Raw genomic sequence first — 127837 nt, forward strand, 5'->3', positions numbered from 1 at the left:
TGGATTAATCCTAGAGTTTTAGGACTTTTCTGGATAAAGGTTTTTTGTACAGTTTTTTCTTACAGTCATTTTGGTCAGTTGCATCATTTGCGTGGTTAATAAGCAAGGGACGCAGAAATTTCTCTAGCATAATTTCAGCAAGCTTCATATCTTAACACTTGCATATCAACCCCTTTTCAAAATGTGGAAGAATTATGGCCATATAAGCCTTCAATGGTTTATTCCAGGGGAACAAATGTAGGGACGCGCTAACATATTCCAAGACAAGTGATAACTTTTTTATAAAATATCGATTTGGATATTTGAGTCCTCCATGGTCTTGAGCTTTAACCAAAGCGTATATTGGTGAATTTGAAACCGTTCCGCTAATTTTTGCCAGACAATCATAACATTGTGTGTTTTCTTCCGCAACTTTCAATATATATCCACCAACTTGGGTAATGCATATGTTCTTGACTGATAATGCGGTGTGGTCTGAAATTTTGATTTGAACTAATTAGAAGTTTTCTTTTGAAGTTTATACTTATAAACAAACATATTTTACCATTTGGCTGAAGAATTTCCATTTTACTTAACAATGACTGAAGGTAAGATGTAAGCTTGATGCTTTTTGGATCAAACTGAACCGCTGTTGTTAGATTTGGTTCAGCATTCGTCAGTTTTGATAACTCCTTCCCAGCTATCATTGATAATTTCGAACATTCTGGTCCTCTGTTGCAGTTGGAATTAGCTGAAGCCTTAAGAATGCCAATTTTAAACATATGCTCTAAACTTAAAACACAGGAGCGAGCGTCCGATTGATCGTTAGAGCCGCAACTTCCTCTTAAATGGGCAAATGATTGCTCTACAGCATCACTTGAGAATTTTCGTGTTAAAACAAAATGAAAACCTTCGTTCAGGAGATATTTGACCAGATTAACAGTTGATTTAGTTGTTAGTTTTACAGCTTTAAAGGTTTCACCTGTAAATTTCTCATGTTTTACAGTCGCATTCAGTTGAATTGTTTCTAGAAAAGGGAGGAATTCCTCTATCAACCAATTTAATCGTTCGTCAGTCATGTCGTAAAAAGGAAGTTTGTTCTCATTTCTTGAGTAGATTCTATATGTGGAAATACAAATATCGTGGATTTCCCACCACTTACGAATCATTTCTAAAAAATGGATAGTGCACCACAAATTCTCTTTATCTTCTTCGTCCACCATATTTAATCGCAACATAGTGCTTAAAGCAGCTGTGACTGGCAACGAGAATATGGTGATGGCACTCGACACATTCATTGGTTGGGTAAACCACTTTCCGTGTTAAATTCCTGACTGGCTTAATCAAGCATCCTTTCTGCATCTCGTATAATTTCTTTACGTAAACAGAGCTTATAAGCATTCCCAAATAGACAAAGTCCCTCGAAAAAAATTGACTTCTTAAATTCTTAATCTCGTGGCTTTGGCCGAATGCCCGAAACAATTTCCTGTTTGGGTCAAGTGGGTGTTGAACGTTATCACAGAGTCGGCCATTTCCAAATTTTGCAAAAGCTTTCGTGTTTGTTTTTGCATTGTCTGCGACCATCCTCAGAACTTTCAAGCCACATTCCTCTACAGAAGCAATAACACTAAGCATAATTTTATGTAATTGATCAGCGTCCAAGTTTGACGTGAAAAAATAACCCACAGGCAACTTAAAACTTGTTGATAACCCTTCAAAAACAAAGCATAGTAAATGAGTGGCCAATCTTGAACCAATTCCTTCTTCAGTATTTAGGGTTGTTTCGCCGAAAAAACGATCTAGTGTTTTGTCATACACGAGTCTTGCTTTAATGGCCATTTCATCGGGGATTAAAGACCCTAAACGTTCATGTTCGTTTTTGAGTTTGGCTGCTTCAGCTTTTAGTCTCTCTTTGACCAGTGTGGTTACTCCCTCTTCCCCACTTGCGTGTCCAAGAAATCTCTTTAAAGTAACACGGTGTGGCAAGTGCAATATATTGAGATCTCTTAAAAAAGTGTAGGCACTTGGGGATTTTTTAAATACTAAGCAACACAATCGAAGCGTTGAATCTTCATACGGAGGACTTTTCTTGCCAAATGCCCGAATCTGTTCCATTAAAAACTTTGCGCATGTACTGTCTTTGGAACAGGATGCTTCCTGGACTTTTTTAAATTGCATATATTCTTTATCATGCCGTTTCTCGAGTACCTTGATTGTGGCATTGAGGGTTTTCAATTTCTTCTCTAAAGTTTCTATTTTCTTCCTAAGTTTGTAATTAACTTTCCCCACTTTTCGAACTGACTTTTTAGTTGGCCTAACCCTAACACAACTACTTGCTTGGGTAGACACATCTTTACAAAGTTTAGTGATTGCTACATTGTTTAAATGACTAGGTTTAGGAGTGATATCTTGTATATTATTGTAAGCGGCATCTTGGTTAGAAACATTCATATCACGTTGGTTAGTATCATGAGTGTCATCTATATTAGGAACATTTGTGTCATGTTGGTTAAATTCATGAGTGATATCTTGTTTAGGAACATAAGAGGCATCTTGGGGGTTATCTACATTAGGAACATTCATGTGATGTTGGTAAACATCATGAGTGAGATCTTGATTAGGAACATAAGAGTCATCTTGGGTGACATCATGAATAGGAACGTAAGCGTGATCTAACTGTAAAGCTTCATTAGTATCATTTTGATTAGGGAAATAGCTGTCATCTAGGCTAGGAAGAACTTTGGGATTGCTTCCAAACAGTCTACAACTTTCCTTTCCCGTTGCAAGTTCTAGAGGAGATATTTCCGATGATAAACTTTTAAGAGATTCTGTTACGTTTTCCCGAGCATAATTTAATTTATAATTTCCAATTGGCGATAATGGTGTTGAATGAATTTTTGCTTTCGTTGCTAAAGACATTGGCGAGTCTTCATTTCGCTTTACAATTGAAGGGACAGCAAATGGTAATAGTCGCCGTAAACTTGAACACGATATACTAAAATCTGAGCTGTTAAAATGCTGGCTGCAGATTCTTGAATCTTTACTATCTATTAGATTTTCATAAATTCTGACATCTTCCTCTATTTTTAAATCATAAATAGAACGAATCCATTTCTTTCTCAAATCTTTCTCTTTTGGTAACAAGTGGAAACTGATGTATTCATCTTCGTTTAATGATCGTTTTCTCTTCTTATTTCGATAAGTTTCATTGCAGTTTGGAACAATACACTTCACCTTTTTGCTTGGAAAAGCGGTATCACGGTTCTAAAGAATTTTAATTAAAATCATGGTGAAATAACCTTATTTTATAATACCCTTATGCCTCAACTTTAACGGTAAGCCTTGGTTTATAAAACATATAACACTATTGCCAATTATTTTAACAAAGAAAGTTTCATCATACAAAAGAAGGTACCCAAAAGAATACTTGAAAAACACATTAAGACTAATTTAGATTTCATGAAACTACTGAAGAACACTTTATTGGTAATATTTAATTATTAGAATAACTATATTATAATACCGGTAAACAACACTTCTTCCACTCCGTCTCTCCCCGTTGCGGCGCCCAAACTGCTGTGCGGGAGCAGGCGGGAGGAAAAGTTCGAGCGGGAATCCCAGATTCAAAAAAGCTCTGACGTAAAATACGAAACCAACCTTAACAGAAAAGCGCCTCTAGCGATAGAAGCGCGCGAAGTATAAGGTCCGGAAAAAATCCCCAATTAGCCCGCTGCATAGGATTTATATTAATAACGTAGGCGTTGGGCCTAGTCATTTCAATTCAAGTCCCTGTTCGGGCGCCATTTTATGTAACCCTCGGTAGCAATTAACTAAAATAAAAGGGGGATTCTCCCGAGGGACATAAAAATGAATAAAGACAACTTACAGTTTTAATCCAAATGTAACAACAACTTTATTGGTTAACTGATATAGGGATAAACCCGTAACCGAAGTACCGAACTGGTAGTACAAAAAAATCGCTTCGTCTTAGGAGAAATCGTAACCAGAACTGATAACAAAATTCTAAATTATCCTAGATCACATGTGTGGAAGGGGGAGTGGCTTCTACCATGGAGGCTAGATATGCCCTGCCAGAACCAAGGAGTGCAAGCTCCAAGGATTCTGGCAGCCATGTTACAACAGTTTTGGTCTTACGTGAAAAAAAGGACACACTCACAAGAAGAAGAGATATACTTAGATAAGGATGGAAAAATTATAACGAACCAGACAGAGATCGCAAGCGAGTTCGCGAAATTTTTTTCCACAATTGCCAAAGCTAACTCAAATTTCGAACAAAGTATTGAAGAAAAGCCCAGCTTTACTATTCTTTCTAATATCTGCATATCTACGACGGATGTTACAACGGTCAAAAACAAATTAAAACCAAAAACCACGAAGGGCTATGACGGAATTCCGAACATTATTATAAAAGGCTGTAAAGAGGTCTTAAGCACTTAAATTGCGTTCATTTTTAATTTATCGATAAACCAATGCGTCTTTCCAGATGTTTGGAAGGTGGCACTAGTTTCACCTATATTTTAAAAAGGTTATAAAGGCGATCCGAGTAATTACCGTCCGGTATCAATATTATACGCATTGGCAATGGTTTTCGACTTTATTATACAAGGTTATCTTTATAAATCGTTTGCACCAAACCTTCCTGAAACTCAACACGGTTCGTGATTGGACACTGCGTAGATACTAACCATATAGCATTTCTGAACTACGTCGAGCCAGTCATCACTAATCACGGACGTCGCCTACTTAGACCTATCGAAAGCATTCGATCGAGTGTCGCACCAGCTTTTACTAAAGAAATTAGCATCATATGGACTATCTGGTTCAGTACATGAGTGGATCGAAAGTTATTTAAAAGATAGAAGTAATATAATTAAATGCAACAATTATCCTTCCGACGTCTTCTTCAAAGTTTCGTGTGGGGTACCTCAGGGTTCCTCATTAGGACCCCTTCTATTTAATATTAACATTGCCGACTTATCGAGCTATGTAACGAGCTCCAATATTTATCAGTTTGCGGACGATCAAAAGTGCGCTAAATATGTGAATCTCATTACGGACTGTGAAGCCCTCCAAAACGATCTATTACAAATTCAGAACTGGTGTGAACTAAATAAAATCCCGATAAATGACACCAAAACTAAAATACTTTCCTACACCCGAAAGCGAGATCCCTTAATGTTTGAGTACAAATTAAACGGAAAAATACTAGACCGCGAAACGAGTATTCGCGACCTTGGCGTCATCTTTGACCAAAAACTAAACTTTAACGACCATGTGGAGTACAGCTCGATGCGCGCACGAATAACTCAGGGAGGAGCACTAAACATAGCGCGCCAGATTAAGTCTCGAATTTGTTTTTTGCAGTTGTATAAAACTATAGTACGCCCGATACTATTGTACGGGTCTTTAAGTTACAGTCAGACTTGTAAAACTAACATAGAGAAAATAGAATCTGTACAAAGAAAGTTCATTTTGTATTACATTTCACAAAATTCAAATCGTATCACTATGACGAATTACTACAGTCTCTTAATCTGGAAAGATTATCACTAGTAATTTCAAAAATAGATATTATTTTCTTGACAAAAATCATTAATAGAAATTTAACTTGTTCAGAAATTTTACATAGAATATGTTTTAACATTCCACAAAGAAATACAAGAAATCATTTACTGTTTTATATCAATCTTGAAAAAACCCATTGAACCGTATAATGAAAACTTACAACGTGATTTTCTCCAATATTAATTTGTTTGATCGTATTTTAAATCTTAAAAACTTTTAATTTGAAGCTTGCTGTTTCATTAGAAAGAACTAAATTTCCTTTTTATTTATTTTAACATTTAATTTAAAATGTATATTACCTAGCAGGTACATTGTACTGTTGTAATATACAATAAACAATTCATTCATTGATTCAAACATATTTCCCTGTAATACCAAATGGGGGGAGGGGGATGAAAATATGGTCGTCCAGTTTCCCTATAAACCCAAAAAAGAGTTTCCCTGTATGGCGTATAAACCGAAATGGAAAATCGTATGGCGTCTAAACCGAAATGGAGAGTCGTGTGGCGTATAAACCAAATGGGGTCGGCAAGGGGGGTCGCAGGGACCCGAGTGGCGTATACTGCCGTATTATTCTCTATAGTTCTTTTAACCGAAAATATAACCCACTTTTCATGGTTCCATGTTGATCCGCACATAAAAGTGAAAGTTTACACGCTTCATTGTGCATAATGTTAAAATTAAAGTTAAATAATGTTAATCAACTTCTAATGTATACACAAATGGGCTGTAGCCTCGAACGATAAAACAATGACTAATATATAGGATGTACAAGTGTGTTTAATTGAAGGAGTATTGGTTGTAAATTTATAGCCACATCAAAGACAAATTAACATTTTGTAACAGACAAAAACGAATTGAAATTGCAGAGCAAGAAATTTTGAAAAAACAGTGACGTATCTTGAAATACAAATACAAAGAAAATTTATTATGAAAGAGACATTGTCTTAGAAATGTTACGGGAAGAGATTACAGCTTTTGTCATTTCAAATCACAACTAAAATTTGAAATCCAGCACATACTTGAGTGGCCTCGCAGTTGACGTTACTATTGGGTAATTATGAAACACTCTTAGATTTGCAGTTTTACTGTTATTTTTTATCAAGAAAGGGTTATTTTGTGGAAATATGTTGGAACAAAATTGATTGTTACCATTTTTGGAACAAAAGCTTGTGAGACGCCCCAATATTCGCTCTTGCCACAAATTAAATAATGTAACGATCTAATGCAAAAGCTCGAAAATGTAGTCCAAAAACCTGTACAGTTTCCCCGTAATAGTTTTGTTGGCGTTCCTTTTTCGTATGCGGGGTTCAATCCCGTCTAAAGAAATAACACCGCTTCCAAATCGTTAGTAGGTCTTAACTTGAGATTGAAACCACTAAGCTGCGTCTATAAAACACTTGATTTCACTCCCAAATGTACTGTTCAGATTGCACTGATTAATTGAAAGCAGGTCGATACGAGTATTATTTAATGGACATCGAAAACAACTATAGAGCATTATTTCTTGGCGTAATTTCAAGCATTCAATCTTAAAATTCTTGTTACTTCCCAAAACAATATCAATCTTCGCATATTAAGGTTTTTTAAGATATTTCAAATAATTTAGAAGATTTTTGTTAGACTCCTCCCTGAGTGCACAAAAATTGAGCATGAATTTGATACATGTGTTCACCGCATATTATTGTGAACCAAGGAGAAGTAGCTGGCTATATGATAAAATTTCTCCGCGTTTTAAACCGTTTAGAGAGTGTAAAGTAATAAAAGATTAGAGTAAATTTTCATGTTCTTTACTCAAACCAATGACCACATTCCTCAACATATTTTGGAAGCGTTACTACCATCCCGAGTACGGAACCAGGTTGGGGTGTTCTAGTTGGTAATTCGTGGAATTGGGTTCTCGGTATGCTCCAGTAAAATGTCAGTCGTGTAAATAGAAGTAGGCGACCAGCTTTTTCCTAAAGTGATTCAATGATCGCTTTCCTTATACAGGAAGAAGATTTTTCTTAAAACCCATTGGTCCTGTCCCAGGATCGTTTCAATGGCTTCAATACTCCACACTCGATTTTGATTGTGAGAACGGAAATATTATTCGGAACAACAGAAATGATATTTATTCTGTTATTGACAAATGGGTAAATTAACATTAGTAATTTCGATATATATTTGTAAAAGAAGTTGGTAAATCTGATAACGGCACGAATTGCCGTAGACTAGATAGTTTAATATGTTACCTTGAAATTTGTGGTCATATTAAAAAACATCGAAAATTGTAATTGTTCGTTGATACTGCTCATTTATATTGAAGGGTAAACTAAGCTCTAAATACGGACAAGAGAAATTGGAACTTCCTCCCGTGTTTTTGTTGCAATGCCTTCAGGGAACGAGTTAAATCTTTTAATAAATTCTTCATCTATTTTAAAGTCTTAACCGTCTCTTGCCTTAAGGTACCCAAAGTGTGAAGTGCGAGGGAGTTACTGGGTTTCTTTCAGTCGTGTGGAGGCTGGCTTCTTTCGTAATATTGGTGTTTGTTTCTTCGGAAATAACATCACAATTTCGGAAGAAATCGGAAGCCCTTCCCTTCTAAACCATTGACGATATATTTCACTTCCCGGGTGCAGATCCTTTATTAGCGAAAGGCACCGCAATTTCAAGTTTTATTCAGGTAATTTTTGAAAGCAATAGGGTTAATGAACATTTCACTGTTTGTGACTTAGAAGATGGAACCTTTTACTGAAGTGGCCTAATTACTTGGCATGTCTCCTTTTAAATGATTTAAAGAAAAATAGAACATTATTGACTAATTTTAAAAATTCCCTTTTAGAAAAAAAATGCATTTACTAGCTCCGCATTTGCGGAAGTAACAAACCGAGCTGACGCGAACTCACATACATGTTACCAGATATTTATCAACTTAAAGGGTATGAGAAGCTTAGTTTGAACAACGTCTGATTTATTTAACAAAAGATAGAATTAATTTCTGTGAATTCAAAAATATCAAGCTTTTAGTTCTCTGATTTTTGGTTATTTGGCCGCAATATGCATTTGAAAATGCTTCATATGAAATTATTTGAAATCCACTTTTCTTGAAGGCTAAAACGTTTCCCCTGCAGGCTGTCGTCACATATATCTTTCACGCGAGATGGTGCCACTCGCTCCGCTATCAGACCCAGAGTTTAGATGTTGAAAAGGTCGAGACGCGTATACCTCGCGCGTATAGGATTCTTGCGCTTTTTTTCCTCGCGTCTTAGTGATGTCATCAAACAGGCGAACAAGCTCAACAAGACAAAATTGTTGATATATGGAAACTGAGTTTTCGTGATTTTCCCATGGATTTTAAAAATAAAAACTTTGGTTCAATTATATTAAAAACTTGATATTTTGAAAGTAGAAACTCGAAAACGTTATAATACCACTTTCGTGCTAAAATATGATATGAATTTGTAAATTCGCATACCTTTTAATAAAAAAATTACAACATTCATGCCGGAATTGAAAATAGAAAGAAATTCATTATCCATACTGGGACCTTTCTGTGGAACGTAATCAAAGCCAGATATGCCAAGACAGAAAATTGTGAAATGAAACTAAGCAAGCCTTTAATGACAGCTTACATGGCGATACATTTCAGCAAAAACATTTCTCAAACCCTGATTGGGACAGTCAACAAAGGGTTAGTTTCCCCCTTTCTTTAGTTCTACGATAATAATTCTGCAGTTAAATTACTCATTTGTCGGATTGCGGCAGCTGACTGAAGCTGATTGCTAGGAAGACTGAATCCATCTCTCAAAGTGGAATCTCATCCTTGTAAGACAGACAGTCGAAGAACCAAATGGTTTCGTCGTAATCAACGTGAAAGCTTTACGGCCATTTTTCGCGTGTGTATCCTGGGTTTCTCCGCCTCCTTCATCGCTCTCTTTTTCGAAATATACGCAAACTCGTTGAAAGTTCACATGTGTTCACCGAATAACAAGAAGATAACTCGTAAGTTTTAAAAGTATGAAAGGATTTATTTATCCGATAATTTCGGTATTACATCGTTAGTGAGAGCGCGAGAGCGAGTGCCATGATACAGCCAGAGATTTAGTTTATATACAGTACTAAGATGTTTTTTACGGCTTTTTGTTTACACAAGAGTTACTATTTTATTGGTACACACTACTACCCCATCTTAGTTCATAGCCCCAATTTATCTATTGGTTTCTTCGGTCGTGTTGATCATCTCAAAGGTTTTTGAATGACTTCTGGCTTTTGAATGACTAGACCAGGACTTTCGTCTTGAGCTTCGATTGACTCTGATCTGTGTTGCGATCCATCAGCGTGAAGGATAGGGATTGCATTGATAACTGATTAGGTTTTGTCGTTTCCTGGTTTGATTCCGGATTAGAAGGTATGCTGACCCGTGGCTGAGGTTCAGTTTCTTTCCGATGCTTGTTTATCTGGAATGGTGCTGTCAGCTGGTCAGGGATCATATACCATAAATTGAAAGATTTAAATGAAATATTTAAAATTAACTTATGTAAACCATATGTATATTTTGATAATCAATCGGATATGCAAAAAATTCAATCGAAAATCATAGATCTAAACATATCGTTATAAAATATCATTTTATACGAGAGCATATAGTTCAAGAATTTATTGAGTTAAAATATGTTAATACAAAAGCAAATGTAGCTGATATATTCACAAAAGCTTTGCATAAGATAAACTTTAAGACAGGGTTGGCAAGTTTTAAACAAATTGTTTTAAACTTTGGTTTAAAACTTGTTTTAAACAGCCATGAAAAAAAAAACATTAATTTGTTTTTTATGGAGAGGAATTTCGAATATTTTTAACTCGTTTTTTTTTTGAAAATGAGCGAAAATATTAAATAATAGAAATAATAAGCTTCAGTCAAAACCTTGCAATAATTTGACTGTTTCATATGAGTGTTTAATTGTTTGGAAACCCTACCAGTGGATTTACCCGTTACCAATCTGTATTGATATTCAATAATGTGATTAAGAATTACTTATTATGTCGTCTACCTAAGGTAAAGGAACAACGTTTTTCTACACTTTTGGTACATTTTTCTGTTCTAAAGTGATTACGCGTAATATTTAAAGCCAGGCCCTTGACAGTGCTAAAATTAATACGATTAATCCGTAAACGGAAAACTTGAAGCACCTACAAAGTAGAAAGGGGTTGTGAAGTTTCATATGTATGAGTTTTGACCAAGAAACTCTGCAGTATGGAAGCGAAAATTCCTTAATAGTGGCCACAAAAGAAATCAAGCATTTGGACATTTGGGGTTAAATGAACAATTTTACCCATCACCCTTTTTTTGTATGCGCTATTAAAAAATTACATTATCGTTTTGAAAAGATCTATTGCTCTTTTTAAACAGTCAGTAGAACATTTCAAATATTCAAATTTGATATCTCAACACGTACTCCCTTTTAAATAATTAATTTCATGAAAAAATGTTTTCGGAAAATCAAATTCTAAATTGTGTTTTAAACAATAAAAACACAACATTTTTTACTACATTTTTGCCAACCCTGGCAAGGACCCTTTCTTACACCTTCAAGTTCTAAATTTTAGGAGCTCTTGATTTCGTCTTTTTGTGTTTTTCTTCTCAATACGTTTTCGTGGTCCGTTGTTCAAGCTGTATGATACTTGCTTTGGGTTCAAGTGGTCCCTGGTTCTAATTCACACGGACAATTTCATACACCTTGAAATTCTAAATTTAAGGAGCTCTTGCTCTTTTTAAACAGTCAGTAGAATATTTCACATATTCTGTATTGATCGCTTAACACGCACTCCCTTCAAAATAATTATTATCATAAAATAATTTCCGAAAATCTAATTTGTTCTTGAAAAAGCTCAAATATGTTATTTTTCAATTAATTTGGAGGGAGTAAATCGATTAACAATTAAACAAGTTGATTGGATTAAATTGTGATTAAGGAATAAATTAATATTAATAAAGAAAAATCGCAATATCGGATCTTCAGTCAATTGATAAACGTCACTCTCATTGTTTGTTTTTTCTGTCTTGGTCCAAACCAAGACCATTTTGTTTAATCAAGCAGGCTGTGGAAATAAGCGCCTTGCGCTAGCGCGAGTAGTGGCTTAAATGGAGAGCCGCGATGTATAATATATAGGCTATTAGATCTGCAAGAGTGATTTTAAACATGTTTAAAACTAGGTTTTTTTGTGTTTTTTACTGTTTTTTCTACTTGTTTAAAAAACAGTTTTAAACAACAAATCGTGTTTTAAAGAATAAAAAACACTTCTTTTGTTTTTTTTTTAAAAACTCAATTTTTGCCAACCCTGTTCGGAAGGAGCCCCTATACAAAATCTACGTCACATCTAGCAGTACTAGATGTTTTTGCTAATAGATGCGCTTGGGCCCTTAGAGAGATGATCTCCTTATGAAAATACCTATAATAAAAAAATCATGGTTTTGGTAATCTAATTTAGTTACCATTGATTGGTAATCTAGTTTAAATACCTTTAATTGGTAATCTAGTTTAAATTTCTCTTATTGGTAATCTAGTTTAAATTTCTTTAATTGGTAATCTAGTATTCTAGTTTAAATATCATTAATTGGTAATCTAGTATTCTAGTTTAATTATCTTTAATTAATCGTCTAGTCTAATAATCTATAATTGGTAATCTAGTTTAAAGACCTTTAATTTGTAATCTAGTTTAATGATTTTTAATCCGTAATTTTGTTTAATTGTCTTAATTGGTAATTCAGTTTAATTATCTTTCACTGGTAATCCAATTTAATTAGCTTTAATCTGTACATAAATTAAATTAAAATTAAAATCTGTAACTTAACTATAAATTAGTTGGACAAGAAAAAGTTAAAATGGCAATTAAGCTAGCTAATTGGCCTACCAATTTGATTAGCCTATCTGTAACTATAAATTACTTGGACAAGAAAGAGTTAAAATGGCAATTAAACTAGCTAATTGGCCTACCAATTTGATTAGCCAAAGTTCTTCATTATACAAAAACGAGTTTTGCTTCGCAGTCCTTAAAAAACTGCATTTATACACAATCCGCGACACTTTTTACCTCTCCGTGTGACGTAGTCCAGGAGAGGTTCTGTAACGGCCGTGTCTGTCTTTACCTCTCCGTGTGACGTAGTCCAGGAGAGGTTCTGTAACGGCCGTGTCTGTCTTTACCTCTCCGTGTGACGTAGTCCAGGAGAGGTTCTGTAACGGCCGTGTCTGTCTGTCTGTCTGTGTGTCTGTATGTCTGTCTGTCTGTCCGTTGTTACACCCACGTGACCGCGTTCGCAGTTTGCGTATCGGAGCAAACGTGTTCGCCATTTCCGAACTGCTTTCACAGTCACGGAAACGGCTCCTCTATTTGAGTTCTCACACCACCATCTTCTGGTCTTTGTCCATCCCACACGGACACCAGTCTGTTCTTACTGGCTTCTAATCACCACCATGTTCTGGTCTTCGTCCATTCGACTTGGACACCAGTCTGTATATACTGGCTTCCAATCACCACCATCTTCTGTTCTTTGTCAATCCCACATTGACACCAGTCTGCACTTACACTGGCTTCTAACACCACCATCCACTGGTCTTCCGTCTATTCCACATAGACACCAATCTGTATCATTGGCTTCTACTCCATTATCATCGTTTGGTTTTAGGATATACGCGGCGATCAGCTAGGGTTACGAGAAACGTCTAGCCTCCCTAAGGTGGGATCGCCACCAAAGGTTTTCGCAATTGCGCTTTTTCCTTACTATTATAATGGAAACGAATCGTATATATACCCCAAAATTTGAAGAAAGCGGGCAAGAGGGGTACCCTTCACTTTAAACGTCAATATTAGCAAAGTTTGAGATGATAATAGGTATAACTTTATTTTAAACGATTTAACTATTATTAATGTTAATTATTGAAGATTAAAATAATTAAAAATAATTATATTTATTTAAATATTAAAGATAAACCTCTCGTGCAAAGAGAGAGATTATCATTGCCTCCTATATCTACCAAGGCCCGTGCATGTGACATAATTCATTCATTGCCTCCTATATCTATCAAGGCCCGTGCATTGCGATATATTTTTCAAAACAACAACAAAAATGGGAAGCTCCTCTCAGAAACATAATAATTTCTTTTCTCTGTATATGAAATGAAAATATGGATAATATTGCGCTCCTTCTTTAATGCTATGAATCCTTGCCTGTCTATTAATATTTTACGTAGGAGTAATACGTTTTTAGCGAAGTCTAGAGAGGATAAACATAAGCGAGATTGTTTCGGAAAAAAATACTGCTTCCACTAATGGGTTTATACTCCTTGTTACTGTTGTATAGAGTAATCATGATAAAAGCTTAAACAATTACGAGAGGACAAACCTTTTTTATCCTCTCGTTTTATTCTTAATAAGAATATAAAACATTTATTTTGTATCAAAAAATATTTTTTGGTGCTAAGATTAATTGCTTTAAAAAAATCCAAACGGCTAGGCATTGGTAAAAAAGACAAATGATATTTTTCAAATCTAATGAGATAACGCCCACCTAGTTGAAAATTGCCCTTTTTTATCCGCGGGAGCCATTCTTTATGAGAATTTCGATGCTAGTAGGTTGTCAATTAAACTACCGGTGTATTATTGTTGTTGGAAATTGGATATTAAGTCAAATTAAGTGGTTGTAAAGAGCCAGCAGGTTTTTGCCGCTTCTTATTGTGAGTATTTGATTTTTGTATGTAAAATGGAGGAAGATAATGTTGAGAGTAAGGTGAAATGCGGAAGCGCAAAGCGCGGGAAAGAATGAGGGCAAAAAGGTCGACGTTTTCATTGGATACTTAAGGTTATATAATCTTCTCGACACGGAGAGGTAATATTTTGGTTTTCCCAACTTGTTCAAACCCAGAAAGGGCCAGGCACTAGAAATTATTATATGTATTGCAATTTGAAATGAAGTTTAAACGTTATGAGAAATGTGCTTTTAATTGCGTAGTTCAAACATTTGTTATGATTAGAAATTTTACAACAAAAACGGGTATAAATGCAGCGTTTCGAGATAAAGGGAGCTTAGATTTTCACCTATGAAATTATATAGAATTAATCTGTTCCCGTAAAAACTTATCCCTGTCAAATAATCAAGGCGAAAAATACAAAATTAGCTTTTAGCATTTTAATTTTTCAGGGTGGAAGAGATAAGAACACTTATTTTGAGTAAAATGTCGCTTTACTACTCCTAAAATAAGGTCCCTCATTCTGATTTGTGGCTTTAAAAGCAGTGCCGTATTTCTGACATTTATCATACATTCAGAAAAGGTGTTCATATGTGTGTTGTTACATCTTGTATAAGTTTTAAACTTCAGTTCGAACTCAAGTCATAATCGTCCTTGATTTAGCTCTTGCATGGTTCCGAAACGCGGCATTTATACCCGTGTTTGATGTAAAATTTCTAATCATAACAAATGTTTGAACTACGCAATTAAAAGCACATTTCTCATAACAATTAAACTTCATTTAAAATTTCAATACATATAATAATTTCTAGTTTCTGACCCTTTGTGGGTTTGAAAAAGTGTCGCGGATTGTGCATAAATGCAGTTTTTTAAGGACTGCGAAGCAAAATTCGTTTTAGTATAATAACTGTCCCTTTTTGGGGAGAAACGTTCCTTGGGAATAATTTAGTTCAGGAATAGTCAAACTCAATCGTCCAATTTTTTAAGACTAACTATATAGTATTTCACTAAATTGTAACTTACATTTGGAAATTAGAATGTTCGGATAATACAATGCACTGTATAAAATACACTTTGCTAAATATTCGTTGAAACCATGTGAAAATTATAAAAATTCTTCAATTATTTCTTTGTGAACATTTAACCGTGGGCTTAGAAAGACCAAAAATAGGCCCAAAAAGTTTTAAAAAAATCACGTGAACTTAATTAGAGAATCAAAATGGTGAAATTAAGCGCGAGATTTGAATTGAAACTTTTATTGAAATGCAGCGCGTTGCGGCGCGTGAGCTGGCGCGTGGTTTAAAAATATTTTTTTTGAAACCTATACAAAAAAGCCAAGTTAACATTTCACTACGAGAAATGAGATACTATACCTTTTCAGCCTTTGCTAGTGCTGTAAAGTTAGGCTGTGAAAAAAGTGTACCCCCTTGGTCGCGAAACCTTGGGTCTAACTCGCAAAAAGTTTTCCACCTCATAATGTTAAGCTCCAAAGAGTTTAACATTAGGATTTCGGATTGGGTATAAATAGAAAATCCCTAACGGGGTTTTCTTAATATGGCTTCCTTAGAATCAATGCTTTTAAGCAAATAAAATTGTTTTTAAGATTTTTTTCTTTTTTGCACAAATATTTTGCGAGTTTTGTACCCAAACACGTCTATTATCCCACAAATATTAGGTTTGCAACAAAAATATCAACAAAATTGTTCCAGTTCATAGGTCAGAAGTTCCGTAATTACTTGTTTCAATAATAAATAGCCCAAAATCATGCTAGATTAATTTCATTCAAGATTGGAATGATATTTTATATTTAAAAGAAAAAAAACGTAAAGTATGTAGGCCAGGAAAACCTTACAGTAAATAGAGCAAGCCCGGGCAAAACGATACTATGGCCGAACCCATCTTGTTAAATCGATCGATAAAAAGTCTAACTTTACTTGAAATTTCACTCGGCTTGCATTCCCTGTATTTTTACCTCGTCGCAAGAAGGTTAAATTAAGTTTCCCCAAAATATTCCAAAGGAGTTATGCTTCGTTTCACCAATCGTTGTACGTTCTGCAAATTTAGGCTTATTTCACTGCTCCGCTTTTAGTTAAAACTTATTTTAGATTTTTGGAGAGCAAAGTTTCTCTGTTCTTCGTCAAATACACACGAACACACAATATATACAGGAATACATTGAATATATAAAATAATTATATGTATTCCTGTTCAAACAAACGTGCTAAACTAATTTTTATGATATTACTTGCAGGAACATGACGTTCAGAGTTATAATGGAACCGGTACGTAAGTTCCAGATCATAAGCAATATTAGTTTGAGAATGCAGTCCCAGAACAAGATCAATTTTATTTCTATTTATAATCACCAAATATATATATATATACAAAAGAAGAATTTTTTTGCTATATTAGCGCAGATATACCAGCCTGATATCATTGTTCTTGTTCTTTATTGGAGCAAAAATTGATACGTTATTCCGTTTTTGATTTAACGGCTTCAATTCTTAATTTTTATTAACATTATAACAATGACTTTAAGTTTCAAAAAAAAATATGTTTCTCCTTTTTTGTAATAGAATGCGGAAAAGAAATATGATTATATTTTGTATAACAACAAAAAGTTTCTACTTACGCAACATATTGGACTAATCAATTTTCGTACATTTTGTCAAATTCTCCAAACGTGACGTGAGTTGAATTTTAAGTTTAACATATGAAAATTGTGATTACGTAACTTTAACCAAGTTCTGTTCTAAAGGGAAAATTGGTTCTAAGGTATTTGAAACATTTCCAAATTTAAGTGTTGAAAAAAAATCTGGCTGATATTTTGTCTCATCTAGCCCAATATATCTTAAAGTCGACGAAATAAAATAGTTTTTGACTGACAGCGCAATTAAAAGTGATTATCATTTGTTATCAGTGAAGTTTCGGTGTGCAAAATTGGTTCGACAGCATCACGTAATAGCCAATTTCGGTACCGAGCAAACTCATGATAACGCTACACATTGCTATTGCTCAAACTTTTCAATAAAATTATTTTGCTATGTTATAGCAACACAAAGAGCATATTAATAACAAGCTAGTTTAGCAACACCATAACATTTTTGCACGTCTAATAAATTTATAGGATATTGATCCTAAGAGGCAGTGACCCCCATAGGTGTCTCAAAGTTATCTTATTTCCGTCCCTGCCAAAAAGAAAACCGACATAATAAGCAGGGTTCATACAAATTTTAGTAAACTAATTTCCCTGAGATTTCCAGGTTTTTCCCGTATACGGAGTATATTATGGAGCAAATGTTAACGAAGGAGAAGGGGTAGATAGGACTATTACATAATCAAAGGGCATCCCCGTATCTCTAATATAACCAGAGTTGTGAGACTCCAAAGTATAGAGTAATGTTAATCCTATGGAGGGAATATTCACGAACATTTTGCTTAATTACTCGGCCCCTGTTTGATGAAATTCCAAGTTTTCAGTATCGTTGGATGGCGGCAAATAAGACTATAACATACTCGAAGGATATCCCCTTATCTCTAATAGAACCAGAGATACGAGTCTCCAATATTTGTGTAATGGTAATCCTACGGAGGGGATGTTTATGAACATTTTGCTTAATTACTCGGCCCCTGTTTGACGCAAAGTTCCCTGATTTCCCTGAATTTTACTAAAAATTCTAAATTTTCCAGAGTTTTCTCTGAGGTTTTTGATAACTGTTTACTTCCCTGATATTTCCAGTTTTGTATGAATCCTGATAACTCAAAGCAAGGAAAAGTTGAAAAGGGGCGAAAATAAGTCAAATACTTTCAACCTCCAGGAAATTCGCGAGAGCGGAAATATCCAAAACATTTCAACAGTATCTAGGGACACTATTCTCAAAAAATTTAAATGCTTAGAAACCAAAATCCAAAGTTAAACAAATTTAAACCCAAATTTAGTGTTGGGTCCATATGGAAAGGGTGCTTAAAACCGTGTTCTCTAATTTTTCTAACCCAAATCCAAATCATTTGAATCTCCAGCCAAACGTTTACCCATCCCATATGGACGTCACTTCCTCTTTCATTGCGTAATTTTTTCAGCATAAATTACACTAAGGTATTAAATTAATTATCTACGATAAATTAATTTAAAACTAGAATTTTACTTATTATAAAACTAAGCTTTTCCAAAAGATTCTGAACCGTTTAATTGAAATTATTTAAAGTATTAGTGATGATCATTTGGCCAATATCGTAAATTAACCAATGTCAATAACAATTTATTTCAAAGCAATGAAACTAAAATATCAATATAAACAATCATCTACTGGAAAAGATATCAAGCTATTCAATAATTTTTATATCTCATGTTAAAATTTAAAAGAATATAAATTTTATTATTTTCTGACACAAAAATTGGCAGATTCTTTGCTTAAGTCCCGAAATTTTTTCAACTATAAAATAGAAATTTTAACGTTTTGTGATTTTAAAGGAGAAATATATAATTTTCCTTTCTTTTGAACTAGCTTCTATAAAGGAACTTAAATCAATTGGCCATTTGTATGAGAACACTTAGCCACAATTGATATTACTAATTGAGACAATTACTGCGTCTTTTAATTAATATTTCATAAATACTACCTCAGCATTTTTTAAATATTAAAGATTATACTGTTATTTTAGATTGAGTTAAAAATATTGGTATCGCTATTTCAGTTAAGCTTTGATATTGACATCCGTTAATTTACGGCGTCAATGGTCAAGCTAAAATTCCTCTTAAAGTAGTAAATAAACAGATCACAATAATTGTACTTAGCTTGAAAAATTAATATTTAATCAAAGTAGAAAATTCAGTTAAACTTTGATATTTACGATATAGGCTAGTCTTTCACTAATAATAACATCCAAAATTGAATCGGCTGTAAGACTTTGCTTACTAAACCACACTAATGTTTTTGATGGGTAAACAACATTAGAACACTAAAATATTCACATCACAATACTTCCCGGTGTAACGGCCGAGAGAGGGCGCTAGAGTTTAGTGACCTTGACCTCTGACCTTGATCTCGGGGATAAAAAGCGAAGGCAGAAGGAAGAGAGGCAGAGTTGAATCGGGCGGCCGAAGAGATTAATTCGTGTGAAAACGACAACGACGCGGGGTACACGGGAGTTTGTAAAAATTAATGAAGATAGTAGACGTACGGAAATAAATAAGAAAATTCTCCACTGAACGTAACGTATCTTTTATTTGACTTATTATATAACCCATAGCATGATGTATGCTCTACCAGAGTTTAGACTGATTTAGGGCCTATATTATCGGTTTGGCTCGTTACATTTGGTGGCCCATGGGGGGAATGTAATTAACTGTGCTTCTTGACGTTACGTATTCCCATACTTCGTATTTTTTTTTGTTAACCCTAGTTCGGGCCTAACGCGCTTTATTCGCACGTGGTCCCGGTATATACCCAAATAGACATGGCATTATTCAATATGACGATAAGCCTTGGCTCGATAGTGGCACAATTATTTTCCCTCTTCAGCACGGATCTTTTTTATTCACTATCTTGGTTGTTTCATATACTGTGTGAATTGTCTACCGTGTATGCCCGCACTATTTTCTCATCGGTTCGTATCTTGGGATCATTATTAATTATGCGTTATGGTATTGGATCAATGCTTCAGCTTTGGCCTAATAATGATCTGTTGCGATTAATGGAGTTTGTCGTGGGGTTCCTTCCGGAGATACTAATGTTTTTATTCTTGGGCCTATATCGAATGGGGGTAATCTTTATACGCCGTATTTATAATGGATATACCCAGTTCATCGTGGAACCAAGAAGGCGTTGGGCCCAGGCTACCGGATTGCCACCCCAGCCTCAATACGGGGTGGTTGGCCCTTCGTTGCCTGTTGGTTTGGGAGTCAACCCGATGGTTAACCAACCCCCTTCAGGTTCCCAGAGTCCCAGTGCTGGTGCTCTGCCTACTCCGAGTATATCACCCTCTACTTCTTCAGTCGATGCTTTGATAACACTCCTTTTACAAGCCCTTAAGGACAAGCAGACTACAAGCAGTACCATAGCGGTCCAGACTGATCCTGAACACTCAATACGTCAACCTTGCCCATTTGGATCCGAGGATCACCGTTGGTCCGGAATATCAGGAATCGAGAGTACTCATAGTCATGACTCACATGATCCTCGACACGTTCATTGGGATTCCACGTGCCGAGTTCGTAGCTATGACCAGTCTGGTATCTTGGCTCAGGATTCAGCACGGTTATCTGCACCCTCTAGTCCCCCGGTGTCCTCAACTCCTGCGGCCTCCCTTACTGGGGGAACGATACCAGATACAATGGCCTCTAGTGGAAGTTATATACAGCAACCTACTCCACGTGCTCCCTTATATTCTGGGGCGTACAAGATAAGCCTACCTGAATTTTCCGGAAACGATCATGAAAATCCTAAGAAATATTTGGAGGATCTGGAGACGTACATTAAGTTGAAGCGCATACCAATTGAGGATCTGGGCTATCTGTTACCTAAATCTTTAAGGGAACGAGCCTCAGTCTGGTTCGACGAATTCAAGGCCCGCAGTGGACCATGTTTGTTTCAATGGGACCGCTTCATTAATGCCTTTAACGAAAAATTCCTTTCAGCCGATAGAGAACGAACTTTGCGAAATATCCTTAATCTAGTGTTCGTACGGGGTAAAAATTTAATCGGGGTCGGGGTCGGGGTCGGGGGCAGGTTATCCCCGAAAAAAACAAGTCGGGGTCGGGGTACGACATCGCATGCTGAAAAATTTTGGAAAAATGATAAAAAAAATCGTTAAGTTTCTGGGTGTTTGGAAAGAAGCTTTATTAATATACAAATTCGAACTGTAAAAAAGCCCAATAAATTCCGACTTTCCGAGCTACGCAGCTACGATTACCACAAAAGACCATTGCCATTACAAAGGACGCGGGAGGGCCGTCGATCTACGAGAGGGAGGATGGTTAACTTTGGAATTTTGGTGACTGTTTTTACTGTATTTTGTTTGTTGTTAGTTACCCCCTTGCCCTTTTTTTCATAAAGGAGAAGCGGAGCACTTATTTGAGACGAATGAGATGATTGTTTTTGGCGCAGGGCAAAAAATTATTTGCTAAAAATAACCTAACCAAAATCTAACCCCGAAAAAAACCCCGACTACATTTTACGTGTAAGGTACCGGGGTCGGGGTCGGGGGAAAAAGTCGGGGATCCCCGGTTTTCGGGGTCGGGGTCGGGGTCCCCGTACGAACACTACGGCTTAATCAAGAAAGGCAACGATCACGAGAAACCCTTTTGGATTTTGAGTCCCGCATTCTACGCCTAAACCGGTCTTTGCGGAATCCTTATGGTCCTGATGAGGTATTACGTATCATCCTGGGAAATATGCAGGAGAAATACCAGGCTTCTATCTCCCCGGCTTGGTGTGCCAGTTTGGATGTATTCGAGAATGAGGCTCGCCGGATCTTGGCCCGGGAATCCTTTGGGCCGTTGTCAGAATCTCCTAATCACAGAGTCCACTTCCAACCACTAGGCTCTGGATCCTATATGGATGGTACATCATTCACTAACTCAAGACCTCCAACGCCGCCCCGGAACAATAGCCGCAACATGAGAAATCAACGTAGGAGTAATGTCCGAGGTCGCTCTAGGAATAATGCCGGAGATAGTTTACCAGAGCCTCAACCCGGGGGAGAACTTCCTCAACGTCTCCCCCTCAACCCCCGGTTCCAACAAACACCGCCTCGCGGATCGTCGCCGGGACCCAACCCGTCCCGATCACCCATCCGGACGGAAAACTAATGCAGGTTACCCGAGCCGCAGGATCACGGCAACCTGCCATGATGTATCCTGCTATGTTTGCTACCGGAAAGGGATATGGAGTTAAACTAACGATTAATAACATTACTAACCTCGCTTTTGTTGATTCTGGATCTAATTGTTGTTTTATTAACCTAAACATGTTGGAAATACTAGGACTGTTACCGTATTTGGTCCGTAAGAAAGATATATCGGCTTCAGGGTTCGTGTCAGACGTACCATTAGTGGGCAAAGTCCGGATTGTGGGGCAGTTGGAGAATGGCCTAGAATTGCTGGGGATGAATTTTGATGTTGCCGAATATTTACCTTATCCAATCGTTCTGGGGAGTAACTGCTTGGTCGCCAACAAGGTAATCCTGTACTGGGGGAACAAAACATTCCGTATTCACGGTACTGACATTCCTCTGTATGAAATGGACGCTCCGCATCAAACAACGGAAATCATGCCTACCCATATTGCCTGTCAAGTTGATGCCATTATCGGACCGTCCTTGGAACTAGACAAAAGAAGGGCCCTAGAACAGCTGTTCCGGCAATATCCTGACGTAGTAACAGAGCGGATTGGTAAGACAACCTGGATAAGACATAAAATCAGGTTGATTCCTGGGGCCGAACCGGTCGTTAAACGACCATATCACGCGGGCTCGAAAACCCGGAAGATCATCGAAGACCAGATCGAGGAAATGTTGAAGTTGGACATTATTGCTCCGTCCAACAGCCCTTTCGCTAGTCCCGCTATAGTTGTCCCGAAAAAGGATTGTTCAGAGGGTCGCTTTTGTGTCGATAGTCGCGCACTCAATGCTATCACCGTAACTGACCCGTATCCTCTACCACGTATAGATGACATCCTTGATACTTTCCAGAGACCGAAGTACATTTCAAAATTTGACTTGCGGTCCGGCTTCTGGGAAATTCCGATGGACCCGAAGAGTTCACAGTATACCGCCTTCATCACCCATAAAGGAAAGTTTCAGTTCAAGGTGATGCCGTTTGGACTGAAGAATGCTCCCTCTACTTTCCAGCGATTGATGGATAAGGTGCTGAAACATGGGCGGCACTTAGGAATCGTTGCCTACTTGGACGATATAATCATTGTGTCCCGCACGTGGGACGAGCATATGGTGGCAATTCAGTATATGTTGTCTCGACTCCGGAAGGCTGGATTAACGCTTAAATTATCTAAATGTCAGTTGGCCTGTGACGAAGTCAAAGTGTTAGGATATACAGTCTCTCGAAACGGCATTGCCATTGATGAAGAAAAGGTCAAGGAGATCCGGAACGTTAAGCCTCCACGGAACGTCAAGGAATTGGCCACCTTTCTGGGGATGGTCACTTGGCATGCCAAGTTTATTCCTCATATTACTGACATTGTTGCCCCCTTACAGAAACTACGCCGGAAACATGTACCGTGGGATTGGGGTACGAGTCAGCAAGCCGCATTCATGGAAATTAAGAATCGAATAGCCGAGGCGACACTCTTGCATGTTCCTGACCCAGACTGCGATTTCATTCTCACTACTGATGCCAGCGAGCATGCCTTGGGCGCCATGTTGTCCCAAATTCAAGATGGGAAGGAGGTCCCTTTGGCTTATCATAGTAAAGCTTTTCAAGGGGCACAGAAGAATTACGGCATCCCGGAAAAGGAGTGTTTAGCCGTGGTGGAATCCATTCGGAAATTCCGACCATATTTGGAGGGCCGCCATTTCACTGTAGTTACTGACCATAAGGCTCTGACCTGACTCTTTACCTTGAAGGACCAGAAAAGCAAATTGATGCGATGGGCGATAGAATTGCAGGAGTACGATTTTGACATCATCCACTGTCCTGGGAAATCTAATAGAGTCGCTGACGCTCTGTCCCGACCTATGGTGCCGGTGTGTCCAGGCGCGACGCTGACTCCCTGCGGGATTGGTACAGGGTTATAGATCGGGTGGTGGTCGAATCTTCGCAGGAACGGTGGCGAATGGAGCTTAGTGGGCATCCGAGCCTGACTCGTTACGCTTTGAAGGAACGGCCGGCTCCTGAGCAGTTTTATTCTAACTCCATCTCGAGTGGTTATCTTTTTTTGGCCAGATCAGGTGCTCTTCCGACTGGCGCCCGCTTATATCGGGTTTTTGGGAACGCTGACCCTGTTTGTGCCCTTTGTGGGACAGCGCGAGAGGACGTGGAACACGTACTTATGGTGTGTCCGGTCCTTACTCCCGCGAGAGATTTGTACCGGAAGTTTGGGAATCCGACACTTGAGGATAGGCTGGCTCCTGGGGGTGATTCTGCGAATGGCGTCATTGAGGTCACAAAATTGGTTTTAAGTCGATGGGCGTCCTTACGCCTCCAGAGCTCTTTGTGATACGTTCTGCATCTCACCAGTATTTGGGTTATTTGGGTTTTTTGTTTGTTTCCTATTTTGCGGCTGTATAATTTTGTATATTTATGTATATTCCATTAATTTTATTGTTATGACGTGATTCTTTGTCCTTAGCCAATTTGGTTCGATATTGCTATTGATATTGTTATTGTTGGTATATTTGCTTTTACAAATTTTGTATATATTTTTTTTGAACCTGTGAACCCCTTGTGGGTTCCTCCCTGATTCAGAAGGGATTTTTAGGTCAATAAAACATTCATTCATTCATTCATGTCTTGCAATAACTTTTCAAGCAACGAACTCATGACGCAGGAAGTCCAATTAAATGCCTTCAGAGATTTTCTTATTAAGAAAAAGGGTAGCACAGGAAAAATATGATATCGGTATAAATATAACCAGCAGTAAGATAAGGGACTAGAATTAAAGTGCCCTAGCATTAGTAATAGAGCCTAGCACTAGTGAACAAATTTGACGATTTTATGCCGCTTCCATCGCCAAGTGAAGAGTTTGGTTACCTCGTTAATTCTAGTCCCTTATCTTACTTCTGATATAACCAAAGTGTAAAGATTACATGAAAAGAAATACTTCTCAGGACCAATGACTTGTTATATTCATTTCATGCGGAAATAATATGGGTATACACATTATTCATTACCAGTTATGCGAAGGTCACACTTTACTCCGACCCCCCTTCCTCTATTTTCCCAATATAAAAATTTTTAAAAGCACCAGTGGTTCAAGTGTATGGGTCATCTGAGCCGTCGCAACACACTCAGCCAATAATACCATATAGTTCGAAACCTTTTCACATTAGTGACTCTCCGGACTTGCCCGCCAACCTTAATAACCTAAAACTATAAAACATTCGTGTACATGAATGATTATGATTATGGTTGTGGCTTGTCACTCGCTAGCGCCTGAAGGACCGATTACTCAGTGTAATTTGTGAACATTTGTAAGTGAGTAGACCATTTTAGAAATTACATACAGAGAAACTAAAACACAAGGGTGATGCCGCCATTGGGGCCTTCTCTCTCTCTCTCGCCTAGAAGCACCGCTATAGGCAGAGCGAGTTTACTAGCCTCCTGCCTCTAGTGAACTTTGGCCCCGTTTGGCGGTGACCCTTGGTGCGAGGGAGAATACCCCAATGGTGGCCTCGCCCCTGTGTGTTTTCCGAAATGGTCTTTAAGCGTGCTAAAATGATTACGCGTAATACGTAACCGGTGTACAAGTAGCGCCAACAATGTAGAAAGGGGTGGTGACGTTTCAAATGAAGACTGAGTTATGACCAAGAAATTCTAAAGCACGGAGAGGGAAATTGCAGTGCAATCCTTTCTTCATAGAGGCGACAATAGAAATGTAGCATTTCGTTTAAATTTTTACATTTTCCTTTCGAATTATGTCAAAGTTCGCTTGCTCTTTTTAGAAAGTCAATAGAATATTTCAAATATTCTATGTTGATATCTCAACACGTATTCCCTTCAAAATAATTAATTTCATGATAAAATGTTTTCGGAAAATGTAATTGTTCTTGAAAAAGCGTAGATATGTAATTTTTTAAATTAATTTAGAGGGAATGGATCGATTAACAGTAAAATCATTTGATTGAATTTAATATTGATTAAGGATTAAATGGTTAAAAATAACTTAAAAAATTGCAATATCTGAAACTTCAGTCAAATGATAAACCTCACACATATCGTTTGTTTTTTCGGCCTTGGTCCAAACCAAGCCGTTTTTTATAATCTTAAAGACGGCCTTATTGCGGGTATAAAGTTTAAAAAAAAAATCTCCTTTTTGAAATAACGTCTGCTCTTTTCAACAGTCTTCACTATTATTTAGTACAGTGGTTCCCTATATCCTATGGTTTTCGGGATCTATATGTAATATGACGCGTGACTCTCATGCTCCCAAGATTCCTGACAATAAGTATCTAAGTTTAATTGCCCTCCGGGAAAAGAAATGTCTATAACCTCACTTCCAGTGTCGTTACATTTATTGAAGTCTCTTGGGCGTACCTATATAATGAGTAATTTTAAAAATCAACGGTGACAATTGAGATTTGAAAATGAAATTTCTAAATACTTGTATTTGAATTATCGATTATTTCCCATAAATTCAAATTCAGTTTGCGCCATTTTTGCCGTCCAATTAAATCCTAGCACGAATTTGAAGATTGAAGACAAAAGTAGCAAGCCTCGTCTTGAAGACATAATTATTTATAAGAAAACTTTGTACTTGCCTTTGAGTACAGAGTTTGGGTAATGCCTCGATAACACCACCCTAAACTGCTCTTCTTGTTGTCAAAAACACACTCGCTTCTGCGATTTGAACTGTTGCTTATGTAACAGAAATGAAAATGATGAATATTTAGAAGAAATATCTTGAAGCTTGACGTGATGTAAATGATTATTTTTTTTCGATAATTACTTTTTTTCGCCGCCTCAGAGGATCTGGTCAATATAATTTCTAATAAACCAATATTAGAAAAGTTGGATAGTATGAATTGAACGAAAACTAATAAGGTTTACTACGGTAATCATTTCTACTGTTGTTTATCATGAGAAAAACATTACGGTTGGCTGGTTTTCCAATTAGACTATTGTCGTTCGATTGTTTTGTGGAAAGTATTGTAGGTCAGGTTTCAAGGTCTATTCAGACTACACTAAATCATCTTACGATCACGTCGGTGAATTATTTTACTGGTTTAATTAGTAATTAGAATGTAAACGATTCGCTTGTTTAGTTTGAAAATTTTCAGTTTCGTAGGGCACTGCAGTGCTTTGAAATTAGTGACTTAAGGCTCTTTATCAATTTTCCAAAAGAACGGACCATGTTTAATACTTTAAAATTTAGTCTTTGGTATTGACAATTTAATCTTTGGACTTAAATCAATTAATTTTATAGATGTAACTTCACTTAAGTGAAAACATTATCTTTTTTTAATTTTGGATTCTCTATGGCCGCCCTATAATATTTGTTTAAATGAACGATAATATTTCGGATTTGAAAATTCGTGTTTTATTTCTGTCCACCAAATTCAAATACAGTTTGTGCTAGGTTTTTCAAGTTCTAACGTGAAACTATAAATGTGATTTTGCTGAACTACGCAAATTGTTCTATCAACAGGTTTCTTGAAATTGTGTATGAAACGCAAACGCTCTATGTATTTGTCAGTTTATTTTTCTACTAAACAATTAATTTAATCTTAATTGATATGCTAACATTGTTGACAATCGACTATTATCTGTATTTATTTTAAGTGCGTAATTTCCCTATATACAGTATGAGTAAATTTAAAATGACGTAACATTTTCCTGGTAGAAAAATGTTTGTGTTTCTGAAAAATTCGCTTTCGTGTCGTGACATTGTGTTTTCAGATAGTGTTTAAGCAAAGTGGTTGAAGATTATTTCGGTGAAGACGGCAGCTAATGTTCCTGACAACATCACGAAAAGCATGTAGAAAGGAACGAAGACGCTACTCAGGTCCAAATCAGTCGTTCTTTTCAACGGTCTCTTCCAAGTGATCTGTTGAATTAGGTAATTCTTTTCGAAATCCCGATAATTGAAAACTTGCGTTTCAAAAAACGGTTCCAGACTGTAATAAAAGCAGTCGTCAAAGCTCGTTAACAATTCTGCGATAAAACTTGTACGGACCTCAGTTGGAGGTTTTCGTGAAATTGCGGACTGTTTCTCAACCAAGATATGTTGAAAATGTAGTGCATGTAGTCGAAGTTTATTGCTTGTTGCGAAAAGTATAGACCTTGGCTTTCATAGAAGAACCTTTTAAACTCGGGATCTCTTATAAGGATTTCTCCCATCATCCAAGTCAAGGCAAAATCGACTATTATGAGAGCTTTTTCCCCGGAAAGAATCGGTTTGTATCCATCAAGATCCAAATATTCAAAGTTAGGCGTCAACAGTTTCTCCTCATCCTGCGCGTCAAGCCATTCCTGACTACTGGGTCCTGGGCTGCCTATAGATGGGCACCAATGACATCAGAGTAATGGAGGACTTACCACGGAAACGATAAATTACCAAATAGTTCAGATAATCGGAGTTTCGCTTTCTTTTACGATTGTTGGTGCAATTCCCGAGTTGATTAAGTCCGAGAGGGTGTCGATGTAATTGTAGCTTTCCATCGAGAACTCCGTCCGCAAAAAACAACCCAAGAAGAACAGAATGAAAGCCACTCCGATCAGCCACGACGAAGCGATTAAACGACAAGTAATATTGGGCAAAACGGAGAGAATCGCTGAAGGAAACAAAATTATGTTTCACTAAAGTGTTAGCCATCTGTCTCTGCTAATCAGTAATTACTTACGTTCGATACAGAAGAGCGACGCGTTGTCCCAGACATTTTCCAGGGTTTCTTGGGCCATTTTCCTGACAACTCTCTTGGTGGGCAACGATTTGTATTTGTTGGTTACGTAGGAGTGAACGACGAGCAAAAGTGACAGAAGAACCAAGGTTGACCCCATTAAAATTAGCACCTAATTTACACACGAATGTAATTAAATGATTTGGGTATTGTAATAGAGCAAAATTTACATTAGTGTCCATATTTAAGAAGTCAAAGGTAGTGGTCAAGACTTTCTTTGGGGGACTAGACACGATAATCAAGCTGGCTCTTCCGAACACCGGAGACGGACTGAAATATTTCTCTTGACCGTAGAAAAATGAGCTTGGCAAGACTTGATGATAACATTAGCATTCCAAATGAGAGGATTAAAATCAAACGTCTAAATGTTTTTCTGATTTTGGTTTTACGTACGTTGAAAAAATCTGGAGCAATATATATATAAGAAAGCTGTATTAATGTCCTTCGAAAATGCACCTAAAATCATCGAAAACAATTAAGCTAACATATTTCTTAATTGTTAGGTTATATTCCTTTCTGAGTGGTTTTTAAAATACTTCATGTTTAAGGATCGTTTTAAATAATCCGCAATGACATTGTACATTGACTCTTGTTGCTCAATCGCCCAAGTTTCCTGATAAGAAACATTGAAACTTCAATTTCTCATCGTGAAAATGAATTGGCGGAGTCGCGAGACCGAATATTGATAAACTCACCGATATTGTCGATACATTTATTGGTGTTTCTTGAGCGTACCTTTAATAAATAATTTAATATTCAATTCGACAATAACATTTAAGACGTGAAAATTCAAATTATACCTGTATTTTAGGTATCGATTATTTCCCATAAATTTAAGTTTCGTTTTCGTAATTTTTGCGTTCCACTTAAATCGTTGTACGGTTTCGAAAATTGAAGACAGTAGTAGAGAGCCTGATCTAGAAGAAATAGTAATTTAAGATATATTTATGAGAAACTTTGAGCTCGCCTTTGAGTTTGGGTAACACGTCAGTAACACCACTCTAAACTTTTCCTTTTTTAACCTTACACTCGCAGCTGCGCTTTTAACGGTTCCTATAGGGTAACTGAATTGAAGACAGTGAATATTTGGAAGAAATCTTGAAGCTTGACGCGATCTAAAAGTGAATTTTATTTCTATGATTACTTTTTTTCGACGCCTCAGAGAATCTGGTAAATTTTTTAATTTCATAAAACCATTAGAGAATTGTGGTTAGTTTGAATTGGAAGAAAACTAATAAAATTTTCCTACTGGAATCATTTCTGCTGTTGCTTGTCATGGAAAATACATTATGACATTATGGTTGGTAGGTTTCCAATTACATGACTATTGTCGTTCGACTGTTTACTGGAAAATAATGTAGGTCTGGTTTAAAGGCCCTTTCAGACTTGGCTAAAATCATCTTACGATCACGTGACTGAAGTCTATATAGGCTGGGTAGTATAATCCCTGTTTTTACCCTATGAATAGTATGTTCAAAATGACTAAAGGTATTTTCAAACGATACAACTTTTCTACTCACTTAGATAAATCAACTTGAGTTGAGTAAACTGGTTGGGTCGTGCAAATATAAGTTGGACAAGTTAAATCACCATATTAAAAATTTATCGTTGACCAATTTTTGCTGTTTCAACTTTTTAACCCATCTTTGATGTATTGTTGCACTAGCTATTTAGTCAGTTCTGTGGTTTCCAATCCAGGGTGAAGATATGAAACCCTGAGTCTATTAAACACTGAAGGGGTGGGGAAAAGTGTACGCTTTGTCGATAAAATTGATCCAGATAGATAAAAAATAAGACAAATTTAGTTGTGATTCGATTGCTAATTAATTTCGCAATAGAGTGCCAATTTTTATTCGTAATAATATTACAAGTACATAACAGCCCATTACGAGTTGGGGTAGATTTCAAATGACGGAACGGGAGTATTACTTTTGAAACAGAAAATATTGTTTTTTCGCTAAGTCACATATAAAAGTTTCAGCGTTTAAGCAAATCGGTCGATGATTATTTCGGTGATGGCCACGGCTACTGTTCCTGACAACAAAGTGAAAAGAAAGTAGAAAGGAGCGCTGACGCTACTCAGGTCCAAATCAGTCGTGCTTTTCAACGGTCTCTTCCAAGTAATCTGTTCAATTAAGTAATCCTTTTCAAGATGCAGATACTTAAAAACTTGCGTTTCAAAAAGTGGTTCCACGCTGTAATAAAAACATTGGTCACCGTTTTAATCGGTTTACTATAAAAATTAGGACCGACATCAGTTGGAGGTTTTCGTGCACTTGCGGTGAGCTTCTCAACCAAGAGGTGTTGTAAATGAAGTGTGAGTAGTCAAAGCCAACGTTGTGCTTCGAAAAGTAAAGACCCGCGTTTTCTGCCAAGAACATTGTACTTTCGGAATCGGATAACAGGTATTCCCCAAAGAACCAAGACAAATAGGGCTCCATTGCGATTAGAGATTTTTCCCCAGAAATAATCGGAATGTATCCATCAAGCTTCCTATAATCCATTTGGGAACTGAAGAGTTTCTCCTGATCCTGCGCGTCTAGCCATTTTTTAACAACGTTATCCTTGGTTGCCTATAGATACGCACCAATGTCATCAACAGAATGGAGGACTTAACACGACAACGACTATATTTACCAATAATTTCAGATAGCCGAAAACTTGGCTTCCTTTGAGCACTTTTGGTGGAATTCCCGATTTTATCAAGTCCGAGAGGGTGTTGATGTAATTGTAGCTTTCCATCATGAACTCCGTCTTCAAGTAACAACCCAAGAAAAACAGAATAAAAGTCACTCCGATCAGCCATGACGCAGCAAGCAGACGACATGTAATGTGCGGCAAAATGGAGGGAATCGCTATAGGAAACATAATTATGTCTGTCGTTTTGGGACCTCACAATCTCTGGTAATAATTACTTACGTTCGGCGCACAAGAGCGAGGCGTTGTCCCAAACATTTCCCAGGGTTTCTCGGGCCAATTTCTTGACAACTTTCTTGGTGGGCAAAGACTTGCATTTCTTGGTTACGATGGAGTAAATGACAAGCAAAAGTGACAGAAGGATTAAGGTAAATCCCATTAAAATCACCACCTAATTGAACCAAGATTGTAGTCCAATGAAATGGATATGGAATAGATTGTAATTATTAGGTTTACTGGAGTGTCCATATTTAAAAATGACAAGGATGTTAACGTGACTTTCTTCGGAGCCGCGGACACGATGATCATCCGGACGGTTTCGTAAACTGGAGCTGGGCTGAAATATTCCTGTCGGCCATCGAAAAATAAGCTTGACTTTTCTACCAGGATAACATTTGCATTCTTAAATAAGAATAAAAGTTATTAAAAATTAGTACCCCTGTATAGACTAAAAGTTTGGTCTTATTTCATTTCACTTACGTTGGAAAAATCAGGTGCATGCGATATCTTATAAAGGTCATTAATGGCCACTTTATGTCCTTCGTAAATTGACCTAAAACCATAAGTTTATATTAAGGAATCATCAACAAATTTTGCTTTTAATCATTAAAAATGTTGAATAATCGTCAGTTTCATACGTTTAAAATTAATAGAGTCAAAATAGGTCAATAATATTAAAATTATCGAATATTCGCTACACCCATTTGACCGAACTTGTGAGAAATAGTGTGTTAACACGATTATTTCTCGTTCGGCCCAATTACTCAATCTATTTTAAGGTAGTATGAAAATACTTTATGTTGAGGGATCGTTTCAAATAATCTTCCATGATTTTGTAAAATGACTCGTGGCTTTTAATCTCCCACGATTCCTGACGAGAAATATTTAAGTTTAATTGCCATTAGAAAAAAGAAATCCATCTGAGGCTTGGGACCGAATGTTGATAAACTCACCCTAATTGTCGATACATTTATTGGAGTCTCTTGGGCGTACCTACCAAAATAAGCTCTTTTTTTCAAATCAACGATAACATTTAAGATTTGAAAATTCAAATTCTAGGTACTTGTATTTAAAATAACGATCATTTCCCATAAATTCAAATTGATTCATTGCCATTTTGAAGTCCAAATCCGAAACCCTCAAAAGCTGTAAAGAGTTGCTGATAAATTTTTAATTGTTATGAAGTAACGTTTTCCTGATAAGAAATATTGAAGCTTCAAATTTGATCATGAAAATGAATTGGCAGAGACGAGAGACCGAATGTTGAGAAACTCACCAATATTGTCGGTACATTAATTTGTGTTCCTTGAGCGTACCTTTAATTAGTGATTTTTAAAAGTCAACGATAGCATTAAAGACTTGTAATATTTAAATTGTGCTCGCCTTTCAGGTTGGGTCAATAAGACCAACCTTAACCACACACTCGCAGCTGCTCTTTTAACTGTTCATATTGTAACAGAAATAAAGACAGTGTATATTTAGAAGTATCTTCAAGCTTGACGCGATTTAAAAGTGAATTTAATATCGATGATTACTTTTTTCGACGCATCAGAGAATCTGATAATTTTTTTATTTAATAAAACCTTTAGTAGAAGAGTGGTGTGTTTTATTTGGAAGAAAGCTAATCAAATTTTGTACGGGAATCATTTCTACTGTTGTTTATCGTGGAAAATACACTATGACATTATGGTTGGTAGGTTTTCCGATTAAATGACTATTGTCGTTCGACTGTTTACAGGAAAATAATGTAGGTCAGGTTTAAAGGCCCTTTCAGACTCGACTAAAATCATCTTACGATCAAGTGACTGTCTATATAGGCTTGGCAGTATAATCTCTCTTTTTACCCTATGAATAGTATGTTCAAAATTACTAAAGGCATTTTCAAACGATAGAACTTTTCTACTCATTTAGATGAGTCAACTTGAGTTGAGTTAACTGGTTGGGTCGTGCAAATATAAGTTGGACAAGTTAAATCACTATATTAAAAATTTATCGTTGACCAATTTTTGCTGACTCAACTTTTTGACCCATCTTTGATGTATTGTTGCTCAAGCTATTTAGTCAGTTCTGTGGCTTCCAATCTAGGGAGAAAATATGGAACCGTGGATCTATTAAACACTGAAGGGGTTGGGTAAAGTGTACGCTTTGTCGATAAATTTGATCCAGGTAGATAAGAAATAAGATAAGTTTAGTTTTCATTCGATTGCTAATTGATTTCACACTCGAGTGCATATTCTTATTCGCAATAATATTACAAGTACATAATAACCCATTAAGAGTTAGGGTAGATTTAAAATTACGTAACGTGTGTAATATTTTTAGAAGCAGAAAATGTAAATTGTGTTTTCAATTTCGTGTCGTCAAATACTAAATTTTCAGCGTTTAGGCAAATTGGTTGAAGATTATTTCGGTGATGGCCACGGCTACTGTTCCTGACAACAACATGAAGAGCAAGTAGAAAGGAACGCCGACGCTACTCAGGTCCAAATCAGTCGTGCTTTTCAACGGTCTCTTCCACTTGACTTGTTCATTCACGTAACCCTTTTCAAGATACAGATACTTGAAAACTTGCGTTTCGAAAACTGGTTCCATGCTGTAATAAAAACATTGATCAAGCGCTTTAATTGGTTTACAATAAGAAATTAGTACCGATATCAGTTGGAGGTTTTCATGCACTTGCGGTGAGCTTCTCAACCAAGAGGTGTTGAAAAGGAGGTGCGAGTAGTCGAACCCAAGGTCGTGCAGCGAAAAGTAAAGACCTCCGTTTTCTGCCAAGAACTTTGTACTTTCGGAATCAGATGACAGGTATTCCCCCAAGAACCAAGAAAAATTTGGGTCCACCGCTATTGGACATTTTTCCTTAGAAATAATCGGAATGTATCCATCAAGGTTCCCATAATCCATTCGAGAACCGAAGAGTTTCTCTTGATCAAGTGCGTCTAGCCATTCTTTGACAACTTTATCCTGGTTGCCTATAGATTCGCATCAATGACGTTAAAAGAATGAAGGACTTAACACGACAACGGCTATATTTACCCAACATTTCAGATAGCCGAAAGTTTGGCTTCCTTTGAGAACCATAGGTGGAATTCCCGCTTTGATCAAGTCCGAGAGAGTGTCGATGCTATTGTACCTTTCCGTCGTGAACTCCGACCTCAAGAAAGAACCCAAGAAAAACAAAATGAAAGTCACTCCGATCAGCCACGACGAAGCGAGCAGACGACAAGTAATGTGGGGAAAAATTGAGGGAATCGCTATAGCGAACATAATCATGTCTGTCGTTATGGCAACACAATCTCTGGTAATAATTGCTTACTTTCGGCGCACAAGAGCAAGGCGTTCTCCCAAAAATTTTCCAGAGTTTCTTTTGCCAATTTTTTGACAACTTCCTTGATGGGCAACGACTTGTATTTGTTGGTTACGATAGAGTGAATGTCGAGCAAAAGTGACATAAGGACCAAGGTAAATCCCAATAAAATCACCACCTATTTGAACCAAGAATGTAATTCAATGAAATGGATATTAAATGGATTGTAATTGCAAAGTTTACTGGAGTGTCCATATTTAAGAAGGGCAAAGAAGTGGACGTGACTTTCTTCGGAGCCACGGACACGATGACCGTCCGGACTGTTTCGAAAACCGGAGCTGGACTGAAATATTCCTGTCGGCCCTCGAAAGATGAGCGTGATTTTTCAATCATGATAACATTTGCTTTCTAAACAAACAAGAGTGATTAAAATTTCTATATCTGTTTACCCTAATTTCTCTTTCACTTACGTTGAAAAAATCAGGCGTGGTGGATATTTTAGAAAGCTCATTAATGGCCACTTTATGCTCTTCGTAAATTGACCTGAAACCATAAGTTCATAATTTTTCATAAATCAATTCAAGGTAATATGAAAACTACTTTATGTTGAGAGAACGTTTTAAGTAATCCGCCATGATTGTGAATAATTACTCGTGGCTTTTAATCTCCCAAGCTTCCTGATAAGAAATATTTAAGTTTAATTGCCATCAGGAAAAAGAAATCCATCTGAGGCTTGGGGCCGAATGTTGATAAACTCACCCTAATTGTTGATACATTTATTGGAGTCTCTTCGGCGTACCTATATTAATTAATTAATGTTAAAATCGAAAACAACAATTAAGATTTGAAAATTCAAATTCTAGGTACTTGTATTTAAAATATCGATCATTTCCCATAAATTCAAATTCAGGCTGCGTCACTTTGAAGTCCAAATCCTAAACTCTCAAAGGCTGTAAAGAGTTGCTGGTAAATTTTCAATTGTTATTAAGTAACATTAACAGCGGAAAGAGTAAAATTGTAAATTGTGATTGTTTTCTAATAAGTCTATAAATACTCAAACATAAAAAGACTCATTATTTAGTATGGCTTTTAATAAAAGATTTGACTTATATACGGTAAGTGACCGTTGACAAATTACGTAAGGAAAATAAAACAGACATTTTTAATACAAAAAAGTAACAATAGGAAAGATTTTCGTTGAAAATAAAGATTCGAGATTCATACTTTGAAGTTAATGTGCTATTCTACAGGGCCAGCCAGTAGGCCCTTGTAGATATGACTTGATACTCTTTTGTAACGTTAAAGCAAAATTCACATGCTTTTACCAATTTTCCTATGGAGATTAACATGGGGTTTTTCGTGATATTTAACCACCTCTAACTGAAAAACTAGAGTGAAGTTACTTTTCGGAATACTCTTAATTTAACAATTAAGTATTCAAGGTGTGCGATCGGGTAGTCTAATCAGTCTAATTATGTTAATTTTAGTTAATTACGGAAGTACGGCTCTTGAGTTAAACGTCAGGTTAACCTTTTAGCGCGCTGTACCCATTTCTTCAATTTTCAACCAGATTGAGAACAAGGAAGCGTCGAGCTTTGTGCCTGATAACAAGTTAAGTTGACATTTTTAGTTTGCTTCATTCTGTGGAAGTTCAACCTAAAGCGCAAGCAGCCTGCGTCCGCAAGTCGCGTGATCCAGGAGGCTATGATCTTAAGAACTTGTTTTTGAGCAGTCGACGCTTGTTTAGTATTTTCCGAGCTTGAACAACTTTATTTGGATTTTCTAACTAACTACAACACCCTTAGAAACAAATACTTTGTTATCAGGTCGTCTAAAAAAGTAATTCAGGTAAACAATTACAGTTAATAGAGGTTTTAATATCGTTTGAAATACGTTTTTCGACGTTCTTTGCGGCCAAGGCTTAGGAAGTCTCTGTAAAGACTGCAAATTCTGCAATATAGTCTTTATAGTGTCATTCCTCTTTAAAGATTATTAAAAAAGCTAATTTCCAGCTCCTTTTTGGAATTCTGTTGTCTGTAGTCTGCTTCGTTTCCTGCTAGAAACATATCCTAGATTTTACTGGATTTACGGGGCCCTTCCAATTTGAAGTAAAAATGTTATATCTATTCAATTTCTTAACGTGTTGATACTTGAAATAGAGTGTTTTCACCTTGTGAAAAGTTAGAAAACTTCAAAATACTACTGGAATGATGACAAAAAGTTTAATGTGTTTTCGCTAGGGAAGTTAAACGAGTGGTGTTTACGTTAGCTCAGTTAATTCAACATTCCCATATGAGGTATACAGGGTTTCATTATTTGTTAATCTCACTAAAATTCTCCTAATTTGAAGGTGTGTGGTATAATTCCTGAAACTCAACCAACGCATCATCATTCGTTAAAACAATTTTTAATCCTAATGATGTTACGTAATCATTTTTTAAACAATTTGTTACCAACAGTGGATTGTTTAATCCATAAATAGAAGTAACAGTGGTGCTGGCTAATCCAGGAGGACAGTGTCGTTATGTAGTTTTATTAGTGAAATAATTTTCATGTTTACATCAGCGGAGATTTTTCCAACGTAACCACGTGGCAGTCAAAGAGTTACGCTGTTCGCCAATCGGTTACAAGCTATTTCCACAGTCCACATTGCCGTTTGTTTATTTGTCTAAATTGCTATGAATTATTTACGCATTTGATGTAATTACTGACATGAAAGCCAAACTATAGAATAGCATCATTCATTAACTTATTTCATAGATGTTCTTTCCGTTACCGCAAATTTAGCAAGGGTATGATAAAAATTGAACGCAATGTGTTGGAATAATCAAAAACTACTCTAAACATTTCAATAAAGGTCAATTATTTATTCAAACTCTTTTTATAACCTAAATGAACACTGTCGAAACACAATCCAGGTTTAATTTAAACTTAATTAAGTATAATTAAAGTGAAATTAAACCAAAAATATACATTTTTTCGGGATAAAAACTAAAATAACTTTTAAATAAACTATTTAAATAAAATTAAAACTACCCAAGCCGTTGGTAAAGCCAAATGTTTTCTATTTCACTCTTAAATTAATTTAAATTATCTTTACAGTACATTAAGGCGCAAAATTCTTAATTTTAGGGTAAAATAAGAATCAAAAACTCCACAAAAATGCAATTATGGTTAATTATTTAGTGAAACTCATTTTATAACCTAAATGGACACTGGCGAAACAGGATTCTACGTTAATTTCAACTTAATTAAGTATAATTAACGTGAAATTGAACCAAAAATATACATTTTTCTGGATAAAAACTGAAATAACTTTTAAATAAACTATTTAAATAAGATTAAAACTACCCAAGTCGTTGGTAAAGCCAAATGTTTTCTATTTCACGCTTAAATTAATTTAAATTTTAATTAAAGTACTTTAATAGGCGTGAAATCCAAAAGTTTAGGGTAAAATAGATAAAGTTCGGCAAGAATCAAAAACGACACCAAACATTTTAGCCTGTTAAGAGTTAACTACCGCCTTTAGACTGAAGTAACAGATATTATACAAAAATGTCTTGGTTTGAACCAAGGCCGAAAAACAAACGATATGAGTGAGGTTTATCAATTGACTGAAGTTCAGATATTGCAATTTTTCTTTAATTATTATTATTATTAATTTAATCCTTAATCACAATTTATTTCTACCAACTGATTTTACTGTTAATCGATTTATTCCCTCTAAATTTATTCAAAAAATTGCATACCTACGCTTTTTCAAGAACAATTCCATTTTCCGAAAACATTTTATCATGAAATTATTTTGAAGGGATTTCGTATCGGTGTTCACTAACATGTAAGCACCTTAACGGAAATAGTTTTAAATGTTAGTGGCTTGACAATTAATCTTCAAGTTTGCACCACTAGTAGTCTTTTCAACGGTTACAATTTGCTGAGAAGACGGATATTCGATAAAATATGATAAAGAGAATTTATTTTTCACGGACTAATTAATAAAATAATGCCGTTTACGGTGTTATTACGCGTGATCCATAACCAATGAACAAGAAGCGCCTAAAAAGTAGCAAGAAATGGCGACATTTCAAATTTTGGTAGAGTTTTGACCAAGAAACTCTAGTAAGGAGGCAAAAGTTCCTTGAAAGTGATATCCAAGGTTAAATGCATAAATTCGCGCATCACCCTAATTTTTCCATCCGCTATAAAAAATTTACATTTTCTTTTCGAATTATGTCAAAGATTGTTTGCTCTTTTTAGGAAGTCAGCAGAATATTTCAAATATTCATTATTGATCCCTCAATATATATTCCCTTCAAAATAATTAATTTCATGATACAATGTTTACGGAAAATGGAATTGTTCTTGAAAAAGCGTATATATGCAATTTTTAGAATAAATTTAGAGGGAATAAATCGATTTACAGTAAAATCAGTTCATAGAAATAAATTTTGATTAAGGATTAAATTAATAATAATAATAATAATTAAAGAGAAATTGCAATATCTGAACTTCAGTCAATTGATAAACCTCACTCATATCGTTTGTTTTTCGGCCTTGGTTCAAACCAAGACATTTTTGTATAATTACCTATATGTTGGTAAAGGCTCAATTGTCCACTCCTCAATTGTTCGAAGCCACATTCAAAACTGGGTTGGCGTGTGAACACTATCCTCTCGTTTTACCTCAAAGTAATTCTTAGTTTCTGATCATGATATTATTTTTACATATCCGAGTGACGATGACGTCACAGAGGTATTACACTGGACGTTTTTGTGTGTGCGTCTGTCACCGCGTTCCCAGTTGGCAAATCGGAGAAAACGAGTGCCCATAAAGCAATGGTTGGTTTCCACTCCATAAGCATCGTTAGGGTTAAGATGCACACGGTGATCGGCTAGGATTAAGAGAAACGTCAAGCCTCTGAATAGCAGCTAGGGCTTCCTCCTAGGGTTGGCAACTACCTATCCAGTCCGGTTTAAACCACCTGGTTTAATCCGGATTAATCCACTTAAAAAATCCACCTAAAATATCCGGCTTAATTATGAGTGGGGAAAAATCAATTATGTGCCTTAAAAATAATTAAAATACAACCAGAAACAAGGCAAAAATATATGAAGCGATAACTAAAGATTACTTACTATAAATGATAAAACTAATAGTTATGTTAGCAGTTACTGTCCAGTTACAGCTTACAATATATTACCAGTATTACTCGAACTTAAAGCATAACGTGGTTCCAGTGGATCCCCTACTCCAGTTTTGGCTTGGGAAAGCTAGAGCCATTTGTGAGCGGGATTTATACGTGCATGTATAAATCCCGCCCACTAGCCTTTGCCAAGCCAAACCCGGAGATTAGAAGGAAAGTCCCCTTGTAAGGGATCCACTGGAGCCGCGCTAGTGTTAGGCTCGTGCACTCAGGAAACAAATAGATTTCATGAAAACCTTTTAGCAGTTAGACTAGAAGACAATTTTTATTGGAACCGGGGCTAGGGGTCGGGGAGTGCCCCAAAGCTCAAATAAGAGCTAAACAGAAGTACTTTGCCTTCAAAAAAACCTAAAATGACTAGTTTTTTTAAAAAATCCGGATAAATCCAATAAAAACCACTGGTCTGGATTTTATTCAAATTATCCGGATTTTTGCCAACCCTGGAATCAAACCACATGTTCGTTACATGCCGAAATACACCGAAGCACAAGCAGTGTGTGTAATCTACCATTACGTCATTAACCACGTCAAAATTATTTAATCCTAACAAAACTGATGGCCCTTTAATACCATTTCTATAGCAATTTCTCAACCCTAGCATCATTTAATACTTTTAAATGGGTACGTTGTTCGATATTTTCGTATCCATTGTAAGGGTAGCATCTCTTGTTATTATAGTACACCCCACGATGGAAACACCACGGACAACCATACTCCCCATTAAATTGTGTCATATTTAGCAGACTGCATTGGGCAATGGTATCGACTGAGCAAGGTCCAGAAAAAACTTTAGATTTAATTATCTTATTGTCTTTAGTTTTCCACGTCACACCCTCGGTTGATAAAAAATTCATCGTGTTTACGAAGGGCTTTAAAAAGCTGTTCATATTTCGCTTTTCATACCCAAACCAAAGACCAGCAACTAAAGTGTTTCTTTCCCTTGCTTTTAATGGTAACTCAATAAGCGTTATCTGTAGTGGCCATAAATTAAATTTCGAGGATCCAAAAACTGGAACACCGTCGGTGTTCCAAGTTATGGAAAAATCGTTTTTTAATGGCGATGTTCCTTTTTTTGTATCTATAAGATTCTGTTATGTCAGACTAATAACCATAAGCTTCATCTTATTAATCCTAGAAAACAAATGAGGCTGACAGAGGTGGGATACTAACCCACGCCTCCGAAGAGTCTGGTGCCTAAAACCAGCGCCTTAGACCTCTCGGCCACTCTACCTGGTAGCATACGTCACCTCAGACTAATATGCATAAGCTTCATCTTATTAATCCAAGAAAACAAAAGAGACTGATAGAGGTGGGGTTCGAACCCACGCCTACGAAGACTGGTGCCTAAAACCAGCGCCTTAGACCACTCGGCCACGCTACCTTAGAGAAAAAGTCACCTTAGACTAATAAGCAAAACTTCATCTTATTAATCTTAGAAAACAAAATAGGCTGATAGAAATGGGATTCGAACCCAAGCCTCCGAAGAGACTGGTGCCTAAAGCCAGCGCCTTAGACCACTCGGCCACTCTACCTGGAAGCAAAAGTCACCTCAGACTAATAAGCATAAGCTTCATCTTATTAATCCTAGAAAACAAAAGAGCCTGATATAGGTGGGATTCGAACCCACGCCTCCGAAGAGACTGGTGCCTAAAACCATCGCCTTAGAACACTCGGCCACTCTACCTGGAAGCAAAAGTCACCTCAGACTAATAAGCATAAGCTTCATCTTATTAATCCTAGAAAAGAAAAGAGGCTGATAGGGGTGGGATTCGAACCCACGCCTCCGAAAAGACTGGTGCCTAAAACCAGCGCCTTAGAACGCTCGGCCACTCTACCTTGAAGCAAAGGTCACCTCAGACTAATAAGCAAAAGCTTCATCTTATTAATCCTAGAATACAATATAGGCTGATAGAGGTGGGATTCGAACCCACGCCTCCGAAGAGACTAGTGCCTAAAACCAGCGCCTTAGACCACTCGGCCACTCTACCTGGAAGCAAAAGTCACCTCAGACTAATAACCATAAGCTTCATCATATTAATCCTAGAAAACAAAAGAGGCTGACAGAGGTGGGATACTAACCCTCGCCTCCGAAGAGACTGGTGCCTAAAACCAGCGCCTTAGACCTCTCGGCCACTCTACCTGATAGCAAACGTCACCTCAGACAAATAAGCATAAGCTTCATCTTATTTATCCTAGAAAACAAAAGAGGCTGATAGTGGTGGGATTCGAACCCACGCCTACGAAGAGACTGGTGCCTAAAACCAGCGCCTTAGACCACTCGGCCACTCTACCTGGAAGCAAAAGTCACCTCAGACTAATAAGCATAAGCTTCATCTTATTAATCCTAGAAAACAAAAGAGCCTGATAGAGGTGGGATTCGAACCCACGCCTCCTTAGAGACTGGTGCCTAAAACCAGCGCCTTAGACCACTCGGCCACTCTACCTGGAAGCAATAGTCACCTCAGACTAATAACCATAAGCTTCATCTTATTAATCCTAGAAAACAAATGAGGCTGACAGAGGTGGGATACTAACCCACGCCTCCGAAGAGTCTGGTGCCTAAAACCAGCGCCTTAGACCTCTCGGCCACTCTACCTTGTAGCATACGTCACCTCAGACTAATATGCATAAGCTTCATCTTATTAATCCTAGAAAACAAAAGAGACTGATAGAGGTGGGGTTCGAACCCACGCCTACGAAGAGACTGGTGCCTAAAACCAGCGCCTTAGACCACTCGGCCACTCTACCCGGAAGCAAGAGTCACCTCAGACTAATAAGCATAAGCTTCATCTTATTAATCCTAGAAAACAAAAGAGCCTGATAGAGGTGGGATTCGAACCCACGCCTCCTTAGAGACTGGTGCCTAAAACCAGCGCCTTAGACCACTCGGCCACTCTACCTGGAAGCAATAGTCACCTCAGACTAATAACCATAAGCTTCATCTTATTAATCCTAAAAAACAAATGAGGCTGACAGAGGTGGGATACTAACCCACGCCTCCGAAGAGTCTGGTGCCTAAAACCAGCGCCTTAGACCTCTCGGCCACTCTACCTGGTAGCATACGTCACCTCAGACTAATATGCATAAGCTTCATCTTATTAATCCTAGAAAACAAAAGAGACTGATATAGGTGGGGTTCGAACCCACGCCTACGAAGAGACTGATGCCTAAAACCAGCGCCTTAGACCACTCGGCCACTCTACCTGGAAGCAAAAGTCACCTCAGACTAATAAGCATAAGCTTCATCTTATTAATCCTAGAAAACAAAAGAGCCTGATAGAGGTGGGATTCGAACCCACGCCTCCTTAGAGACTGGTGCCTAAAACCAGCACCTTAGACCACTCGGCCACTCTACCTGGAAGCAATAGTCACCTCAGACTAATAACCATAAGCTTCATCTTATTAATCCTAGAAAACAAATGAGGCTGACAGAGCTGGGATACTAACCCACGCCTCCGAAGAGTCTGGTGCCTAAAACCAGCGCCTTAGACCTCTCGGCCACTCTACCTGGTAGCATACGTCACCTCAGACTAATAAGCATAAGCTTCATCTTATTAATCCTAGAAAAGAAAAGAGGCTGATAGGGTTGGGATTCGAACCCACGCCTCCGAAAAGACTGGTGCCTAAAACCAGCGCCTTAGACCACTCGGCCACTCTACCTTGAAGCAAAGGTCACCTCAGACTAATAAGCAAAAGCTTCATCTTATTAATCCTAGAATACAATATAGGCTGATAGAGGTGGGATTCGAACCCACGCCTCCGAAGAGACTAGTGCCTAAAACCAGCGCCTTAGACCACTCGGCCACTCTACCTGGAAGCAAAAGTCACCTCAGACTAATAACCATAAGCTTCATCATATTAATCCTAGAAAACAAAAGAGGCTGACAGAGGTGGGATACTAACCCTCGCCTCCGAAGAGACTGGTGCCTAAAACCAGCGCCTTAGACCTCTCGGCCACTCTACCTGATAGCAAACGTCACCTCAGACAAATAAGCATAAGCTTCATCTTATTTATCCTAGAAAACAAAAGAGGCTGATAGTGGTGGGATTCGAACCCACGCCTACGAAGAGACTGGTGCCTAAAACCAGCGCCTTAGACCACTCGGCCACTCTACCTGGAAGCAAAAGTCACCTCAGACTAATAAGCATAAGCTTCATCTTATTAATCCTAGATAACAAAAGAGCCTGATAGAGGTGGGATTCGAACCCACGCCTCCTTAGAGACTGGTGCCTAAAACCAGCGCCTTAGACCACTCGGCCACTCTACCTGGAAGCAAAAGTCACCTCAGACTAATAAGCATAAGCTTCATCTTATTAATCCTAGAAAACAAAAGAGCCTGATAGAGGTGGGATTCGAACCCACGCCTCCTTAGAGACTGGTGCCTAAAACCAGCGCCTTAGACCACTCGGCCACTCTACCTGGAAGCAATAGTCACCTCAGACTAATAACCATAAGCTTCATCTTACTAATCCTAGAAAACAAATGAGGCTGACAGAGGTGGGATACTAACCCACGCCTCCGAAGAGACTGGTGCCTAAAACCAGCGCCTTAGAACACTCGGCCACTCTACCTGGAAGCAAAAGTCACCTCAGACTAATAAGCATAAGCTTCATCTTATTAATCCTAGAAAAGAAAAGAGGCTGATAGGGGTGGGATTCGAACCCACGCCTCCGAAAAGACTGGTGCCTAAAACCAGCGCCTCAGACCACTCGGCCACTCTACCTTGAAGCAAAGGTCACCTCAGACTAATAAGCAAAAGCTTCATCTTATTAATCCTAGAATACAATATAGGCTGATAGAGGTGGGATTCGAACCCACGCCTCCGAAGAGACTAGTGCCTAAAACCAGCGCCTTAGACCACTCGGCCACTCTACCTGGAAGCAAAAGTCACCTCAGACTAATAACCATAAGCTTCATCATATTAATCCTAGAAAACAAAAGAGGCTGACAGAGGTGGGATACTAACCCTCGCCTCCGAAGAGACTGGTGCCTAAAACCAGCGCCTTAGACCTCTCGGCCACTCTACCTGATAGCAAACGTCACCTCAGACAAATAAGCATAAGCTTCATCTTATTTATCCTAGAAAACAAAAGAGGCTGATAGTGGTGGGATTCGAACCCACGCCTACGAAGAGACTGGTGCCTAAAACCAGCGCCTTAGACCACTCGGCCACTCTACCTGGAAGCAAAAGTCACCTCAGACTAATAAGCATAAGCTTCATCTTATTAATCCTAGATAACAAAACAGCCTGATAGAGGTGGGATTCGAACCCACGCCTCCTTAGAGACTGGTGCCTAAAACCAGCGCCTTAGACCACTCGGCCACTCTACCTGGAAGCAATAGTCACCTCAGACTAATAACCATAAGCTTCATCTTATTAATCCTAGAAAACAAATGAGGCTGACAGAGGTGGGATACTAACCCACGCCTCCGAAGAGTCTGGTGCCTTAAACCAGCGCCTTAGACCTCTCGGCCACTCTACCTGGTAGCATACGTCACCTCAGACTAATATGCATAAGCTTCATCTTATTAATCCTAGAAAACAAAAGAGACTGATATAGGTGGGGTTCGAACCCACGCCTACGAAGAGACTGGTGCCTAAAACCAGCGCCTTAGACCACTCGGCCACTCTACCCGGAAGCAAAAGTCACCTCAGACTAATAAGCATAAGCTTCATCTTATTAATCCTAGAAAACAAAAGAGCCTGATAGAGGTGGGATTCGAACCCACGCCTCCTTAGAGACTGGTGCCTAAAACCAGCGCCTTAGACCACTCGGCCACTCTACCTGGAAGCAATACTCACCTCAGACTAATAACCATAAGCTTCATCTTATTAATCCTAGAAAACAAATGAGGCTGACAGAGGTGGGATACTAACCCACGCCTCCGAAGAGTCTGGTGCCTAAAACCAGCGCCTTAGACCTCTCGGCCACTCTACCTGGTAGCATACGTCACCTCAGACTAATATGCATAAGCTTCATCTTATTAATCCTAGAAAACAAAAGAGACTGATAGAGGTGGGGTTCGAACCCACGCCTACGAAGACTGGTGCCTAAAACCAGCGCCTTAGACCACTCGGCCACGCTACCTTAGAGAAAAAGTCACCTTAGACTAATAAGCAAAACTTCATCTTATTAATCTTAGAAAACAAAATAGGCTGATAGAAATGGGATTCGAACCCAAGCCTCGGAAGAGACTGGTGCCTAAAGCCAGCGCCTTAGACCACTCGGCCACTCTACCTGGAAGCAAAAGTCACCTCAGACTAATAAGCATAAGCTTCATCTTATTAATCCTAGAAAACAAAAGAGCCTGATATAGGTGGGATTCGAACCCACGCCTCCGAAGAGACTGGTGCCTAAAACCTGCGCCTTAGACCACTCGGCCACTCTACCTTGAAGCAAAGGTCACCTCAGACTAATAAGCAAAAGCTTCATCTTATTAATCCTAGAATACAATATAGGGTGATAGAGGTGGGATTCGAACCCACGCCTCTGAAGAGACTGGTGCCTAAAACCAGCGCGTTAGACCACTCGGCCACTCTACCTGGAAGCAAAAGTCCCCTCAGACTAATAAGCATAAGCTTCATTTTATTAATCCTAGAAAACAAAAGAGCCTGATAGAGGTGGGTTTCGAAACCAAGCCTCTGAAGAGACAAGTGCCTAAAACTAGCGCCTTAGACCACTCGGCCACTCTACCTGGGTGCAAAAGTCACCTCAGACTAATAAGCATAAGCTTCATCTTATTAATCCTAGAAAACAAAAGAGGCTGATAGAGGTGGGATTCGAACCCACGCCTCCGAAGAGACTGGTGCCTAAAACCAGCGCCTTAGAACACTCGGCCACTCTACCTGGAATCAACAGTCACCTCAGACTAATAACCATCAGCTTCATCTTATTAATCCTAGAAAACAAAAGAGGCTGACAGAGAATGGGTTCGAACCCACGCCTTCGAAGAGACTGGTGCCTAAAAGCAGCGCCTTAGACCTTTCGGCCACGCTACCTTGCAGAAAAAGTCACCTCAGACTAATAAGCAAAAGCTTCATCTTATTAATCTTAGAAAACAAAATAGGCTGATAGAAATGGGATTCGAACCCACGCCTCCGAAGAATCTGGTGCCTGAAACCAGCGCCTTAGACCACTCGGCCACTCTACCTGGAAGCATAAGTCACCTCAGACTAATAAGCATAAGCTTCATCTTATTAATCCTAGAAAACAAAATAGCCTGATAGAGGCGGGATTCGAACCCACGCCTCCTTAGAGACTGGTGCCTAAAACCAGCGCCTTAGACCACTCGGCCACTCTACCTGGAAGCAAAAGTCACCTCAGACTAATAAGCATAAGCTTCATCTTATTAATCCTAGAAAACAAAAGAGCCTGATAGAGGTGGGATTCGAACCCACGCCTCCTTAGAGACTGGTGCCTAAAACCAGCGCCTTAGACCACTCGGCCACTCTACCTGGAAGCAATAGTCACCTCAGACTAATAACCATATGCTTCATCTTATTAATCCTAGAAAACAAATGAGGCTGACAGAGGTGGGATACTAACCCACGCCTCCGAAGAGTCTGGTGCCTAAAACCAGCGTCTTAGACCTCTCGGCCACTCTACCTGGTAGCATACGTCACCTCAGACTTATATGCATAAGCTTCATCTGATTAATCCTAGAAAACAAAAGAGACTGATAGAGGTGGGGTACGATCCCAAGCCTCCGAAGAGACTGGTGCCTAAAGCCAGCGCCTTAGACCACTCGGCCAATCTACGTGGAAGCAAAAGTCACCTCAGACTAATAAGCATAAGCTTCATCTTATTAATCCTTGAAAACAAAAGAGCCTGATATAGGTGGGATTCGAACCCACGCCTCCGAAGAGACTGGTGCCTAAAACCTGCGCCTTAGACCACTCGGCCACTCTACTCTGAAGCAAAGGTCACCTCAGACTAATAAGCAAAAGCTTCATCTTATTAATCCTAGAATACAATATAGGCTGATAGAGGTGAAATTCGAACCCACGCCTCTGAAGCGACTGGTGACTAAAACCAGCGCCTTAGACCACTCGGCCACTCTACCTTGAAGCAAAAGTCCCCTCAGACTAATAAGCATAAGCTTCATCTTATTAATCCTAGAAAACAAAAGAGCCTGATAGAGGTGGGATTCGAAACCACGCCTCTGAAGAGACAAGTGCCTAAAACTAGCGCCTTAGACCACTCGGCCACTCTACCTGGGTGCAAAAGTCACCTCAGACTAATAAGCATAAGCTTCATCTTATTAATCCTAGAAAACAAAAGAGGCTGATAGAGGTGGGATTCGACCCCACGCCTCCGAAGAGACTGGTGCCTAAAACCAGCGCCTTAGACCACTCGGCCACTCTACCTGGAAGCAATAGTCACCTCAGACTAATAACCATAAGCTTCATCTTATTAATCCTAGAAAACAAATGAGGCTGACAGAGGTGGGATACTAACCCACGCCTCCGAAGAGTCTGGTGCCTAAAACCAGCGCCTTAGACCTCTCGGCCACTCTACCTGGTAGCATACGTCACCTCAGACTAATATGCATAAGCTTCATCTTATTAATCCTAGAAAACAAAAGAGACTGATATAGGTGGGGTTCGAACCCACGCCTACGAAGAGACTGGTGCCTAAAACCAGCGCCTTAGACCACTCGGCCACTCTACCTGGAAGCAAGAGTCACCTCAGACTAATAAGCATAAGCTTCATCTTATTAATCCTAGAAAACAAAAGAGCCTGATAGAGGTGGGATTCGAACCCACGCCTCCTTAGAGACTGGTGCCTAAAACCAGCACCTTAGACCACTCGGCCACTCTACCTGGAAGCAATAGTCACCTCAGACTAATAACCATAAGCTTCATCTTATTAATCCTAGAAAACAAATGAGGCTGACAGAGCTGGTATACTTACCCACGCCTCCGAAGAGTCTGGTGCCTAAAACCAGCGCCTTAGACCTCTCGGCCACTCTACCTGGTAGCATACGTCACCTCAGACTAATATGCATAAGCTTCATCTTATTAATCCTAGAAAACAAAACAGATTGATAGAGGTGGGGTTCGAACCCACGCCTACGAAGACTGGTGCCTAAAACCAGCGCCTTAGACCACTCGTCCACGCTACCTTAGAGAAAAAGTCACCTTAGACTAATAAGCAAAACTTCATCTTATTAATCTTAGAAAACAAAATAGGCTGATAGAAATGGGATTCGAACCCAAGCCTCTGAAGAGACTGGTGCCTAAAGCCAGCGCCTTAGACCACTCGGCCACTCTACCTGGAAGCAAAAGTCACCTCAGACTAATAAGCATAAGCTTCATCTGATTAATCCTAGAAAACAAAAGAGACTGATAGAGGTGGGATTCGAACCCACGCCTCCGAAGAGACTGGTGCCTAAAACCTGCGCCTTAGACCACTCGGCCACTCTACCCTGAAGCAAAGGTCACCTCAGACTAATAAGCAAAAGCTTCATCTTATTAATCCTAGAATACAATATAGGCTGATAGAGGTGAAATTCGAACCCACGCCTCTGAAGAGACTGGTGACTAAAACCAGCGCCTTAGACCACTCGGCCACTCTACCTGGAAGCAAAAGTCCCCTCAGACTAATAAGCATAAGCTTCATCTTATTAATCCTAGAAAACAAAAGAGCCTGATAGAGGTGGGATTCGAAACCACGCCTCTGAAGAGACAAGTGCCTAAAACTAGTGCCTTAGACCACTCGGCCACTCTACCTGGGTGCAAAAGTCACCTCAGACTAATAAGCATAAGCTTCATCTTATTAATCCTAGAAAACAAAAGAGGCTGATAGCGGTGGGATTCGAACCCACGCCTCCGAAGAGACTGGTGCCTAAAACCAGCGCCTTAGAACACTCGGCCCCTCTACCTGGAAGCAACAGTCACCTCAGACTAATAACCATAAGCTTCATCTTATTAATCCTAGAAAACAAAAGAGGCTGACAGAGGTTGGGTTCGAACCCACGCCTTCGAAGAGACTGGTGCCTAAAAGCAGCGCCTTAGACCCTTCGGCCACGCTACCTTGCAGAAAAAGTCACCTCAGACTAATAAGCAAAAGCTTCATCTTATTAATCTTAGAAAACAAAATAGGCTGATAGAAATGGGATTCGAACCCACGCCTCCGAAGAATCTGGTGCCTGAAACCAGCGCCTTAGACCACTCAGCCACTCTACCTGGAAGCATAAGTCACCTCAGACTAATAAGCATAAGCTTCATCTTATTAATCCTAGAAAAAAAATAGCCTGATAGAGGTGGGATTCGAACCCACGCCTCTTTAGAGACTGGTGCCTAAAACCAGCGCCTTAGACCACTCGGCCACTCCACCTGGAAGCAAAAGTCACCTCAGACTAATAAACATAAGCTTCATCTTATTAATCCTAGAAAACAAAAGAGCCTGATAGAGGTGGGATTCGAACCCACGCCTCCTTAGAGACTAATGCCTAAAACCAGCGCCTTAGACCACTCGGCCACTCTACCTGGAAGCAATAGTCACCTCAGACTAATAACCATAAGCTTCATCTTATTAATCCTAGAAAACAAATGAGGCTGACAGAGGTGGGATACTAACCAACGCCTCCGAAGAGTCTGGTGCCTAAAACCAGCGTCTTAGACCTCTCGGCCCCTCTACCTGGTAGCATACGTCACCTCAGACTAATATGCATAAGCTTCATCTGATTAATCCTAGAAAACAAAAGAGGCTGATAGAGATGGGATTCGAACCCACGCCTCCGAAGAGACTGGTGCCTAAAACCAGCGCCTTAGAACACTCGGCCCCTCTACCTGGAAGCAACAGTCACCTCAGACTAATAACCATAAGCTTCATCTTATTAATCCTAGAAAACAAATGAGGCTGACAGAGGTGGGATACTAACCCACGCCTCCGAAGAGCCTGGTGCCTAAAACCAGCGTCTTAGACCTCTCGGCCACTCTACCTGGTAGCATACGTCACCTCAGACTAATATGCATAAGCTTCATCTGATTAATCCTAGAAAACAAAAGAGACTGATAGAGGTGGGGTTCGAACCCAAGCCTCCGAAGAGACTGGTGCCTAAAGCCAGCGCCTTAGACCACTCGGCCAATCTACGTGGAAGCAAAAGTCACCTCAGACTAATAAGCATAAGCTTCATCTTATTAATCCTAGAAAACAAAAGAGCCTGATAGAGGTGGGATTCGAAACTACGCCTCTGAAGAGACAAGTGCCTAAAACTAGTGCCTTAGACCACTCGGCCACTCTACCTGGGTGCAAAAGTCACCTCAGACTAATAAGCATAAGCTTCATCTTATTAATCCTAGAAAACAAAAGAGGCTGATAGAGGTGGGATTCGAACCCACGCCTCCGAAGAGACTGGTGCCTAAAACCAGCGCCTTAGAACACTCGGCCCCTCTACCTGGAAGCTACAGTCACCTCAGACTAATAACCATAAGCTTCATCTTATTAATCCTAGAAAACAAAAGAGGCTGACAGAGGTTGGGTTCGAACCCACGCCTTCGAAGAGACTGGTGCCTAAAAGCAGCGCCTTAGACCCTTCGGCCACGCTACCTTGCAGAAAAAGTCACCTCAGACTAATAAGCAAAAGCTTCATCTTATTAATCTTAGAAAACAAAATAGGCTGATAGAAATGGGATTCGAACCCACGCCTCCGAAGAATCTGGTGCCTGAAACCAGCGCCTTAGACCACTCGGCCACTCTACCTGGAAGCATAAGTCACCTCAGACTAATAAGCATAAGCTTCATCTTATTAATCCTAGAAAACAAAATAGCCTGATAGAGGTGGAATTCGAACCCACGCCTCTTTAGAGACTGGTGCCTAAAACCAGCGCCTTAGACCACTCGGCCACTCTACCTGGAAGCAAAAGTCACCTCAGACTAATAAACATAAGCTTCATCTTATTAATCCTAGAAAACAAAAGAGCCTGATAGAGGTGGGATTCGAACCCACGCCTCCTTAGAGACTGGTGCCTAAAACCAGCGCCTTAGACCACTAGGCCACTCTACCTGGAAGCAATAGTCACCACAGACTAATAACCATAAGCTTCATCTTATTAATCCTAGAAAACAAATGAGGCTGACAGAGGTGGGATACTAACCAACGCCTCCGAAGAGTCTGGTGCCTAAAACCAGCGTCTTAGACCTCTCGGCCACTCTACCTGGTAGCATACATCACCTCAGACTAATATGCATAAGCTTCATCTGATTAATCCTAGAAAACAAAAGAGGCTGATAGAGGTGGGATTCGAACCCACGCCTCCGAAGAGACTGGTGCCTAAAACCAGCGCCTTAGAACACTCGGCCCCTCTACCTGGAAGCAACAGTCACCTCAGACTAATAACCATAAGCTTCATCTTATTAATCCTAGAAAACAAAAGAGGCTGACAGAGGTTGGGTTCGAACCCACGCCTTCGAAGAGACTGGTGCCTAAAAGCAGCGCCTTAGACCCTTCGGCCACGCTACCTTGCAGAAAAAGTCACCTCAGACTAATAAGCAAAAGCTTCATCTTATTAATCTTAGAAAACAAAATAGGCTGATAGAAATGGGATTCGAACCCACGCCTCCGAAGAATCTGGTGCCTGAAACCAGCGCCTTAGACCACTCGGCCACTCTACCTGGAAGCATAAGTCACCTCAGACTAATAAGCATAAGCTTCATCTTATTAATCCTAGAAAACAAAATAGCCTGATAGAGGTGGAATTCGAACCCACGCCTCTTTAGAGACTGGTGCCTAAAACCAGCGCCTTAGACCACTCGGCCACTCTACCTGGAAGCAAAAGTCACCTCAGACTAATAAACATAAGCTTCATCTTATTAATCCTAGAAAACAAAAGAGCCTGATAGAGGTGGGATTCGAACCCACGCCTCCTTAGAGACTGGTGCCTAAAACCAGCGCCTTAGACCACTAGGCCACTCTACCTGGAAGCAATAGTCACCTCAGACTAATAACCATAAGCTTCATCTTATTAATCCTAGAAAACAAATGAGGCTGACAGAGGTGGGATACTAACCAACGCCTCCGAAGAGTCTGGTGCCTAAAACCAGCGTCTTAGACCTCTCGGCCACTCTACCTGGTAGCATACGTCACCTCAGACTAATATGCATAAGCTTCATCTGATTAATCCTAGAAAACAAAAGAGGCTGATAGAGGTGGGATTCGAACCCACGCCTCCGAAGAGACTGGTGCCTAAAACCAGCGCCTTAGAACACTCGGCCCCTCTACCTGGAAGCAACAGTCACCTCAGACTAATAACCATAAGCTTCATCTTATTAATCCTAGAAAACAAAAGAGGCTGACAGAGGTTGGGTTCGAACCCACGCCTTCGAAGAGACTGGTGCCTAAAAGCAGCGCCTTAGACCCTTCGGCCACGCTACCTTGCAGAAAAAGTCACCTCAGACTAATAAGCAAAAGCTTCATCTTATTAATCTTAGAAAACAAAATAGGCTGATAGAAATGGGATTCGAACCCACGCCTCCGGAGAATCTGGTGCCTGAAACCAGCGCCTTAGACCACTCGGCCACTCTACCTGGAAGCATAAGTCACCTCAGACTAATAAGCATAAGCTTCATCTTATTAATCCTAGAAAACAAAATAGCCTGATAGAGGTGGGATTCGAACCCACGCCTCTTTAGAGACTGGTGCCTAAAACCAGCGCCTTAGACCACTCGGCCACTCTACCTGGAAGCAAAAGTCACCTCAGACTAATAAACATAAGCTTCATCTTATTAATCCTAGAAAACAAAAGAGCCTGATAGAGGTGGGATTCGAACCCACGCCTCCTTAGAGACTGGTGCCTAAAACCAGCGCCTTAGACCACTCGGCCACTCTACCTGGAAGCAATAGTCACCTCAGACTAATAACCATAAGCTTCATCTTATTAATCCTAGAAAACAAATGAGGCTGACAGAGGTGGGATACTAACCAACGCCTCCGAAGAGTCTGGTGCCTAAAACCAGCGTCTTAGACCTCTCGGCCACTCTACCTGGTAGCATACGTCACCTCAGACTAATATGCATAAGCTTCATCTGATTAATCCTAGAAAACAAAAGAGGCTGATAGAGATGGGATTCGAACCCACGCCTCCGAAGAGACTGGTGCCTAAAACCAGCGCCTTAGAACACTCGGCCCCTCTACCTGGAAGCAACAGTCACCTCAGACTAATAACCATAAGCTTCATCTTATTAATCCTAGAAAACAAAAGAGGCTGACAGAGGTTGGGTTCGAACCCACGCCTTCGAAGAGACTGGTGCCTAAAAGCAGCGCCTTAGACCCTTCGGCCACGCTACCTTGCAGAAAAAGTCACCTCAGACTAATAAGCAAAAGCTTCATCTTATTAATCTTAGAAAACAAAATAGGCTGATAGAAATGGGATTCGAACCCACGCCTCCGAAGAATCTGGTGCCTGAAACCAGCGCCTTAGACCACTCGGCCACTCTACCTGGAAGCATAAGCCACCTCAGACTAATAAGCATAAGCTTCATCTTATTAATCCTAGAAAACAAAATAGCCTGATAGAGGTGGGATTCGAACCCACGCCTCTTTAGAGACTGGTGCCTAAAACCAGCGCCTTAGACCACTCGGCCACTCTACCTGGAAGCAAAAGTCACCTCAGACTAATAAACATAAGCTTCATCTTATTAATCCTAGAAAACAAAAGAGCCTGATAGAGGTGGGATTCGAACCCACGCCTCCTTAGAGACTGGTGCCTAAAACCAGCGCCTTAGACCACTCGGCCACTCTACCTGGAAGCAATAGTCACCTCAGACTAATAACCATAAGCTTCATCTTATTAATCCTAGAAAACAAATGAGGCTGACAGAGGTGGGATACTAACCAACGCCTCCGAAGAGTCTGGTGCCTAAAACCAGCGTCTTAGACCTCTCGGCCACTCTACCTGGTAGCATACGTCACCTCAGACTAATATGCATAAGCTTCATCTGATTAATCCTAGAAAACAAAAGAGGCTGATAGAGGTGGGATTCGAACCCACGCCTCCGAAGAGACTGGTGCCTAAAACCAGCGCCTTAGAACACTCGGCCCCTCTACCTGGAAGCAACAGTCACCTCAGACTAATAACCATAAGCTTCATCTTATTAATCCTAGAAAACAAAAGAGGCTGACAGAGGTTGGGTTCGAACCCACGCCTCCGAAGAGTCTGGTGCCTAAAACCAGCGTCTTAGACCTCTCGGCCACTCTACCTGGTAGCATACGTCACCTCAGACTAATATGCATAAGCTTCATCTGATTAATCCTAGAAAACAAAAGAGACTGATAGAGGTGGGATTCGAAACCACGCCTCTGAAGAGACTGGTGCCTAAAGCCAGCGCCTTAGACCACTCGGCCAATCTACGTGGAAGCAAAAGTCACCTCAGACTAATAAGCATAAGCTTCATCTTATTAATCCTAGAAAACAAAAGAGCCTGATAGAGGTGGGATTCGAAACCACGCCTCTGAAGAGACAAGTGCCTAAAACTAGTGCCTTAGACCACTCGGCCACTCTACCTGGGTGCAAAAGTCACCTCAGACTAATAAGCATAAGCTTCATCTTATTAATCCTAGAAAACAAAAGAGGCTGATAGAGGTGGGATTCGAACCCACGCCTCCGAAGAGACTGGTGCCTAAAACCAGCGCCTTAGAACACTCGGCCCCTCTGCCTGGAAGCAACAGTCACCTCAGACTAATAACCATAAGCTTCATCTTATTAATCCTAGAAAACAAAAGAGGCTGACAGAGGTTGGGTTCGAACCCACGCCTTCGAAGAGACTGGTGCCTAAAAGCAGCGCCTTAGACCCTTCGGCCACGCTACCTTGCAGAAAAAGTCACCTCAGACTAATAAGCAAAAGCTTCATCTTATTAATCTTAGAAAACAAAATAGGCTGATAGAAATGGGATTCGAACCCACGCCTCCGAAGAATCTGGTGCCTGAAACCAGCGCCTTAGACCACTCGGCCACTCTACCTGGAAGCATAAGTCACCTCAGACTAATAAGCATAAGCTTCATCTTATTAATCCTAGAAAACAAAATAGCCTGATAGAGGTGGGATTCGAACCCACGCCTCTTTAGAGACTGGTGCCTAAAACCAGCGCCTTAGACCACTCGGCCACTCTACCTGGAAGCAAAAGTCACCTCAGACTAATAAACATAAGCTTCATCTTATTAATCCTAGAAAACAAAAGAGCCTGATAGAGGTGGGATTCGAACCCACGCCTCCTTAGAGACTGGTGCCTAAAACCAGCGCCTTAGACCACTAGGCCACTCTACCTGGAAGCAATAGTCACCTCAGACTAATAACCATAAGCTTCATCTTATTAATCCTAGAAAACAAATGAGGCTGACAGAGGTGGGATACTAACCAACGCCTCCGAAGAGTCTGGTGCCTAAAACCAGCGTCTTAGACCTCTCGGCCACTCTACCTGGTAGCATACGTCACCTCAGACTAATATGCATAAGCTTCATCTGATTAATCCTAGAAAACAAAAGAGGCTGATAGAGGTGGGATTCGAACCCACGCCTCCGAAGAGACTGGTGCCTAAAACCAGCGCCTTAGAACACTCGGCCCCTCTACCTGGAAGCAACAGTCACCTCAGACTAATAACCATAAGCTTCATCTTATTAATCCTAGAAAACAAAAGAGGCTGACAGAGGTTGGGTTCGAACCCACGCCTTCGAAGAGACTGGTGCCTAAAAGCAGCGCCTTAGACCCTTCGGCCACGCTACCTTGCAGAAAAAGTCACCTCAGACTAATAAGCAAAAGCTTCATCTTATTAATCTTAGAAAACAAAATAGGCTGATAGAAATGGGATTCGAACCCACGCCTCCGAAGAATCTGGTGCCTGAAACCAGCGCCTTAGACCACTCAGCCACTCTACCTGGAAGCATAAGTCACCTCAGACTAATAAGCATAAGCTTCATCTTATTAATCCTAGAAAAAAAATAGCCTGATAGAGGTGGGATTCGAACCCACGCCTCTTTAGAGACTGGTGCCTAAAACCAGCGCCTTAGACCACTCGGCCACTCTACCTGGAAGCAAAAGTCACCTCAGACTAATAAACATAAGCTTCATCTTATTAATCCTAGAAAACAAAAGAGCCTGATAGAGGTGGGATTCGAACCCACGCCTCCTTAGAGACTAATGCCTAAAACCAGCGCCTTAGACCACTCGGCCACTCTACCTGGAAGCAATAGTCACCTCAGACTAAGAACCATAAGCTTCATCTTATTAATCCTAGAAAACAAATGAGGCTGACAGAGGTGGGATACTAACCAACGCCTCCGAAGAGTCTGGTGCCTAAAACCAGCGTCTTAGACCTCTCGGCCCCTCTACCTGGTAGCATACGTCACCTCAGACTAATATGCATAAGCTTCATCTGATTAATCCTAGAAAACAAAAGAGGCTGATAGAGATGGGATTCGAACCCACGCCTCCGAAGAGACTGGTGCCTAAAACCAGCGCCTTAGAACACTCGGCCCCTCTACCTGGAAGCAACAGTCACCTCAGACTAATAACCATAAGCTTCATCTTATTAATCCTAGAAAACAAATGAGGCTGACAGAGGTGGGATACTAACCCACGCCTCCGAAGAGTCTGGTGCCTAAAACCAGCGTCTTAGACCTCTCGGCCACTCTACCTGGTAGCATACGTCACCTCAGACTAATATGCATAAGCTTCATCTGATTAATCCTAGAAAACAAAAGAGACTGATAGAGGTGGGGTTCGAACCCAAGCCTCCGAAGAGACTGGTGCCTAAAGCCAGCGCCTTAGACCACTCGGCCAATCTACGTGGAAGCAAAAGTCACCTCAGACTAATAAGCATAAGCTTCATCTTATTAATCCTAGAAAACAAAAGAGCCTGATAGAGGTGGGATTCGAAACTACGCCTCTGAAGAGACAAGTGCCTAAAACTAGTGCCTTAGACCACTCGGCCACTCTACCTGGGTGCAAAAGTCACCTCAGACTAATAAGCATAAGCTTCATCTTATTAATCCTAGAAAACAAAAGAGGCTGATAGAGGTGGGATTCGAACCCACGCCTCCGAAGAGACTGGTGCCTAAAACCAGCGCCTTAGAACACTCGGCCCCTCTACCTGGAAGCAACAGTCACCTCAGACTAATAACCATAAGCTTCATCTTATTAATCCTAGAAAACAAAAGAGGCTGACAGAGGTTGGGTTCGAACCCACGCCTTCGAAGAGACTGGTGCCTAAAAGCAGCGCCTTAGACCCTTCGGCCACGCTACCTTGCAGAAAAAGTCACCTCAGACTAATAAGCAAAAGCTTCATCTTATTAATCTTAGAAAACAAAATAGGCTGATAGAAATGGGATTCGAACCCACGCCTCCGAAGAATCTGGTGCCTGAAACCAGCGCCTTAGACCACTCGGCCACTCTACCTGGAAGCATAAGTCACCTCAGACTAATAAGCATAAGCTTCATCTTATTAATCCTAGAAAACAAAATAGCCTGATAGAGGTGGAATTCGAACCCACGCCTCTTTAGAGACTGGTGCCTAAAACCAGCGCCTTAGACCACTCGGCCACTCTACCTGGAAGCAAAAGTCACCTCAGACTAATAAACATAAGCTTCATCTTATTAATCCTAGAAAACAAAAGAGCCTGATAGAGGTGGGATTCGAACCCACGCCTCCTTAGAGACTGGTGCCTAAAACCAGCGCCTTAGACCACTAGGCCACTCTACCTGGAAGCAATAGTCACCACAGACTAATAACCATAAGCTTCATCTTATTAATCCTAGAAAACAAATGAGGCTGACAGAGGTGGGATACTAACCAACGCCTCCGAAGAGTCTGGTGCCTAAAACCAGCGTCTTAGACCTCTCGGCCACTCTACCTGGTAGCATACGTCACCTCAGACTAATATGCATAAGCTTCATCTGATTAATCCTAGAAAACAAAAGAGGCTGATAGAGGTGGGATTCGAACCCACGCCTCCGAAGAGACTGGTGCCTAAAACCAGCGCCTTAGAACACTCGGCCCCTCTACCTGGAAGCAACAGTCACCTCAGACTAATAACCATAAGCTTCATCTTATTAATCCTAGAAAACAAAAGAGGCTGACAGAGGTTGGGTTCGAACCCACGCCTTCGAAGAGACTGGTGCCTAAAAGCAGCGCCTTAGACCCTTCGGCCACGCTACCTTGCAGAAAAAGTCACCTCAGACTAATAAGCAAAAGCTTCATCTTATTAATCTTAGAAAACAAAATAGGCTGATAGAAATGGGATTCGAACCCACGCCTCCGAAGAATCTGGTGCCTGAAACCAGCGCCTTAGACCACTCGGCCACTCTACCTGGAAGCATAAGTCACCTCAGACTAATAAGCATAAGCTTCATCTTATTAATCCTAGAAAACAAAATAGCCTGATAGAGGTGGAATTCGAACCCACGCCTCTTTAGAGACTGGTGCCTAAAACCAGCGCCTTAGACCACTCGGCCACTCTACCTGGAAGCAAAAGTCACCTCAGACTAATAAACATAAGCTTCATCTTATTAATCCTAGAAAACAAAAGAGCCTGATAGAGGTGGGATTCGAACCCACGCCTCCTTAGAGACTGGTGCCTAAAACCAGCGCCTTAGACCACTAGGCCACTCTACCTGGAAGCAATAGTCACCTCAGACTAATAACCATAAGCTTCATCTTATTAATCCTAGAAAACAAATGAGGCTGACAGAGGTGGGATACTAACCAACGCCTCCGAAGAGTCTGGTGCCTAAAACCAGCGTCTTAGACCTCTCGGCCACTCTACCTGGTAGCATACGTCACCTCAGACTAATATGCATAAGCTTCATCTGATTAATCCTAGAAAACAAAAGAGGCTGATAGAGGTGGGATTCGAACCCACGCCTCCGAAGAGACTGGTGCCTAAAACCAGCGCCTTAGAACACTCGGCCCCTCTACCTGGAAGCAACAGTCACCTCAGACTAATAACCATAAGCTTCATCTTATTAATCCTAGAAAACAAAAGAGGCTGACAGAGGTTGGGTTCGAACCCACGCCTTCGAAGAGACTGGTGCCTAAAAGCAGCGCCTTAGACCCTTCGGCCACGCTACCTTGCAGAAAAAGTCACCTCAGACTAATAAGCAAAAGCTTCATCTTATTAATCTTAGAAAACAAAATAGGCTGATAGAAATGGGATTCGAACCCACGCCTCCGAAGAATCTGGTGCCTGAAACCAGCGCCTTAGACCACTCGGCCACTCTACCTGGAAGCATAAGTCACCTCAGACTAATAAGCATAAGCTTCATCTTATTAATCCTAGAAAACAAAATAGCCTGATAGAGGTGGAATTCGAACCCACGCCTCTTTAGAGACTGGTGCCTAAAACCAGCGCCTTAGACCACTCGGCCACTCTACCTGGAAGCAAAAGTCACCTCAGACTAATAAACATAAGCTTCATCTTATTAATCCTAGAAAACAAAAGAGCCTGATAGAGGTGGGATTCGAACCCACGCCTCCTTAGAGACTGGTGCCTAAAACCAGCGCCTTAGACCACTAGGCCACTCTACCTGGAAGCAATAGTCACCTCAGACTAATAACCATAAGCTTCATCTTATTAATCCTAGAAAACAAATGAGGCTGACAGAGGTGGGATACTAACCAACGCCTCCGAAGAGTCTGGTGCCTAAAACCAGCGTCTTAGACCTCTCGGCCACTCTACCTGGTAGCATACGTCACCTCAGACTAATATGCATAAGCTTCATCTGATTAATCCTAGAAAACAAAAGAGGCTGATAGAGGTGGGATTCGAACCCACGCCTCCGAAGAGACTGGTGCCTAAAACCAGCGCCTTAGAACACTCGGCCCCTCTACCTGGAAGCAACAGTCACCTCAGACTAATAACCATAAGCTTCATATTATTAATCCTAGAAAACAAAAGAGGCTGACAGAGGTTGGGTTCGAACCCACGCCTTCGAAGAGACTGGTGCCTAAAAGCAGCGCCTTAGACCCTTCGGCCACGCTACCTTGCAGAAAAAGTCACCTCAGACTAATAAGCAAAAGCTTCATCTTATTAATCTTAGAAAACAAAATAGGCTGATAGAAATGGGATTCGAACCCACGCCTCCGGAGAATCTGGTGCCTGAAACCAGCGCCTTAGACCACTCGGCCACTCTACCTGGAAGCATAAGTCACCTCAGACTAATAAGCATAAGCTTCATCTTATTAATCCTAGAAAACAAAATAGCCTGATAGAGGTGGGATTCGAACCCACGCCTCTTTAGAGACTGGTGCCTAAAACCAGCGCCTTAGACCACTCGGCCACTCTACCTGGAAGCAAAAGTCACCTCAGACTAATAAACATAAGCTTCATCTTATTAATCCTAGAAAACAAAAGAGCCTGATAGAGGTGGGATTCGAACCCACGCCTCCTTAGAGACTGGTGCCTAAAACCAGCGCCTTAGACCACTCGGCCACTCTACCTGGAAGCAATAGTCACCTCAGACTAATAACCATAAGCTTCATCTTATTAATCCTAGAAAACAAATGAGGCTGACAGAGGTGGGATACTAACCAACGCCTCCGAAGAGTCTGGTGCCTAAAACCAGCGTCTTAGACCTCTCGGCCACTCTACCTGGTAGCATACGTCACCTCAGACTAATATGCATAAGCTTCATCTGATTAATCCTAGAAAACAAAAGAGGCTGATAGAGGTGGGATTCGAACCCACGCCTCCGAAGAGACTGGTGCCTAAAACCAGCGCCTTAGAACACTCGGCCCCTCTACCTGGAAGCAACAGTCACCTCAGACTAATAACCATAAGCTTCATCTTATTAATCCTAGAAAACAAAAGAGGCTGACAGAGGTTGGGTTCGAACCCACGCCTTCGAAGAGACTGGTGCCTAAAAGCAGCGCCTTAGACCCTTCGGCCACGCTACCTTGCAGAAAAAGTCACCTCAGACTAATAAGCAAAAGCTTCATCTTATTAATCTTAGAAAACAAAATAGGCTGATAGAAATGGGATTCGAACCCACGCCTCCGAAGAATCTGGTGCCTGAAACCAGCGCCTTAGACCACTCGGCCACTCTACCTGGAAGCATAAGCCACCTCAGACTAATAAGCATAAGCTTCATCTTATTAATAATAGAAAACAAAATAGCCTGATAGAGGTGGGATTCGAACCCACGCCTCTTTAGAGACTGGTGCCTAAAACCAGCGCCTTAGACCACTCGGCCACTCTACCTGGAAGCAAAAGTCACCTCAGACTAATAAACATAAGCTTCATCTTATTAATCCTAGAAAACAAAAGAGCCTGATAGAGGTGGGATTCGAACCCACGCCTCCTTAGAGACTGGTGCCTAAAACCAGCGCCTTAGACCACTCGGCCACTCTACCTGGAAGCAATAGTCACCTCAGACTAATAACCATAAGCTTCATCTTATTAATCCTAGAAAACAAATGAGGCTGACAGAGGTGGGATACTAACCAACGCCTCCGAAGAGTCTGGTGCCTAAAACCAGCGTCTTAGACCTCTCGGCCACTCTACCTGGTAGCATACGTCACCTCAGACTAATATGCATAAGCTTCATCTGATTAATCCTAGAAAACAAAAGAGGCTGATAGAGGTGGGATTCGAACCCACGCCTCCGAAGAGACTGGTGCCTAAAACCAGCGCCTTAGAACACTCGGCCCCTCTACCTGGAAGCAACAGTCACCTCAGACTAATAACCATAAGCTTCATCTTATTAATCCTAGAAAACAAAAGAGGCTGACAGAGGTTGGGTTCGAACCCACGCCTCCGAAGAGTCTGGTGCCTAAAACCAGCGTCTTAGACCTCTCGGCCACTCTACCTGGTAGCATACGTCACCTCAGACTAATATGCATAAGCTTCATCTGATTAATCCTAGAAAACAAAAGAGACTGATAGAGGTGGGGTTCGAACCCAAGCCTCCGAAGAGACTGGTGCCTAAAGCCAGCGCCTTAGACCACTCGGCCAATCTACGTGGAAGCAAAAGTCACCTCAGACTAATAAGCATAAGCTTCATCTTATTAATCCTAGAAAACAAAAGAGCCTGATAGAGGTGGGATTCGAAACCACGCCTCTGAAGAGACAAGTGCCTAAAACTAGTGCCTTAGACCACTCGGCCACTCTACCTGGGTGCAAAAGTCACCTCAGACTAATAAGCATAAGCTTCATCTTATTAATCCTAGAAAACAAAAGAGGCTGATAGAGGTGGGATTCGAACCCACGCCTCCGAAGAGACTGGTGCCTAAAACCAGCGCCTTAGAACACTCGGCCCCTCTACCTGGAAGCAACAGTCACCTCAGACTAATAACCATAAGCTTCATCTTATTAATCCTAGAAAACAAAAGAGGCTGACAGAGGTTGGGTTCGAACCCACGCCTTCGAAGAGACTGGTGCCTAAAAGCAGCGCCTTAGACCCTTCGGCCACGCTACCTTGCAGAAAAAGTCACCTCAGACTAATAAGCAAAAGCTTCATCTTATTAATCTTAGAAAACAAAATAGGCTGATAGAAATGCGATTCGAACCCACGCCTCCGAAGAATCTGGTGCCTGAAACCAGCGCCTTAGACCACTCGGCCACTCTACCTGGAAGCATAAGTCACCTCAGACTAATAAGCATAAGCTTCATCTTATTAATCCTAGAAAACAAAATAGCCTGATAGAGGTGGGATTCGAACCCACGCCTCTTTAGAGACTGGTGCCTAAAACCAGCACCTTAGACCACTCGGCCACTCTACCTGGAAGCAAAAGTCACCTCAGACTAATAAACATAAGCTTCATCTTATTAATCCTAGAAAACAAAAGAGCCTGATAGAGGTGGGATTCGAACCCACGCCTCCTTAGAGACTGGTGCCTAAAACCAGCACCTTAGACCACTCGGCCACTCTACCTGGGTGCAAAAGTCACCTCAGACTAATAAGCATAAGCTTCATCTTATTAATCCTAGAAAACAAAAGAGGCTGATAGAGGTGGGATTCGAACCCACGCCTCCGAAGAGACTGGTGCCTAAAACCAGCGCCTTAGAACACTCGGCCCCTCTACCTGGAAGCTACAGTCACCTCAGACTAATAACCATAAGCTTCATCTTATTAATCCTAGAAAACAAAAGAGGCTGACAGAGGTTGGGTTCGAACCCACGCCTTCGAAGAGACTGGTGCCTAAAAGCAGCGCCTTAGACCGCTGCCTACGCTATATCAAGGCCCGAGTACGGCACCCAATTTCCATTGAAAAATTGACAATTTAAGTCGCCGTTTTTTCCCACCAGGAGCGCTTGTAGCTGGACCTGTGTGACGTCATATTATTTGAAATACTTATTTTCCCGCGCTAGAAAAGGCGAGTAAAGGGACGAGACGGGCGAGTAGATACTAGCTCCCGGCGAAACTGGGCAACGGCGGGCTAAAGGGAGAACGGATTGGGATTGGGTACGTGCGTGTACGCGGCAGCGGTTTCGGCCGCTTTCGGCGTCGATTGGGAATGGGAGTTTGGGACATTCTAGAAAAATATTTAAGGCCATTGTTACACAATCATGCTCGCGACACTTATGGTCTTCTTACAATCAGAAAAACACTAATTTATTTATTCACTATCTCGAAAGATTTTAAGTGTGAATAAATAATTAAATGGTAATTGCAACAAGTTTACTTCTTAAATGAAAAACTTTCAACAGGCTTGTTTCGTATCATGAACAATGACATAACAATGAATAGTTTCAATTACCGTTTTTGATAAAAATAATAATTATCATTATTATAAATCTTTCTAATAATAATGAAAATATATTATAAATATTAGAATATTTACGCATTATTAATAGCATTGAAACGCTGGAAAATAGTAATTTTTTATTAAAAAATTTGGCCCATCATATTTATGCACGCTCCCTCCAATTTCAAATAAATGGAAGATCCCTTAAAATGGGACTGCTACGAGCGCCGTCTGCGAAAAGCAAAGAGCAAAAAACAAGGTGTCGCGTTCCTTAAAAGTCCCCCCTAGCCAGAAGAGCGTACTCGGGCCTTGATATAGCGTAGGCAGCGCTTAGACCCTTCGGCCACGCTACCTTGCAGAAAAAGTCACCTCAGACTAATAAGCAAAAGCTTCATCTTATTAATCTTAGAAAACAAAATAGGCTGATAGAAATGCGATTCGAACCCACGCCTCCGAAGAATCTGGTGCCTGAAACCAGCGCCTTAGACCACTCGGCCACTCTACCTGGAAGCATAAGTCACCTCAGACTAATAAGCATAAGCTTCATCTTATTAATCCTAGAAAACAAAATAGCCTGATAGAGGTGGGATTCGAACCCACGCCTCTTTAGAGACTGGTGCCTAAAACCAGCACCTTAGACCACTCGGCCACTCTACCTGGAAGCAAAAGTCACCTCAGACTAATAAACATAAGCTTCATCTTATTAATCCTAGAAAACAAAAGAGCCTGATAGAGGTGGGATTCGAACCCACGCCTCCTTAGAGACTGGTGCCTAAAACCAGCGCCTTAGACCACTAGGCCACTCTACCTGGAAGCAATAGTCACCTCAGACTAATAACCATAAGCTTCATCTTATTAATCCTAGAAAACAAATGAGGCTGACAGAGGTGGGATACTAACCAACGCCTCCGAAGAGTCTGGTGCCTAAAACCAGCGTCTTAGACCTCTCGGCCACTCTACCTGGTAGCATACGTCACCTCAGACTAATATGCATAAGCTTCATCTGATTAATCCTAGAAAACAAAAGAGGCTGATAGAGGTGGGATTCGAACCCACGCCTCCGAAGAGACTGGTGCCTAAAACCAGCGCCTTAGAACACTCGGCCCCTCTACCTGGAAGCAACAGTCACCTCAGACTAATAACCATAAGCTTCATCTTATTAATCCTAGAAAACAAAAGAGGCTGACAGAGGTTGGGTTCGAACCCACGCCTTCGAAGAGACTGGTGCCTAAAAGCAGCGCCTTAGACCCTTCGGCCACGCTACCTTGCAGAAAAAGTCACCTCAGACTAATAAGCAAAAGCTTCATCTTATTAATCTTAGAAAACAAAATAGGCTGATAGAAATGGGATTCGAACCCACGCCTCCGGAGAATCTGGTGCCTGAAACCAGCGCCTTAGACCACTCGGCCACTCTACCTGGAAGCATAAGTCACCTCAGACTAATAAGCATAAGCTTCATCTTATTAATCCTAGAAAACAAAATAGCCTGATAGAGGTGGGATTCGAACCCACGCCTCTTTAGAGACTGGTGCCTAAAACCAGCGCCTTAGACCACTCGGCCACTCTACCTGGAAGCAAAAGTCACCTCAGACTAATAAACATAAGCTTCATCTTATTAATCCTAGAAAACAAAAGAGCCTGATAGAGGTGGGATTCGAACCCACGCCTCCTTAGAGACTGGTGCCTAAAACCAGCGCCTTAGACCACTCGGCCACTCTACCTGGAAGCAATAGTCACCTCAGACTAATAACCATAAGCTTCATCTTATTAATCCTAGAAAACAAATGAGGCTGACAGAGGTGGGATACTAACCAACGCCTCCGAAGAGTCTGGTGCCTAAAACCAGCGTCTTAGACCTCTCGGCCACTCTACCTGGTAGCATACGTCACCTCAGACTAATATGCATAAGCTTCATCTGATTAATCCTAGAAAACAAAAGAGGCTGATAGAGGTGGGATTCGAACCCACGCCTCCGAAGAGACTGGTGCCTAAAACCAGCGCCTTAGAACACTCGGCCCCTCTACCTGGAAGCAACAGTCACCTCAGACTAATAACCATAAGCTTCATCTTATTAATCCTAGAAAACAAAAGAGGCTGACAGAGGTTGGGTTCGAACCCACGCCTTCGAAGAGACTGGTGCCTAAAAGCAGCGCCTTAGACCCTTCGGCCACGCTACCTTGCAGAAAAAGTCACCTCAGACTAATAAGCAAAAGCTTCATCTTATTAATCTTAGAAAACAAAATAGGCTGATAGAAATGGGATTCGAACCCACGCCTCCGAAGAATCTGGTGCCTGAAACCAGTGCCTTAGACCACTCGGCCACTCTACCTGGAAGCATAAGTCACCTCAGACTAATAAGCATAAGCTTCATCTTATTAATCCTAGAAAACAAAATAGCCTGATAGAGGTGGGATTCGAACCCACGCCTCTTTAGAGACTGGTGCCTAAAACCAGCGCCTTAGACCACTCGGCCACTCTACCTGGAAGCAAAAGTCACCTCAGACTAATAAGCATAAGCTTCATCTTATTAATCCTAGAAAACAAAAGAGCCTGATAGAGGTGGGATTCGAACCCACGCCTCCTTAGAGACTGGTGCCTAAAACCAGCGCCTTAGACCACTCGGCCACTCTACCTGGAAGCAATAGTCACCTCAGACTAATAACCATAAGCTTCATCTTATTAATCCTAGAAAACAAATGAGGCTGACAGAGCTGGGATACTAACCAACGCCTCCGAAGAGTCTGGTGCCTAAAACCAGCGTCTTAGACCTCTCGGCCACTCTACCTGGTAGCATACGTCACCTCAGACTAATATGCATAAGCTTCATCTGATTAATCCTAGAAAACAAAAGAGACTGATAGAGGTGGGGTTCGAACCCAAGCCTCCGAAGAGACTGGTGCCTAAAGCCAGCGCCTTAGACCACTCGGCCACTCTACCTGGAAGCAAAAGTCACCTCAGACTAATAAGCATAAGCTTCATCTTATTAATCCTAGAAAACAAAAGAGGCTGATAGAGGTGGGATTCGAACCCACGCCTCCGAAGAGACTGGTGCCTAAAACCAGCGCCTTAGAACACTCGGCCCCTCTACCTGGAAGCAACAGTCACCTCAGACTAATAACCATAAGCTTCATCTTATTAATCCTAGAAAACAAAAGAGGCTGACAGAGGTTGGGTTCGAACCCACGCCTTCGAAGAGACTGGTGCCTAAAAGCAGCGCCTTAGACCTTTCGGCCACGCTACCTTGCAGAAAAAGTCACCTCAGACTAATAAGTAAAAGCTTCATCTTATTAATCTTAGAAAACAAAATAGGCTGATAGAAATGGGATTCGAACCCACGCCTCCGAAGAATCTGGTGCCTGAAACCAGCGCCTTAGACCACTCGGCCACTCTACCTGGAAGCATAAGTCACCTCAGACTAATAAGCATAAGCTTCATCTTATTAATCCTAGAAAACAAAATAGCCTGATAGAGGTGGGATTCGAACCCACGCCTCTTTAGAGACTGGTGCCTAAAACCAGCGCCTTAGACCACTCGGCCACTCTACCTGGAAGCAAAAGTCACCTCAGACTAATAAGCATAAGCTTCATCTTATTAATCCTAGAAAACAAAAGAGCCTGATAGAGGTGGGATTCGAACCCACGCCTCCTTAGAGACTGGTGCCTAAAACCAGCGCCTTAGACCACTCGGCCACTCTACCTGGAAGCAATAGTCACCTCAGACTAATAACCATAAGCTTCATCTTATTAATCCTAGAAAACAAATGAGGCTGACAGAGGTGGGATACTAACCAACGCCTCCGAAGAGTCTGGTGCCTAAAACCAGCGTCTTAGACCTCTCGGCCACTCTACCTGGTAGCATACGTCACCTCAGACTAATATGCATAAGCTTCATCTGATTAATCCTAGAAAACAAAAGAGACTGATAGAGGTGGGGTTCGAACCCAAGCCTCCGAAGAGACTGGTGCCTAAAGCCAGCGCCTTAGACCACTCGGCCACTCTACCTGGAAGCAAAAGTCACCTCAGACTAATAAGCATAAGCTTCATCTTATTAATCCTAGAAAACAAAAGAGCCTGATGTAGATGGGATTCGAACCCACGCCTCCGAAGAGACTGGTGCCTAAAACCTGCGCCTTAGACCACTCGGCCACTCTACCCTGAAGCAAAGGTCACCTCAGACTAATAAGCAAAAGCTTCATCTTATTAATCCTAGAATACAATATAGGCTGATAGAGGTGAAATTCGAACCCACGCCTCTGAAGAGACTGGTGACTAAAACCAGCGCCTTAGACCACTCGGCCACTCTACCTGGAATCAACAGTCACCTCAGACTAATAACCATAAGCTTCATCTTATTAATCCTAGAAAACAAAAGAGGCTGACAGAGGTTGGGTTCGAACCCACGCCTTCGAAGAGACTGGTGCCTAAAAGCAGCGCCTTAGACCTTTCGGCCACGCTACCTTGCAGAAAAAGTCACCTCAGACTAATAAGCATAAGCTTCATCTTATTAATCCTAGAAAACAAAAGAGGCTGATAGAGGTGGGATTCGAACCCACGCCTCCGAAGAGACTGGTGCCTAAAACCAGCGCCTAAGAACACTCGGCCCCTCTACCTGGAAGCAACAGTCACCTCAGACTAATAACCATAAGCTTCATCTTATTAATCCTAGAAAACAAAAGAGGCTGACAGAGGTTGGGTTCGAACCCACGCCTTCGAACAGACTGGTGCCTAAAACCAGCGCCTTAGACCACTCGGCCACTCTACCTGGAAGCATAAGCCACCTCAGACTAATAAGCATAAGCTTCATCTTATTAATCCTAGAAAACAAATGAGGCTGACAGAGGTGGGATACTAACCCACGCCTCCGAAGAGTCTGGTGCCTAAAACCAGCGTCTTAGACCTCTCGGCCACTCTACCTGGTAGCATACGTCACCTCAGACTAATAACCATAAGCTTCATCTTATTAATCCTAGAAAACAAAAGAGGCTGACAGAGGTTGGGTTCGAACCCACGCCTTCGAAGAGACTGGTGCCTAAAAGCAGCGCCTTAGACCTTTCGGCCACGCTACCTTGCAGAAAAAGTCACCTCAGACTAATAAGCAAAAGCTTCATCTTATTAATCTTAGAAAACAAAATAGGCTGATAGAAATGGGATTCGAACCCACGCCTCCGAAGAATCTGGTGCCTGAAAGCAGCGCCTTAGACCACTCGGCCACTCTACCTGGAAGCATAAGTCACCTCAGACTAATAAGCATAAGCTTCATCTTATTAATCCTATAAAACAAAAGAGCCTGATAGAGGTGGGATTCGAACCCACGCCTCCTTAAAGACTGGTGCCCAAAACCAGCGCCTTAGACCACTCGGCCACTCTACCTGAAAGCAAAAGTCACCTCAGACTAATAAGCATAAGCTTCATCTTATTAATCCTAGAAAACAAAAGAGCCTGATAGAGGTGGGATTCGAACCCACGCCTCCTTAGAGACTGGTGCCTAAAACCAGCGCCTTAGACCACTCGGCCACTCTACCTGGAAGCAAAAGTCACCTCAGACTAATAAGCATAAGCTTCATCTTATTAATCCTAGAAAACAAAAGAGGCTGATAGAGGTGGGATTCGAACCCACGCCTCCGAAGAGACTGGTGCCTAAAACCAGCGCCTTAGAACACTCGGCCACTCTACCTGGAATCAACAGTCACCTCAGACTAATAACCATAAGCTTCATCTTATTAATCCTAGAAAACAAAAGAGGCTGACAGAGGTTGGGTTCGAGCCCACGCCTTCGAAGATACTGGTGCCTAAAAGCAGCGCCTTAGACCTTTCGGCCACGCTACCTTGCAGAAAAAGTCACCTCAGACTAATAAGCAAAAGCTTCATCTTATTAATCTTAGAAAACAAAATAGGCTGATAGAAATGGGATTCGAACCCACGCCTCCGAAGAATCTGGTGCCTGAAAGCAGCGCCTTAGACCACTCGGCCACTCTACCTGGAAGCATAAGTCACCTCAGACTAATAAGCATAAGCTTCATCTTATTAATCCTAGAAAACAAAAGAGCCTGATAGAGGTGGGAATCGAACCCACGCCTCCTTAGAGACTGGTGCCTAAAACCAGCGCCTTAGACCACTCGGCCACTCTACCTGAAAGCAAAAGTCACCTCAGACTAATAAGCATAAGCTTCATCTTATTAATCCTAGAAAACAAAAGAGCCTGATAGAGGTGGGATTCGAACCCACGCCTCCTTAGAGACTGGTGCCTAAAACCAGCGCCTTAGACCACTCGGCCACTCTACCTGGAAGCAAAACTCACCTCAGACTAATAAGCATAAGCTTCATCTTATTAATCCTAGAAAACAAAAGAGGCTGATAGAGGTGGGATTCGAACCCACGCCTCCGAAGAGACTGGTGCCTAAAACCAGCGCCTTAGAACACTCGGCCACTCTACCTGGAATGAACAGTCACCTCAGACTAATAACCATAAGCTTCATCTTATTAATCCTAGAAAACAAAAGAGGCTGACAGAGGTTGGGTTCGAACCCACGCCTTCGAAGAGACTGGTGCCTAAAAGCAGCGCCTTAGACCTTTCGGCCACGCTACCTTGCAGAAAAAGTCACCTCAGACTAATAAGCAAAAGCTTCATCTTATTAATCTTAGAAAACAAAATAGGCTGATAGAAATGTGATTCGAACCCACGCCTCCGAAGAGTCTGGTGCCTAAAACTAGCGCCTTAGACCACTCGGCCACTCTACCTGGAAGCAAAAGTTCCCTCAGACTAATAAGCATAAGCTTCATCTTATTAATCCTAGAAAACAAAAGAGCCTGATAGAGGTGGGATTCGAAACCACGCCTCCGAAGAGACAAGTGCCTAAAACTAGCGCCTTAGGCCACTCGGCCACTCTACCAGGGTGCAAAAGTCACCTCAGACTAATAAGCATAAGCTTCATCTTATTAATCCTAGAAAACAAAAGAGGCTGATAGAGGTGGGATTCGAACCCACGCCTCCGAAGAGACTGGTGCCTAAAACCAGCGCCTTAGCCCACTCGGCCACTCTACCTTGAAGCAAAAGTCACCTCAGACTAATAAGCAAAAGCTTCATCTTATTAATCTTAGAAAAGAATATAGGCTGTTAGAGGTGGGATTCGAACCCACGCCTCCGAAGAGACTGGTGCCTAAAACCAGCGACTTAGAACACTCGGCCACTCTACCTGGAAGCAACAGTCACCTCAGACTAATAACCCTAAGCTTCATCTTATTAATCCTAGAAAACAAAAGAGCCTGATAGAGGTGGGATTCGAACCCACGCCTCCTTAGAGACTGGTGCCTAAAACGAGCGCCTTAAACCACTCGGCCACTCTTCCTGGAAGGAAAAGTCACCTCAGACTAATAAGCATAAGCTTCATCTTATTAATCCTAGAAAACAAAAGAGCCTGATATAGGTGGGATTCGAACCCACGCCTCTGAAGAGACTGGTGCCTAAAACCTGCGCCTTAGACCACTCGGCCACTCTACCTTGAAGCAAAGTCCACCTCAGACTAATAAGCAAAAGCTTCATCTTATTAATCCTAGAATACAATATAGGCCGATAGAGGTGGGATTCGAACCCACGCCTCCGATGAGACTGGTGCCTAAAACCAGCGCCTTAGACCACTCGGCCACTCTACCTGGAAGCAAAGGTCACCTCAGACTAATAACCATAAGCTTCATCTTATTAATCCTAGAAAACCAAAGAGGCTGACAGAGGTGGGATACTAACCCACGCCTCCGAAGAGACTGGTGCCTAAAACCAGCGCCTTAGACCTCTCGGCCACTCTACCTGGTAGCAAACGTCACCTCAGACTAATAAGCATAAGCTTCATCTTATTAATCCTAGAAAACAAAAGAGGCTGATAGAGGTGGGATTCGAACCCACGCCTGCGAAGAGACTGGTGCCTAAAACCAGCGCCTTAGACCACTCGGCCACGCTACCTTGAAGAAAAAGTCACCTTAGACTAATAAGCAAAACTTCATCTTATTAATCTTAGAAAACAAAATAGGCTGATAGAAATGGGATTCGAACCCTAGCGTCTGAAGAGACTGGTGTCTAAAGCCAGCGCCTTAGACCACTCGGCCACTCTACCTGGAAGCAAAAGTCACCTCAGACTAATAAGCATAAGCTTCATCTTATTAATCCTAGAAAACAAAAGAGCCTGGTAGAGGTGGGATTCGAACCCACGCCTCCTTAGAGACTGGTGCCTAAAACCAGCGCCTTAGACCACTCGGCCACTCTACCTGGAAGCAAAAGTCACCTCAGAATAATAAGCATAAGCTTCATCTTATTAATCCTAGAAAACAAAAGAGCCTGATATAGGTGGGATACGAATCCACGCCTCCGAAGAGTCTGGTGCCTAAAACCTGCGCCTTAGACCACTCGGCCACTCTACCTGGAAGCAAAAGTCACCTCAGACTAATAAGCATAAGTTTCATCTTATTAATCCTAGAAAAGAAAAGAGGCTGATAGGGGTGGGATTCGAACCCACGCCTCCGAAGAGACTGGTGCCTAAAACCAGCGCCTTAGACCACTCGGCCACTCTACCTTGAAGCAAAGACCACCTCAGACTAATAAGCAAAAGCTTCATCTTATTAATCCTAGAATACAATATAGGCTGATAGAGGTGGGATTCGAACCCACATCTCCGAAGAGACTGGTGCCTAAAACCAGCGCCTTAGACCACTCGGCCACTCTACCTGGAAGCAAAATTCACCTCAGACGAATAAGCATAAGCTTCATCTTATTAATCCTAGAAAACAAAAGAGGCTGACAGAGGTGGGATACTAACCCACGCCTCCGAAGAGACTGGTGCCTAAAACCAGCGCCTTAGACCTCTCGGCCACTCTACCTGGTAGCAAACGTCACCTCAGACTAATAAACATAAGCTTCATCTTATTAATCCTAGAAAACAAAAGAGGCTGATAAAGGTGGGATTCGAACCCACGCCTACGAAGAGACTGGTGCCTAAAACCAGCGCCTTAGACCACTCGGCCACGCTACCTTGAAGAAAAAGTCACCTTAGACTAATAAGCAAAACTTCATCTTATTAATCTTAGAAAACAAAATATGCTGATAGAAATGGGATTCGAACCCTAGCCTCCGAAGAGACTGGTGCCTAAAACCAGCGCCTTAGACCACTCGGCCACTCTACCTTGAAGAAAAGGTCACCTCAGACTAATAAGCAAAAGCTTCATCTTATTAATCCTAGAATACAATATAGGCTGATAGAGGTGGGATTCGAACCCACGCCTCCGAAGAGACTGGTGCCTAAAACCAGCGCCTTAGACCACTCGGCCACTCTACCTGGAAGCAAAAGTCACCTCAGACTAATAACCATAAGCTTCATCTTATTAATCCTAGAAAACAAAAGAGGCTGACAGAGGTGGGATACTAACCCACGCCTCCGAAGAGACTGGTGCCTAAAACCAGCGCCTTAGACCACTCGGCCACTCTACCTGGAAGCAAAAGTCACCTCAGACTAATAACCATAAGCTTCATCTTATTAATCCTAGAAAACAACAGAGGCTGACAGAGGTGGGATACTAACCCACGCCTCCGAAGAGACTGGTGCCTAAAACCAGCGCCTTAGACCACTCGGCCACTCTACCTTGAAGAAAAGGTCACCTCAGACTAATAAGCAAAAGCTTCATCTTATTAATCTTAGAAAACAAAATAGGCTGATAGAAATGGGATTCGAACCCTAGCGTCCGAAGAGACTGGTGCCTAAAGCCAGCGCCTTAGACCACTCGGCCACTCTACCTGGAAGCAAAAGTCACCTCAGACTAATAAGCATAAGCTTCATCTTATAAATCCTAGAAAACAAAAGAGCCTGATAGAGGTGGGATTCGAACCCACGCCTCCTTAGAGACTGGTGCCTAAAACCAGCGCCTTAGACCACTCGGCCACTCTACCTGGAAGCAAAGTCACCTCAGACTAATAAGCATAAGCTTCATCTTCTTAATCCTAGAAAAGAAAAGAGGCTGATAGGGGTGGGATTCGAACCCACGCCTCCAAAGAGACTGGTGCTTAAAACCAGCGCCTTATACCACTCGGCCACTCTACCTGGAAGCGAAAGTCACCTCAGACGAATAAGCATAAGCTTCATCTTATTAATCCTAGAAAACAAAAGAGGCTGATAGAGGTGGGATTTGAAGCCACGCCCCCGAAGAGACTGGTGCCATAAACCACTCGGCCACTCTATCTCGAAAAGACAATTCACCTCAGACTTCTAAGCAAAAGCTGCATCTTATTAATCCTAGAATACAATATAGGCTGACAGAGGTGGGATACTAACCCACGCCTCCGAAGAGACTGGTGCCTAAAACCAGCGCCTTACACCTCTCGGCCACTCTACCTGGTAGCAAACGTCACCTCAGACTAATAAGCATAAGCTTCATCTTATTAATCCTAGAAAACAAAAGAGGCTGATAGAGGTGGGATTCGAACCCACGCCTACGAAGAGACTGGTGCCTAAAACCAGCGCCTTAGACCACTCGGCCACTCTACCTGGAAGCAAAAGTCACCTCAGACTAATAAGCATAGGCTTCATCTTATTAATCCTAGAAAACAAAAGAGCCTGGTAGAGGTGGGATTCGAACCCACGCCTCCTTAGAGACTGGTGCCTAAAACCAGCGCCTTAGACCACTCGGCCACTCTACCTGGAAGCAAAAGTCACCTCAGAACAATAAGCATAAGCTTCATCTTATTAATCCTAGAAAACAAAAGAGCCTGATATAGGTGGGAGTCGAACCCACGCCTCCGAAGAGTCTGGTGCCTAAAACCTGCGCCTTAGACCACTCGGCCACTCTACCTGGAAGCAAAATTCACCTCAGACGAATAAGCATAAGCTTCATCTTATTAATCCTAGAAAACAAAAGAGGCTGACAGAGGTGGGATACTAATCCACGCCTCCGAAGAGACTGGTGCCTAAAACCAGCGTCTTAGACCTCTCGGCCACTCTACCTGGTAGCAAACGTCACCTCAGACTAATAAGCATAAGCTTCATCTTATTAATCCTAGAAAACAAAAGAGGCTGATAGAGGTGGGATTCGAACCCACATCTCCGAAGAGACTGGTGCCTAAAACCAGCGCCTTAGACCACTCGGCCACTCTACCTGGAAGCAAAAGTCACCTCAGACTAATAACCATAAGCTTCATCTTATTAATCCTAGAAAACAAAAGAGGCTGACAGAGGTGGGATACTAACCCACGCCTCCGAAGAGACTGGTGCCTAAAACCAGCGCCTTAGACCTCTCGGCCACTCTACCTGGTAGCAAACGTCACCTCAGACTAATAAGCATAAGCTTCATCTTATTAATCCTAGAAAACAAAAGAGGCTGATAAAGGTGGGATACGAACCCACGCCTACGAAGAGACTGGTGCCTAAAACCAGCGCCTTAGACCACTCGGCCACGCTACCTTGAAGAAAAAGTCACCTTAGACTAATAAGCAAAACTTCATCTTATTAATCTTAGAAAACAAAATAGGCTGATAGAAATGGGATTCGAACCCTAGCCTCCGAAGAGACTGGTGCCTAAAACCAGCGCCTTAGACCACTCGGCCACTCTACCTTGAAGAAAAGGTCACCTCAGACTAATAAGCAAAAGCTTCATCTTATTAATCCTAGAATACAATATAGGCTGATAGAGGTGGGATTCGAACCCACGCCTCCGAAGAGACTGGTGCCTAAAACCAGCGCCTTAGACCACTCGGCCACTCTACCTGGAAGTAAAAGTCACCTCAGACTAATAACCATAAGCTTCATCTTATTAATCCTAGAAAACAAAAGAGGCTGACAGAGGTGGGATACTAACCCACGCCTCCGAAGAGACTGGTGCCTAAAACCAGCGCCTTAGACCACTCGGCCACTCTACCTGGAAGCAAAAGTCACCTCAGACTAATAACCATAAGCTTCATCTTATTAATCCTAGAAAACAACAGAGGCTGACAGAGGTGGGATACTAACCCACGCCTCCGAAGAGACTGGTGCCTAAAACTAGCGCCTTGGACTACTCGGCCACGCCACCTTGAAGAAAAGTCACCTTAGACTAATAAGCAAAACTTCATCTTATTAATCTTGGAAAACAAAATAGGCTGATAGAAATGGGATTCGAACCCTAGCGTCCGAAGAGACTGGTGCCTAAAGCCAGCGCCTTAGACCACTCGGCCACTCTACCTGGAAGCAAAAGTCACCTCAGACTAATAAGCATAAGCTTCATCTTATAAATCCTAGAAAACAAAAGAGCCTGATAGAGGTGGGATTCGAACCCACGCCTCCTTAGAGACTGGTGCCTAAAACCAGCGCCTTAGACCACTCGGCCACTCTACCTGGAAGCAAAAGTCACCTCAGACTAATAAGCATAAGCTTCATCTTCTTAATCCTAGAAAAGAAAAGAGGCTGATAGGGGTGGGATTCGAACCCACGCCTCCAAAGAGACTGGTGCTTAAAACCAGCGCCTTATACCACTCGGCCACTCTACCTGGAAGCGAAAGTCACCTCAGACGAATAAGCATAAGCTTCATCTTATTAATCCTAGAAAACAAAAGAGGCTGATAGAGGTGGGATTTGAAGCCACGCCCCCGAAGAGACTGGTGCCATAAACCACTCGGCCACTCTATCTCGAAAAGACAATTCACCTCAGACTTCTAAGCAAAAGCTGCATCTTATTAATCCTAGAATACAATATAGGCTGACAGAGGTGGGATACTAACCCACGCCTCCGAAGAGACTGGTGCCTAAAACCAGCGCCTTACACCTCTCGGCCACTCTACCTGGTAGCAAACGTCACCTCAGACTAATAAGCATAAGCTTCATCTTATTAATCCTAGAAAACAAAAGAGGCTGATAGAGGTGGGATTCGAACCCACGCCTACGAAGAGACTGGTGCCTAAAACCAGCGCCTTAGACCACTCGGCCACTCTACCTGGAAGCAAAAGTCACCTCAGACTAATAAGCATAAGCTTCATCTTATTAATCCTAGAAAACAAAAGAGCCTGGTAGAGGTGGGATTCGAACCCACGCCTCCTTAGAGACTGGTGCCTAAAACCAGCGCCTTAGACCACTCGGCCACTCTACCTGGAAGCAAAAGTCACCTCAGAACAATAAGCATAAGCTTCATCTTATTAATCCTAGAAAACAAAAGAGCCTGATATAGGTGGGATTCGAACCCACGCCTCCGAAGAGTCTGGTGCCTAAAACCTGCGCCTTAGACCACTCGGCCACTCTACCTGGAAGCAAAAGTCACCTCAGACTAATAAGCATAAGTTTCATCTTATTAATCCTAGAAAAGAAAAGAGGCTGATAGGGGTGGGATTCGAACCCACGCCTCCGAAGAGACTGGTGCCTAAAACCAGCGCCTTAGACCACTCGGCCACTCTACCTGGAAGCAAAATTCACCTCAGACGAATAAGCATAAGCTTCATCTTATTAATCCTAGAAAACAAAAGAGGCTGACAGAGGTGGGATACTAATCCACGCCTCCGAAGAGACTGGTGCCTAAAACCAGCGTCTTAGACCTCTCGGCCACTCTACCTGGTAGCAAACGTCACCTCAGACTAATAAGCATAAGCTTCATCTTATTAATCCTAGAAAACAAAAGAGGCTGATAGAGGTGGGATTCGAACCCACATCTCCGAAGAGACTGGTGCCTAAAACCAGCGCCTTAGACCACTCGGCCACTCTACCTGGAAGCAAAAGTCACCTCAGACTAATAACCATAAGCTTCATCTTATTAATCCTAGAAAACAAAAGAGGCTGACAGAGGTGGGATACTAACCCACGCCTCCGAAGAGACTGGTGCCTAAAACCAGCGCCTTAGACCTCTCGGCCACTCTACCTGGTAGCAAACGTCACCTCAGACTAATAAGCATAAGCTTCATCTTATTAATCCTAGAAAACAAAAGAGGCTGATAAAGGTGGGATACGAACCCACGCCTACGAAGAGACTGGTGCCTAAAACCAGCGCCTTAGACCACTCGGCCACGCTACCTTGAAGAAAAAGTCACCTTAGACTAATAAGCAAAACTTCATCTTATTAATCTTAGAAAACAAAATAGGCTGATAGAAATGGGATTCGAACCCTAGCCTCTGAAGAGACTGGTGCCTAAAACCAGCGCCTTAGACCACTCGGCCACTCTACCTTGAAGAAAAGGTCACCTCAGACTAATAAGCAAAAGCTTCATCTTATTAATCCTAGAATACAATATAGGCTGATAGAGGTGGGATTCGAACCCACGCCTCCGAAGAGACTGGTGCCTAAAACCAGCGCCTTAGACCACTCGGCCACTCTACCTGGAAGCAAAAGTCACCTCAGACTAATAACCATAAGCTTCATCTTATTAATCCTAGAAAACAAAAGAGGCTGACAGAGGTGGGATACTAACCCACGCCTCCGAAGAGACTGGTGCCTAAAACCAGCGCCTTAGACCACTCGGCCACTCTACCTGGAAGCAAAAGTCACCTCAGACTAATAACCATAAGCTTCATCTTATTAATCCAAGAAAACAACAGAGGCTGACAGAGGTGGGATACTAACCCACGCCTCCGAAGAGACTGGTGCCTAAAACTAGCGCCTTGGACTACTCGGCCACGCCACCTTGAAGAAAACCACCTTAGACTAATAAGCAAAACTTCATCTTATTAATCTTAGAAAACAAAATAGGCTGATAGAAATGGGATTCGAACCCTAGCGTCCGAAGAGACTGGTGCCTAAAGCCAGCGCCACTCTACCTGGAAGCAAAAGTCACCTCAGACTAATAAGCATAAGCTTCATCTTATAAATCCTAGAAAACAAAAGAGCCTGATAGAGGTGGGATTCGAACCCACGCCTCCTTAGAGACTGGTGCCTAAAACCAGCGCCTTAGACCACTCGGCCACTCTACCTGGAAGCAAAAGTCACCTCAGACTAATAAGCATACGCTTCATCTTCTTAATCCTAGAAAAGAAAAGAGGCTGATAGGGGTGGGATTCGAACCCACGCCTCCAAAGAGACTGGTGCTTAAAACCAGCGCCTTATACCACTCGGCCACTCTACCTGGAAGCAAAAGTCACCTCAGACGAATAAGCATAAGCTTCATCTTATTAATCCTAGAATACAATATAGGCTGACAGAGGTGGGATACTAACCCACGCCTCCGAAGAGACTGGTGCCTAAATTATGATTTAAGAAATAAACAGTATTTTAATATGTTAATTAGATTAAAATTTGAACCATTAATTTCGCCCGTATTAATCAAATAATTAAGGGGGTATGAAACTCCAGATGACGTTGGGGGAAAATAAAGAATCGCCAAAAATCCATACTGGAAAAAATTATATTTCCCCATAAAGCCCAGGTCACTAGATTATTCTAGAAAAATTAAAATTCCCCGTAAAACCCAAGTTAACGTTGTTTAAGGCCATGACGTAAAATGTACAGTCAAAGTTGTAGATTGTTCGAGAATAATCTTCAGGAAAAATCCCACGGCGTAAACACCATTAATGTACAGTCAAAGCTAGGATGATGATCTTATTAAATAGTATAAAAAGCCGAGACCCCAAGTTAAACAACCATCACAATCTCACTTTTTGTTGAACCCTATTAATCGGGAAGTTATAGACTTAAATGGAATAGGATGTCCCAAAGTTAAGGAAATCGATGATGACGGTCCGATGATTACATGTATGCTTAATCATAAAACTGAACGTAATAATAAGAAGTATTAATGCGCGCTATCTAAATGTATATTATTTTCCGAGTGGATTTATAATCACAGGGAAATTGTAAATCGTCATTTAAGAGACGAATAAATCGAATGAAATAACAACTATAAAATGTCCTTAGTTATACACGTATGCATCCTCTAAATTTCCTAAAGTTTCTCTTAAAATGAAACGATTCATGTGGTTTAGGATCGTCCGGTCAAATTCCAGCAATTGAGGGACCATCTCGGCATCGCCGGGGTTGATTGTCCGGGCGTCCCTCCTCCTAATGAATATCGCGTAGATCGCAGCCAAGACACTTAAAACAATGAAATAATCGAACAAATTATGAAGAGACTATGCATAATTATGTTGAAAACTAATTAATAAAGTACCTAAAGCCGTCGCAGTTAGGGGTTATGTAGACTCCAGTCGGGGTGTATCTAAAATCATCCTCATTCCTCTCCGGGCTAAATACAGATGTAAATAAATATACAATTCTCTATACTATTTATATAATTAAAAACTCATACAAGGGGTGCATCTGTTCGGCGGTGATGTTTTCCAGCCCCACCATTTGCTCACTAACACCTTCAACAAGTATGCTTGTTAACAATAAATTCCTTGTGAAGGCAATTATTCTAAAATTGCAATTATATTAGTACTATTTATCACACCAATTATAACACCCTGTTTATTTACTTAAACCCATCACAATTCATAACGCTGGCGTTAAACTGTGGCCTAGGGTTTCCGGTGTAATCGTCTAAAGAATTTCTATTAAGTTCAAAATAAAATCAAACCCAAATAACGCGTATCACGATATTATTATATATATAAATCACTTACAAGTCTCCCACGCTCAAAGTTGGAATTGTATCCACGCTGTTTTTTTCCACCTCTTCCACCACAACATTGAATCCATTTTCCTCGTTAACACCGACATTTAAATCACCTTCATCACTAACCTCATCCATAAAATTAATTAAGCTCTCATCGTCACTAATATCAAGTACGATATTCTCTATATCCTCGGCTTTAATATATTCTTCTACAGGGAACTCCTCCGACATCGCTAATTTCTCCATGACCATGATCTAGCTATCTTTCTACAAAAAAAATTAACTATACTCTAGGAGTGAAAAGAACGTTGTGGCCAAATATTCAAAATCGTCCCTTGCCTGTGAACCACTGGGTTCTTTCGGAAACCCTAAAAACCCACAAACGGTAAGAAATCAGGTGTAATCGCTCACTAGTTCGGATTATACTGATAACTCAAAAGAAATGGTACATCAAATAGTACATATCCGACCCCTCGTTTCGAATCACCTTGGCGACGAAGCCGCGTACGTCATAATTCAGCTGGACTTCCCACGTCGATTTAACTTCTCGACCGAGAGGTTAAACATCCTTGATCTATGGCACATATCACGCTTGGAAATCAGGTGGTAGCGCGCCGATGGGCAAGGTATTAAGAGAATCATACCTATTACTATGGTTTAAGATGGGGTAGCTTGGGTTTTTTAAAGTAGAGCGTAGTTTTGACAGAGGGAGTTGACATATCGAGGAATCATGTTGAGTTTACACTACCTAGAAAGTAATCCGAATTGAGATGAAGTTGTCAATCACCTCAATACAAATAAGATGCTCTTTTCGTATTACACCAAGTTTTAACCAAGTGAGATGGATGACGTCAATGTGAATTCCGTAATACTGTGTTATATTGCGACGTAAAAACTTAAAAACCTGGAAAACACACGTAGAAAGACACTGTTAACGTTGACAATATTTTTAGCCAATGAGAAAATTGGGAAAGGATGACCAGGCATAAACAACGCAGGGAAATTAAAAAACCCGTAAAATACGCGAAGAGTTGAACTATTTTAAAACAAATAAAAAGAGTTGCTAAAAGGGTAAAACGTTGTCGAAAGTGTTGTTAAATGACTAAATCTTGGTTGAAAGTGTTGTTAAATGACTAAATCTAGGTAGAAAGTGTTGTTAAATGACTAAATCTTGGTTGAAAGTGTTGTCAAAAGAATAAAAAGTCGTTAGAAAAGGTTGTCAAAAGAATAAAAAGTCGTTAGAAAGGGTTGTCAAAAGAATAAAAAGTCGTTAGAAAGGGTTGTCAAAAGAATAAAAAGTCGTTAGAAAGGGTTGATAAATGAGAAAAATATGGATGAATGTGTTGATAAATGACTTAAAGGTAGCGGAAGATGCCGTTAAATGACTAAATCATTATTGAAAATGTCGTTAAATGACTATAGTGTGATAGAAAATGATGTCAAAGGATTAAAAAGTGATAGAAAGCGTCGTTCAATGACTTAAATATGAATGAAAATGTGAATAAACGACTATAATATTAAAGAAAATTATGCTAAATGACTGAAAAGCGCTATGAAGTGTTATTAAATGACTTAAAAGGGCTAGAAAGTGTCGTTAAATGACCAAAACGTGGTTGAAAGCGTCGTTAAATTAATATAAAGTGGATGACAATTTAGTTAAGTGAACATTGAGTGCCTGAAAATGTTGTTCAAAGACTAAAAAGTGGTTGGAAGTGTTGTCAAATGAGTAAAAAGTAGTTGTATGGGTTGTTAAATGAATATAATGTGGTGGAAAGTGTTATTAGATGAATAAAAGTGGGTTGACTGTTGTTAAACGAATAAAAAGTGTTTGAAAATGTTGTTCATAGACTAAAAAGTGGTTGACAGTTTTGCTAAATAAGTAAAAAGTGTTTCAAAGTGTTGTTAAATAAATTAACCGTGGTTGAAATTGTTGTTAAATGAATAGCAAGTCGATAGGTTGATAAATGAGAAAATGATGGATGAGTGTGTTGATGTACGACTAAAAAGTGGTCAAAAGTGTAGTTAAAGCACTACAGTATGATGGAAAATGATGTTAAATGACTAAACATAGTGGTAGGAAGTGTCGTTCAATGACTTAAATATGAATGAAAATGTGAATAAATGACTATAAAATAAAAGAAAATAATGCCAAGTGACTGAAAAGTGTCGTTAAAAGACCAAAAAGTGGTTGAAAGTGTCGTTAAATTAATAAAAAGTGGAAGAAAATTTAGTTAAATGAACATTGAGTGCCTGTAAGTGTTGCCAAATGAGAAAGACGCAGTTGCATGTGTTATTAAATGAATACAATGTGTTGGAAAGTGTTATTATATGAATAAAAGTGGGTTGATTGTGTTGTTAAACGAATAAGAAGTGCTTGAAAATGATGTTCAAAGACTAAAAGGTGGTTGACAGTTTTGTTAAAAGTAAAACTGCTTCAAAGTATTGTTAATTAAATTAATCGAGGTTGAAATTGTTGTTAAATGAATAAAAAGTCGATAGTTTGATAAATGAGAAAATGATGGGTGAGTGTGTTAATAAACGATTATAAAGTGGTCGAAAGTGTAGTTAAAGCACTAAAGTATGATAGCAATTGATGTTAAATGACAAAAATGGGTTTGAAGTGTCGTTAAAAGACTAAAAATGTTGTTGAAAGTGTCGTTAAATGATTAAAATGTGAAAGAAAATGTATTTAAATAACAAAAATATGAATGAAGATGTGGTTAAATGACTATAATATAAAAGAAAGTGATGCTTAATGGCTGAAAATCGGTTCGAAGTGTCGTTAAATGACAAAAAGTGGTTGAATGTGTCAGTAAATTAATAAAATGTTTTCAAAAATGTCGTTAAATGAACAATAATTACCTCAAAATGTTGTTTAAAAGCTAAACCTTGGTTCACAGGTTTGTTAAATGAGTAAAAAGTAGTTGCAAGTGTCGTTAAATGAATTAAAAGTGGTTGGGACGTGTCATTAGAGGAATTAAAGAGGCTTGAATGTGTTGTTTAACGAATAAAAAGAAGTTAAAAATGTTGTTCAAAGGCAAAAAAAAGTGGTTGATAATTTTGTTGAATGACTTAAAAGTGGTTGATAATTTTGTTGAATGACTTAAAAGTGGTTAAAAGTGTTGTTAAACAACCAAATAGTGATTGAAAGTGTTGCAAAATAGCCAGATAGTGATTGAAAGTATTGTTAAATAACCAAATAGTGATTGAATGTGTTGCAAAATAGCCAAATAGTGATTGAAAGTGTTACTAGATGATTAAAAAGGGTTAAAGTGTTGTTGAAGGATAGAAAACTGAGGGGGTTTGAGAGTGTTGTTAAATAATTAAAGCGGGATTAATTGTTAAATGCCCTCTCTTGGGCTCTCTGGCGCTGAACATAGCTGTATGTGTTAAAGATACGAAAAGCCTGTTAAACTAAGAAATTCCGTCATTATCGGTTCTGTGTAATAAGAAACAAAAACATAAATAAGAGAAAATTCTACCATGATTCAAAACATAGAATATACGGATAAGAAGATGCGGCAGCGTGTACGTCAATGGTCGAATTTATCGTATCATAGAGAGATTCAGATCCAAAGATAAGACTATTTACAATTCTTCCAATTGCCCTCAAGATTTCTAAATAGGTCATCATGTGAGAACCAATTTACTCTAAATTATATTTTACCTTTGCCCATGTTGTACCACGCCCTTAAGAGTTACATTATGACATTTTTACATAAGCCTTGTCTTAACCACCTGTAAATTATCAACCTTTTATGTACATTAACAAAATTATAAACGTCGATATCTATTTTATCAGTTCTGATCAGATATTTTGTATAAAGAGTGAAAATGTTTCTTTGTGATGGCATCGTCCACCTAGACATTACTAATTTAAATAGTGATGAAGTCGTCGGAGATGGAAACGTTAAAGATTTCTATCAATAAAATATGGTTGAAAACGTTGTTAAATACTAAATTTCATTAAAAAGCGCGGATAGATGACAAATTTTTATTTAAAAAAATTCGGTTGTATAACCAATTTCAATAAGAAGTTCTGCTTTTTGAATAATATGTGCTTTAAACTCTTTTTAAACGAATAACAATTGTTGTTAACAAAAATTAAATAGTGGTTAAAAGTTTTGATTAATGATAGAAATGGTTGGAGTGTTGATAAATGACTTTAAAGTGGCTGAAAGTTTCGTTCCATCTAGCCTCATTACCAGTTATTGGTAATCTAGTTTAACTACCAGCCACCGGCAATTTAGATTAATTACCAGCCATCGATAATCTTAGTTAATTTCCAGCCACCGGTAATCTTAGTTAATTACCAGCAGTCGGTCATCCAGCTTAATTACCAGTAGTCGGTAATCTAACTTAATTACCAGTAGTCGGCAATCTAGCTTAATTACCAGTAGTCGGTAATCTAGCTTAATTACCAGCAGTCGGTAATCTAGCTTAATTACCAGTAGTCGGTAATCTAGCTTAATTACCAGTAGTCGGTAATCTAACTTAATTACCAGTAGTCGGTAATCTAGCTTAATTACCAGTAGTCGGTAATCTAGCTTAATTACCAATAGTCGGTAATCTAGCTTAATTACCAGTAGTCGGTAATCTAGCTTAATTACCAGTAGTCGGTAATCTAGCTTAATTACCAGTAGTCGGTAATCTAGCTTAATTACCAGTAGTCGGTAATCTAGCTTAATTACCAGTAGTCGGTAAACTAGCTTAATTACCAGTAGTCGGTAATCTAGCTTAATTACCAGTAGTCGGTAATCTAGCTTAATTACCAGTAGTCGGTAATCTAGCTTAATTATCAGTAGTCGGTAATCGAGCTTAATTACCAGTAGTCGGTAATCTAGCTTAATTACCAGTAGTCGGTAATCTAGCTTAATTACCAGTAGTCGGTAATCTAGCTTAATTATCAGTAGTCGGTAATCTAGCTTAATTACCAGTAGTCGGTAATCTAGCTTAATTACCAGTAGCCGGTAATCTAGGTTAGTTACTAGTAGCCGGTAATCAAGCTTAATTACCAGTAGCCGGTAATCTAGCTTAATTACCAGTAGTCATTAATCATCTGAAATCACCTTTATTTTTACTGTCCCAAAGGCCGTTGGTAACTTAATATATTAGTGTGGGGGTCCTTTCCCAATTTAACTTGTTAGCTCGCACAAGGCAAGTTACCCTTGTTTTTCAACCACCACGAAAATTGGAAAAAATGGGTTTAAACGTGCTGTCATCATAAACTGACTCTTTACAATGCTAAAATTGCGCAGATTGGAATGTTTTTAATGATTTTAAATGAGACTTAATTATAGTCAGTGAAAATCGCGTAGCCCCTAGTAAAATGTTGTACCTTTCATTTAAAACCCCTTTCAAGTCTGACAAAAGTATAGCTTAGTCTGTAAGGTACTGGACAAAAAGGATGTTTTGGGAAAAAATCCCATGTTATTTCTATGGGAAATATAGAGTTTTTCGTAAAAAGGGCAGATTAATTTTATGGAAATGAAAACCACCCTAAGCAACTTTATTTTTTTATAAATTAAGCTATTATATGGATGACGTTGAAATTTTAACCACATATTGAGGAGCCGAATTGTAGTACCGTGGAATATTTTCAAAACATTTCAAACAATGCAAAAAACGTTACATCAAAACAAAAAACCTTCCTTATACAGTATGAAGTCTTATCTAAGAGAGCTACCGCTCTCATAGAATTCTCCTCAACTGTTTACCCTCTGTGTTCAAAGCTACATTCAAAACTGGGTTGGCGTGTAAACAATATCCTCTCGTTTAGCGTTACAAAGTTGTTTTGTGGCTAGACGCACTGAAAGTGAATTCGCAAAAGCGAAAATGGAACATCCGAAGCGAGCCTACGTTAATCATTAACGTAGGCAACGTCCGAAGCTATAAGCTGAATACGATCATACCATTTACTGATCTAGTTACCACCATGACACTTACTTCTATAATAACACCTTAACCTGATTATTTAAATGTTTGTTTAACTTACGGCTCAATCTGAATCTGAACCGTCAATGTCTCTTTAATGCAGACACGAAAACCAAACCCACATTCGAGGTTTAGGCTATATACAAATGTAATATAGCGTAATTAATGAATAAAAACTGTCATTGTAGACAAAGACGGTAAAGTGTAAAAGATTAGTGATTAAAATTAAATGTTTGTAGTAACAGTTATTCAAATTTTCATTTTTTTAGTACATGATTTTAAAACATCAATTTATTCCAAAATTTCTTATCTTAGTTATAAACGTGTGCAAAAACAGAAGTGGGCACAAAAAGAAATCTTTATATAAATTTATTCACCCACATTGGGGTCGACTAATCTGCAGGTTCTCTGAATGTCTGCAGTCCACAGCAGGAAACCTACTATTTGTAGTACGCAGGTTTGGTTCACATGTACAATATAAGAAAGCAATTCTAAAATTCATTGCCTTACATACAGTCCAACAAAATTATAGTTTCAACTCTGGAATCGGTTGACTAAATTGCAGTACTATGAAATGCAGTCCACGAAAATAATATATTTCAACTCTGAAATCGGGTGACTAAAATGCAGTACTCTGAAATGCAGTCCTCGAAAATTAATAATTTCGTCTCTGAAATCGGATGACTAAAACGCAGTACTCTGAAATGCAGTCCTAAAAATAATAAGTTTCAACTCTGAAATCTTTTGACTAAAATGCAGTACTCTGAAATGCAGTCCATAAAATTATAATTTCAACTCTGAAATCATTTGACTTAAATGCAGTACTCTGAAATGCAGTCCATGAAAATTATTAATTTCAACTCTGAAATCTTTTGACTAAAATGCAATACTCTGAAATGCAGTCCATCAAAATTAACAATTTCAACTCTGAAATCTTTTGACTAAAATGCAGTACTCTGAAGTACAGTCCACGAAAATAATAAATTTCAACTCTGAAATCGGTTGACTAAAATACAGTACTCTGAAATGCAGTCGTCGAAAATTATTAATTTCAACTCTGAAATCTTTTGACTAAAATGCAGTATGTTAAATGTGACGTCACGCATGGAAGAACCCCTCCCTCCCCCATTGTCACGGGCCGTCACAAATTTAGAAACCCCCCCCCATAAGAGTGTGACGTAGTTTATGGACGGTCCCAAACTCGCTCTCGCAAATCGCTTCGAACCTCGCTCTCATGAAAACGGGGCTGAAGAGGAAAGGCAACTCCCTATCTTCGTCGGCAGCTTATTCGATATATAATGTGTTCCAGCTATGGTTCTCAGCAAGAGCAAACCCTGGTCTCTATGTTGGAGTGACTTTGCGGTAATCTATAACGTAGTTTTAAGCGTGCCGACAACATACGAGAGAGATATTTCGAGACAAAAGACGAAAAAATACTAATATTCAGGATTTAAAATCTCGAGGTTTTAAATCCTGTAAATCAGTATTTCCTTTGTCTGTTGTCTGCACGCACAAAGCCATGTTAATGATCACCTCTTAGCCGCTCCATCATAGAAATCTGGATTTGTAGCCCACCTGCCATTGGTCCCGAGTGTTCTTCCGTCGTTTTCAGCGTCCCACCAGACCCAATCGTTTCCGCAGTTACGGTGCGAATTTTTCTCAGATTTCGTATACACCCCCCATCATCCCTGCGCGTACTAGTTTTAGAATGATAAACATATTTCATGATAAAATAATTTAAGTATGGAAGTTTGGTGAAAAAAAAAGATAGGAAATTTTTAAAATCATCTATGTTTTATAATCATGTGTTCAAAAGTGAAAATTTTAATACCTTTTATTTCAGTCAATAATCTTTTTACACTTATCTTATACTTTTTCGAATCTTTGCCTACAAAGACAGTTTTAATTAATGGAAGTTTCGTCGTTTTATTGCGGATATAGTGGCTTTAGCTAATCAAATTGGTTCGGCAATTAGCTAGGTTAATTGTCATTTTAACAAATTTATAGTTACGAAGTACAGATTAAAGCTAATTAAACTGAATTACCAATTAAAGATCATTAAACTAGATTACCAATTGAAGGTCATTAAACTAAATAATCAATGAAAGCTAATTAAACTAGATTACCAATTAAAGGTAATTAAACTATATTACCAACTAAAAGCAATTAAAGTAGATTACCAACTAAACGGAATTAAACTAGATTACCAACTAAAAGCAATTAAAGTAGATTACCAACTAAACGGAATTAAACTAGATTACCAACTTAAGGTAACTAAACTAGATTACCAACTAAACGGAATTAAACTAGATTACCAACTAAAGGTAATTAAACTAGATTACCAACTAAAGGTAATTAAACTAGATTACCAACTAAAGGTAATTAAACTAGATTACCAACTAAAGGTAATTAAAATAGATCTGTGACATCTGTTTCTGCACAAGGCTGTGACTTCTGTTTGTACACAGGTCTATGGAATCTTTTTGTGCACAAGACTACGGAATATTTTTGAGCATAGGGGTGTGGAATCCTTTTGTGCACAAGTCCATGAAATCTGCTTTGTTAACAAGTCCATGACGTCTAATTGTGCACAAGCTATGAAATCTAATTTTGCGCAAGTCTAGGACTTCTGTTGTGCACAGGGCAATAAAATATGTTTGTGCAAAATTCTATGATATCTGTTTGTGCACTAGCCTACGGAATCTGTTTATGAACAGCAGAGGCCTAGAGTTTCCCAAATATTTGGTGGGCCCGGCCCGACGTGCCTGTACCAATGCATACATCGCTGCATGCCTGATGCAAGCAAATTGTTAACGATTAAGTAATAAATACTTTTATTAAATTACTTTTATTTTCATGTTTTCGGTATTATGGATTACAAATTTTCGGAGGGGCCCGTGGCCACCTCTTAAGTTTGGGGGGGGGGGGCTCGGGTCCCACGTGCCTATAGAACTCTACGCCTATTCTCGTATTTGCCCCTTCTCTTAAATGTGTCAGCAATCCTATTCCCCTTTTTATTTGAGCCTCGTTTTATCGTTGATGCGTCTGCCAACCCAGTCGTTCTTGTATTTGTCCCTTCTCATATATTTGTCAGCAATCCTAATCCCACTTGTATTTGAACCTCCTTTTATTGTAATTGGGTCTGCCACCCCGTCCCGTTCGTATTTTCCCCTTCTTTTAAATGTGTCAGCAATCCTATTCCCCTTTCTATTTGAACTTCCTTTTATCGTTATTGCGTATACCAACCCAGTCTGTTCGTGTTTCACCCTTCTCTAAAATGTGTCAGCAATCCTATTCTCCTTTGTATATGAACCTCCTTATATCGTTGATGGGACTGCCACCCCGTTGCGTTCGTATTTGTCCCTTCTCTATAATGTGTCAGCAATCCTAATCCCCTTCGTATATGAACCTCCTTTTACCGTTGATGGGACTGCCACCCCGTCGCGTTCGTATTTGGCCTTTCTCTAGAATGTGTCAGCAATCCTATTCCCCTTCGTATTTGCCATTTATCTAAAATGTGTCAGGAATCTTATTCCGTATATGAACCTCCTTTAATCGTTGATAGGACTGCCACCCCGTCGCGTTCGTATTTGCCCCTTCTCTGAAATGTGTCAGAAATACTATTTCCCTTCTTATTTGCCCTTACTTTTATCGTTATTGGGTCTTCCAACAAAGTTCCTTTAGTATTTGCCCCTTCTCGGAAATTCACAAGCCAGACATAATCATGTAAAACGTAGGTTGACTTTTCTTGCTCTTGTCGTTGTTTTAAACCAAATTATTTCAATAATTCTCAAATCGTCGCGTTTTTTAAATTATAACAGGAATCTTTAATGTTTCCACAAACATATCACATCATTAATACCTACATTGACTACTCGAAAAGGCTCCACAACGTTACGTAAGGCTCCATTGATACTTGTAAAAGACAAAAATTACTTGTTGATTTCATTAGTACCTAGTTTAGTGCTTTAAAGTTCATCGTCTTTAAAATTTGTTTTATCTTTGAATTTTGTGGAAATATGCTTCATGATTTGCTTTAGCTAGTAAGATAAACATGTCGTGCAAACGCCAAGTAATTTTTCAATTCAACTGTTTATTATCTATAGACCATTCCTGTAATTCCATAGGAAAATCAAACAGCACAGGGACCAGGCCGCCATAAGAGTATTTTTTCCTCTCGCCTAAAAGCACCGCAAGCGGCAGTGTGAGCCGATTAGCCTCCCGCGTGTAGCGAACTAGCACTTCGTCTGGAGTTGCCTCTTTGCGCGACGGAACTAGCCTAATATGGCGGCCCCTCTCCTCTGCGTTGGTTTCTCTGCAAGTAGTTAGTGGAATGGTCTATTAATAACGTTAGGAAACCAGATGACGCTGCGCAGATTACAACCCCATTGTTTGAGTGATCTAGCTATTGAGTGTATCAAACTAGAGAAACAATCACTATGCGTGCATGGTCTACTTTTAGATAAAGAAACCAACACAACGCTTAACTTCACTACTGCTATCTTGCTTAACCCTAATATAAACATCTTTCCTTAACCCACCTCTAGGTAAACCTTTCTTAAACCCCCTCTAATACAATCTTTCTTAAACTCCCTCTAGAATTATCTTTCCTTAACCATTCTAGAAAAATCTTTCCTTAACCCCTCTAGAACAATTTTTAATAAAGTTTAATTAAACCCCTCTAGAACAATTTTTAATAAAGTTTAATCAAACCCCTCTAGAACAATTTTTAATAAAGTTTAATTAAACCCCTCTAGAACAATTTTTAATAAAGTTTAATCAAACCCCTCTAGAACAATCTTTCCTTAATCTCCCTCTAGAACAATCTTTCCTTAACCCCCTCTAGAACAATATTTCTTAAACCCCTCTATAACAATCTTTCTCAAACCCCCTTTAGAGCAATATTTCGTTAACCTCTCTAGAACAATCTTTCCATAACCCCCGCTAGAACTATCTTTCTTATACCCTCTCTAGAACAACCTTTCTTATACCCTCTCTAGAACAACCTTTCTTATACCCTCTCTAGAACAACCTTTCTTATACCCTCTCTAGAACAACCTTTCTTATACCGTCTCTAGAACAACCTTTCCTTAACTCCTCTACAACCATATTTCCTTAAACCCTCTAGTAATTCGAATTATTGTAAAAGTAATGTGTCTAATTGAAATAAAGAATAAAAGACTGGTCTGTTACCAGTACATCTCAACAAACAAGTAACCGATATCTGAGCTACTTTCCTTACCTTTAATTACAATCATTAATGAAAACAAAGCGATTAACGCTTTTGGCCGTTTAACACGTTCACGGTCTTCCACTAGGTTTGAACTTATTTCGATCATTGCCTTATGCTCAATAATCGAAAACAATTGGGTCAAAACCACAATACTAGTGCTATAATTCTGCAAAATCTCCTTGTTTTTCGGCCTACTTTTGAGAGCCCATAACGTCGCAACGGAGCGCTTTACCCCAAAACGTCATAGGACCTTTCGGACTCCTTTTGACCCAAGGAACACGCCTGTTAATTTGTGCCAGAATTTCCAGAAACACCCTGTATTTAAAACGAGTAAGCGTCATGACACTTAGGTGTATAGTGTCTACGCAGAAAGGAAAGTTTCAATACCCTTAAAACACCGGGGCTACGCCGGATAGCTTTATTAGCCTAATAGAGAAAAGTATTTAGTGTCGTACACCAGAGATGTTTAAATAAAAACCTATTGGTTTAAAAATTTAACAAGTTGGGAAAACCAAAATATTACCTCTCCGAGTCAAGAGAAGGACTACCTACAAACTTATTTACCCAGTTATGGAAATGTTTCTTTTTTTTATGAACAAATACTGAAGTTAAAATTTATGAAATATTAAAGCAGTATACAAAGCATAGCAAATATACTGTAAATCAGACGACATTTTACATCCAATAAGGATATACTTGTACACATTAAAATCATCCGATGGGGGAAAAACGGGAAATGAAGAGATAAAACTTTGGAGGGATATTACCTTTACGTATTTGTAAAGGCCCAATTTGCTACTCCTCAACTGTATACCCTCTATGTTCAAAGCCATATTCACAACAGGGTTGCCATGTAAACACTATCCTCTCCTTTCACCTCAACAATTTTCTTAGTTTGTCAACATGACGATTAAAGTTACATAACACCAAAGCTAATTTGTGGCTACACACACTGAAGGTAAATGCGCACCATAAAAAGCATGAACACACGAAGCTATAATCCGATTACGATCAGACCTTTCACTGATCTGGGCTGCGTTCAGCAGAGCTCACCAAAAAAGACAGCGGATTTTGGAAAACGTTTTCTGGTGAGATCTGTCGTCATAGCTTTTCTCCGGTCATCGGTCTTTTAAAAATGAAGCTAGCGCAATAAAGCGTGCAAGGTACAAAGGCTTAACAAAAATTGTATGATAACATATTTATGGAGATAGATAAGAACAACTTTTATAATTAAACATAGAAACTAACATGTCTCTTAAACTTCTCGCCGCTCTCGCGTGATCAACTTGTTTCACGCCAATTTAATAGCTATAGTCCCATCAGAATCAGCAAGAGCTATTTGTATTAATTCCTCCATGCTTTTTCGCCAAGCTGAGAACTACGCGTTTTACGTCACGTTATCCAAAAACCCGACTATTTTCCTTGAAGACCGCGCTGGCTCACTGAGCACCGTGACGTCAAAATTCAATAACAAAATCCCGTTCTGGATGACACTGCTAACAGCGCCTGACAGCGCTGAGCTCTGCTGAACGCGGCCCAGATTTCCACCATGATTATAAAGTCTAAGCCTAATTATTTAAAAGTGTATTTAACTTTCGGCTCACTCTGAACCGTTAATGTCTCTGTATTACAGAAACGAAAACCAAACCCAAGCGTTTACTTTTTGGTTCACTAGGCCTAATGACAAATAGAAGTTCATTTGCCCAATATAGTTGCGTTCTTCTTGAAATCACTTTAGAAAGAATTATGCTATAAACAGATGTAGTATAGCTTAAGTAATATATAAACATCGATTTCAAATAATAATAATAAAAAATATTCTTGGGATATCAGAATGAAACAGAGCTTTATAGCTACAAAACCACTAAAGGCATCGAAATTACGAAAAATATTTCCATATATTAATAATATATTATGAGAAAACCGAATATTAAGGTTTTGTAGGATTTCTTTCCACAAAACAAAGCGAACTGCTAACGCGGTGCACTAACGGACGGACACACACAGACTAAAACATAGGCTGCTTTTTAACTCTTTCCGTTTTAATTTTGAGTTGAGAAACTAGATTATCTTAAATATTAAAATAAATATAATTAATATTAAATATTTTCTTCGTTAGTTGTTCGCCTTATAGAGCGTTACATCGCGTTGATAAAGAACAATTAGACATTCTTGAGAGACTTGACTAATTTTGGCGTTTGAAATGAAGCATACGCCGGTTGCATTACCTTACTCAAATAGGTAGTATATAAGGGTGTCGAACTACAGCTAAAAGCAAGAACAACCGCAATTGCGAAAACCTTTGGTGGACAACCCACCCTAGGGAGGCTAGACGTTTCTCGTAACCCTAGCTGATCGCCGCGAATGTCTTAAACCAAACGATGACTATGGAGTTAGAAGCCAATAAGACAGATTGGTGTCTATGTGGAATAGACGGAAGACCAGTAGATGGTGGTGTTTAGAAGCCAGTATGTACAGACTGGTGTCCAAGTGGGATGGACGAAGACCAGAAGATGGTGGTGATTAGAAGCCAGTATGTACAGACTGGTGTCCATGTGGGATGGACGAAGACCAAAAGATAGTGGAGATTAGAAGCCAGTATGTACAGACTGGTGTCCAAGTGGAATGGACGAAGACCCGAAGATTGTGGTGATTAGAAGCCAATGAATACAGACTGGTGTCCATGTGGGATGGACGAAGACCAAAAGATGGTGGTGATTAGAAGCCAGTAAGTACAGACTGGTGTCCGTGTGGGATAGACAAAGACGAGAAGATGGTGGTGTGAGAACTCAAGTAAAGGAGCCATTTCCGTGACTGTGAAAGCAGTTCGGAAATGGCGAACACGTTTGCTCCGATACGCAAACTGCGAACGCGGTCACGTGGGTGTAACAACAGACAAACACACAGACAGACACACACACACGTCGAAATTAGAACCTCTCCGTGACATACGTCACTCGGAGAGGTAAAAAATATGTCCAAATGTTTTAATGTCTAATTCATGTTTTACTACGAAAAGGCTAATATGGCATAACTTCAGCTATTTTGAGTTCAACCGTCTGGACTACAACACCGAGTCTCTAGAGGTGATTAAAATAACAAAGCATAGTTTCTCGTTTGGTTTAAATTAATCATTTATTTCTTTTCAAAGGATATGCAGTACGTTGCATTACCCTGTAACTACAATTACTTTTACAACAGTACTAGATGGACATTCAAAGGCGTTTTCTCAACTGCCGATATACATATTACATCTTCACCACCGAAGCAGATATTAACATCATCTATGGACTTCTTGAATACCGATAGCCAAGTGACAACCAGCTTATTACTCTAGTTTATTGTTATCGTATTAAATCTTTAACATATTTCAGACCGTTATTTGCCTACTGTTAAGCCTTGTCACAATATCTCTACTTATGTCGTACTTGGATTACTTTCGAAAAACGAATCATGTCAGTAATGCAGTTACTTTCGTGAAATCATTTTTGTGGAATGTATTTGACCTGTTTTCACTCGTTTTCTTCGAACGTAAGTACATGTGGGTGTGATTCCCGTCTTTACAAGGAGCCTAGAAAAATTCACTACAACAGACGACAGCGTATGTACTAGGCCAGACCGGACATTTTGCTCCCCCAAAGTATATTATAGCATAAGTTCATATGATATGTTCCGTAAGTATGTCACTGTTTACTGAGAGCTTGTCATGAAGTGGCGTAGATACTACGTCATAGATTCTCGTAAAGAGACGCCTGGTGATGCGCTGTCACGCTGTCAATGTTCATGCTCGTGTATAAAAGGTGTGGAAATTTGTTGAGTAGCAATGTTATCAAAAAACAAACTTTATTTTCGACTTGAAAAACAAACAACACACATATCTTTAAGGTGTGGTCGAAAGGACCGCTACCTTTACCTTAAGTTTCGCGACTGACGAATTTCTGTATTCAAACAATCTTTTCGTAGGGGTTTTGCCATATTGGCATTCCACAACATAGGACTTTACTTTCCGTTCTTCTCTTAAACATTCCTCGGGTTCTTCTGTTTCGAGGTTTGGCTCTAGGAACTCGGAGTCCAAGATCCTTTCTGGACCATTCCACCATAAGGAATGGATTTTTAAATCAACTGCTCTTGTTCCGCGTGAAGGATTTGCTTTGCCTGGAACATTGTCTCAGTGAGCTTTTGGTACTGTTTCTTGAATGGCAGCCACTCGATTGGCAATAAAAGTCTTCCATCCATATGGAGGAGACTTCAGCCAGCCAAGCTTGGACGTTTCTTGAGTCTGACCAACATATGATTAATTAATTGTGCTTGTAAATGGGCTGCACAAAGTTCCAGTCTTTGGACGTTAACTGTGTTCGTCGGTGCGACTTTGGTCTTTGCTGCTATGAGGTTTATTCTGACTTTTCCACTTGAATTCGTAGTTTTTAAATTTAAATAGACAGCTGCTTCATATGCTTTTTCTGAAGCATCACAGAATCCATGAATGCTTTGGACTCGTACCTGTTTCTGTGATTTGTATCGTGATATTCGAATGGTTTCAATGGCTGGAAGATTACTACGAAAACTTTTCCATCTGTTGACTAATGAGTCTGGTAATGGATCATCCCATTCATCTTTAAGTTTCCAAATATCTTGGAGGGTTATCTTAGCTCTGATGGTTACTGGGGAGTGTAATCCCAGTGGATCGAAAATCTTTGCAGTGTCTGACAATTTTGTTCTCTTTATGATAATATGGCGATCAAGAGGTGATGTGACCACGTATGAAAATTCATCCGTAGCTGGTGTCCACTGTAACCCCAACGTTGTCACCGTCTTTTCTTTTCTGAACAATAAAAGTACGTGAACTTCACGTTTGTCAGGAGCAACAGTTTCAAGGATTTTTGATTCATTTGAGATCCATTTTCGAACATCAAAGCTTGCGCTGTAAGTGTCAGCAGTTCTGCTTGCAATTTCAATTGATATCGAGTCTGTCCCAGTTAATAAATCATCCATTGAAAGTCGTGAGTCAATATTGCTGATGCCAAGGGATACGTTGCTTTGACCTCTTTTGAAAGTTGCTGTAAAACCTTCGTGACAAGATAAGGTGCTGACGATGTACCATACAATACTGTGAGTAATTTGTACTCTTGAAGTGGTTCTGAGGCTTTTGATCTCCAAATTATTCTTTGGAAGATGGTATCATCTGGATGTACCCAAATCTACCTATACATTTTAGCTATATCGGCTTTCATAGCAATGGCGTGCGATCGGAAACGAAGTAGGATATTGACTAAGTCATCTTGAAGTTTTGGACCTACAGTAGAGTATCGTTCAGTGATGAGCCATTTGATGACTTGGCTGATGCATCAAAAACAAGACGCATCTTAGTTGCACTACTCTTCTCATTGTGCACTCCAAAGTGAGGGGTATAGTAATTTAGTGAAGATGTTCCCAGAGGTTCTTGGTGTATTTGTTTCATGTGACCAAGTTGCTGGTATTCGTCCATGAAGTTTTTGTACTCCTTAAAACTTTTGAGATTGTTATGCAAACAGCCAAGAATCCTCCTGTTTGGTAAACTTTCTACCTCCCAGAATCTCTTGAATAACTCATCAATGGTACAATGATGAATGTGTACTGTTTGGGTATTGAGGGTTTGTAATGATCCCAATATTGCCCATCCAAAAACTGTATTGAATGCGCCAGGTAAATGTTGTGGACTTCTGCATTGTCCTTCATGCCGTATGTTAACGTAGACTTCTGCCCCTAGCAATACCTCTACTTCTTGTGGAGAAGAGAAGTTTGGATCTACTAGTGCAAGCCCTTTGAAATGCTCCCAAGAGCTGGAGTATTTCATGCTTGGCATGTCTTTGGTTAATTTGCTTAGAACAAAAGCTTCACATTGGATTGTAAATTACTTTAAAATTGATGAAGAAATGACTAGTTTGAGTTTACTGCGCACCGCTCCCATGCCTGAGGCTCCAATGCCACCACATGAAACCGCGTTTGTTTTAAATTTAATCTCTTGACACACTTTTCGGTGATGAAACTGGCTTCTGAGGCAGAATCGAGTAACGCTCGCGCTTTTTGATATTGGCCGCTATGATCCTTTACAAGAATAGTTGCGGTTGAAAACAGTACTTGTGAACTGCTATTTCCTTCTCTGGGAAGATGCGATTGAACCGCATGTTCATCGTTTTCCTGGTCTCGACTTGCCTCAGCTTTGGCGCTTGAATGAAGCAAGGTATTATGATTGCTCTTGCATTTTGTGCAATTACGCAATTTTCAGTCTGGGCTGGCGTGATTTTTCCTAGACAAGATCCAAACGCTCGTTTGGGCAACTGTAGATAGTATGATCTTCTTGACAGATTATACATTTTACTCGAGTAGTTCCAAAATGAGTCACTGTTGACTTCCTTGTTTGAGACACTTGTTTGCCTCGGGTACTTTTGGCTGTTAATGCTGCTGCTTAAGCTCTAGCTAGTTTTTCCACGAACAGACGTAGGTTTTCAAAGGGTGGTGTAGTGGTACCAGTAAGAGAGACTTCCCATTATCGTCTTGTTTCGGGATCAAGCTTTTCTGTAACGTTAAAGACTAAAATGGAGTTCCAAAAGTTGACTGGTTCGTTCAACACTCTTGGTCCACGAATACATTCGGTAGTGTTATCAATCAATTTGCGCAGTTCGGTTACTGATTCTTGAGTCACTTTAGGTTGAGTGAATAATCTCTTTAGGTGAGCATCTATAATTTGCAAAAGTTATTGTAGCGATTACTAAGTAAACTCCAGGCTTCTGAGTAAATAGCGTGTGTAGTTGGTATCGACTTGACCAGTAGTGCAGCTTCATCGCGTAAGGACGATTTTAAATACTGAAATTTTCTTGCGTCAAATAATTGTGGGTTTTGCATGGACAGTGGATCGTGAAACAAAAGCCAATCCAAATAATTACCTCCGAACGTGGGAAACGTGGTAGTCTTACATCTGCGCTGGGCAATCTTGTTTATATACTCGTGCCAGACCCCGCATTAGCAGCTGCAGTGGAAACTTGAATTTGAATAAGTGAGGTCGCAATAGCAATGCTTAATGTTTCTAAGCGTAATACCATGTATTCTTCATCATTAGGCGAAAAAGCTTCTGGAGTACAAATAATAGCGAAGTCTGCAGTTAATTTTTCAGTTTTGTCCAAACATAATTTTAAAGCTATGTCAGTCATCATTGGTAATTGCTGATCAAAGGCTAACGTCTGGAGTATTTTAATTTGGTCTTTTAATGCCCTTCGCTCTTTAATTATGTATCCATGCTTTTGTATTACTTGAAAGTTGATGTTGCGTGATAATCCAACATTCGCACAATTAGACACGACTTGTTCACGAAAGTTTGATGTTTAGTTACGGAAATTTCAATAAATATCTGATTTCTATCTACATATCCGGCTCGACGAACCATAAAATGTTCATGCTCGTGTATAAAAGGTGTAGAAATTTGTTGACTAGCAAGATTATCAAAAAACAAACTTTATTTTCGACTTCAAAAACAAACAACACACATATCATTAAGGTGAAAGGACCGCTACCTTTACCTTAAGTTTCCCGACTGACGTCTTTCTTTATTCAAACATTCTTTCGTAGCGGTTTTTCGTTTAGGGCGAAAGATTCTACAGTGCTATAGTGGTAGGAATATCTTTCCTCGGTGATAGGTTAAAATTGGTGTTGTTATGAATTTAGGTTCATAGTGGTAAGTAATATTAAAATTTTTCTATGTATCTTTTTCCCCTACACTAGATTTTCTCTAAAACTAGGGTCCAACAGTCAAAGGCTTAGAACAGAGTAAATAGAAAGACGGACTGCAAAACCGAGTGTAGTGAATTCTCGCGTCGTTCTTGAACTTCCTATCATTAAGTCTTTAGCACTACGAAGCATAGGAAGTGTCATACTTATGGAACATATAATCTTTTAAACTTATGATTATAGTCATAGTTATCACTTAAAGCCATTTGAAGGAAAATAGATTACCTTTAATAAGGCTTGCGTGTTATAAATAAAAGCAATACAACTCCATGTGCCTAGGGATCTTTACTTTTAAACTTGTCAGGAGTACCATTGCCGTTTATAAAGTTTATCATCTTTTCTCAAAATTAAAACATTTCCTTCTAGTACAATAGTAAATTAGAGAGAGAGAGAAATCTCATAATAACGAACATAGTATAAAACTCTCTACGTACATGATAACGACCATCATCAGATTGAAACAGTTTTGCGTTAATGCCAATTATCCAATTTTAGCTCTGAACTCTTGGTCAAATCACCCAAGTGTCAAAATTCTTCTATTCACCTGGTTAATATCGCTCACTTTCTTCCTCTGCTACTTGGGCTGTTTTTTGAAATCCGAATTTTATCTCGAAAGTTACGCTTATATCGATAATTTAGAGGACTTAATGGGTCAATCGAAGGTAGAACCGCGTGTGATGGAGAAAGGTTTCGTGTATGAGGTTCTACAAAATTGGGTAAGATAAAAATTGTTTTAGTATTACAGTTAACCCAAGTTTAATTTTGGAAGATATTTAGGACAAACAGAAGTAAAATTATGCGTGTATATTTATAAATACTGACATATTCACAAGACATTTCAATTATTCACCTGCTGAGCAGAGAAAAAATATGGCTTATAACCCCCGCCCCCAATCTTGACAATAAGAGCGAAATTTACATTTTTTCTCTCTGTCATTTCCCAAATTCGAACCTACTATTGAGGATTCTCCGGAATGATATACGTTAGTATGTATACATACGGCGGACGCTCAATTTTCGACGGTGAAACCTAGTGCCATTTTCGGAGCTGCAATGCTGCCAGACACTTTTTCTCCGGTATTTTTTGAACTGATTGTCCGCTGCAACCACTTGTCTTTTTTAAACGATAATAAATCGTGTCAGAAGTTACTCACTTCAATCTTGGGAAGTAAATGATTCTAAGGTTTTCTTGTATACCCATCCCTGATAGTTATAATTGCCTAAAACATTCGAAAATTAAATATTTTGAGATTTTGACTGAGATTGTTAAAATATTGACATCTTGTTCGAGGTTTTAAGATTTTGAGATTTCGATGAGACTTTGAATAAGATTTTCTGATTTTGAATGAGATTTAAAGATTTTTAACCTAATAATGAAGGAGATTTCAATGAGATTTTGAATAAGATTTTCAGATTTTGAATGAGATTTAATGATTTTTAACCGAATGATGAAGGAGATTTCGAGATTTCGGGATATAGAGGGAGATTTAAAACTTCGCAGAATATTTCCAGTTTTAGTATTACACCTCCGAGGTTCAAAGGGTATTTCTAATTTCTGAAACTACGACATTTTAGGCTGAGATTTTGGAATTTCTAGATTTTAATGTAGGATTTTTGGATTTTTGATTTAAGGATAATATTTCGAGATTTTTATATTTTGATGTGAGATTTCTGGATTTTAAGTTTTGAGATGAGATTTCGGGATTTATAGATTTTGGGGTTCCAAGATTTTAGAGAGAGATTTTAAAGAGATTTCTAACAACTGGACGGGATTTTGAGAAACGTTTGACCCTTCGCCACTGCTAATAGGCAAATGTCTGACCCCTCGCCACTGCTGGTACGTAAATTAGGCCTCCGGCCCGAAAGGAACCCTGTTGTAAGAAACAGCTTTGCTAAGAGATTGTTTGGAATACGTTGCGAGTCCTACTCTTCCCGAGATTTAAGGCAAAAATTTTCCCACATATTTTACCAAACTTTATTTTTTATTTTTATTTGCTTATTAGGCGAAATCCGATTCAAAACGGGAAAAATGGTTTCAATATGTAAGAGAGAAGAACTTATTTCATTTAACTGACCTTATGAGCATATATTTTTTCGAAGAATTAATGGAGAGCAAAGCGTTGATTATTAGTGAATTTATTTTAAATTTCGCCTTGCAAAGCACTTTGAACGATCCAGCTGAGGAATATTTGCAAAGACTTTACGAACATGGTGGTTTTTACTATTCAAAATCAGAACTCCTTAGCGAAATATTAATAGTTCCAGTGGAACGTTCAGTATTCAATGGAAACCCAAAAGAATTTTCAGAATATTTTACATTGGGGTAAGTAATGTTTCTATTGGAAGGAAATTCATATGACAACCATTCCTTGATCTAATCTGTCCCAAGAATATATAGATAGTAGAACTTGGGAATGGATATCTTCGCTGAAACATTTCACACGAAGAAATTATATCAAGATTTTGAGGTTTTCACCCCAGATTTTGAAATTTTAATTGAGATTTTAAAAATCTTGACATTTTGTTCCAGATTTTAAAATTAAGAATAAGATTTTTAAGTTTTTAATGCGATTTCAAGATTTTTAAGAATATTTCAAGATTTTGGGATTTTTTGAGGTTGAGAAGAGATTTCGGGATTTTTAGATGTTGAGGAGAGATTTTCGGATTTTTTGATGTTGAAAAGATATTTCGGGATTTTTAGATGTCGAAGAAAGATTTCGAGATTTATTGATGTTGAGGAGAAATTTTTGGGATTTCAATATTTTCGAGAGAGATTGATTCCCATCTCTTACATTTCACAAGGTATTTCGTTTAGCAGAGAAAAAATATGCCTTCTAAACCCCCTCCTAACCTTGTGGGGGAGAGGGAAGTTCGTATTTCTTTATCTTTGCGCAAGGGCAAAATATCAATCCCACCATTCAGTATTCGCCGGAGGGATATAGTTCCTTTTCCTCACGTTACTTAGCAATTTGAAACTCGATGTCGAGGCACCTCTGAATATTTGACGGCCGGTGTCTATAATATCTTACTATTTATACATATCGATGGTTCCACTTCTATAAATTCTTCTCCTTGAATGGTAGGGGTACGTTTAAGAAAAATGGCTAGTTTTGGTTATAAAACCTTTATTGGGATATAATAAGAAATTTATTATTTTGGTAATTGACCTTTTCACTGGTAGAGCGAGGGTAAAACGGGGGTAAAATTATCGAGAGGTGAGCATGCGCAGAAAGAATGTTTGTTGCCAGTCGTATTTATTTACCCATTGCTTTTACCTTACTAGTTAGGCATTCGAGTTTATTTTTATAAAAAAGTGTTGTACTAATGGTTGTAAAAGAATAAATTGAACTTTCTTTGTGAAATTTTATTGAATTCAATTGATAGACGTTAAATTGGGGTAGTTCATAATATTCTACAGACCAAATTGGGCGCCTAGGCTTACGAGCGTGTTATACGCGGGATAACGCAGTGCTTTCGGCACGGCATCGGCGATGTCCGCCGATGAAGCGATGATCCCATACGGTCGCCGAGGCTTAGTGAGTTTTAAGCAACTATTATCATTGCACCGTTTCCATTAGAACTTAAACACTGTTTATTTCTTAACGTAGTTTTGATTTTATTCTCTCGGTTTAAATACAAGGTTTTTATTTTAATATTAAATTATAAAACGTTTTAAAACACGTCCATCGTTTATTTTACACGTTAACTCCATAGAAGCGTAAAACTCATGGTGCCAAACATTGCAACTGCTCATGCGCGGCCATACGTGTGAAAAGGTCTATTAGAAAGAAAATGTGCATTTGGATATAGGTCAAATCATGAAAATAATTTTTCTCCCCATGATGACATAAATAGGGAAGCGTCTATCAGGAAAGCGCGTGAAGGTTATTGCGAGATATTCCAGTCCCGTAACGATGTCTTAAAATTGGAAGAAATAATATATTTGCTTGGTTGGCACGCACAATCGACCATATCCGCATCTTATTATAGAGGATTAACTATTGAAAAAACGGAGGGGACTATTCCCCTTCAGAGATATTTCATCATTTCAGAAGCGCTAACGCTGGATTATCAGTTGAATCATCAGTTCATAAGAAATGTTCGATTAGTGTGTCACTGGTTACTGAGAGCTATTCATGAAGTGACGTAGGTCATAGATTCTCGTAAAGCAGCGTCTGTTGAGGCACTATCAAAGGTTTAGTGCAGATTAAATAGGAAGAGGGACTGTAAAACTGAGTAGTCGATTCTCACGTCTACTCAGTAAGTCTCTAGCATTACGAAGTATAGGAAGTGTCATACTTAAGGAAAATATATCATATAAACTTACGGTTGAATATATATTAAATGGTGGCTAAACATATGACCAATTTATGCCCTTTTTATAGTTTAAGACCAGCATCCCCGGTATCGTTTAATATTAATCCTTAGGGACCGTCCATAACTTTACGTCACGCAAAAAAAGCATTTTCTGACCCCCGTCCCCCCAGATCACGCTTCGTCACCTAAAAACCACGTCACAATTCTTTAACCCCACCAACGCACTATGATTTGTCTTAATTTAAATGTTTAATTTGATTAATTTCTTGAATGATATGCCGTTCCACTCAAAAATAATTTGCTCTGCTTAAAATTCAAAGTTCTCTACCGTTTTAGGCTTTTTGCCTCTGATTGAGCTTTATAATTTTAATGCCTGGATTTGTTTTTTATAAACGTCAAATAAATATAAAAGAAATAATTCCGTATAGCTTAGTTGAAGGGGCACACTTAATAGATTTCAAAACTGTCACCGAAAACATTAGACTAACCGAGCTTGACATTCTGATTTAGGAAATTTGCGAAAGAAACGAAACCATTTCAATCGGCAAGGGGATCCAATTCATCCTCACCTTTGATATTGGAGAATAAACATTGACATAAGAGAGTTTAAGCTGACACTACGCGTACGTGTAACTTCCTAAGTTCTGCAGTGAACTGGTCAGTTTATTTTAAATGCGCTGTTTATATTGGCTACACGTAGGCGTAAATAGGAGACAATTGCTTGAATTTTCTACTATTTAAGCAATGATGGAATAACAATTTTGGTAAATTATTGTAACGGTGGACTTTGGAATGTGTTTTTTTTTTGTATAACATAAGAGAGCCAATCGGCCTCTTACTGACTTCGTAACAAAATCAATGGTAAATGTGACGTCACGCATGGAAGAACCCCTCCCTTCCCCTTGTCACGGACCGTCACAAATTTAGAAACCCCCTCCCCGCATAAGAGTGTGACGTAGTTTGTGGAAGTTCCCTTAATAATGGAAGACAATCAATATATTAAGGGTAAATTTTTCATTGCAGAATGCTTTATATTTTCGAGACTAAACCCTTGGAATATTTCGAGTTCACCAGTCGATATATCAAGGACTACTTAAATTGGGTAAAACCAATAAATGTCGAAACCCGCATCGACTTATTCGCTATCAGTATGCCATTTTTCTTGATGCCAATTGGATTTGCCATGTCGTTGGCCGTACTGATTCTAGAAATCTGGGCAGGAAATGATTAAGAGTAAAAATTGTTAAATGACTATCATCCAATTTTCAAAGCGTGATAAGTGTTAACCAAAATACATTCAATTAGAATTTCATTTTCACAATCTGATTAAACTTACTAATTGGATTCTGCTTGGATTGAGATCAACCTGGATGAAATCAAATTTATATCACTTGGATGAAACATTATTTGATGAAACTCAATTTTATATCACTTGGATTAAATATTATTTGATGATACTCAATTTTATATCACTTGGATTAAATATTATTTGATGGTACTCAATTTTATATCACTTGGATTGAGATCAACTTGGATGAGGCATTATTTGATAAAACTCAATTTTATATCACTTGGATGAAATGTTATTTGATGTCGATATTCAATTTTATATCACCTGGATTGAGATCAACTTGGATGAAACATTATTTGATAAAACTCAATTTTATATCACTTGGATGAAATGTTATTTGATCAAACTCAATTGTATATCACTTGGATGAATCACCATTTCATTTTATTCAATTTAATATCAGTTGGATTGATCATTATATGACCCAACTAAACTTGATATCAGTTGGATTGAACATTATATGACCCAAATTAACTTGATATCAGTTGGATTTAACAATACGTGTCCCAACTAAACTTGATATCAGTTGAATTTAACAATACATGTCCCAACTAAACTTTCTATCAATCGGATTTAGTTGGTTTGAATAATATATGATGCATCTCAATTTGATATCAGATAAAACACTACATGATGACCCAACTCCATTTGATATCAGATAAAACACAATACGACCCAACTCAATTTGATATCAGATAAAACACTATATGCACAAATAATTACCCCACTAAGCGTTTTAATCATTACACAACGCATCAGGTTTCAGCACATATTGTTGAAAATAAATGTGTGAGGTTTAAATTTAGGTGCATTTTTGTTCGAGTGTTTTTAAAGAATTAGACCTAGTTCACGCACGCTCAAAAATGTTTTTTGTTTTCTAATAATTTGTGTTCTATATATTTTCCTAAACCTTTGGATTATTTGTGTTCCTAGAAAAAAGAGTATAGATAGCTTAAGTCGGATATTTTGTCTAAGAAAAATAAGTTTAACTGTTTGAAATAGAATCTTTGACCGAAGGGATCGGTTCGCTTGAAATACAAAGTAATAAAATTTGTTAGCTTGGGTTGGACAGTTGATGCAGTGTATTATATGACATAGACGTGCATTGGTTAAAAGCTATGAAAAATAAAAGAGAAAATGAGGTGATAGAATCATAAGGGTAAGCGCCGATGGCCTGGCCATAAATGCATTTGGTAAAAACAAAACTGAACTTTGAATATGGGGATGGAAACTAGAAAATTTAACTTTGAATTGTCCTCGTTTGGACATAAGAGAAAAATCAGAGAGCCATAGGCTAGCGAAGAAGCTAGAAGTCCTTAGTTGGACATAAGAAAATTAAAAGTTGCAACAGGGCTATCGAAAAAGCTAGAAGTTCTTAGTTGCACACAAGAAAGTAGTTGGATATGGGCTAGCAAAGAAGCTTGAAATCCTTAGATGGACATAAGAAAATAATAGAAATGGAGCTCAGACCTAGGAAAGTTGCTATAGTCTTCGGACAAAATGATTAAGAAATGGATAAGGTTTGAATACCACCAGAGGTGGATTAGGGGAAGTTAGGAAAGAGGCCGAATTTCTGGATGGGCAAATGCTTTATAAAGGCGATGGGGGAACTTAGAGCTACTCTTTATTTTTAAGCCCCCAAAAATGAGAGAGAATTCGCGAGGATAGCAGGGTAACGATATCGCCACCTAACGGATTGAAAATAGCGTCTGTTTTAGTGTATGATATACAAGTCTTACTCAGTCAAGAGTCGTTAATAGTTAGAAATGGAACAATCGACGGGAGGCGGACTTTCCCATTATTAGGAAGTTAATAGAACAATTAAAAAATGATCTCAGCTATTTTGTGACTTCCTCTGAAACTAGAATAGCGTTGGTGGCCCAACTTTTAAGTTCCAACAAAGTTCAGCAATATTTTCAGTCTCTTTTAGACATGTTTGAAAAGTTGAAGGTACAGTGCAAGCCTGAAGAGCCAAAGATTAAAATCAAGCATAATAGGATTAAAAATGGTAAAGCAAGGCAAAAAGATCTAAACGACGGACTAGAAGAATTTGAAGGAGAAGGAGTTAAAGGAGATCAGCCTAATGTGGACAGAACAAACAAATGTATGGCTAAGTTAACTGTGAAGTTTTTCGAGGAAGCGAAGAATTTGAAAATAGGGCGGCAAAGGCTTAGCTATGTTTTCCGATTTTTCGTTACTTTTTGTCGGTTTTTTATCTATGTTACAACCTACAGACTTATTTCTCATGTTTTGTTTGACGATTAAATAAAAATTACATTGAGTCGATGCTTCTTCATAACTTTTAGAGCTGTTAATACTCATAATAGGTCGCGAAGAGTTTTCAAGCTCGACTTCGGAGGCCATTTTCTCAATTTCCCGTGTTACTTCTTTTAACATCCACCAGGTAGAGACCTTAATCTTACTCCGTTGATAGAGGGGAGAAATTTTAACCCACCCAGCCGTTCCTCTTTCTCTCTCTCGTAAATAAAATGCCCCCACAGTGAGCCCTATGGCTCGTTCATAACTTCCCCTAATCCACCTCTGATACCACGGAAATAATAGAAATGGAAAATGGTTGAACACCACGGAAATTATAGAAATGGAAAAGGTTTAAGTAGACGGATATAATAGAAATGAAAAAGGTTTGAATACCACGGAAATAATAGAAAAAGGGTTTGAATACCACGGAAATAGTAGAAAAAGGGTTTGAATACCAGGGTTATAATAGAAAAAGAAAAGAATTAGATACCACGGAAATAATAGAAAAATAAAAGGTTATAAGACCACTGAAAATGTTTGCCAAGTTTTAAACAAATTGTTTTAAACTTTGGTTTATAACTTGTTTAAAAGAGCCATGAAAAAAAACGTTTTTTGTTTAAAACGTTTTAAACAAAAAGTTTAAAACATGTCTTTTATGGAGAGAAATTTCGAATATTTTTAACACTTTTTATTTGAAAATGAGCGAAAAGATTAAATAACAGAAATAATAAGCTTCAGTCAAAACCTTCCAAAATTCGACTGATTCATATCTCTGTTGAATTGTTTGGAAACCCTAGCAGTTGATCTATAAGTTACCAATCTGTATCGAGCACTGATATTTAAAAAACTTATTTTGTCGTCTATTTAAAACAAAAGCAACAACGTTTCTCCTATGTGGTTTCTGAACACTGTTGGTACATTTTACTGCTCAAAAGTGATTACGCGTAATTTTAAAAGCCAGGCCTTTGACAGTGCTAAAATTATTACGCTTAATACGTAAACGGAAAACATAAAGCACTTACAATGTAGTAAAGGGTGTGACGTTTCAAATGTATGATGAGTTCTGACCAAGAAACTCTGAAGTACGGAAGCGGAAATTCCTTAAAAGTGGCCACAAAAGAAATCAAGCATTTAGACATTAAATGTTAAATGTATTAATTCAGGCATCACCCTCATTTTGTATCCGCTATTAAAAAATTACATTTTTCTTTTGAAAAGATCGCTTGCTCTTTTTAAACAGTCAGTAGAATATTTCAAATATTTAATATTGGTCTCTCAACACGTACTCCCTTCTAAATAATTAATTTCATGATAAAATGTTTTAGGGAATTCTGATTTTAATTAGTGTTTTATTCAATTAAAAAACCAAATTGTTTTTTTTTAAACTAAACTTTTGCCAACCCTGGCAAGGACCCTTTCTTACACCTTCAAATTCTAAATTTAGGAGCTCTTTATTTTCGTGTTTGACTTCGCAGTACATGTTCCTGGTCCGTTGGTCTAGGGGTATGATACTCGGCTCAAATCCCGGAGGGTCCCGTCTTACAGCTTCTTATTATAAATTTTGAGTTTTGTGTTTTTCGTCTCAATACGTTTTCGTGGTCCGTTGGTCTAGGTGTATGATACTTGCTTTGGGTTCGAGTGGTCCCTGGTTCTAATTCCACATGGACAATTTCTTACAACTTGAAATTCTAAATTTTAGGAGTCCTTGCTCTTTTTAAACAGTCAGTAGAATATTTTACATATTCAATATTGATCCCTAAACACGTACTCCCTTCAAAAAAATTAATATCATAAAATAATTTGGAAAAATCTAATTTGTTCTTGAAAAAGCGTAAATATGTAATTTTTTCAATTAATTTAAAAGGAATATATAGATTAACATTTAAATCAGTTGATTGAATTACATAGTGATTAATGATTAAATTAATATAAATAAAGAAAAATTGCAATATCGGAACTTCAGTCAATTTCTAAACGTCACTCTCATCGTTTGTTTTTTTTGTCTTTGTTCAAACCAAGACCTTTTTTTAATCGAGTAGGCAGTGAAAATGCTTTGGTCCCATTGAACCGAATTCCCATTCGACAGAACGGTTTTTGTGGTGTTCCATTCGACCGAACGTAGCCAAAAGGTGCGTTTTATTTATAATTTAGTACCATTGGACCGAAATTCTATTGAACTGGAAGAAGACATACTGCGTGGTTTTGCATTAAATATATTATTAATTTCAAAACTTATTTTTGTTGAAATAAATGTGAGTTGAAAATGTATTACTGCACTTATTTAACTACGTTTTACTTACGGCGAACCTAACCTAGCCTAGCCTAACCTAACCTAACATAACATAACAGTAATGTTTTGGAAAAGGCAAATTATTTGAGAAGTCAATGAAGGTATAAAACATCAATATTTTGGAAAAGGCGTAACATTGTTAAATGATTTATAAAATATTACTAACCTAGCCTAACCTAGCCTAGCCTAGCCTAACCTAACCTAAACTAACCTAACCAAACCAAACCAAACCAAACCAAACCTAACATAACATAACATAACAGTAATGTTTTGGAAAAGGCAAATTATTTGAGAAGTCAATGAAGGTATAAAACATCAATATTTTGGAAAAGGCGTAACATTGTTAAATGATTTATAAAATATTACTAACCTAGCCTAACCTAGCCTAGCCTAGCCTAACCTAACCTAAACTAACCTAACCAAACCAAACCAAACCAAACCAAACCTAACATAACATAACATAACAGTAATGTTTTGGAAAAGGCAAATTATTTGAGAAGTCAATGAAGGTATAAAACATCAATATTTTGGAAAAGGCGTAACATTGTTAAATGATTTATAAAATATTACTAACCTAGCCTAACCTAGCCTAACCTAGCCTAGCCTAGCCTAGCCTAACCTAAACTAACCTTACCTAACCTAACCAAACCCAACCTAACATAACATAACATAACAGAAATTTTTTGGAAAAGGCAAATTATTTGAGAAGTCAATGAAGCTAAACATCAATATTTTGGAAAAGGCGTAACATTGTTAAATGAATTATAAATTATTACTAACCTAGCCTAACCAAACCTAACCAAACCAAACCTAACCTAACCTAACCTAACATAACAGTAATGTTTTGGAAAAGACAAATTATTTGAGAAGTCAATGAAGCTAAACATCAAAATTTTGGAAAAGGCGTAACATTGTTAAATGAATTATAAAATATTACTAACCTAACCAAACCTAACCAAACCTAAACAAACCAAACCTAACCGAACCTAACCTACCCGAAACCAATATATTAAAATTTAAATTTAAATTTTAGAGACATTGATGGAACTACCATTAAGACTATACTTCATTTTAAGCACAATTTGTTTATTAATTCTAAATATCTCTTACCTTGAAAGGAATGAAAGTGATTGTTTTAATTAGTATCACGAAACATTTACTTTTTACCTCTCCAAGTGACGTATGTCACGGAGAGGTTCTAAAATCGACAGGCATGTCGGGGTGTGTGTGTGGGTGTATGGGTGTGCCTGTGTGTTTATTTGCGAATTTCCTACTAATAACACGAAATCAGTAGGTTTTGTTCGTTAGCTCAGGGGCGACGCGTTCTCGTCTATGCATCACTAGCTGATATTTCAATTTGCTTTAGGCTGTATTCACCAAATGTAAAGATACAAACGATTGATTTTAAAATAACCACATTAAAATGGGTAGAAATATTTCGTTTTAACGTAAATTTTACTTACATTTTGCTCCTCTAGTCTGTTATGAGTTAACCGCGATTCGCGAATAAGTATTATCAAAACTACGATGTAGGTGGAACATTAGTTTTCATAACATTTTCCACGGTACAAGTTGAATCGTCCATCTGTTCCCCAAACACTTAAGAATACAGACGTTCAACAACAACAACAACATCTACTCATAATATTTATCATAATTTTCATTTATATGGAACACTATACTGTAAAAAAAAATTAAAAAAAACACTAGTACCATCAAATATCTACTATGGTATTTTTCTTTTAAAAGTAGTACAAAATACCTTCGTGTAAAGATACTCTAAACTACCTCTTATAGAAGGTATTTTTAGGAGTACAAAGTATTTTGAATTACCGAAATGGGTATCAATTACAACCCAAAAAAGGTCAGAATTATACTTTGAAATTTGGAAAGGTAGCCTACTCCTTATTACCGATGTGGGTACAGGCTAGGAAATAAGACAGGTTTACAGGTCAAAAACCAGTTTATTAATAGCTTGGACCACTTTTTTTTATTCAAAACGTGAGGGTCACTGGTCCCAATGACTAGTTTATTAATTCCTACTTTTATTGAAAATTGATATGGGGACCTCTTTAATTATTTTCATTTTAACATAAATTTCGACTCCATGAGTCCAGTTGTGTATACAACCCTAAGCCGAGAGATATTTTTTTTAGAAGTGAGAACGACCACAAGTCCTGGGACCAGTAGAAAAATAATTAGGGGAAGGGTCACTGGTCCCGGGACCAGTTTCATATTTAAGACATCAGGGGTCACTGGTCCGGTGGACTAGTTCAGAAATAAACCTTATTTCCAAGCCTGTGTGGGTATACCTGTTTAAACCCAACAAGCTGCCCCAGCAGAAAGGACACTCGTGCGGGATATTTAAGATATTAAAAAAGTGAAACAATAGGGGCTAAAAAAGCGAGCATGAGGTAAAAATACAACAGGAATAATTTGGTCGAACCATTAAAGCCGACTTTTAACACATTGTTATTACAAGAAACAATTATATAGACTAAAGCTTTACAGTTTTATGGTGGATGATGGAAATTTATTAAGAAAAAGTTAAATAGATGAAAATTTTTTCATTCTTTACTAGACGTCATACCTCCAGTTCTGACTCTGAGCGAGACTAAATATTAATTTAACAGTAGAACTCGCAGCAGACAGCGCGATCCTCGGCGGAGGCAGTCTATTTAGTATTTACCAGTCTGAAATAAGGATATTTTTTAAACTAGTCCTTGGGACCAGTGACCCCCCTAGTCCCTGAAATAATTAACTGGTCTCCGGACTGGTCCCAGCCTTTGTTCTCCTATAGATTTGCAATTAATAAACTGGTCCCGAGGACCAGTAACCCCCACTTCTTGAATTAAAAACTAGTCCAAGCAATTAATAAACTGGTTTTGGACCAGAAGTAGTGTGCTATTTCCCAGACTGGTATTTGCCATTTTTTGTGGCTTCAACTAGAGTTCGTTCTGGTGGAGTAACCAGATAAGTGTTTAGTTTAAAAAAATCGAAATCGGAATGATGGGGATGAAAAGCCCCGAACACACGGTATTCCTGTGTCAATCCATTACCAAAGCTAGGGTAGAGACTAGAGAGTAGAGACTATAGACCTTGAAAAGCCGTTACCATAATCGTGCGAGGGGGATTCTCCCGCGCACGAGAAAAAAGGTTCGAAAATATACTCTTAAAGGTAATTCGGAAGTATTAAAAGTAAAATACAACATGGTGCACTGTTCTTAAAATGTATGGAACAAAAAATTGTGGTTTGTAATCGGGGACCTATGACGCAGAGGAAAACCTGTGCTACGACGTGGGCTTGTCCTAATAACAGAGGTTTCTCATAATACATCAAAAGGGTATATGAGTATGAGAGAGGGAGTCAGGAACCCAGGTCAGAACGAAATAATATGGGCTACTGAATGGTTGTGCCCCAAAATTGTGACTATATGATTTAGTTATAAAACCAAGTCTTTGTACTTTGCCGACGTAAAAACTTAGCTATTGAAATTAACCCCGAAGAAACTTTAGCTAGTTATTTTACCTCTATCAATTATTTCAGTATGATTGATAGCAATTTAACATTATAGAAGCTCTCCAAAAATAGAAGGACCAATTAAATTGTAGGAGGTAAATTAGGAAAATTTAAACTACTTTCTCCCTCCGATAATCGACAGCCCTGTAAAAACTTAGACGATGAAACCACCGGAAAATACAAGATTCTATGACAGTTTTGAAACTATGGAATTAAAAAATAAACAAAAACTTAAAATTATTCGGTATAAGATTAACTTCCATTTTATTACTCTTAAATAAATGGGATTTAAAGCTCAATTGAAATTATCTAACGAACATTTAAAATTGAAGGGACGTTGAAGTGGGATATGTTTGATTTCACATTAAAGTGACATTGAAGTGGGATATGTTTGATTTCACATTAAAGTGACATTGGCATTTAAAAAAAATTATTCACATTTAAATTTTCTGTAACATACTTGTTAAATACGTAAATGACAGGCCTTTGAATACAGAATGTGAACATACAGCGTGAAACAATTGAAGTGAAACAGGTTGAAACTTACAGACTGCCTTACTGATAATCATCGCCCAGCTCAAACCGCTTTTCGTAGAAGACTTAAATTGTGTATGTAGTATGTAGGCACTAAGAAAGGTTTTTATAATCCGTGTTCATCTTGAAAAAGGGCGGCCAGAAATGTAATAAACATCTTTTATTTAATAAAATAACGTCTACGTTTCCCAACCAATTTCGCTGTTACTTTTATACTGGTTTGTTATAACCCATAGACGGTCTCTATGATTTTAGGGGTTTGATTTGCAGCCATTTTTTGCTAGGTGTGGTAACGTAATCACACCTGGCTTTGCGATGGTGTTTTGTGTGGGTGGGTGTGTGTGTGTGTGTGTGTCTGTCACCGCGTTCGCAGTTGGGAAATCGGAGCAAACGTATTGTTAGTTTCCGGACTGCGTTCGCAGTTCACAGAAATTCGGAAAACTGTCGCTACTTGATGGCCTCTAACACCACCATGCACTAGTCTTCCGTCTATACCACATAGACACCAATCTGCAACATTGGCTTCTAACACCACCATCAACTGGTTTTTCATCTATACCACATAGACACCAATCTGCAACACTACTCTATTATCGCTGTTATGGTTAAGATTTACGCGGCGATCAGCTAGGGTTACGAGAAACGTCTAACCTCCCTAAGGTGGGATCACCACCGAAGGTTTTCGCAATTGCGTACTTTCTTAATAATTACTGGGAGACGATTGCTATATATACCCTAGATTTCCAAAACTTTGGCAAAGGCAGTACGCTAGCGGGGAAACCAAAATAATAGTTTAAGTTCAAACGATATTACGAATAAAGTTTCTTAAAACGATGTAAGTATAACTAAAGCAAATATCTGACGAAGATAATAATTAATATCAAATAAATTTAAGAAATTGTTTAAGAAAAACCTCTATCAATCAAACATTTCTAGTCAAAGTTTATATAGGACGAGTAATGAAGATTGCGTATGAAGTCGAAACACTATACACATTTCATAGTCAATATAGAGCGAGTAAAAAAGACCTTACTCCATTGTATTCCAAACCACGGAAACTCTTTTGCAAAGCTAATATCGGACAAGTAATGATAACGTTAGTTAATAAAAAACTGAGTAATAAGGATACAGCTTCCACTCCATGTTTCACATTTTATAATCCTTCCTTGTTTTAGTATTCGAGATAATCGTGTTTCTCAACTCAAAATTAATACGGAAAGAGTAAAGTAGAAGTCTATGTTTTTGTCTGTGTGTGTCCGTCCATTGTTACACTAGTGCGTCGCGTTAGCAGTTCGCTTTGTTTTCATGTGTTAAGAAATCATACAGAACCTTAATATTCCCTTTTTCCATAATATAAAGTGAATATGTGGAAGTATTTTTCGTAATTATGATGCATTTAGTACTTTTGTAGCTTTAAAGCTCTGTTTCATTTTGATATTCCAAAGATTTTTTTTAATATTGTTATTTGAAATGGCTGTTTATATATTACTTAAGCTTTACTACATCTGTATATAGAATAATCCTTGGTTTAGTGGTTTTATGAAGAAAACTAAGACCTAGACTTCGGCGGGTTATCAAGTATTATCCGCAATAGGCTTAGTGAAACAAAGAGTAAATAATTGAGGCCTGAGGTGAAGTAAACTTTAGGCTTTGATTTTCGTGTCTATAATGAAGAGACATTAACGGTTCAGAGTGAGCCGAAAGTTAAATACACTCATTAATAATCAGGGTAAGATTTTATAATAGAAGAAAAGATTATGGTGGCAATTAGATTTGTAAAAGGGCTAATGGTAAACGGGTAGTAGCTACAGACTTATTATTCTCTTTATGGTGCGCATTGACTATTAGTGCGTCTAGCTACAATTTAGCTTTGGTGTTATTTAACGTTAACATTCATGTTGGCAAACTAAGAATATTGTTGAGGTGAGACGAGACGATAGTGTTTACACTGCATCCCAGTTGTGAATGTAGCTATCAGAATAAACGGTAAACAGCTGAAGCGTCGACTTCATTTTCTGTTCTTTTCCCCATTGACCGATTTCCATGTGTCCGAGATTTATTCTTATTGGATGTAAAATGTCGTCTGTTTTACTGTATATTCGCTATGCTTGGAATACTGCTTCAATATTTCATAAATTTTACTTCAAAAAAGAGAAATAATTCCATATCTAGGTAAATAAGTTTGTAGTAGTAGACCTCTTGACTCGGAGAGGTAATATTTTGGTTTTCCCAACTTGTTATTTTTGCTATCAACTAAGTGTTTAATACAATACAAATTGTAGACGCTTTTACAGCCTAGGCTTTGGGATTGATGGAAATATTTGACAAATTTTTAATCCAACACACTATTATCATGTCTAAGGTTAAAGAATTAAACTCTGAAATAAGCCTCATGGTTTTTGTTTGGCTCTGTGAATGGGTAGCGAATTTTTTCTTGAACTTCACAATTCTTTTTGAAAAACACAAAACTTGTCCAACTTTGTCAGATTGAGCGAAATTTTAGTAACCATTTTTACATTGTTTTTGACTGTAATATTAATGATGACGCTTTCACTAATGTGTGATGCGAAACAAGGTTTAATTAAAGCGGAAAATCAATTGCCGGAAAATAATTACCCACTGCAAGATGAAAAAATGCGTAATTATGTGAAGCAGAAAGTGGCAACTGGAAGTTTACACTTCAGATTCTTAGGATAGGTTACGATAGATAAAAGTTTTATGAAAAGTGTTTTTTTCGAGGCTGTTAGTTATTTCATATTCGTGTTGTCAAATGTACAACAAACGGCTTTGAAAAAGTGCGATTGCGATTTTAAAATTGATAAGAACAGTTACCTTTAAATGTTTCTGGCAAGAACCCAAGATCCCAGGACGTTCAGAGATAGAATTAGGCTACAGTGTACACACATCCTTCGTGATCTCTAGTATTTTTTACTAACTGTTTCAGCGAGTTACCGACATTTTGTTAAGCTTAAAGCAGGTCAAACAGGTGTTCTTACTACGGGTTATTTCTAATATCGTCATATTTAAATTTGAAATTTAGTGACGTAAAACATCACATTTCTGTACAAGAAGATAAATTCATAGGAACCGATTATAAAAATAGAGTTACATTTAGAATGTCAACTTTATATTTAAAATATTTATGTAAAATTAACAGAAAAGTTAAGTTTCTGGTAGGCCAAAGTTTTGTTAATGATTGTGATTTATTTTATCAATACAAATTGATTAAAAAATCAGTCTGACCATTTTTGAAAAGTTTTATAAATCTTGCTTGTTAAAACAGAACACGTGAAAATAAATTATTTTAAAAAGAATAGAAAATTTTCTTTGCGCGTGATTTTAAACGTTTATTTGAAATAAACATTCAAACAATTACTAAGTCTAATTTATCAGATTAGTAAACAAAGACAAACAAAAGTAATTTAATCAAAACGTCTTGGATCAACCAAGACCTAAAAAGTATCGATAAGAAGAGAGTTCATCAAGTGACTGAAGGCCCAGATATTGAAAGTTTCTTTTAATTAAAACTTGCATGCTTAAGATTCTGTTCGGACAGTGGGACAAACAACGATTTTCCTCGTAGAGCTTTACATAGCGGGTGGGTAAAAAAGGAGAGGGGGTCGGACAGCCCCTTTAATGTTCCATCACCCTTTTCCATTGAATTAAATTATTTTACTGGTAGTCACTTTAATCCCTCTCAATAATTTTAAAAATTTACTTATCTCGGCTTTTCGACCGCAATTCCATTCCCCGAAAACATAAACATTAGTAATCATTTTTCAGAACGCAATGAAAACAGAAATTATATCGGTCCAGCCCACTAGAATTCGAACTTTAAGTACTTTCCGGAGGCTGAGTAACGGGACGAGCTTCCATGGTGGAGGTTTGTTACTGTTCAAAAGTTTAAAGTAATGTAAGATTTTAGACAAAAATGAAAGTAAGTTTCATTGGTACCAACCAGTTTCAACTGCAAATTTCGAGGCTATTTGTTTCAAAGATTGTTCTAATTGAAGATATCTGTAGGCCCGGGTTCAATTCCTGGTATCGGAGGTCAGTTTTCTAAAAACTTTATTAATCAACGATTCTAGGAACTCAATTGTGACTAACCAAACGGATCCGATATGGTCTAGTGGCTAGGATATCTGGCTTTCACCCAGAAGACCCGGGTTCAATTCCCGGTATCGGAGGTCAGTTTTCAAAATTTTTACTTAAGAAACGATACTAGGAACTCAATTGTTAAAACCCAAGCAGATCCGGTATGGTCTAGTGGCTAGAATATCTGGCTTCACCTAGAAGGCACTTGTTCAATTCCCGGTATCTGAGGTCAGTTTTCTAAAATCTTTATTATGAAACGATAGAAGAAGCTCAATGGTGAAAACTCAAGCAGATCCGAAATGGTCTAGTGGCTAGGATATCTGGCTTCACCCAGAAGGCACTTGTTCAATTCCCGGTATCTGAGGTCAGTTTTCTAAAATCTTTATTATGAAACGATAGAAGAAGCTCAATGGTGAAAACTCAAGCAGATCCGAAATGGTCTAGTGGCTAGGATATCTGGCTTTCACCCAGAAGGCCCGGGTTTAATTCCCGTTATCGGAGGTCACTTTTCTAAAAAATTTATTAATCAACGATTCTAGGAACTCAATTGTGACAAACCAAACGGATCCGATATGGTCTAGTGGCTAGGATATCTGGCTCTCACACAGAAGGCACTTGTTCAATTCCCGGTATCGGAGGTCAGTTTTCTAAAAACTTTATTAGTCAACGATACTATGAGCTCAATTGTGAGAAAAAAATTGATCCGGTATGGTCTATTGGCTACGATATCTGGCCTTCACCCAGAAGGCACTGGTTCAATTCCCGGTATCTGAGGTCAGTTTTCTAAAATCTTTATTATGAAACGATACATGAAGCTCAATAGTGAAAACCTAAGCAGATCCGATATGGTCAAGTGGATAGGCAATCTGGCTTTCACCCAGAAGGCCCGGGTTCAGTTCCCGGTATCGGAGGTCAGTTTTCTAAATTCTTTATTAAGAAACGATACTAGGAACTCAATTGTTAAAACTCAAGCAGATCCGATATGGTCTAGTGGCTAGGATATCTGGCTTAACCCAGAAGGCCCGGGTTTAATTCCCGGTATCGGAGGTCAGTTTTCTAAAAAATTTATTAATCAAAGATACTAGGAGCTCAATTGTGACAAACCAAACGGATCCGATATGGTCTAGTGTCTAGGATATCTGGCTTTCACCCAGAGGGCCCGGGTTCAATTCCCGGTATCGGAGGTCAGTTTTCTAAATTTTTTATTAAGAAACGATACTTGAAGCTCAATAGTGAAAACCCACGCAGATCCGATATGGTCTAGTGGATAGGCAATCTGGCTTTCACCCAGAAGGCCCGGGTTCAGTTCCCGGTATCGGAGGTCAGTTTTCTATATTCTTTATTAAGAAACGATACTAGGAACTCAATTGTTAAAACCCGAGAAGATCCTATATGGTCTAGGGGCTAGGATATCTGGCTTAACCCAGAAGGCCCGGGTTTAATTCCCGGTATCGGAGGTCAGTTTTCTAAAAAATTTATTAATCAAAGATACTAGGAGCTCAATTGTGACAAACCAAACGGATCCGACATGGTCTATTGGCTAGGATATCTGGCCTTCACCCAGAAGGCCCGGGTTCAATTCCCGGTATCGGAGGTCAGTTTTCTAAATTCTTTATTAAGAAACGATACTAGGAGATCAATTTTTAAAACCCGAGCGGATCCGATATGGTCTAGGGGCTAGGATATCTGGCTTTCACCCAGAAGGCCCGGGTCCAGTTCCCGGTATCGGAGGTCAGTTTTCTAAATTCTTTATTAAGAAACGATACTAGGAACTCAATTGTTAAAACCCAAGCAGATCCGATATGGTCTAGTGGCTAGGATATCTGGCTTCACTCAGAAGGCACTTGTTCAATTCCCGGTATCTGAGGTCAGTTTTCTAAGATCTTTATTATGAAACATTACAAGAAGCTCAATGGTGAAAACTCAAGCAGATACGAAATGGTCTAGTGGCTAGGCAATCTGGCTTTCGCCCAGAAGGCCCGGGTTCAATTTCTGGTATCGGAGGTCAGTTTTCTAAATTCTTTATTATTCATCGATTCTAGGAGCTCAATTGTGACAAACCAAACGGATCCGATATAGTCTAGTGGCTAGGATATCTGGCTTTCACTCAGAAGGCCCGGGTTCAATTCCCGGTATCGGAGGTCAGTTTTCTAAAATCTTTATTATGAAACGATAGAAGAAGCTCAATGGTGAAAACTCAAGCAGATCCGATATGGTCTAGTGGCTAGGATATCTGGCTTCACCCAGAAGGCCCGCGTTTAATTCCCGGTATCGGAGGTCAGTTTTCTAAAATTTTTTTATTAAGAAACGTAACTAGGAATTCAATTGTTAAAACCCAAGCAGATCCTGTATGGTCTAGTGGCTAGGATATCTGGCTTCACCCAGAAGGCACTTGTTCAATTCCCGGTATCTGAGGTCATTTTTCTAAAATCTTTATTATGAAACGATAGATGAAGCTCAATTGTGAAAACATTAGCAGATCCGATATGGTCTAGTGGCTAAGATATGTGGCTTTCACCCAGGAGGCACTTGTTCAATTCCCGGTATCTGAGGTCAGTTTTCTAGATTCTTTATTAATCAACGATTCTAGGAGCTCAATTGTGACAAACCAAATCGATCCGATATGGTCTATTGGCTAGGATATCTGGCTTTCACCCAGAAGGCCCGGGTTAAGTTCCCGGTATCGGAGGTCAGTTTTCTAAAATCTTTATTATGAAACACGGTACAAGAAGCTCAATTGTTAAAACCCAAGCAGATCCGATATGGTCTAGTGGCTAGGATATCTGGCTTCACCCAGAAGGCACTTGTTCAATTCCCGGAATCTGAGGTCAGTTTTCTAAAATCTTTATTATGAAACGATAGAAGAAGCTCAATGGTGAAAACTCAAGCAGATCCGATATGGTCTAGTGGCTAAGATATCTGGCTTTCACCCAGAAGGCCTGGGTTCAGTTCCCGGTATCGGAGGTCAGTTTTCTAAATTCTTTATTAATCACCGATTCTAGGAGCTCAATTGTGACAAACCAAATCGATCGGATATGGTCTATTGGCTAGGATATCTGGCTTTCGCCCAGAAGGCCCGGGTTCAATTCCCGGTATCGGAGGTCAGTTTTCTAAAATCTTTATTATGAAACACGATACAAGAAGCTCGATAGTGAAAACCGAAGCAGATCCGAAATGGTCTAGTGGCTAGGATATCTGGCTTCACCCAGAAGGCACTTGTTCAATTCCCGGTATCTGAGGTCAGTTTTCCAAAATCTTTATTATGAAACGATAGAAGAAGCTCAATGGTGAAAACTCAAGCAGATCCGATATGGTCCAGTGGCTAGGATATCTGGCCTCACCCAGAAGGCCCAGGTTCAATTCCCGGTATCGGAGGTCAGATTTCTAATTTTTTTTATTAAGAAACGATACTAGGAACTCAATTGTTAAAACCCAAGCAGATCCGATATGGTCTAGTGGCTAGGATATCTGGCTTCACCCATTTGGCACTTGTTCAATTCCCGGTATCTGAGGTCAGTTTTCTAAATTCTGTATTAATCAACGATTCTAGGAGCTCAATTGTGACAGCCAAATCGATGCGATATGGTCTATTGGCTAGGATATCTGGCTTTCACCCAGAAGGCCCGGGTTCAATTCCCCGTATCGGAGGTCAGTTTTCTAAATTCTTTATTAATCAACGATTCTAGGAGCTCAATTGTGACAACCAAATCGATCCGATATGGTCTATTGGCTAGGATATCTGGCTTTCACCCAGAAGGCCCGGGTTCAGTTCCCGGTATCGGAGGTCAGTTTTCTAAATTCTTTATTAATCAACGATTCTAGGAGCTCAATTGTGACAAACCAAATCGATCCGATATGGTCTATTGGCTAGGATATCTGGCTTTCACCCAGAAGGCCCGGGTTCAATTCACGGTATCTGAGGTCAGTTTTCTAAAATCTTTATTATGAAACACGGTACAAGAAGCTCAATTGTTAAAACCCAAGCAGATCCGATATGGTCTAGTGGCTAGGATATCTGGCTTCACCCAGAAGGCACTTGTTCAATTCCCGGAATCTGAGGTCAGTTTTCTAAAATCTTTATTATGAAACGATAGAAGAAGCTCAATGGTGAAAACTCAAGCAGATCCGATATGGTCTAGTGGCTAAGATATCTGGCTTTCACCCAGAAGGCCTGGGTTCAGTTCCCGGTATCGGAGGTCAGTTTTCTAAATTCTTTATTAATCACCGATTCTAGGAGCTCAATTGTGACAAACCAAATCGATCGGATATGGTCTATTGGCTAGGATATCTGGCTTTCGCCCAGAAGGCCCGGGTTCAATTCCCGGTATCGGAGGTCAGTTTTCTAAAATCTTTATTATGAAACACGATACAAGAAGCTCGATAGTGAAAACCGAAGCAGATCCGAAATGGTCTAGTGGCTAGGATATCTGGCTTCACCCAGAAGGCACTTGTTCAATTCCCGGTATCTGAGGTCAGTTTTCCAAAATCTTTATTATGAAACGATAGAAGAAGCTCAATGGTGAAAACTCAAGCAGATCCGATATGGTCTAGTGGCTAGGATATCTGGCTTCACCCAGAAACACTTGTTCAATTCCCGGTATCTGAGGTCAGTTTTCTAAAATCTTTATTATGAAACACGGTACAAGAAGCTCAATTGTTAAAATCCAAGCAGATCCGATATGGTCTAGTGGCTAGGATATCTGGCTTGACCCAAAAGGCACTTGTTCAATTTCCGGTATCTGAGGTCAGTTTTCTAAAATCTTTATTATGAAACGATAGAAGAAGCTCAATGGTGAAAACTCAAGCAGATCCGATATGGTCCAGTGGCTAGGATATCTGGCTTCACCCAGAAGGCCCAGGTTCAATTCCCGGTATCGGAGGTCAGATTTCTAATTTTTTTTATTAAGAAACGATACTAGGAACTCAATTGTTAAAACCCAAGCAGATCCGATATGGTCTAGTGGCTAGGATATCTGGCTTCACCCAGAAGGCACTTGTTCAATTCCCGGTATCTGAGGTCAATTTTCTAAAATCTTTATTATGAAACGATAGAAGAAGCTCAATGGTGAAAACTCAAGCAGATCCGATATGGTCTAGTGGCTAGGATATCTGGCTTCACCCAGTAGGCCCGAGTTCAATTCCCGGTATCGGAGGTCAGTTTTCTAATTTTTTTTAGTAAGAAACGATACTAGGAACTCAATTGTTAAAACCCAAGCAGATCCGATATGGTCTAGTGGCTAGGATATCAGGCTTCACCCAGAAGGCACTTGTTCAATTCCCGGTATCTGAAGTCAGTTTTCTAAAATCTTTATTATGAAACGATAGAAGAAGCTCAATGGTGAAAACTCAAGCAGATCCGATATGGTCCAGTGGCTAGGATATCTGGCTTCACCCAGAAGGCCCAGGTTCAATTCCCGGTATCGGAGGTCAGATTTCTAATTTTTTTTATTAAGAAACGATACTAGGAACTCAATTGTTAAAACCCAAGCAGATCCGATATGGTCTAGTGGCTAGGATATCTGGCTTCACCCATTTGGCACTTGTTCAATTCCCGGTATCTGAGGTCAGTTTTCTAAATTCTTTATTAATCAACGATTCTAGGAGCTCAATTGTGACAGCCAAATCGATGCGATATGGTCTATTGGCTAGGATATCTGGCTTTCACCCAGAAGGCCCGGGTTCAATTCCCCGTATCGGAGGTCAGTTTTCTAAATTCTTTATTAATCAACGATTCTAGGAGCTCAATTGTGACAACCAAATCGATCCGATATGGTCTATTGGCTAGGATATCTGGCTTCACCCAGAAGGCACTTGTTCAATTCCCGGTATCGGAGGTCAGTTTTCTAAATTCTTTATTAATCAACGATTCTAGGAGCTCAATTGTGACAAACCAAACGGATCCGATATGGTCTTTTTTCTAGGATATCTGGCCTTCACCCAGAAGGCCCGGGTTTAGTTCCCGGTATCGGAGGTCAGTTTTCTAAAAACTTTATTAAGAAACGATACTAGGAACTCAATTGTTAAAACGCTAGATGATCCGATATGGTCTAGTGGCTAGGATATCTGGCTTCACCCAGAAGGCACTTGTTCAATTCCCGGTATCTGAGGTCAGTTTTCTAAAATCTTTATTATGAAACGATAGAAGAAGCTCAATGGTGAAAACTCAAGCAGATCCGATATGGTCTAGTGGCTAGGATATCTGGCTTCACCCAGAAGGCACTTGTTCAATTCCCGGTATCTGAGGTCAGTTTTCCAAAATCTTTATTATGAAACGATAGAAGAAGCTCAATGGTGAAAACTCAAGCAGATCCGATATGGTCCAGTGGCTAGGATATCTGGCTTCACCCAGAAGGCCCAGGTTCAATTCCCGGTATCGGAGGTCAGATTTCTAATTTTTTTTATTAAGAAACGATACTAGGAACTCAATTGTTAAAACCCAAGCAGATCCGATATGGTCTAGTGGCTAGGATATCTGGCTTCACCCATTTGGCACTTGTTCAATTCCCGGTATCTGAGGTCAGTTTTCTAAATTCTGTATTAATCAACGATTCTAGGAGCTCAATTGTGACAGCCAAATCGATGCGATATGGTCTATTGGCTAGGATATCTGGCTTTCACCCAGAAGGCCCGGGTTCAATTCCCCGTATCGGAGGTCAGTTTTCTAAATTCTTTATTAATCAACGATTCTAGGAGCTCAATTGTGACAACCAAATCGATCCGATATGGTCTATTGGCTAGGATATCTGGCTTTCACCCAGAAGGCCCGGGTTCAGTTCCCGGTATCGGAGGTCAGTTTTCTAAATTCTTTATTAATCAACGATTCTAGGAGCTCAATTGTGACAAACCAAATCGATCCGATATGGTCTATTGGCTAGGATATCTGGCTTTCACCCAGAAGGCCCGGGTTCAATTCACGGTATCTGAGGTCAGTTTTCTAAAATCTTTATTATGAAACACGGTACAAGAAGCTCAATTGTTAAAACCCAAGCAGATCCGATATGGTCTAGTGGCTAGGATATCTGGCTTCACCCAGAAGGCACTTGTTCAATTCCCGGAATCTGAGGTCAGTTTTCTAAAATCTTTATTATGAAACGATAGAAGAAGCTCAATGGTGAAAACTCAAGCAGATCCGATATGGTCTAGTGGCTAAGATATCTGGCTTTCACCCAGAAGGCCTGGGTTCAGTTCCCGGTATCGGAGGTCAGTTTTCTAAATTCTTTATTAATCACCGATTCTAGGAGCTCAATTGTGACAAACCAAATCGATCGGATATGGTCTATTGGCTAGGATATCTGGCTTTCGCCCAGAAGGCCCGGGTTCAATTCCCGGTATCGGAGGTCAGTTTTCTAAAATCTTTATTATGAAACACGATACAAGAAGCTCGATAGTGAAAACCGAAGCAGATCCGAAATGGTCTAGTGGCTAGGATATCTGGCTTCACCCAGAAGGCACTTGTTCAATTCCCGGTATCTGAGGTCAGTTTTCCAAAATCTTTATTATGAAACGATAGAAGAAGCTCAATGGTGAAAACTCAAGCAGATCCGATATGGTCTAGTGGCTAGGATATCTGGCTTCACCCAGAAACACTTGTTCAATTCCCGGTATCTGAGGTCAGTTTTCTAAAATCTTTATTATGAAACACGGTACAAGAAGCTCAATTGTTAAAATCCAAGCAGATCCGATATGGTCTAGTGGCTAGGATATCTGGCTTCACCCAAAAGGCACTTGTTCAATTTCCGGTATCTGAGGTCAGTTTTCTAAAATCTTTATTATGAAACGATAGAAGAAGCTCAATGGTGAAAACTCAAGCAGATCCGATATGGTCCAGTGGCTAGGATATCTGGCTTCACCCAGAAGGCCCAGGTTCAATTCCCGGTATCGGAGGTCAGATTTCTAATTTTTTTTATTAAGAAACGATACTAGGAACTCAATTGTTAAAACCCAAGCAGATCCGATATGGTCTAGTGGCTAGGATATCTGGCTTCACCCAGAAGGCACTTGTTCAATTCCCGGTATCTGAGGTCAATTTTCTAAAATCTTTATTATGAAACGATAGAAGAAGCTCAATGGTGAAAACTCAAGCAGATCCGATATGGTCTAGTGGCTAGGATATCTGGCTTCACCCAGTAGGCCCGAGTTCAATTCCCGGTATCGGAGGTCAGTTTTCTAATTTTTTTTAGTAAGAAACGATACTAGGAACTCAATTGTTAAAACCCAAGCAGATCCGATATGGTCTAGTGGCTAGGATATCAGGCTTCACCCAGAAGGCACTTGTTCAATTCCCGGTATCTGAAGTCAGTTTTCTAAAATCTTTATTATGAAACGATAGAAGAAGCTCAATGGTGAAAACTCAAGCAGATCCGATATGGTCCAGTGGCTAGGATATCTGGCTTCACCCAGAAGGCCCAGGTTCAATTCCCGGTATCGGAGGTCAGATTTCTAATTTTTTTTATTAAGAAACGATACTAGGAACTCAATTGTTAAAACCCAAGCAGATCCGATATGGTCTAGTGGCTAGGATATCTGGCTTCACCCATTTGGCACTTGTTCAATTCCCGGTATCTGAGGTCAGTTTTCTAAATTCTTTATTAATCAACGATTCTAGGAGCTCAATTGTGACAGCCAAATCGATGCGATATGGTCTATTGGCTAGGATATCTGGCTTTCACCCAGAAGGCCCGGGTTCAATTCCCCGTATCGGAGGTCAGTTTTCTAAATTCTTTATTAATCAACGATTCTAGGAGCTCAATTGTGACAACCAAATCGATCCGATATGGTCTATTGGCTAGGATATCTGGCTTCACCCAGAAGGCACTTGTTCAATTCCCGGTATCGGAGGTCAGTTTTCTAAATTCTTTATTAATCAACGATTCTAGGAGCTCAATTGTGACAAACCAAACGGATCCGATATGGTCTTTTTTCTAGGATATCTGGCCTTCACCCAGAAGGCCCGGGTTTAGTTCCCGGTATCGGAGGTCAGTTTTCTAAAAACTTTATTAAGAAACGATACTAGGAACTCAATTGTTAAAACGCTAGA

General features: G+C 39.5%; 1 long non-coding RNA gene and 144 other non-coding genes across 145 annotated transcripts; 2 read left to right on the top strand and 143 right to left on the bottom strand.

Annotated features, from left to right (window-relative positions):
* Nucleotides 1-32304: 32304 nt before the first annotated feature.
* LOC149587854 (uncharacterized) lies at nt 32305-32771 on the bottom strand. The gene is made up of 3 exons (XR_016380168.1): nt 32732-32771; nt 32573-32649; nt 32305-32331 (listed from the first exon to the last, which is right to left on the bottom strand). It is a non-coding gene; the product is annotated as an uncharacterized LOC149587854 (long non-coding RNA).
* Nucleotides 32772-41589: 8818 nt separating this feature from the next.
* Nucleotides 41590-41669, bottom strand: TRNAL-UAG (transfer RNA leucine (anticodon UAG)). Its single transcript has one exon. It is a non-coding gene; the product is annotated as a tRNA-Leu (tRNA).
* Nucleotides 41670-41738: 69 nt separating this feature from the next.
* TRNAL-UAG (transfer RNA leucine (anticodon UAG)) lies at nt 41739-41820 on the bottom strand. Its single transcript has one exon. It is a non-coding gene; the product is annotated as a tRNA-Leu (tRNA).
* Nucleotides 41821-42194: 374 nt separating this feature from the next.
* TRNAL-UAG (transfer RNA leucine (anticodon UAG)) lies at nt 42195-42276 on the bottom strand. Its single transcript has one exon. It is a non-coding gene; the product is annotated as a tRNA-Leu (tRNA).
* Nucleotides 42277-42498: 222 nt separating this feature from the next.
* On the bottom strand, nt 42499-42580 carry TRNAL-UAG (transfer RNA leucine (anticodon UAG)). The gene has a single exon. It is a non-coding gene; the product is annotated as a tRNA-Leu (tRNA).
* Nucleotides 42581-42650: 70 nt separating this feature from the next.
* Nucleotides 42651-42732, bottom strand: TRNAL-UAG (transfer RNA leucine (anticodon UAG)). Its single transcript has one exon. It is a non-coding gene; the product is annotated as a tRNA-Leu (tRNA).
* A 222-nt stretch (nt 42733-42954) lies between these two features.
* On the bottom strand, nt 42955-43036 carry TRNAL-UAG (transfer RNA leucine (anticodon UAG)). The gene has a single exon. It is a non-coding gene; the product is annotated as a tRNA-Leu (tRNA).
* A 70-nt stretch (nt 43037-43106) lies between these two features.
* On the bottom strand, nt 43107-43188 carry TRNAL-UAG (transfer RNA leucine (anticodon UAG)). The gene has a single exon. It is a non-coding gene; the product is annotated as a tRNA-Leu (tRNA).
* Nucleotides 43189-43410: 222 nt separating this feature from the next.
* On the bottom strand, nt 43411-43492 carry TRNAL-UAG (transfer RNA leucine (anticodon UAG)). The gene has a single exon. It is a non-coding gene; the product is annotated as a tRNA-Leu (tRNA).
* Nucleotides 43493-43562: 70 nt separating this feature from the next.
* On the bottom strand, nt 43563-43644 carry TRNAL-UAG (transfer RNA leucine (anticodon UAG)). Its single transcript has one exon. It is a non-coding gene; the product is annotated as a tRNA-Leu (tRNA).
* Nucleotides 43645-43866: 222 nt separating this feature from the next.
* Nucleotides 43867-43948, bottom strand: TRNAL-UAG (transfer RNA leucine (anticodon UAG)). The gene has a single exon. It is a non-coding gene; the product is annotated as a tRNA-Leu (tRNA).
* A 70-nt stretch (nt 43949-44018) lies between these two features.
* On the bottom strand, nt 44019-44100 carry TRNAL-UAG (transfer RNA leucine (anticodon UAG)). Its single transcript has one exon. It is a non-coding gene; the product is annotated as a tRNA-Leu (tRNA).
* A 222-nt stretch (nt 44101-44322) lies between these two features.
* On the bottom strand, nt 44323-44404 carry TRNAL-UAG (transfer RNA leucine (anticodon UAG)). The gene has a single exon. It is a non-coding gene; the product is annotated as a tRNA-Leu (tRNA).
* Nucleotides 44405-44474: 70 nt separating this feature from the next.
* Nucleotides 44475-44556, bottom strand: TRNAL-UAG (transfer RNA leucine (anticodon UAG)). The gene has a single exon. It is a non-coding gene; the product is annotated as a tRNA-Leu (tRNA).
* A 70-nt stretch (nt 44557-44626) lies between these two features.
* TRNAL-UAG (transfer RNA leucine (anticodon UAG)) lies at nt 44627-44708 on the bottom strand. Its single transcript has one exon. It is a non-coding gene; the product is annotated as a tRNA-Leu (tRNA).
* Nucleotides 44709-44930: 222 nt separating this feature from the next.
* On the bottom strand, nt 44931-45012 carry TRNAL-UAG (transfer RNA leucine (anticodon UAG)). The gene has a single exon. It is a non-coding gene; the product is annotated as a tRNA-Leu (tRNA).
* A 70-nt stretch (nt 45013-45082) lies between these two features.
* Nucleotides 45083-45164, bottom strand: TRNAL-UAG (transfer RNA leucine (anticodon UAG)). The gene has a single exon. It is a non-coding gene; the product is annotated as a tRNA-Leu (tRNA).
* A 222-nt stretch (nt 45165-45386) lies between these two features.
* Nucleotides 45387-45468, bottom strand: TRNAL-UAG (transfer RNA leucine (anticodon UAG)). Its single transcript has one exon. It is a non-coding gene; the product is annotated as a tRNA-Leu (tRNA).
* Nucleotides 45469-45538: 70 nt separating this feature from the next.
* TRNAL-UAG (transfer RNA leucine (anticodon UAG)) lies at nt 45539-45620 on the bottom strand. Its single transcript has one exon. It is a non-coding gene; the product is annotated as a tRNA-Leu (tRNA).
* Nucleotides 45621-45842: 222 nt separating this feature from the next.
* Nucleotides 45843-45924, bottom strand: TRNAL-UAG (transfer RNA leucine (anticodon UAG)). The gene has a single exon. It is a non-coding gene; the product is annotated as a tRNA-Leu (tRNA).
* Nucleotides 45925-45994: 70 nt separating this feature from the next.
* Nucleotides 45995-46076, bottom strand: TRNAL-UAG (transfer RNA leucine (anticodon UAG)). The gene has a single exon. It is a non-coding gene; the product is annotated as a tRNA-Leu (tRNA).
* Nucleotides 46077-46298: 222 nt separating this feature from the next.
* On the bottom strand, nt 46299-46378 carry TRNAL-UAG (transfer RNA leucine (anticodon UAG)). Its single transcript has one exon. It is a non-coding gene; the product is annotated as a tRNA-Leu (tRNA).
* A 221-nt stretch (nt 46379-46599) lies between these two features.
* On the bottom strand, nt 46600-46681 carry TRNAL-UAG (transfer RNA leucine (anticodon UAG)). The gene has a single exon. It is a non-coding gene; the product is annotated as a tRNA-Leu (tRNA).
* Nucleotides 46682-46751: 70 nt separating this feature from the next.
* On the bottom strand, nt 46752-46833 carry TRNAL-UAG (transfer RNA leucine (anticodon UAG)). Its single transcript has one exon. It is a non-coding gene; the product is annotated as a tRNA-Leu (tRNA).
* Nucleotides 46834-47055: 222 nt separating this feature from the next.
* On the bottom strand, nt 47056-47137 carry TRNAL-UAG (transfer RNA leucine (anticodon UAG)). Its single transcript has one exon. It is a non-coding gene; the product is annotated as a tRNA-Leu (tRNA).
* A 222-nt stretch (nt 47138-47359) lies between these two features.
* TRNAL-CAG (transfer RNA leucine (anticodon CAG)) lies at nt 47360-47441 on the bottom strand. Its single transcript has one exon. It is a non-coding gene; the product is annotated as a tRNA-Leu (tRNA).
* Nucleotides 47442-47511: 70 nt separating this feature from the next.
* TRNAL-UAG (transfer RNA leucine (anticodon UAG)) lies at nt 47512-47593 on the bottom strand. The gene has a single exon. It is a non-coding gene; the product is annotated as a tRNA-Leu (tRNA).
* Nucleotides 47594-47663: 70 nt separating this feature from the next.
* On the bottom strand, nt 47664-47745 carry TRNAL-UAG (transfer RNA leucine (anticodon UAG)). The gene has a single exon. It is a non-coding gene; the product is annotated as a tRNA-Leu (tRNA).
* Nucleotides 47746-48423: 678 nt separating this feature from the next.
* TRNAL-UAG (transfer RNA leucine (anticodon UAG)) lies at nt 48424-48505 on the bottom strand. Its single transcript has one exon. It is a non-coding gene; the product is annotated as a tRNA-Leu (tRNA).
* Nucleotides 48506-48575: 70 nt separating this feature from the next.
* TRNAL-UAG (transfer RNA leucine (anticodon UAG)) lies at nt 48576-48657 on the bottom strand. Its single transcript has one exon. It is a non-coding gene; the product is annotated as a tRNA-Leu (tRNA).
* A 222-nt stretch (nt 48658-48879) lies between these two features.
* TRNAL-UAG (transfer RNA leucine (anticodon UAG)) lies at nt 48880-48961 on the bottom strand. The gene has a single exon. It is a non-coding gene; the product is annotated as a tRNA-Leu (tRNA).
* Nucleotides 48962-49031: 70 nt separating this feature from the next.
* TRNAL-UAG (transfer RNA leucine (anticodon UAG)) lies at nt 49032-49113 on the bottom strand. The gene has a single exon. It is a non-coding gene; the product is annotated as a tRNA-Leu (tRNA).
* A 371-nt stretch (nt 49114-49484) lies between these two features.
* On the bottom strand, nt 49485-49566 carry TRNAL-UAG (transfer RNA leucine (anticodon UAG)). Its single transcript has one exon. It is a non-coding gene; the product is annotated as a tRNA-Leu (tRNA).
* Nucleotides 49567-49636: 70 nt separating this feature from the next.
* TRNAL-UAG (transfer RNA leucine (anticodon UAG)) lies at nt 49637-49718 on the bottom strand. The gene has a single exon. It is a non-coding gene; the product is annotated as a tRNA-Leu (tRNA).
* Nucleotides 49719-49940: 222 nt separating this feature from the next.
* Nucleotides 49941-50022, bottom strand: TRNAL-UAG (transfer RNA leucine (anticodon UAG)). Its single transcript has one exon. It is a non-coding gene; the product is annotated as a tRNA-Leu (tRNA).
* Nucleotides 50023-50396: 374 nt separating this feature from the next.
* On the bottom strand, nt 50397-50478 carry TRNAL-CAG (transfer RNA leucine (anticodon CAG)). The gene has a single exon. It is a non-coding gene; the product is annotated as a tRNA-Leu (tRNA).
* Nucleotides 50479-50547: 69 nt separating this feature from the next.
* On the bottom strand, nt 50548-50629 carry TRNAL-UAG (transfer RNA leucine (anticodon UAG)). Its single transcript has one exon. It is a non-coding gene; the product is annotated as a tRNA-Leu (tRNA).
* A 70-nt stretch (nt 50630-50699) lies between these two features.
* On the bottom strand, nt 50700-50781 carry TRNAL-UAG (transfer RNA leucine (anticodon UAG)). The gene has a single exon. It is a non-coding gene; the product is annotated as a tRNA-Leu (tRNA).
* Nucleotides 50782-51611: 830 nt separating this feature from the next.
* TRNAL-UAG (transfer RNA leucine (anticodon UAG)) lies at nt 51612-51693 on the bottom strand. Its single transcript has one exon. It is a non-coding gene; the product is annotated as a tRNA-Leu (tRNA).
* Nucleotides 51694-51915: 222 nt separating this feature from the next.
* Nucleotides 51916-51997, bottom strand: TRNAL-CAG (transfer RNA leucine (anticodon CAG)). The gene has a single exon. It is a non-coding gene; the product is annotated as a tRNA-Leu (tRNA).
* Nucleotides 51998-52067: 70 nt separating this feature from the next.
* TRNAL-UAG (transfer RNA leucine (anticodon UAG)) lies at nt 52068-52149 on the bottom strand. The gene has a single exon. It is a non-coding gene; the product is annotated as a tRNA-Leu (tRNA).
* Nucleotides 52150-52219: 70 nt separating this feature from the next.
* Nucleotides 52220-52301, bottom strand: TRNAL-UAG (transfer RNA leucine (anticodon UAG)). Its single transcript has one exon. It is a non-coding gene; the product is annotated as a tRNA-Leu (tRNA).
* Nucleotides 52302-52523: 222 nt separating this feature from the next.
* TRNAL-UAG (transfer RNA leucine (anticodon UAG)) lies at nt 52524-52605 on the bottom strand. The gene has a single exon. It is a non-coding gene; the product is annotated as a tRNA-Leu (tRNA).
* Nucleotides 52606-52827: 222 nt separating this feature from the next.
* On the bottom strand, nt 52828-52909 carry TRNAL-CAG (transfer RNA leucine (anticodon CAG)). Its single transcript has one exon. It is a non-coding gene; the product is annotated as a tRNA-Leu (tRNA).
* Nucleotides 52910-52979: 70 nt separating this feature from the next.
* TRNAL-UAG (transfer RNA leucine (anticodon UAG)) lies at nt 52980-53061 on the bottom strand. The gene has a single exon. It is a non-coding gene; the product is annotated as a tRNA-Leu (tRNA).
* Nucleotides 53062-53131: 70 nt separating this feature from the next.
* TRNAL-UAG (transfer RNA leucine (anticodon UAG)) lies at nt 53132-53213 on the bottom strand. Its single transcript has one exon. It is a non-coding gene; the product is annotated as a tRNA-Leu (tRNA).
* Nucleotides 53214-53435: 222 nt separating this feature from the next.
* On the bottom strand, nt 53436-53517 carry TRNAL-UAG (transfer RNA leucine (anticodon UAG)). Its single transcript has one exon. It is a non-coding gene; the product is annotated as a tRNA-Leu (tRNA).
* Nucleotides 53518-53739: 222 nt separating this feature from the next.
* On the bottom strand, nt 53740-53821 carry TRNAL-CAG (transfer RNA leucine (anticodon CAG)). The gene has a single exon. It is a non-coding gene; the product is annotated as a tRNA-Leu (tRNA).
* A 70-nt stretch (nt 53822-53891) lies between these two features.
* Nucleotides 53892-53973, bottom strand: TRNAL-UAG (transfer RNA leucine (anticodon UAG)). Its single transcript has one exon. It is a non-coding gene; the product is annotated as a tRNA-Leu (tRNA).
* Nucleotides 53974-54043: 70 nt separating this feature from the next.
* On the bottom strand, nt 54044-54125 carry TRNAL-UAG (transfer RNA leucine (anticodon UAG)). The gene has a single exon. It is a non-coding gene; the product is annotated as a tRNA-Leu (tRNA).
* Nucleotides 54126-54651: 526 nt separating this feature from the next.
* Nucleotides 54652-54733, bottom strand: TRNAL-CAG (transfer RNA leucine (anticodon CAG)). Its single transcript has one exon. It is a non-coding gene; the product is annotated as a tRNA-Leu (tRNA).
* Nucleotides 54734-54803: 70 nt separating this feature from the next.
* On the bottom strand, nt 54804-54885 carry TRNAL-UAG (transfer RNA leucine (anticodon UAG)). Its single transcript has one exon. It is a non-coding gene; the product is annotated as a tRNA-Leu (tRNA).
* Nucleotides 54886-54955: 70 nt separating this feature from the next.
* On the bottom strand, nt 54956-55037 carry TRNAL-UAG (transfer RNA leucine (anticodon UAG)). The gene has a single exon. It is a non-coding gene; the product is annotated as a tRNA-Leu (tRNA).
* Nucleotides 55038-55259: 222 nt separating this feature from the next.
* On the bottom strand, nt 55260-55341 carry TRNAL-UAG (transfer RNA leucine (anticodon UAG)). Its single transcript has one exon. It is a non-coding gene; the product is annotated as a tRNA-Leu (tRNA).
* A 374-nt stretch (nt 55342-55715) lies between these two features.
* TRNAL-UAG (transfer RNA leucine (anticodon UAG)) lies at nt 55716-55797 on the bottom strand. The gene has a single exon. It is a non-coding gene; the product is annotated as a tRNA-Leu (tRNA).
* Nucleotides 55798-56171: 374 nt separating this feature from the next.
* TRNAL-CAG (transfer RNA leucine (anticodon CAG)) lies at nt 56172-56253 on the bottom strand. Its single transcript has one exon. It is a non-coding gene; the product is annotated as a tRNA-Leu (tRNA).
* Nucleotides 56254-56323: 70 nt separating this feature from the next.
* Nucleotides 56324-56405, bottom strand: TRNAL-UAG (transfer RNA leucine (anticodon UAG)). Its single transcript has one exon. It is a non-coding gene; the product is annotated as a tRNA-Leu (tRNA).
* A 70-nt stretch (nt 56406-56475) lies between these two features.
* On the bottom strand, nt 56476-56557 carry TRNAL-UAG (transfer RNA leucine (anticodon UAG)). The gene has a single exon. It is a non-coding gene; the product is annotated as a tRNA-Leu (tRNA).
* A 222-nt stretch (nt 56558-56779) lies between these two features.
* TRNAL-UAG (transfer RNA leucine (anticodon UAG)) lies at nt 56780-56861 on the bottom strand. The gene has a single exon. It is a non-coding gene; the product is annotated as a tRNA-Leu (tRNA).
* Nucleotides 56862-57083: 222 nt separating this feature from the next.
* TRNAL-CAG (transfer RNA leucine (anticodon CAG)) lies at nt 57084-57165 on the bottom strand. Its single transcript has one exon. It is a non-coding gene; the product is annotated as a tRNA-Leu (tRNA).
* Nucleotides 57166-57234: 69 nt separating this feature from the next.
* TRNAL-UAG (transfer RNA leucine (anticodon UAG)) lies at nt 57235-57316 on the bottom strand. The gene has a single exon. It is a non-coding gene; the product is annotated as a tRNA-Leu (tRNA).
* A 70-nt stretch (nt 57317-57386) lies between these two features.
* On the bottom strand, nt 57387-57468 carry TRNAL-UAG (transfer RNA leucine (anticodon UAG)). Its single transcript has one exon. It is a non-coding gene; the product is annotated as a tRNA-Leu (tRNA).
* Nucleotides 57469-58298: 830 nt separating this feature from the next.
* TRNAL-UAG (transfer RNA leucine (anticodon UAG)) lies at nt 58299-58380 on the bottom strand. The gene has a single exon. It is a non-coding gene; the product is annotated as a tRNA-Leu (tRNA).
* Nucleotides 58381-58602: 222 nt separating this feature from the next.
* On the bottom strand, nt 58603-58684 carry TRNAL-CAG (transfer RNA leucine (anticodon CAG)). Its single transcript has one exon. It is a non-coding gene; the product is annotated as a tRNA-Leu (tRNA).
* A 70-nt stretch (nt 58685-58754) lies between these two features.
* On the bottom strand, nt 58755-58836 carry TRNAL-UAG (transfer RNA leucine (anticodon UAG)). The gene has a single exon. It is a non-coding gene; the product is annotated as a tRNA-Leu (tRNA).
* Nucleotides 58837-58906: 70 nt separating this feature from the next.
* On the bottom strand, nt 58907-58988 carry TRNAL-UAG (transfer RNA leucine (anticodon UAG)). The gene has a single exon. It is a non-coding gene; the product is annotated as a tRNA-Leu (tRNA).
* A 222-nt stretch (nt 58989-59210) lies between these two features.
* Nucleotides 59211-59292, bottom strand: TRNAL-UAG (transfer RNA leucine (anticodon UAG)). The gene has a single exon. It is a non-coding gene; the product is annotated as a tRNA-Leu (tRNA).
* Nucleotides 59293-59514: 222 nt separating this feature from the next.
* Nucleotides 59515-59596, bottom strand: TRNAL-CAG (transfer RNA leucine (anticodon CAG)). Its single transcript has one exon. It is a non-coding gene; the product is annotated as a tRNA-Leu (tRNA).
* Nucleotides 59597-59666: 70 nt separating this feature from the next.
* Nucleotides 59667-59748, bottom strand: TRNAL-UAG (transfer RNA leucine (anticodon UAG)). The gene has a single exon. It is a non-coding gene; the product is annotated as a tRNA-Leu (tRNA).
* Nucleotides 59749-59818: 70 nt separating this feature from the next.
* Nucleotides 59819-59900, bottom strand: TRNAL-UAG (transfer RNA leucine (anticodon UAG)). The gene has a single exon. It is a non-coding gene; the product is annotated as a tRNA-Leu (tRNA).
* Nucleotides 59901-60122: 222 nt separating this feature from the next.
* Nucleotides 60123-60204, bottom strand: TRNAL-UAG (transfer RNA leucine (anticodon UAG)). Its single transcript has one exon. It is a non-coding gene; the product is annotated as a tRNA-Leu (tRNA).
* Nucleotides 60205-60426: 222 nt separating this feature from the next.
* On the bottom strand, nt 60427-60508 carry TRNAL-CAG (transfer RNA leucine (anticodon CAG)). Its single transcript has one exon. It is a non-coding gene; the product is annotated as a tRNA-Leu (tRNA).
* A 70-nt stretch (nt 60509-60578) lies between these two features.
* TRNAL-UAG (transfer RNA leucine (anticodon UAG)) lies at nt 60579-60660 on the bottom strand. The gene has a single exon. It is a non-coding gene; the product is annotated as a tRNA-Leu (tRNA).
* A 70-nt stretch (nt 60661-60730) lies between these two features.
* Nucleotides 60731-60812, bottom strand: TRNAL-UAG (transfer RNA leucine (anticodon UAG)). The gene has a single exon. It is a non-coding gene; the product is annotated as a tRNA-Leu (tRNA).
* A 222-nt stretch (nt 60813-61034) lies between these two features.
* TRNAL-UAG (transfer RNA leucine (anticodon UAG)) lies at nt 61035-61116 on the bottom strand. The gene has a single exon. It is a non-coding gene; the product is annotated as a tRNA-Leu (tRNA).
* Nucleotides 61117-61338: 222 nt separating this feature from the next.
* On the bottom strand, nt 61339-61420 carry TRNAL-CAG (transfer RNA leucine (anticodon CAG)). The gene has a single exon. It is a non-coding gene; the product is annotated as a tRNA-Leu (tRNA).
* A 70-nt stretch (nt 61421-61490) lies between these two features.
* Nucleotides 61491-61572, bottom strand: TRNAL-UAG (transfer RNA leucine (anticodon UAG)). The gene has a single exon. It is a non-coding gene; the product is annotated as a tRNA-Leu (tRNA).
* Nucleotides 61573-61642: 70 nt separating this feature from the next.
* On the bottom strand, nt 61643-61724 carry TRNAL-UAG (transfer RNA leucine (anticodon UAG)). The gene has a single exon. It is a non-coding gene; the product is annotated as a tRNA-Leu (tRNA).
* A 222-nt stretch (nt 61725-61946) lies between these two features.
* Nucleotides 61947-62028, bottom strand: TRNAL-UAG (transfer RNA leucine (anticodon UAG)). Its single transcript has one exon. It is a non-coding gene; the product is annotated as a tRNA-Leu (tRNA).
* Nucleotides 62029-62250: 222 nt separating this feature from the next.
* TRNAL-CAG (transfer RNA leucine (anticodon CAG)) lies at nt 62251-62332 on the bottom strand. Its single transcript has one exon. It is a non-coding gene; the product is annotated as a tRNA-Leu (tRNA).
* A 70-nt stretch (nt 62333-62402) lies between these two features.
* On the bottom strand, nt 62403-62484 carry TRNAL-UAG (transfer RNA leucine (anticodon UAG)). Its single transcript has one exon. It is a non-coding gene; the product is annotated as a tRNA-Leu (tRNA).
* Nucleotides 62485-62554: 70 nt separating this feature from the next.
* TRNAL-UAG (transfer RNA leucine (anticodon UAG)) lies at nt 62555-62636 on the bottom strand. Its single transcript has one exon. It is a non-coding gene; the product is annotated as a tRNA-Leu (tRNA).
* A 222-nt stretch (nt 62637-62858) lies between these two features.
* On the bottom strand, nt 62859-62940 carry TRNAL-UAG (transfer RNA leucine (anticodon UAG)). The gene has a single exon. It is a non-coding gene; the product is annotated as a tRNA-Leu (tRNA).
* A 374-nt stretch (nt 62941-63314) lies between these two features.
* On the bottom strand, nt 63315-63396 carry TRNAL-UAG (transfer RNA leucine (anticodon UAG)). Its single transcript has one exon. It is a non-coding gene; the product is annotated as a tRNA-Leu (tRNA).
* Nucleotides 63397-63466: 70 nt separating this feature from the next.
* Nucleotides 63467-63548, bottom strand: TRNAL-UAG (transfer RNA leucine (anticodon UAG)). The gene has a single exon. It is a non-coding gene; the product is annotated as a tRNA-Leu (tRNA).
* A 222-nt stretch (nt 63549-63770) lies between these two features.
* On the bottom strand, nt 63771-63852 carry TRNAL-CAG (transfer RNA leucine (anticodon CAG)). The gene has a single exon. It is a non-coding gene; the product is annotated as a tRNA-Leu (tRNA).
* A 70-nt stretch (nt 63853-63922) lies between these two features.
* On the bottom strand, nt 63923-64004 carry TRNAL-UAG (transfer RNA leucine (anticodon UAG)). The gene has a single exon. It is a non-coding gene; the product is annotated as a tRNA-Leu (tRNA).
* Nucleotides 64005-64074: 70 nt separating this feature from the next.
* TRNAL-UAG (transfer RNA leucine (anticodon UAG)) lies at nt 64075-64156 on the bottom strand. Its single transcript has one exon. It is a non-coding gene; the product is annotated as a tRNA-Leu (tRNA).
* A 70-nt stretch (nt 64157-64226) lies between these two features.
* On the bottom strand, nt 64227-64308 carry TRNAL-UAG (transfer RNA leucine (anticodon UAG)). Its single transcript has one exon. It is a non-coding gene; the product is annotated as a tRNA-Leu (tRNA).
* Nucleotides 64309-65393: 1085 nt separating this feature from the next.
* TRNAL-CAG (transfer RNA leucine (anticodon CAG)) lies at nt 65394-65475 on the bottom strand. The gene has a single exon. It is a non-coding gene; the product is annotated as a tRNA-Leu (tRNA).
* A 70-nt stretch (nt 65476-65545) lies between these two features.
* TRNAL-UAG (transfer RNA leucine (anticodon UAG)) lies at nt 65546-65627 on the bottom strand. Its single transcript has one exon. It is a non-coding gene; the product is annotated as a tRNA-Leu (tRNA).
* Nucleotides 65628-65697: 70 nt separating this feature from the next.
* TRNAL-UAG (transfer RNA leucine (anticodon UAG)) lies at nt 65698-65779 on the bottom strand. Its single transcript has one exon. It is a non-coding gene; the product is annotated as a tRNA-Leu (tRNA).
* Nucleotides 65780-66001: 222 nt separating this feature from the next.
* TRNAL-UAG (transfer RNA leucine (anticodon UAG)) lies at nt 66002-66083 on the bottom strand. Its single transcript has one exon. It is a non-coding gene; the product is annotated as a tRNA-Leu (tRNA).
* A 222-nt stretch (nt 66084-66305) lies between these two features.
* TRNAL-CAG (transfer RNA leucine (anticodon CAG)) lies at nt 66306-66387 on the bottom strand. Its single transcript has one exon. It is a non-coding gene; the product is annotated as a tRNA-Leu (tRNA).
* A 70-nt stretch (nt 66388-66457) lies between these two features.
* Nucleotides 66458-66539, bottom strand: TRNAL-UAG (transfer RNA leucine (anticodon UAG)). The gene has a single exon. It is a non-coding gene; the product is annotated as a tRNA-Leu (tRNA).
* Nucleotides 66540-66609: 70 nt separating this feature from the next.
* On the bottom strand, nt 66610-66691 carry TRNAL-UAG (transfer RNA leucine (anticodon UAG)). Its single transcript has one exon. It is a non-coding gene; the product is annotated as a tRNA-Leu (tRNA).
* Nucleotides 66692-66913: 222 nt separating this feature from the next.
* TRNAL-UAG (transfer RNA leucine (anticodon UAG)) lies at nt 66914-66995 on the bottom strand. Its single transcript has one exon. It is a non-coding gene; the product is annotated as a tRNA-Leu (tRNA).
* A 222-nt stretch (nt 66996-67217) lies between these two features.
* On the bottom strand, nt 67218-67299 carry TRNAL-CAG (transfer RNA leucine (anticodon CAG)). The gene has a single exon. It is a non-coding gene; the product is annotated as a tRNA-Leu (tRNA).
* A 70-nt stretch (nt 67300-67369) lies between these two features.
* On the bottom strand, nt 67370-67451 carry TRNAL-UAG (transfer RNA leucine (anticodon UAG)). The gene has a single exon. It is a non-coding gene; the product is annotated as a tRNA-Leu (tRNA).
* Nucleotides 67452-67521: 70 nt separating this feature from the next.
* TRNAL-UAG (transfer RNA leucine (anticodon UAG)) lies at nt 67522-67603 on the bottom strand. Its single transcript has one exon. It is a non-coding gene; the product is annotated as a tRNA-Leu (tRNA).
* Nucleotides 67604-67825: 222 nt separating this feature from the next.
* TRNAL-UAG (transfer RNA leucine (anticodon UAG)) lies at nt 67826-67907 on the bottom strand. Its single transcript has one exon. It is a non-coding gene; the product is annotated as a tRNA-Leu (tRNA).
* Nucleotides 67908-67977: 70 nt separating this feature from the next.
* Nucleotides 67978-68059, bottom strand: TRNAL-UAG (transfer RNA leucine (anticodon UAG)). The gene has a single exon. It is a non-coding gene; the product is annotated as a tRNA-Leu (tRNA).
* A 222-nt stretch (nt 68060-68281) lies between these two features.
* Nucleotides 68282-68363, bottom strand: TRNAL-CAG (transfer RNA leucine (anticodon CAG)). Its single transcript has one exon. It is a non-coding gene; the product is annotated as a tRNA-Leu (tRNA).
* Nucleotides 68364-68433: 70 nt separating this feature from the next.
* TRNAL-UAG (transfer RNA leucine (anticodon UAG)) lies at nt 68434-68515 on the bottom strand. Its single transcript has one exon. It is a non-coding gene; the product is annotated as a tRNA-Leu (tRNA).
* Nucleotides 68516-68585: 70 nt separating this feature from the next.
* TRNAL-UAG (transfer RNA leucine (anticodon UAG)) lies at nt 68586-68667 on the bottom strand. Its single transcript has one exon. It is a non-coding gene; the product is annotated as a tRNA-Leu (tRNA).
* Nucleotides 68668-68889: 222 nt separating this feature from the next.
* TRNAL-UAG (transfer RNA leucine (anticodon UAG)) lies at nt 68890-68971 on the bottom strand. Its single transcript has one exon. It is a non-coding gene; the product is annotated as a tRNA-Leu (tRNA).
* A 678-nt stretch (nt 68972-69649) lies between these two features.
* On the bottom strand, nt 69650-69731 carry TRNAL-UAG (transfer RNA leucine (anticodon UAG)). The gene has a single exon. It is a non-coding gene; the product is annotated as a tRNA-Leu (tRNA).
* A 374-nt stretch (nt 69732-70105) lies between these two features.
* On the bottom strand, nt 70106-70187 carry TRNAL-CAG (transfer RNA leucine (anticodon CAG)). Its single transcript has one exon. It is a non-coding gene; the product is annotated as a tRNA-Leu (tRNA).
* A 70-nt stretch (nt 70188-70257) lies between these two features.
* Nucleotides 70258-70339, bottom strand: TRNAP-UGG (transfer RNA proline (anticodon UGG)). Its single transcript has one exon. It is a non-coding gene; the product is annotated as a tRNA-Pro (tRNA).
* A 70-nt stretch (nt 70340-70409) lies between these two features.
* On the bottom strand, nt 70410-70491 carry TRNAL-UAG (transfer RNA leucine (anticodon UAG)). Its single transcript has one exon. It is a non-coding gene; the product is annotated as a tRNA-Leu (tRNA).
* A 70-nt stretch (nt 70492-70561) lies between these two features.
* Nucleotides 70562-70643, bottom strand: TRNAL-UAG (transfer RNA leucine (anticodon UAG)). The gene has a single exon. It is a non-coding gene; the product is annotated as a tRNA-Leu (tRNA).
* A 222-nt stretch (nt 70644-70865) lies between these two features.
* On the bottom strand, nt 70866-70947 carry TRNAL-CAG (transfer RNA leucine (anticodon CAG)). Its single transcript has one exon. It is a non-coding gene; the product is annotated as a tRNA-Leu (tRNA).
* Nucleotides 70948-71017: 70 nt separating this feature from the next.
* TRNAL-UAG (transfer RNA leucine (anticodon UAG)) lies at nt 71018-71099 on the bottom strand. The gene has a single exon. It is a non-coding gene; the product is annotated as a tRNA-Leu (tRNA).
* Nucleotides 71100-71169: 70 nt separating this feature from the next.
* TRNAL-UAG (transfer RNA leucine (anticodon UAG)) lies at nt 71170-71251 on the bottom strand. Its single transcript has one exon. It is a non-coding gene; the product is annotated as a tRNA-Leu (tRNA).
* A 70-nt stretch (nt 71252-71321) lies between these two features.
* Nucleotides 71322-71403, bottom strand: TRNAL-UAG (transfer RNA leucine (anticodon UAG)). Its single transcript has one exon. It is a non-coding gene; the product is annotated as a tRNA-Leu (tRNA).
* A 526-nt stretch (nt 71404-71929) lies between these two features.
* TRNAL-UAG (transfer RNA leucine (anticodon UAG)) lies at nt 71930-72011 on the bottom strand. Its single transcript has one exon. It is a non-coding gene; the product is annotated as a tRNA-Leu (tRNA).
* Nucleotides 72012-72233: 222 nt separating this feature from the next.
* On the bottom strand, nt 72234-72315 carry TRNAL-UAG (transfer RNA leucine (anticodon UAG)). The gene has a single exon. It is a non-coding gene; the product is annotated as a tRNA-Leu (tRNA).
* A 70-nt stretch (nt 72316-72385) lies between these two features.
* On the bottom strand, nt 72386-72467 carry TRNAL-UAG (transfer RNA leucine (anticodon UAG)). Its single transcript has one exon. It is a non-coding gene; the product is annotated as a tRNA-Leu (tRNA).
* Nucleotides 72468-72537: 70 nt separating this feature from the next.
* Nucleotides 72538-72619, bottom strand: TRNAL-UAG (transfer RNA leucine (anticodon UAG)). The gene has a single exon. It is a non-coding gene; the product is annotated as a tRNA-Leu (tRNA).
* A 222-nt stretch (nt 72620-72841) lies between these two features.
* Nucleotides 72842-72923, bottom strand: TRNAL-UAG (transfer RNA leucine (anticodon UAG)). Its single transcript has one exon. It is a non-coding gene; the product is annotated as a tRNA-Leu (tRNA).
* Nucleotides 72924-73144: 221 nt separating this feature from the next.
* On the bottom strand, nt 73145-73226 carry TRNAL-UAG (transfer RNA leucine (anticodon UAG)). Its single transcript has one exon. It is a non-coding gene; the product is annotated as a tRNA-Leu (tRNA).
* Nucleotides 73227-73448: 222 nt separating this feature from the next.
* Nucleotides 73449-73530, bottom strand: TRNAL-UAG (transfer RNA leucine (anticodon UAG)). The gene has a single exon. It is a non-coding gene; the product is annotated as a tRNA-Leu (tRNA).
* Nucleotides 73531-73600: 70 nt separating this feature from the next.
* On the bottom strand, nt 73601-73682 carry TRNAL-UAG (transfer RNA leucine (anticodon UAG)). Its single transcript has one exon. It is a non-coding gene; the product is annotated as a tRNA-Leu (tRNA).
* Nucleotides 73683-73904: 222 nt separating this feature from the next.
* Nucleotides 73905-73986, bottom strand: TRNAL-UAG (transfer RNA leucine (anticodon UAG)). The gene has a single exon. It is a non-coding gene; the product is annotated as a tRNA-Leu (tRNA).
* Nucleotides 73987-74207: 221 nt separating this feature from the next.
* Nucleotides 74208-74289, bottom strand: TRNAL-UAG (transfer RNA leucine (anticodon UAG)). The gene has a single exon. It is a non-coding gene; the product is annotated as a tRNA-Leu (tRNA).
* A 70-nt stretch (nt 74290-74359) lies between these two features.
* Nucleotides 74360-74441, bottom strand: TRNAL-UAG (transfer RNA leucine (anticodon UAG)). Its single transcript has one exon. It is a non-coding gene; the product is annotated as a tRNA-Leu (tRNA).
* A 70-nt stretch (nt 74442-74511) lies between these two features.
* On the bottom strand, nt 74512-74593 carry TRNAL-UAG (transfer RNA leucine (anticodon UAG)). The gene has a single exon. It is a non-coding gene; the product is annotated as a tRNA-Leu (tRNA).
* A 222-nt stretch (nt 74594-74815) lies between these two features.
* TRNAL-UAG (transfer RNA leucine (anticodon UAG)) lies at nt 74816-74897 on the bottom strand. Its single transcript has one exon. It is a non-coding gene; the product is annotated as a tRNA-Leu (tRNA).
* Nucleotides 74898-75410: 513 nt separating this feature from the next.
* Nucleotides 75411-75492, bottom strand: TRNAL-UAG (transfer RNA leucine (anticodon UAG)). Its single transcript has one exon. It is a non-coding gene; the product is annotated as a tRNA-Leu (tRNA).
* Nucleotides 75493-75562: 70 nt separating this feature from the next.
* TRNAL-UAG (transfer RNA leucine (anticodon UAG)) lies at nt 75563-75644 on the bottom strand. Its single transcript has one exon. It is a non-coding gene; the product is annotated as a tRNA-Leu (tRNA).
* Nucleotides 75645-75714: 70 nt separating this feature from the next.
* On the bottom strand, nt 75715-75796 carry TRNAL-UAG (transfer RNA leucine (anticodon UAG)). The gene has a single exon. It is a non-coding gene; the product is annotated as a tRNA-Leu (tRNA).
* A 222-nt stretch (nt 75797-76018) lies between these two features.
* TRNAL-UAG (transfer RNA leucine (anticodon UAG)) lies at nt 76019-76100 on the bottom strand. Its single transcript has one exon. It is a non-coding gene; the product is annotated as a tRNA-Leu (tRNA).
* Nucleotides 76101-76625: 525 nt separating this feature from the next.
* Nucleotides 76626-76707, bottom strand: TRNAL-UAG (transfer RNA leucine (anticodon UAG)). The gene has a single exon. It is a non-coding gene; the product is annotated as a tRNA-Leu (tRNA).
* Nucleotides 76708-76777: 70 nt separating this feature from the next.
* TRNAL-UAG (transfer RNA leucine (anticodon UAG)) lies at nt 76778-76859 on the bottom strand. The gene has a single exon. It is a non-coding gene; the product is annotated as a tRNA-Leu (tRNA).
* Nucleotides 76860-77231: 372 nt separating this feature from the next.
* On the bottom strand, nt 77232-77313 carry TRNAL-UAG (transfer RNA leucine (anticodon UAG)). The gene has a single exon. It is a non-coding gene; the product is annotated as a tRNA-Leu (tRNA).
* A 514-nt stretch (nt 77314-77827) lies between these two features.
* TRNAL-UAG (transfer RNA leucine (anticodon UAG)) lies at nt 77828-77909 on the bottom strand. Its single transcript has one exon. It is a non-coding gene; the product is annotated as a tRNA-Leu (tRNA).
* Nucleotides 77910-77979: 70 nt separating this feature from the next.
* Nucleotides 77980-78061, bottom strand: TRNAL-UAG (transfer RNA leucine (anticodon UAG)). The gene has a single exon. It is a non-coding gene; the product is annotated as a tRNA-Leu (tRNA).
* A 70-nt stretch (nt 78062-78131) lies between these two features.
* TRNAL-UAG (transfer RNA leucine (anticodon UAG)) lies at nt 78132-78213 on the bottom strand. Its single transcript has one exon. It is a non-coding gene; the product is annotated as a tRNA-Leu (tRNA).
* Nucleotides 78214-78283: 70 nt separating this feature from the next.
* Nucleotides 78284-78365, bottom strand: TRNAL-UAG (transfer RNA leucine (anticodon UAG)). Its single transcript has one exon. It is a non-coding gene; the product is annotated as a tRNA-Leu (tRNA).
* Nucleotides 78366-78587: 222 nt separating this feature from the next.
* On the bottom strand, nt 78588-78669 carry TRNAL-UAG (transfer RNA leucine (anticodon UAG)). The gene has a single exon. It is a non-coding gene; the product is annotated as a tRNA-Leu (tRNA).
* Nucleotides 78670-79194: 525 nt separating this feature from the next.
* Nucleotides 79195-79276, bottom strand: TRNAL-UAG (transfer RNA leucine (anticodon UAG)). The gene has a single exon. It is a non-coding gene; the product is annotated as a tRNA-Leu (tRNA).
* Nucleotides 79277-79346: 70 nt separating this feature from the next.
* On the bottom strand, nt 79347-79428 carry TRNAL-UAG (transfer RNA leucine (anticodon UAG)). The gene has a single exon. It is a non-coding gene; the product is annotated as a tRNA-Leu (tRNA).
* A 356-nt stretch (nt 79429-79784) lies between these two features.
* TRNAL-UAG (transfer RNA leucine (anticodon UAG)) lies at nt 79785-79866 on the bottom strand. Its single transcript has one exon. It is a non-coding gene; the product is annotated as a tRNA-Leu (tRNA).
* A 38954-nt stretch (nt 79867-118820) lies between these two features.
* On the top strand, nt 118821-118892 carry TRNAE-UUC (transfer RNA glutamic acid (anticodon UUC)). The gene has a single exon. It is a non-coding gene; the product is annotated as a tRNA-Glu (tRNA).
* Nucleotides 118893-120869: 1977 nt separating this feature from the next.
* Nucleotides 120870-120941, top strand: TRNAE-UUC (transfer RNA glutamic acid (anticodon UUC)). The gene has a single exon. It is a non-coding gene; the product is annotated as a tRNA-Glu (tRNA).
* Nucleotides 120942-127837: the final 6896 nt, after the last annotated feature.

Source organism: Phalangium opilio, unplaced genomic scaffold, assembly GCF_054372755.1.
Source record: "Phalangium opilio isolate 3A_F unplaced genomic scaffold, DU_Popi_V2 ptg000810l_1, whole genome shotgun sequence".
In the NCBI taxonomy this organism is placed as follows: Eukaryota; Metazoa; Arthropoda; class Arachnida; order Opiliones; family Phalangiidae; genus Phalangium; species Phalangium opilio.